At 43.9% G+C, this 144,179-nt stretch overlaps 3 protein-coding genes across 4 annotated transcripts; 1 reads left to right on the forward strand and 2 right to left on the reverse strand.

The window, feature by feature from the left end:
- The first annotated feature begins 12,681 nt into the window (after nucleotides 1–12,681).
- On the forward strand, nucleotides 12,682–18,929 carry EXOSC3 (exosome component 3). Its single transcript, XM_035016281.1, has 4 exons — nucleotides 12,682–13,035; nucleotides 13,774–13,923; nucleotides 16,937–17,088; nucleotides 18,197–18,929. Exons 1-4 carry the CDS (start codon nucleotides 12,712–12,714, stop codon nucleotides 18,396–18,398), a joined length of 828 nt encoding a protein of 275 aa, XP_034872172.1. The 5' UTR covers nucleotides 12,682–12,711; the 3' UTR covers nucleotides 18,399–18,929.
- On the reverse strand, nucleotides 18,835–36,331 carry TRMT10B (tRNA methyltransferase 10B). Of its 2 annotated transcripts, XM_035016283.1 has the most exons (8): nucleotides 29,766–31,015; nucleotides 29,199–29,307; nucleotides 28,467–28,591; nucleotides 26,451–26,603; nucleotides 25,230–25,308; nucleotides 24,522–24,589; nucleotides 21,003–21,126; nucleotides 18,835–20,429 (listed from the first exon to the last, which is right to left on the reverse strand). In XM_035016283.1, the coding sequence occupies exons 1-8, from the start codon at nucleotides 29,949–29,951 to the stop codon at nucleotides 20,275–20,277; spliced, it is 999 nt and encodes a 332-aa protein (XP_034872174.1). In that variant the 5' UTR covers nucleotides 29,952–31,015; the 3' UTR covers nucleotides 18,835–20,274. The 2 variants fall into 2 exon arrangements, with proteins under 2 accessions (XP_034872174.1, XP_034872173.1); XM_035016282.1 differs by lacking the exons at nucleotides 18,835–20,429; nucleotides 21,003–21,126 and adding an exon at nucleotides 36,286–36,331 and having other exon boundaries at nucleotides 23,854–24,589; nucleotides 29,766–29,969.
- A 4,171-nt stretch (nucleotides 36,332–40,502) lies between these two features.
- FRMPD1 (FERM and PDZ domain containing 1) lies at nucleotides 40,503–119,433 on the reverse strand. The gene is given in 17 exon segments (XM_035016284.1): nucleotides 40,503–42,472; nucleotides 42,474–43,009; nucleotides 45,843–46,631; nucleotides 48,675–48,822; nucleotides 49,738–49,920; nucleotides 52,048–52,143; nucleotides 52,291–52,417; nucleotides 53,742–53,878; nucleotides 54,694–54,813; nucleotides 55,692–55,817; nucleotides 61,217–61,312; nucleotides 65,527–65,634; nucleotides 73,377–73,422; nucleotides 76,250–76,352; nucleotides 77,220–77,377; nucleotides 91,346–91,450; nucleotides 118,764–119,433. Coding segments are annotated over 16 exon segments (4,722 nt in total). The 5' UTR covers nucleotides 91,447–91,450; nucleotides 118,764–119,433; the 3' UTR covers nucleotides 40,503–40,624.
- Between the last annotated feature and the right edge of the window lie 24,746 nt (nucleotides 119,434–144,179).

A 144,179-nucleotide genomic window follows, 5' to 3' on the forward strand; every position in this document is an offset into this window, starting at 1 on the left:
AGTATGGATAATAATAGTATCAAATTCAAAGAGCTGTTATGAGGATTTAATGAGTTAATACATATAAAGCTCTTAAAATAGAGCCTTGCTCTTAGTATATACTATATATTAAATGAGATGTTACAAGTTTAAAATAAAGGTGCGATTAAAGTATATTGGGGTACACTTGCAAATCTATCAATTGATATTTGCTTACATATTCAATACTAGACCCACAGAAAAGATTTGGACACCTCCCCTCGCATCCTCTAGGAACCCTGTATGGGCCCTATCTACTGGAGCAGCCCACATGCCTGACCTTCACATCTGACACCTCACCTCAGTACATCCTACTGAAGGGGAAAGTAAAGGCTGTCAAACTTCGTAGCTTTTTAATTTCAGCTTTCCCTACCCACTAACTAGGATTGGGCCACTGATCCATGAGGCTCCCAGGCCAAAAAGCTCTATCCACACAGATTCATACTCTTTGGAAGCTGAACTGAGAAATCAGAAATGAGTTAGCTGGCAATGAGAGTTTGGGCTGAAAAGTATGAAGAAAGGCAAGGCCACTGGAGTCATGATGGTCATAAGCATACCAAAGCAGTGAGAGAGAAATCATGAGTAAGCAGTTATGAGGGAGGGAAAAAATTCAGCGTGGAGGATAAGGAAAAAGTTGGTGGTAGGAAGAGATGCAGATAGACAAAAAGAGAAAGACAAAGAGCAGCTGAGACTTGTTCATGCAGAGTTCTCAGGATCCTGCTGCAGAGGTCCCTTGAAGTACCAGAATTCATTCAGTTTCAGCTTCCATGTGGCATGATTGCTTGGTTTCCCAATACTAGAGACAGAGCATTGACAAGAAGAATCAGAGATAACCACCAAGAAAGTAAATGTGTCATTTCAGTCAGGGAGCCTTCTATAACTCAAAGAAAACAATGTAGTCAGGAGTGAAATGGTCCTACCATATAAACTTAATAAAAAATAAAATAAAAAGCAAACACTCATATAATACTTAGTATACATGCCTAGTATTATTCTGGCTGCATATACAAATGCCCAAAGGTCTTATTTATTTATGTGAGAGAGACAGAGAGAGAGAGAGCATGAGAGCATAACGGGGGACCAGGGCGGGGAGGGAGCTGGAGAAGCAGACTCCCTGCTGAGCAGGGAGCCTGACTCAGGGTTTATATTTTATAATAATGTTTATTATGGATGATTCCAAACACATAAAAGTTGACAGATTCCTATAATGAACTTCCATGTAGCCAGTATACAGCCTCTGTGGCCCCCAGGGCTGCCACATGTACACCCATGGGATATATATATATAAAATATATATTTTATAATATATAATGTGGTGTATCCATACAACAGAATACTATTCAGAAACAAAAAAATTATTTACTAATACATGCTACAAACATAGATGGAACTCAAAAACATCATGTTGAATGAAAGAAGCCAGACACAAAAAAATCTGTATATTGTATGATTCCATGCACACGAAATGTCCAGAAATGGCACAATAGAGAGACAAAGTAGATTAGCCATGGGGCTAGAGTAGGAATGGGGATTGACAACAATTTTTTCTGATTTTTTACAAAACAAAGTTTTAAACTATAGTTCGCCAATAAAAAGAACTGTCATTTATTCACTCACCTAAGAATGCCAAGTACGGTGCCCATGTTCATACTTCAGATGCTGTCATGGTTGGCTTTTTTTTTTTAAGATTTTATTTTATTAGAGAGAGACACAGCGAAAGAGGGAACACAAGCAGGGGGAGTGGGAAAGGGAGAAGTGGCTTCCTGCGGAGCAGGGAGCCCGATGTGGGGCTCGATCCCAGGACCCTGGGATCATGACCGGAGCCGAAGGCAGACCCTTAACGACTGAGCCACCCAGGAGCCCCTCTCATAGTTGGCTTTTTAAGCTAACATTTGTAAGCTGACAGCTTGCAGACTTATGTGTGTATATTTGTTCCACAGGTTTTTAAAAAATAATTTAAGTGTAGCTTTTAATTTTTTATTATGGATGATTCCAAACACATAAAAGTTGACAGATTCCTATAATGAACTTCCATGTAGCCAGTATACAGCCTCTGTGGCCCCCAGGGCTACCACATGTACACCCATGGGAAAAACAATTAACACTCAATAATCAGATTTCACTTGAAAATTTCATTTCTGATGAGTTAATCCAGAACCTCCAGTATGGGTTCAAAGATTGGCAAGAATAATATCACCTTTGGGTTGCTTTTATTTCGGTTTACTATCAAACCAGAAAATAAGCCATGCAGAGTGCCCAGAATCAAGGATACACCTGCCTTTCCACTGTCTCAGAGGTGTCTGAGGTTCAGGGATGAGTGAGAGAGCTTAGTGCCCTATATAACTGTAAGGTGGCAGAGTGGCTGTCTTTTCTCAAAGTCCACCCACAGTCACGCGAAACACCTCCTTTACTGTGCCAGATACATCGTCCTATTTCTTGCTGCTTCATTAGGCTAACAGCAGGCCTCATTTTGAACTTCCACATTCATCTTCTCTTGAAAGAGCAAATGGCATTACTGAGCTGGCTTTCCCTCATGGTAGCTGAACCTGGCTGCCCCAGTGGAGAGAGAAACAGTGGTGCTATTAAGTTAAGGTTCCAAGACAATGCCTACAAAACTCCTACCAGTAAGCTTGGTGTGGTACTTTACTCAAAGGGAAGTTGTTCTTTTTAATAGTATTCTGGTTATTCAAAGGTTCTTCTTTCCCCCTTAACACTTATATTTTCATTGTGAACCTTTGAGTCTGACATGGGACTTGATCTCATGACTCCAAGATCATGACCTGAGCCGAAACCAAGAGTCGGAAGCTTAACGGACTGCGCCACCCAGGTGCCCCTATCTAGAATATATTTAAGAGTATCTTATAACTCAGTAAGACAGGCAACACAATTTAAAAATGGGCAAAAGATCTGAAATAGATATTTCATCAAATAAGATATACAAAGTCCATTAAGCATATGAAAAGATACTCAACATCATTAGTCATTAGGGAAATGCCCAGTAATTCCACTCCTAGGTACCCTATCCAAGAAAAATGAACACATACATCCACAGAAAGACTTGTATGCAAACGTTAACTGCATTTTTTTTTTTTAAGATTTTATTTATTTATTTGACAGAGAGAGGCACAGCGAGCAGGGGGAGTGGGAGAGGGAGAAGCAGGCTTCCCGCCTAGCAGGGAGCCTGATGCAGGGCTCGATCCCAGGACTCTGGTCAGATGCTTAATGATTGAGCCACCCAGGCGCCCCAGTATTATTCATAATAGCTGAAAAGTGAAAACAACCCAAATAGCCATCAACTTGTAAATGGATAAACAAAATGTGGTGTATCCATATACTATTCAGAAACAAAAAAATTATTTACTAATACATGCTACAAACATAGATGGAACTCAAAAACGTCATGTTGAATGAAAGAAGCCAGACACAAAAAAATCTGTATATTGTATGATTCCATGCACATGAAATGTCCAGAAATGGCACAATAGAGAGACAAAGTAGATTAGCCATGGGGCTAGAGTAGGAATGGGAATTGACAACAAACGGGCATGAGTGACCTTTCTAGAGTGACTGAAATGTTGTAAAACTGAATTGTGGTGATAGTTGCACAACTCATAAATCTACTAAAAATCACTGAATTACATTTAAAGTGGGTGAAATTTATAGCATCTAAATGACACCTCATTAAAGCAGTTTTTAAAGTGCTGCATGTAACTGGCAGGGTGGGGAGCTGAAATATCACATTTAGTTTTAGAGAGAGATTTGGGGAAAGTTGCACAAGCATGGAAGAAGAGCTAACCTCTGTGCCTTTCCATAGACGTTCAAAGGCTCTGACAACCAAGGAATGCCTAGAGTCTGACCCAGGTGTACAGGAGATTTTGAGTTTCTCAGCTTGAACAACAAATGCCATGCTAGCAGACTTCTGTTAATAAAAAGACAAATGGCCCATGCAATGGTAAACTGGTCATACACTTGGACAGTAAAGGAGTTTTTTAAAAAGGTACAATAAGAACAGAAGAGCAGACAACAGCAGATGAATGTTTTCAACAAATGTTTGTAAGACAGAAAATGGAAAGAGAAGTGGTATCTAGTAGAGAGGAGATACGTTTCCACCTGAAATACCTTCAGGTGGACTTCTGAAGACAGATGAGCCTGTGTGCTCCACAGACTCCCAGGAAGGCTCAGCTCCTGAAGGTGCAGACACTATCCACGGTAAAAGGCTGATAGCACGTAAACAGCTCAAGTCTGTACACCACTTGGCCCCCTAACCCAATGGCCAGGCTGCTATCCCCACCTCCACCCCCAAAACAATGCCTAGTTATTTTCTGACAAAATGAACTGCAGGTGAGGGTGGTTGCTTCTGGATAGGAACTAGAGGAACTTTTTTCATCTTCCCATCTGAAACTCTGTACCCATTAGGCAGTTACTCCTACTTCCCTCCTCCCCCAGGCCCTGGCAACCACAGCTGTTTTTCAAAAAGCCTTGTAGACTTTTATCTCCACAAGGCTTTTTGAAAAACAGCTATAAGCTTGGGAATCACTGTGTTGTACATCTGAAACCAACATAACATTGTGTGTCCGCTACACTCAAAAAAATTTTTTTAAAAAGGCTTGTAGACTTTTAGAACCATTTGTCTACATTATTTAGATGAAAATTAGAAGTAAATTGTTGGGGGGGGGTTCATATTACTGTTTTTCCTCAAACATACTGTTTTTAGCCTAGAGATAAAAGTATGTTAAGTAATCCCTGAAGTACTGTGACATAAAATACAAAGCTGAAGAAATATTTAGCAGTTTAAGTTAAGAGCTCTTTCTGGTACAGAAACTCCTTCACAGACTTTCATGCAATGCCTTTTGATATACTACATTCTAGGTATGCGTGTGCATGTGTATAAATTTGGTAGTTTCAATCTCTTATTTCCTGCTATGATAGATTATGGAGAGTGAACTATGGAAACACACACAGGGGACAGGTATCTCCAAATCAGGATCAGAAGATATTCCCTGGAGGAGCTAGTGATCCAGCCCAGTTCTGAAGGTAAAGGTAAGAAGGGAGAGGGAGCTTGGTTTGTTAAATTAAGAATTTCAAGCAGAGGGCATACATGGCTTGAAGGATGGCACAGATCAGGGCACATATGTGAGAAATTTATAGGTGACCTGGTGTCACTCAGAAGAAATGAAAGTCAAAGAGAAGCAGGATGAGGGTGGCAGGGTGAGCTGAGGCCAGCTGTCACAGAAAGTCTTGGTTTTTTTCTTGTAGGTGACATGATGCCCCGTGGAGAGTTTAGGCAGGAGAAAGGCAGGTCAAAGCTGTGTTTATTTTTTGTTTCGTAATAACTTTTTTCATTATTTGCTTCACCGTGCTGAACAGTCACCAAGAATGTATCTAATTCGCCTATCTCCACGCTGTTTTTTAATTATGAAAAATATCAAACAAGAGAGAATTAAAAAACCAACCCTATGCCCATCATCCAGATTCAACAATTACTAGATTTTTTGTCACATTTGCTTCATATATCCCTCTACTTTTTCTGTGGAATTATTCCTTTTATTGTGGTAAACACAAAATTTACCATTTTAACCATTTTTAGGTGTACGGTTCAGTGGCATTAAGTACATTGAGATCACTGTGCAACTGCCACCCCCGTCCATCCAGAACACTTATCTTCCCAAACTGAAACTGTACTCATTAGACAATAACTTTCATTCTCCCCTCTCTCAGCCCCTGGTAACTTTGTGTCTCTATAGATTTATCTATTCTGGATATTTCATATAAACTGAATCATACAATATGTGGCCTTTTGTATCTGGTTTCTTTCAGTTAACATCCTGTTTTCTCAACCATGGTGTAGCACTTATCAATACCTTTTGTTCTTTTTTAGGGATTGAATAATATCCCATTATATAGATATGACACATTTTGTTTACCCGTTTATCAGCTGATGGTCATTTACATTGTTTGTGCTTTTTGGCTATTATGAATAATTCTGCTATGAACATTCACGTGCAGTTTTTGTGGAGACACAGGCTTTCAATTCTTTTGGGTACATCCTTAGGAGTGGAATTGTCATGTTATACGGTATCTCTACGTTTAACTTTTTGAGGAACTGTCGAACTTTTCCAAAGTGCCTGCATCATTTTACACTCCCACCAGCAATATATGAGGGTTCTGATTTCTCTACATCACCACCAACACTTGTTACTATCTTTTTGATTATAGCCATCCTAGTGGGGGCAAAATACTGTATCACTGTGGTTTTAGTTTGCATTTCCTGGACTAATAACATTAAGCACCTTTTCATGTGCTTATTTGCCATTCATTTATTTTTTTTTAATTTTTAAAGATTTTATTTATTTATTTGAGAGAGAGAGGATGAGAGACAGAGAGCATGAGAAGGAGGAGGGTCAGAGGGAGAAGCAGACTCCCCGCCAAGCAGGGAGCCCGATGCGGGGCTCGATCCCGGGACTCCAGGATCATGACCCGAGCCGAAGGCAGTCGCTTAGCCAACTGAGCCACCCAGGCGCCCTCTGTTCATTTTTTAAAAAGTATTTATTTATTTTGGTGGGGGAAAGAAACGTGGGTGGGGCAGCGGGAGAGGCAATTACAAGCAGACTTCTCCCTCAGCCCAACGCAGGGCTCTATCCCAGGACCCCAGATGATGACCTGAGCCGAAACCAAGAGTTGGATACTTAACCAACTGCACCACCCAGATGCCCGTGTTCACTTTCTTAATAATGCCTTTGAAGCACAAAAGTTTCTAATTGTGATAAAGTCCAATTTGTTTTTCCTTTGGGTGTTTGTGCTTTTGGTGGTAACAAATCTAAGAAACCACTGCCATATTGAAGGTCACAAAAACTTACGTTTTTTTCTAAGAGTTTACTCATCATTTTGTATGTGGATATCCAGTTGGTCCAACACCACTTGTTGAAGTATTTTTCTTTCCTCACTGAATTGTCTCACCACCCATAACAAAAATCAGTTGCTCACAAATGTGAGGGTTTACTTCTGTGTTCTGAATTTTTTCCTTGATCTAGGTCTATCCTTATGCCAGTACTGTCTTGATTACTGAAAGCCTTGTAGTAGGATTTCAAATCAGAAGTGGAAGTTCTCCAGCTTTGTTCTGATTCTCAAGTTTTTGTCTGTTTCTTTTTGTTATTCTGGATCCCTTGAATTTCCATATTAATTTTAAGATCAGTTTGTTAATTTCTGCAATGAAGATAGTCGGGATTTTGACAGGGATTACTTTGAATCTGTATATTAACTTGGGGAGTACTATCAACAATATTAAATCTTCTGACCCATGAATATGAGGTAACTTCCCAATTATTAAGATACTTAATTTCTTTCAATAATGTTTTGTAATTTCCAGAGTTTTAAGTTTAGTATTTTTGTTAAATTTATTCCCAAATGTTTTATTCTCCTTGATGCTACTGTATATGGAATTGCGGTCTTAATTTCAGTTTTCCAAGTATATAGAAATGCAGTTGATTTTTGTATATTGTTCTTGAATGTAGCCACCTTGATGAACTCATTTGTTAGTTCTAACAGCTTTTTAAAATGGATTCCTTAGAGTTTTCTACATACCAATCATATCACCTGCAAACAGAAAGTTTTACTTCTTCCTTGCCAGTCTGAATACCTTTTTTGTTTTTCTTGCTCAACCGTTTCAGATAGTACCTCTAGTACAATGTTGAATAGAAGTGAAGAGAGCAGATATCCTTGTCTTCTTCCTGATCTTAGGGAGAAAGCTTTCAGTCTTTCACCACTAAGTATGATGTTAGCTGTGGGTTTTTGTAGATGCCCTTCATTAGGTTGAGGTTCCTTTCTAATCCTAGTTTATTGAGTGTTTTCATCATGACAGGGTGTTGAACTTTTTAAAATACTTTTTCTGTATCTATTCAGATGATAATGTGGTTTTCACCTTTGGTGGGGTATGCTAATTGATTTCAAATGTTTACATTCCTAGGATAAATCCCATTTGGTCATGGTGTATAATCCCTTTTATATAATGCTGGATTCAGTTTGCTCCTATTTTGTTGAGGATTTTGTGTCTATGTTCATAAGGGATATTAATCTGTAGTTTCCTTTTCCAGTGGTATCTTTGGTTTTGATATCAGGGTAATCCTGGCCTCATATAGAATGAGTTGGTATGTGTTCCTTCTTCTTCTTTTTTTTTGGGGGGGGGGGAAGGAATTTGTGAAGAATGGGTATTCTTCAAATGTTTGGTAGAATTTGTCAATGAAGCCATCTGGACCTGGGCAGACTCTACCTCTACCTTATTGCTGTTATTGAGAAGTCTGTTGATCTCACAACTTCATGAGACCATGAGCCAGTTATCAGTGTACTGCCATAATGCTCTAAACTCACCCTTACTGCTCTGAGAAAATGAACCTGGGCCTTTAAAAAATGTTTTCTTTGCTATCTAACACAAAGGCTTCTTGAGGGCCTTTGTAGGTATAAGGCCCTCAAGAAGCATTTCAGGAGGAATAGGTTGTGCTTACTGGTTCCAGTGTTCATTCTGGTATACTCCTGCAGCATAGTAGCTTCTCCACCATCTGCTCCGGCTTCTCTTGGTGGCCAGAGGCACCCAGCAGCCAGCAGTTTTCCCTAGCACCCTATCAGGCAGTTTTGTAACAGAGCCTTCCAGGAGACACTCCCCCAGGAATAGCTTTCCCCAGAACCCTAGCATTGCCAGCAAGTTCTGGAGGGTGGATTTCTTTTCAAGATTTATTTATTTTAGAGAGAGAGAGAGAGACAGAGCAAGAGTGCATGCACAGGAGTGGGGGGAGGGGCAGAGGGAGAGAGGGGGAAAAACAGACTCTCTGCTGAGCGCAGAGCCTGACTTGGGGCTGATCCCAGGACCCCAGGATCATGACCTGAGCCGCACGTTTAACCAACTGAGCCACCCAGGCACCCCTGGAGGGTGGATTTCTAAGCAAGTTCCACTGGCACAGAGTCCCAGTGACTTCTTACTATTTAATGAGCCATGACCATGTCCTCTCCAACAAGGTCTCAATCAGTCCTGGACAGCAAGAGCCTTCCTCAGATGTTCTATCTCACTACTAGGCATAATGGCTGTTCCTTACATCTGCTATTCTTATACTCTTTAAAGCTCTCGTTAGTTTTACTTGCCATGATTATGTGTGATTAAAAACATTGGTAGCAAGGAGACTCACTTGTAAGTGATAATTGTAAGCATTTACATTTAAATTCTTTACTTGAATAAAGACACTAACAATACTTACATGGACTCATAATATCTGTATATAAATCAGCATGTAGTTCATTTGTAATTTGAAAAGACTTAAAAAATTTTTTTTTGTTTTTAAAGATTTTCTCTTTATTTCAGAGAGAGAGAGAGCACAAGCAGAGGGAGAAGCAGACTGCTTGCTGAGCAAGGAGTCCAATGTGGGACTTGATCCCAGGACACTGGGATCATGACCTGAGCCGAAGGCGGACACTTAACCGACTGAGCCACCCAGGTGTCCCAAGACTAAAAAAATTTAAAAGGTTCACTCAAGTTATCACATTCTTTGAGACACCTATCCTGGCACCTTCCTCCCCACAGAGTGGTAACCATTTTATCCTCTCTACCCGTGGGACTGACACCCTAATCAGGTTGTTAACAGCCACCCTAACCCTTGATATTTTCATGTGGAGACAGCAAACTCCCCCAGGGCAGGGGCCATGACTCAGCAGACTACTCAGCTCACTTCCTGGCTCAGAGCAAATGCCAAATGCCGACTAGTGTTGTTGATTGAAAGGAAAAAACAACCCCCCCACCCACTCCTGTGCCTGGGTGGCTCAGTGGACTGGGTGTCCAACTTTTTTTTTTTTTTAAGATTTTATTTACTTATTTGAGAAAGAATGAGAGAGACAGAGGGAGAGCATGAGAGGGGGGAGGGTCAGAGGGAGCAGATTTCCGCCGAGCAGGGAGCCCGATGTGGGACTCGATCCCGGGACTCCAGGATCATGACTTGAGCCGAAGGCAGTTGCTTAACCAACTGAGCCACCCAGGCGCCCCTGGGTGTCCAACTCTTAATCTCAGCTCAGATCTTTTTTTTTTTTTAAGATTTTATTTATTTATTTGAGAGAGCGTGCACTAGCGGGAGTGGGGAGAGGCAGAGGGAGAAGCAGACTCCCCGTTGAGCAGGGAGCACTAGGCGGGGTTTGATTCCAGGATCCCGAGTTCACGACCTGAGCCACAACCAAGAGTCCGAGGCTTAACCGACTGAGCCACCCAGGCGCCCTCGGCTCCGGTCTTGATCTCAGGGTCTAGTTCAAGCCAAAGCCCAGTGTAGACCCTACTTAAAAAAAAAAAAAAAAAAACTAAACAAAACGGCCCAATTTCACCAATCAACAAAGAAAAGCAACCATGAAATGCTACTTTTCCAGCTTCTCAAGTCGTAACGATTTCTAAAGAGGAAGTTTTGGGAAATCGTCTGGAAGGCTACGGTCCGGCCCAATCTTTCCGAAGATCAATCTGGTAATTTTGTGGAAGAAAATCCTGAAAGTGGGGAGGTGTACACCACAAGCAGTCGATGGCAGCACCACTCTTACAGCTCCGGCTCCAAGCGGGCCGCCCCCAAACAGGGAATGGGCTTAATCCACCTGGGCCGATCTGCTGGGAAGCCCCGACGCGGGGGTTGACAGCCAAGCTTGCTCTCCACCCGGGAAGGCCTGCATTAACTGCATGGGTCCAGCCTCCTCTGCGTTCCCCAGCCCCACAGCCACTTCTGCATCCAGAAACGGCAGCACGCGCCGTTTGGAAACGCAAACTTCACAACCGGACCCCAAGTATGAACCGCAAGTCGGGGAAGTCCGTAGCCGCAGCAAGGAGCGTTAAGGCCTCCACACACTCGCGGGGAGCCGCGGCTCCCCACTCACCCGCACGCTGGCTGACCTCCGCAATCCCCAGGCCCTGCCCGCCACGCCAGCCCTGGCCGTGCGATTTCACTCACCTGCGGCCGCAGGCCACCAAAGCAGCGAAGCACAGACATGGCAGCACACGCCTCAACACAACAGCGGCCTTCCCGCGCGCCTCGCCGTCTGGGCCCGCCCCTGGAGGCGTGTGGGGAGGGCGCCACCCGCGAGGAGCTGAGGCCCGCCCCTTCCGGCCCCAGCTTCCGGTCTTCAGGCGACTGCCCACCTCTGGGCCTTGGGTTTCTTCTGTTGACTTGGGAATGAGCCAACTGCCGCCTCCAAAAGGTGGTGGGCTTTAAAGGCCTCCTTAGCCAGCTTTGGGCTAACTTTTTTCCAAAGACTTCTCTATCAGCATGGGATGCGCGAGGGACAATCCTGGGATCATTTCCCGACCTCTCTCTCTGCTTGGCCCAGACCAGACGCCATTGACCCGCCTTTGGGCATGGCGCGAGGGACAATCCTGGGATCATTTCCCGACCGCTCTCTCTGCTTGGCCCAGACCAGACGCCATTGACCCGCCTTTGGGCATGGCCTTGGGCCAGCCACGATTCAGACAGTCTTGGTCATCGAATACCTACTGGTTGCAGGTCCTCTAGAGCTGGGTTGGAGTGAGGAGGAGGGGAAAAATATCTGCACCATTCCTCCTGCCAGGGTAACCGATCAAGATATGCTCCTACAACAATCTGACTGCAAAACAACAAAAGCTATATTTCAGTTTTCCTCTTAATACTCTCTTACTCAGTTGGCTCGCCAGCATTTTGCCAAATTTGGAAGGTAAGTTAGAGATGATCTGTCTTAAACATCCCCCAAATCTAAAAATTCATGTTGGAAGCCAATGCCTCAAAGAGATAGGCAAAGCCAAGCCCTCCCAGTCCCCCAAAGCACTCAACCCTGCTGGGGAATCTGACCAAGAGCTAACTGGAGATGCTAGTGTACAGAGGAAACAGTGATTTCAAGTAAGAGCAATCCTGATGTGCTATGGATTTGAAATTCAGCTGCTTCTCACCTGGGCAAATAGTGTGCTTCAGGGAATGTAGCTGCAAGGATTTAGTTGCAGTTACTGATTTCCCCCAGGCCATGTAGGGGTAGCTCAATTATATGGAAATGCTCACGTGTATGTGTATATTTTCAGGGGAAAAGTCTGGGGAGAAATACACACCAAAGTGTTAATATGCACTCATTCATCAGGTACTACCTATTTAGGTCCTAGACCCTGGGTTACAAAGTGAGAACTAGCTCACAGCCTTGCAAGAGACAAATGGGGGGCAAGACTAATACCTTTGGTTTATTTTCTTTGTATTCTTCTCTTTGTTTTCCACAATGTGAATAGATATCTTCTCTAGCAACCACCAAAAAAGGTTTTATTTTGAAAAAGGAAAATACTTTTCCTACTGAGGGCGGAGTCGGAAGGAAAGGATCAATCCCGAAGTCCCTCACTCAGTCCCCAAGGTTCCCACGGAACCATACGTGGGAGCGTCTTAGTATCCTGTGGTGCAACCCGAAACAGCGGAAGTAAGGGATCTGCCATCGATTTAAGCCGTGTTCCTCGTACTGTTCTGCAGAAAGACGGCAGGATGGGTGACGGGCGAGAGTTATAATTACAGCCACCTTGGCAGGACCCCAGCGCACAGCGAACAGGTTTCATAGACATAGACATAGAACAGGTTCATAGACATAGATCGCTACTACCGGAAACGGAAAGCCTTGGGCAGGCTGGCGATTGGACGCGGAGCCGGAAGCGGAAGCTGAAAATTGCGTTTGGTGGCTCCCGATATGGCTGAGGCGGTGGGTGTTGTGGCCGAATCCCTTGCGGGAGACAGGGCACGGGCGGCGCGCACTGTGCTAGATCAGGTGGTGCTCCCGGGTGAGGAACTGCTGCTGCCCGAGCAGGAGGACGCTGAAGGCCCAGGAGGTGCTGGGGAGCGACCGCTGCGCCTGAATGCGGGGACGCGCTCTCGGGGGCGCGTTGTGTGCGGCCCGGGCTTGCGGCGCTATGGCGACCGCCTGCTGGTCACCAAGTGCGGCCGCCTCCGTCACAAGGAGCCCGGCGGCGGCAGCGGCGGTGGCGTGTACTGGGTGGATTCACAGCAAAAACGGGTGAGCTGGGACTCCGGAGAGGTGGTACTTCCTTCGCTCTGGGAAGAAGCAGGGGTGGAGCCCTGGACCTCCTCTCTGTTAACGCTACTCTAGAGCCACCGTAGTCATGTGCCCACCTCTGCATCCCCTTTAGAACATTGTGAACAAATGAAACGTGGCCTAAGAAGGGCGACCAGGAGAGAAAGGTGACTGGAAATCTTGGCGTCTAAGAATTTAAGGATTTTAAGACATGGTCATTCCTTCAAAATCTCAATGGCCAGGGAGCACCAGCCCTGTCTTTTGGAGTCCCAAAGGGCAGAAATCCAGACTCAATGAGTGGATGTTCCAGGGAGTTAAATTTCTCTTAGAATAAGTAAGGACTTTAATATGGGAAAAACTGTCTAACGGTGAAATAGCCTTCCTTGGTTATAGGATCCCCTATACCACTGGACTTAATATGCCAGTAGAAGCTCTAGGGACTTCCTGATAAGGATACAAGACATATGGGATACTGGCTGAAATGAACAGAGTATTAGAAGCTGTAAAGAGAGTTTATGATGTGATTGTTTTTCTTTTACTGAGAGTAACATGATCAATTTGTTGTTGATTTGTATTAATTTGTAAACTTGAATTTCAAAATATTTTCTAAATAACTCTAATGACAGTAAAGTGACCAATAAAGACTTGAAGGTATCTTCCAAGATACCTTGGAAATGATTTTCATTTATGGCTGCTCCTTCATTCTGTTTTCTTTTGTAGTATGTCCCAGTGAAAGGAGACCATGTGATCGGCATAGTGACAGCTAAATCTGGAGATATATTCAAAGTTGATGTTGGAGGGAGTGAGCCAGCATCTTTGTCTTACTTGGCATTTGAAGGTGCGACTAAAAGAAACAGACCAAATGTGCAGGTAATGATGGGAGCCTTTGGTTTCAAAAATAAGAAAAGTATGGGGCACCTGGGTGGTTCAGTCATTAAGCGTCTGCCTTTGGCTCAGGTCATGATCCTGGGGTCCTGGGATCGAGCCCTGCATGGGGCTCCCTGCTCGGCGGGAAGCCTGCTTCTCCCTCTCCCACTGCCCCTGCCTGTGTTCCCTCTCTCTCTGTCAAATAAATAAATAAAATCTTTAAAAAAAAATAAGTATAAAAATATCCAGAAACACTGAAATATCCAGAAGCCTACCTGAATTGTCTCCTAAGCGTGACCTATTTTCCCAGTTCTGCGGGGTGATCTCTGAGCATCTGTGTAATCGCTTCAGGCTCCACGAGTTCCTTCCAGTGTTCCAGCTCTGGGACCAGAGTCAAATACTTTACATTTACCGTATTGGGGTGGTTTCATCTCTACTGAGTTGAAAGGTTATATCTGTTGTTACCTGTTATGTCCATATCCACTGGACAAGGAAGTAAGCCATAGGCTTGGGGAGGTAGGAGGGGTACGTAGTGCAAATTGCCTTATCAGCCAGCCATGCAGCCTGATTGTTAAGTCCTGGGACTGGCATCTCACAACTTCAGTCACGTCACTTTTCCCAACAATCTCTTCTTGGAGCTGACAGAGGAGCATTCTTGTTACCTCAAGTTTTCGATTTGGGCTTTTCAGGTAGCATAGCCACACTTTGTCCACCTAGAAATTTGGTGGTTTCTTTGCCCCTTCTCACTAACATTTCATTTGTGTTTAGTTGCTTAATCTTTACTGATCCTATTTGTTTTTATCTCTGATGTTCTGCTTCTTCATCCATGTATAGCTCCATTTTGCAAGTTCAGACCTTAGCTACTTTTTTTTTTTTTTTAAGATTTTATTTATTTGAGAGAGAGAGAGAGCACGAGCAGGGGGAGCAGCAGAGGGAGAGGGAGAAGCAGACTTCCTGCTGAGCAGGAAGCCCGCTGCAGGGCTCCATCCTAGGACCCTGAAATCATGACCTGAGCCGAAGGCAGCTGCTTAACCGACTGAGCCACCCAGGCACCCCCAGACCTTAGCTACTTTTTGACCAGACCTGATCAGTGACCTCCTCATTAACATCCCTGCCTGTACACTTTTGTTCTTCCATCTGGGCTTTTTGAGAGCTGACAGCCTCACACACTTCCCTTTCTCAAAAAAAACCAAAACAAAACAAAACAGTTTCTTTAAAGCCTACAGATTTCATTGGCATTATCTCCAGAAGTTTTCCCTCATCTATATCTTCTATGTAGCCATGCTTGAACTCCCCTCACCCCGAACTATTTAATAGCACCACTGAATTCATAAGTCCCTGCCCTTGTACCTTTGCTCATGCTGTCCCCTCTAGCTGGATTGCTCTATCTCCTTAGCCTGTGGAACACACGCTTATTTTTTGAGACCGAGGCTAAACACCACCACCTCTGTAAAACCATCCCTTATCTACAGGCACCTTTGTTACAACTTTAGCACCTACAAGGTCTTAAATGAACTTTGTTATTTATATGTACATCCCCACTGCCCTCCAAGACCACATGCTTCTGAAATGTAAAGAAGTCTTTTGTTTCTCTTTAGTTGCTAGTCATGGAGGAATAGCAGATACACAACAGAACAAGTTCTCTCCTCTGTTCCCTTTGTTTCATCATTTTGAAGTTCAACTCTGAGGTTTTTGTTTTTTTTTTTAAAGATTTATTTATTTGAGAGAGAGAGAGTGGGGGGAGAGAAAATCTCAAGCAAACCCCACACTGAGGGCAGAGTCCAATGTGGGGCTTGATCGCACAACCCTGAGATTATAACTTGAACCAAAATCAAGAGTTGGATGTTTAACTGATTGAGCAACTGGCACCCCATATGAGGTTTTTAAGTAAGTCTTGCATGAAGTATCAGTGAATTACCATTGTTCATTTTGCTTTGGATAATTTGCATGCCAAAGGTTTCCAGTCTTCTGTAATTCCCTAGGATGTGCTGTCTACTAAAACTTGCTGTGATGATGCTAGTGTTTTACATCCACACTGACTAGTATGGTAGCCACTAGCCACATGTAGCTGTTGAGCACTTGAAATGTGGCTAATGTAATTGAGGAACTGATTTTTAAATATCTAACTTTAATTAATTTAAATGTAAGTTTAAATAACTACATGTGGGTAGTGGTTACTATATCGGATGGTGTAACCCTAGAGGATGTTGTCTTGAGATAGCTCCCAGTCTGAGGAGGGTACACATCTTAATGTTGCCCCCTCTTTTTTTTTTTTTAAAGATTTTATTTGTCAGAGAGAGAGGGAGCACGAGCAAGCACAAGCAGGAAGAGCGACAGGCAGGGGGAGAAGCAGGCGCCCTGCTGAGCAAGGAGCCCAGTGTGGGACTCAGTCCCAGGACCCTGTGATCATGACCTGAGCCAAAGGCAGATGCTTAACCTACTGAACCACCCAGGCATCCCTTTAACGTTGCCTTTTTAAAGACTCAACTCCAGAGTGACTATGCGTATTCTGGATATTTGGTCCATTAGCCACAGAAGTATAGATGGCTGGCATTGCTGCCTGTGAGGAAGAACCATAGCAGCACCTATAGAATGATTTGCTGGGGGGCACCTGGGTGGCTCAGTCAGTTAAGTGGCTGCCTTCAGCTCAGGTGGGCTCCCTGCTCAGTCGGAAGTCTGCTTCTCCCTCTCCCTCTGCCTCTCCCCTCTGCTCATGCACTCTGTCTCTCTCAAATAAATAAAATCTTTTTTTAATAAAGATTTTATTTATTTATTTGACAGAGACACAGTGAGAGAGGGAACACAAGCAGGGGGAGTGGGAGGAGAAATAGGCTCCCCACCGAGCAGGGAGCCCAATGCGGGGCTCGATCCCAGGACCCTGAGATCAGCGCCTGAGCTGAAGGCAGCCGCTTAACGACTGAGCCACCCAGGCACCCCAAATAAATAAAATCTTAAGAAAAAGGGGGGAGGATGATTTGCTGAGAGGAAATGAACTGTTTTTAAATTATCATTTTAGGTTGGAGATCTCATCTATGGCCAATTTGTGGTTGCTAATAAAGATATGGAACCAGAGATGGTCTGTATTGACAGCTGTGGACGAGCCAGTGGAATGGGTGTGATTGGACAGGATGGTCTTCTTTTTAAAGTGACTTTGGGCTTAATTAGAAAGTAAGTCCTGATGCCTTCTGGCTCGCCTGTCTTCTTTTATAATTATACTTTCTTGGAAAGCTGACTCATCTTTAGGGTTTGGATTCTTTGTAACAATATCTGAATGTCCTCAAAGTTAAAAATCAGTATCCATTTTTAGCACGGTTATAAACTCATGCATTTAGTCCCATTCTCTCTTCACACACACTTCTTCATGTGAATACATTAAATTCATATGTATCTGGTGGTGGAGTTTTGTGTTGGTATGTATGGAGTCTGGGCTTCTCTCCCAGAAAGTCCGCTGTTCCTTACAGCTGATATACTCAATCCAAATATGAAAACTGGCATTTCCTCCTCCTAAGTCATTTGAATACAGATGCAATTTACAATTGTACAAAATGACCAGATTTTTCTAGTAATGGGGGTAAAATGCAAGTAGGCCGGTGTGCTCTAAAAGCTTATGTATACATTCACATAAGGCTCCTGCTATTCTGTCCTGGTAGATTTAATAATTCCCAGAGGTAGGTTCTGTTAGGTGTTTAGACCTTTACCTACCCAAAGCTGTGCCCTATTAGAGAACTTTACTCCTAGAGCCCCAGAGCCTTAGAGCTCAGTGTTGCATGCCTCTCTTTGTTACTTATTCTGCAGATTTGGACAATTCCTTCAAGACAGAGAAGCATGTTATTAACCAAGCAGCACCCTGTGGTTTGAAAGTCAATGCTTCTCTCCAAGTACTGAATTTAATACCAGGGAATAACTTAACAGGAAAATAAGCTTAAACTGTTCTTTTAGCACCGTAGATAATAAAAAAGCTAGGATTCTAAAGCCTAGAAAAAAGGTGCTGACAGTATAGGGGAAGAACTTTATACATTTTTGTAAAGTTGGTGACACAGGGAGTTTGATTTCTTTGTAGAGGATATAACCCGCTGTTGTGACCTGTGGTATACAGCTAACTGTGCTTGGATGAAAGGGGGTAGCAAATGTCATGTGCCTTGTTCTTGGATGATGTTGGTGGGTTTTTGAATAACTGTGGAGAACTGTCCAGAAACTAGGAATCTTCTTTTAAAGGAGAGTCAGGTCACACCCTACCACTTCATTAAATTTAGTTTTCTTTCCATCTCCTCACCAGGCTCCTGGCTCCAGACTGTGAAATCCTACAGGAATTGGGAAAACTCTACCCACTAGAGATAGTATTTGGAATGAATGGAAGAATATGGGTTAAGGCAAAAACCATTCAGCAGACCTTAATTTTAGCAAACATTTTAGAAGCTTGTGAACACATGACAGCAAATCAAAGAAAACAGATCTTCTCCAGATTGGCAGAGAGTTAGATGGAATTTTTTATGGGTCAGTTGACCCAAGAGACCATGGGTTTCCTGGGGAAAAATTTTTCAGGGGAACCTCTCCCCATTAAACATTCAGAAGACAAAATGTGAATATACATATTGTCTTAATTAAAGTCCTAAATAAAATATTTTTATAAAAATGTTACTAGTTGCCACCCATGTTCTTGTGGGTGAGAAAAATCATTATAAAATAATGATGTATTTTTTTCTTTACAATAAAGTTTACTAAAAGTATTATGGTTTATTTGGTGTTAACTCCTTTAGTTTTGCTAAAGTGCAGCTTTTATAATAAACTGGAAGTAAACATTAAAATAATTATTTTCTGTTAATAGTAAAACATGTTCACCAAAGAAAATGTAGAATACATAAAGAAGCAAATACACTATAGACATAGTGTATGTGAGTATTTTTCAAATTGGAATTAGAGGATTCTACTTTATATACTACTTTGTAATGTACTCTGTCCACTTCAAACAACATTTAATATATTTCTTCTATGATTGCTGTTAAAAAATGCAATAGTTGTCTGTCCAGTTTTTTGTTCTATAAATAACACTGATGAAATTCTTGAAGCCAAGTCCAAAACTCATACCTAGGTTTTTGAAAAAATGGTAGAGGTGATAGAGTTGGAGAGGAAATTCTCCCATGCTGTTTGGGGTTTTAAGAAAAGCCTTTAGAAGTGAAAATAAAGCCTGGCAAATGATCCAGGTCAGTGTTCTGGGAGGCAGAGACCTCCCTGGGAGTATGAGTTACCCCTGAAGCCTAGCCATAGGAGATCCCTTCTTGGATGACAGAGATTATAGAACTCATTCAATATGGTGATAAAGACCAAGGAGCAGTATATATTCCTAAAGATATTTCCTGAAGACTGGGCTGTTTTTAATAAAAAGATACTGACATAATTTGTAAGGTGATCATAGCTCCTGAAGGATTAAATTCTGAAGGGGAGGGGACAGAGCAGAGAACATTTTGGTTCTTTTGAGATCTAGAATACATTCTCTGAATTTGCTAACAGCTTAGCTTTCAAGTTTACTAACCCAAACTGGTTAGTTAGTAAACTGAAGTTTTTAGAGTAACTGAAGCGACTGTATGTAACTAAAATATGAGAAAAGGGATCACTCAGATTTGTGTAATGAGAGGTTATCCAACATGCTTGTGTCAGAGGCAATGTATTTTCTGGTTATTTTTAAGTTAGAGTTAATACTGTGTTTTTGCTTTTCAATTTGACCTGTTAGTTACAAATATATATGAAGAATGAGTTTGTACAAGGCTCAGAAGGATACAAAGACACTCCCACAAAGTGTCCTGTTAGGAGGCTACCATAAGGAAGAGAGAAACCCTCCACTCCCATACTCAGAGCAGGAGAGACGGGGTGGGAGCCACAAGTTGGAGCCACAAGTGGGAACAAAGTGCTACGGGGGCTTAAAGTAGGGCTAGGTTAGGACAGGCTGATCCTGCAAAACATGTAAAGTGTATTACTGAGTTGGGGAAAATCAGCACGATCAGAGGAGGCTGGAGAGAGTGCTACAACTTTGTGATGCCAGTTGAGTGAAAATTAAACTCTTGATATAACAATAATTATTTAATCGTTAAGCTATCTCTAAAGAGTAGGTATTTCACAAATAGGTATATAAAAGATGAATGAATACATCCAAAGCCATGTAGCTGAGGGCTAATTCCTTGTTATGTAAACTTTTTAGTCAACATATATCTGGGCTCTTCCTGTGAGCTAGGCACTATGGGAGATAGAAAAGAGCATAACATGTGGTCCCTGTTACTAGTAACTTACATCCTAGTGAAGATCCAAGATGTCAAGTACAGGCAAGTGTGTGCTATCGCCAGCCTCTGTTCTGCTCTGCAGTCAAGACACCTCCAGCAACTTTGCCTTCTGCAGCTCCTTAGGCTGTCCATCATCCACTGAGTTCTGAAGAATGTAGCCTTTTCTGGAAGAAACTCCTTTCTTCAATGCTTCAGGCCAGTTTTGAGTCTCAAAGTATGTGGACAGGATATCAAATACTGTTTGAAGGGTAAAAAAACACAGTGACCACAATGAGGAAAAAGAACTAGTAAAGGACTGATGAGGAAAAGGGTGTTCTGGAATAGTTCATTCAACAAGGCTACTCTGCGCCACACACGGACCCGCTTGCCCACAAGGACCTCAGCCTACACAGAGAGATACAAGCCTGTGAAGGGACAGTGCCACAACACCAAGAGGAAAACAGTACAATGGAGTCACCAAGGAGAGCCCCTAACATGGCTGAGAGGGGGAGGGAGCAGCCGAGATGCCCCCGGACTGAACTGTGAAGGACAGATAGGAATTCACTGTTCAATGATGTGTTGAACACAGGGCATTTTAGGCCAAGGGAAAAATTTCAACGATCTTTAACATAGTTGGGATCTAAGAAGAAAATGAAAAATGCCTCTCAGAGGCCAGAGTACCTGTCACAAAGTGCACGCAATAAAATCTGAGCACATCAGTCTCGGTGGGGGGGTGGGGGGCTGCTTCAAAGGGCCGTTTATACTTAAACACAATGCAAAGAAGTAGCACCAGAACTAACACATGGTAAGTGTGGGCCATGTCAGCAGTACCTTGATTGATGGCCAGTATCTCTGAATGATAGTTCTTCTCATTCTGGCATCTGACCATGTATTCCTGGATTGGCAAGCGGGCTGTGTTGACAGAACGTTCTTGGGCTTTTTGAAATGTCACCTTCTGTGAATCACAGTTAAATATTTTTCTTTTAAAACTGACAAAGATACTCTCATTGTAATATGCATAACAAATTGTGAGAAACCCCATTTACCACCACTCCAATTTCCATCTGTAATTGTAATTAAATGATAAGTGTATTAAAAATCAGTGGCCTACGGTAGAACGGAAGAAACTTCAGATAATGAAGAATACTTGTTCCACGTAAGAAATGGCTTGTGCAGCAAACATCTCACCTGAGAGTCATCTAGCCACTAGTTTCCATTTACAACCACTTACAACCAAGAACGAAGTAAGTCAAGAGATCTGCAGCCACAATCTGCATCCAAAAGTTCAAGCAGTCTAATCAATCAGAGGAGAACACTCCTGACCCTAACTCAGTAAGACACAATTCTGGATATTGGAGTTTTCAGCTTCTAGCCATTCAGCAGCAGCAAATTAGAGATAAGAGAGAGGGGATTCAAGTCAGATACACCACAAGCAACAAGACAACATTAAGGTGTGAGAGCACAGAGCCCAACTAAAAGGAAGGGCTCTGAAGACTGCAGAAAGGAGTCATAAGAACTCAACAAACCCCCAAAATCTGAGGCCATTGAGGATCGGAGTACAGTAACTAATATCCCTTTAAAGATGTCCCTGAGTCATGAACTGAAGGTTAAATTATATTTGCTACCTTGTAAGAAGCTCTGGAAAGATCACCTACCTACTTAGAATTTCAGGATTAAAGAGAAAGGTTTAGATTATTGGGATAATTAACATCCTTGGGTTTGGAAGGGGCCTCAATAGTTAACTATCCCATTCCAAACATCCATCCAATCTTGTCTATCCTCTATGGCCTCCTTCCCAAGTGGGCTCTGTCCTTAAGTGGACAATCCTTGTGACAAGGAGTTCCATGCATCCTGGGGAAACCTATTCCAATGTTGACAGTACAAGTTAAAAGGAAATTCTTGATAGCCAAATTTTCTGTTTTCCCTGAGCATTCCACTCATTTGTCCTAGTTCCATCCCCCCGGGGCCACACCAAGCAAGTAAAATGGCTCTTTCTCAAGAAGGCCGTTCAGGTACTCGACAGCAGTGATCATGCCCCTGTGCACCCTGCCGGTAGTCTCAGTTCTGTCGCCTCTCTCTTGACTACGACTTAGTCTTGAGTCGCTTCGTCATTCAGGCCAAACGTTTCTGAATTTGTTCGAGCTTGCTGATGTCCTTTCCTACAGCGCTATAACTGACTGGCCACCCTGAGTGCGGTGTAACCAACTGGAGCAGCATGAAGCAGGCCTAGCACTTCTGTTCTAATACTGGATTACCTGCTTCTCAGACTCACATGAGACACAATTCCAAGAGAGAACTTCCAAAATGTGTTAAGTGATGCAATTCAGAGAAGATAAAGGTACAGCTGCTCAAAAGACTTCTTTGAAGGATAACACTCCTTTGCATACAAGGTCTATTATTTTTTGGTCTATGGTTTTTTTTTTAAGTCTATTCTTTTACAATCATTTTGACCTGGAGTACAAGAATTCCAAGTTAGCAAGAGACTTGGATGTTGCCCTGGAGGAGCTCACAGTCTAGTTTCTGTTCTCTGAACATTTAAAGATAAAACGATTCCCCTTGAAATGTGCTCAGCATATTTTCTGTGAGGCAGGCAAACTCTCCAGTAACAACCAAAAAGTTCTATACCTCTGGCAAATCATTATGCCAATTATTTTTTCAATTTAAATACTGCTGGAGAGATAAAACAATGTGTTAAAACTGCATATCTGTTGATCATACACTGCTCACTGACCCTTTAGACTTTGCCTCAAAAAAGGGGCTGTCACTCTGCTGTGGGAGACTGCATTTGGCTATTGTTATGTCTTTTTAATGTCTTTTAAACTGTAACAGCCCCCCTAACTATTTCTTTCACTACGCCAGCCTTTTTGCAAGTGTGGTCCAATTGTCTTGCAGAATGTCCCACATTCAGTTTCCTCATGATTAAATGTAGTTTAAACATTTTCCAGTAAGAATACTTCCCAAGTGAGATTCCATCACATTGGGACGCACATAATGTCACTACTGGTGATTCTAAGTTTGAACATTTGGTAAGATGGTGACCTCCAGATCACTTCACCGTAATGGTGTATTTTTGCCTTTGTAATCTGTGGGATGATACTTTGAGACCACGTAAAGAGCCAGTTCCCCCACAACCTTCCGTTCAACCAATTCCCTGAAACCATGATTACCCTGGGAGTGACAAAATAATGATTTTTCAAATTCTATTATGTATTTCTCATTTAATAGCTGGCATTCTTAGAATTACACCTCCACCCCCCACCTATTTTTTAGATTATTACTATTGAGTCATGGAACACTGACCTTTTTAGAATACGTGCAATTCAGTTAAGTATCATCTGTATTAAATATGTGTATATATCTCATACAGATATGAAAAAATATATAAAATACACATACATTATGAAAATATATATACATAATATACCCACAAACAAATACTTGTGTGATCACAGACTATATCAAGAAGGATACACAAGAAAACAGTGGTTGGGGCACTTGGGTGGCTGTCAGTTATTCGGCTCAGGTCATGATCTCAGGGTTCTGGGATTGAGTCCCACATCGGATGCCCTGCTGAGCAGGGAGCCTGCTTCTCACTCTCCCCCACCCCTACTCATGCTCTACCTCTCTCTCTCTCAAATAAATAAGTAAAATCTTAAAATATATATATATTTAAAAAAAATAAAACAGTGGTTGCCTCAGGTGGGGGACACTGCAGGACAAGGATAGGAGGGAGACTAATTCCTCACTGTAGTTCTTTTTATACACTTTAACTATTATATCATTATTTATTGTGTAGGCAATATGTTAATTAGTAATATAAACTAAACAATTATCTCAATAAAGTATATAATAGAAACATATTTCAAAACTCCAATTATTCCAATAAAATTTCAATTCAACACAAGAAATCTGGACAGTCCTATTGACATTGAGATTATGGGATAAGTCTTATGTCAGCAGGAAAGATGGCCTAAGAAGGAGCAAACTCCTCTTCCACAAAGAACAAATAGCTGGTAAGAATTGTGAGTCAATGCTTCGTTGGTTAAGATCAGAGTTACCCTTGCAGAACTGAAGAGAGGAGAAAAGAAAGGCGTTCAACACGGCTGTTTATGTAATTACCAAACATTCCCCATTCCAGAGTCCGATGGGACTGTCAGATCAGGGGATCGCTAATGCTGATGAGGACAGGGAGCTTTACAAGTGGAAGGGCCAACCTAGGCAGGATAGGCTCCTTCTTCCTATTCTCTTGAATTTTTAGGCCTTTTGTGTAAGATTATGATAGGGCAGCTGCCTCTGAAAGTAAGCCCCGCTTTTCAAAATATAGTTGTTAGGTCTAAAATGTACATTTACCTTCTGAATGCTTTCGTCCACAAGTCCACCAAGGATGTAAACTTTGTTTAGATCAATATCTTCAAGAGCTAATGAAAAAATGAAGGCCATTGAGATCAATTCAGCTTTATAATTTCTAAATCCAAAGAAAGTAAAAGGAAAGAATTATTAATGATAAAAGTAGAAATTTAATGAAATAGAAAACCAAAAGGTAACAGATTTGCTCATTCTCTGAAGAGACAAAGCTCTGGCATGTCTAATCAAGAAAAAAAGGGAGTCGATTCAAATCAACATTAGGATTCAGAAAGGAGACAAAATTAAAATAACAGAGGAATGTGAATTAGAAAAGAATACTAAGATCAACTTGATACCAACAAATTTGAAAATTATGTGAAATAATTAATTTTCTGGAAAATATAGCTATCTAACATTGATCCAAGAGGCCAAGGAAGGGAGCTGACTGGGGAAACTGGGGAAGATTGCCAGGTAGCTCACAAGGCCCAGCCGAGGCTGTAGACCCTCTATCTGCACTGCTGTGCACACACAGCAGCACATGTGGAAAGCATAGTGATGTATCCACCCATAAGAGGTGTGCTATTAATGTTCATTCCTTTTTTTTTTTTTTTTTTGATAAACCTTGGGTGGCTTTAACAAGTTCTGACACAGGGAATAGTCAAACACAGGGCTAAGAACAAAGTGCTACATGAATCCATGCAGTAAAATACATACCGTGTTCTGAGTCAGGAGTCAGGTACACAAGGGTTTCCAGAGGAAATAAACTAAAGCAGTCTTCCTCTGTTATGTCTAGCTGAAAAATATAAATAATCCAATGTAGTGTGAACTAGGTTATGACTCAGCCCACACCGCAGCCACTAGTCACCAGGCATCTATTCTCTACTAGGCATGGCCCTATGTGCATCAAGGGGATACATGTCTGACCATCTGTTCTCAGAAAGTGCTCAGCTGGGGAGGGCAAGTAGAAAGGACAGACGTTCAACCCTACAAAATGAGACAGAGAGTAACAAGAGACCCTAACAGATGTACAGGAAGGCTGCCCCAGGACGACAGATGAGGGAGTGACAATACCAGGGACAGCCTTCTACTGAAGGGAATGCTGGAACTCAGTTTCTGAAAAGAGGTGAGATTGACTGACACATACAAAAGGAAGAAGCACTGAAAATGGGGAGAATAACCAAAGAAAGGCACGAAGATAGGAAAGCAAGGGAACTCTAGCCCCAAGAGTGGGTCTGTCGGGCTCACGTACAAGAATCATAAAACACCCACAGAGAAGAAAAGCTGGAAATGGTTGTATTATAGGACAGACTGTTAAGATGGTAACAGCAACCACAACTAATTGTGCAGGACCACACAGGGTACCTCTCATGCTCACTGCCTCTGTGGACCTCCCTAGGAAAGTTCACACCACCCAGGTCCAGCTACATCACACAAACATACAAGACATTCTTAGTGGCACTTTCTAGGAAGTGATCTGGACTGCTGCCTCTATTATAATCACTACATTCATGAGCCCTTAGGGAAAGAGATAAAAAATAACTGAGTATTCCCTAAAACTCATCTTGAATCCACATTACTTCCATAAGGATTTTCTCTTCCCCCACAACTCAGGTTCCCTAATCCTGCACTACTGTGAACACGAAAGGAGTCACGGCATTTCCCCAAACCATTACTGGAGTATACAGTCTAGCATACAATACACAAGGTACAAAATACAGTCCTAGAGACTGGTAATATTAGTTTGCCAATGCGGTAGAAGGATGAAAGTTTAGAAATATAAGAACTGAGAGAGGTTCTAAAGTTTTTTAGATTGCAATAGTGAAAATAATTCACATATTTTTATATCAAAACTATGAAGTAGTTAAAAAAATTTACTATTACCACACAACCTACTTTTCAAAGGACACTTCAAATAATATGCACAATAGGGCTTACCAGGTAACTAGAAAATCCATCATTCATCCTCAAACACTCTTCGTACAGGGGACTGTCTGTTGTGAATCCAGTGAGGTAGATCCAAAATGGCCTGTTGGCTTTTTTATTTGAACCATACAACCTTCGGATCTGTCCAGCCAGTCTACTTAATTCCTTCAAAGAAATGAGGACAGCTTAGATTGGAAACATGCCCACTCTTTCTAAATTCATTATCAACAAACGGTTACTCAGTAAGTTCACTGAATGCTACTCCGGGAAATCTCATGAACTAGAATGGCCCCTTTTATTGCAGGAGCTAGTATGTGTTATGTGTGTACACGTGTGTTACACCCCATGGCACACACCTCATAGATCAAAGTTAAGGTAATGATACTAGCCTGGAAATAGTGAGTTAATGGAAAGACTGAGCACTCTCCCTCCTTCTGGATCTGCTGTTATGTATCTAATAAGGTATATGGAATTGTTCTTTTAGCTCATATCTAAAATCTTACCATATGATATTTACTATTCACTTTTAAAAAGTTAGATTACTATACAGACATTTTTTTTTATACTCATCAAATAAACTTAGCACCTTCTCCCTAACTCTACAGATGGACTAGGGTCAGAAGTTTTAACTTTCCATCCTAATTCAGAGACAAACCCCTAAAGAAAGGTAGTTTCACAATCTGGCCTGATTTGGTTCAGGAGAGAAAAAACACTTTGGGTTTGATTTAATCTGATATCTCAATATAAACAGTAGAAAATTCTTGGTTGACCTTTTCAGAGGGCTATACTTAAGAGGTTCCATGTAAGAACCCCAGATCTTCAGTCCTCCTAATCTCTCTGAAAAACATGCAAACGGCAGCACATATAACAGAGATGTTGGCAAACAGAAAAATCCATTTTGTGGTGTAAGGCCTAAAATGAAGGCCTACTACCGTGTGTTGCCTAGACATCTGGTGAAACCAGGTGGGCCCTGAAAAACCCAAGGGCAAGTTCTCCCAATTCTGCTCCCTTGGGTAAGGTCCCCTAGCTAAACAATTCTTTCTGTCAAAGGAACCAAGCATAGTTCCTGCTTATCCCTGAGTAGTGGGTTTCGATTCCCTGCTAGCCCACAGAGTTATTCCCAGCAAATCAATCACATCTTCCTGCAGGAACCAAGGGGTACTCCACCCTCGTGATACTACAAAGCCTGCCTCCCACAGCCCCTGGTTGTTCATTCTGTTCCCGAGTGTAACCCCATATGGCCCTGCCTAGCATGCAATGTCATCCTCCCCCTGCGCTGAGCACTGGTGACTAATAAACTGCTATCACTCTTATCTGTCCAATGTCAGGTGTGTACTCTTCAGCCATCCCTAGAACCCTAGGGTGGAATCCCTCCTTCACAATAGGGTGAATGGAAAACGATTAAAACACATATGTTGCAGGAAGCCGTCCCACCAGGAACTCTCTCCCAACATGCAACCAGGCAAGTAGTCCTCTTCCTGGTAGAAAGCCAGATTTCATCTCTGGAGAACTGAACATGAAAGGCCCCATCTAGACTGCGGACACCATAAACGCAGAGGCAACGGTGTGGGGCTCAAAACAGAAGATAAGATAAAACTTTGCAAACTAAACCAGAGGATATCTATTCTCTTCCTGATTCTTAACAATAGCCATCTTGGAATTGAGTAGCCACATGTAAAAAAACTAAACTTTTGCTGGTTTACTATGGAATTACAGAGGCTGGAACTGGTCATACTCTTTGTCAAAGCTGCTCCCTTCTGGGGGCGCCTGGGTGGCTCAGTCTTATTAAGCATCTGCCTTCGGCTCAGGTCATGATCCCAGGGTCCTGGGATTGAGCCCCACATCGGGCTCCCTGCTCCGTGGGAAGCCTGCTTCTCCCTCTCCCACTCCCCCTGCTTGTGTTCCCTCTCTCGCTGTGTCTCTGTCAAATAAATAAATAAAATCTTAAAAAAAAAAAAAAAAAAAAAGCTGCTCCCTTCTGGACCTCCCTCATATGAGCAGGAATTCGGAGCTTAATGGATGCCCTACCTTCTTAGACATGTGGTGGGTCATACTCAGATCAATACAGAGTCTTGGTCCTGAGTGTTTGGCTTCCAAAAGTCTCTCCTTGGTTAAGGATCTCAGAAAACGTTTGCTGTGCTGGGGGCAGATGCCTAGAGTAGAAATATCAGAAAGAAATAAAAGTGGGAAAACAGAGGAATACATTCAGTAAGAAACAAATCCCCCCAGCCAAGTGAGTACTTTTTGCATATAAAGAAAAGCTTGAAACTCATACAAGGTATTCATTCATTTGGGGACAGCAGAGTGGTGTGGAGTGTGGGCTCTGGAGCACATTGCTAGGTCTAAATCAAGAGTTCAGCCCATTCATTTATTACTATATGATCTTGGGCATGTTATTCAATTTCTGAGCCTCAGTCTCTTTACTTACAAAATGGGGATAATAAAAGCACCTACCCTTTAGGGTAATGCATGTAAAATTCTTAGCAATGAACCTAGCACATAACACTGAATAAATGTTAGCTGCTAATTTCATCATTCCTTCTACTTCTGAGCTTATAAACACACATGTGCCCTAGATATGTGAAGCCTTAAATTTTGCTTTCACTGATACTTTGATTTCCAACAAAATAGAACAATAGGTTCTACCCCCAAGATGTTTGTTTTTACTTAAAAACAACATTCCTACTCTCCTAGGAACATGCAGATACCAGTCTGCTAAGACATAAATATGATTATGCCAGCAATCTGATGTATTGTTACCTGAATTTTCTACACGATTGGCCTTTCTTCTTTCTTTTTCTTGCTTTCTTTTGCTCTTCTTTGCTGCAACTATCTTTTCCCAGTGTCTCTGTTTTCTTTGGACATTTTTCTTATGTTATCCAGAAAACAAAATTGAGAACTTCATAAGCACCAAAATGGAAAACGAATATTCGAAAGTTACTTATTTTTTTAAATCAAATTTAAAATTAGGAGAGAAAAAGAATATTAGTGTCAAAAAAAAGACTGGATTATGTTCAGAGAAAGCAGAGCCCCAAGAAAGAGATGTGAGGTGCCCAAAATAAATGTATCAGGGACAGGGCCTACAGCAGAGTTTAGATTTCCTGACCCTTCTGAGGTGTATCAAAAATTCCTCTTGAACTTGATTTACTCTTCTTATGACTCAAGTGGAACCGAAACCTGTAACCAGTTAGCAGGAAATTCATCCAATTTTGGAACACACCAAACTCATTCCTAGTCTTTTTGTTACTAGGACCTACCCTTATACAAGGGGTCTCTGGGACAAAGCATCATCCCAGAGCCCACGGCCGGGCAACTCTCTGCACTTACTGAGCACCACATTGCACTCCCTGTGGGCAGCGTCTCTCCCTCCCGATGCTCGCATTCCACATCGATCTGTAGAAGCCGGAAGCTTTCAGAGATGCTATCTTCTCCTGTGTCCTCTAGGATGACCTCTTGCTCCTGTAGCACACGTGAGTCTGTTTTCCGAGCACTCTCTTCCAATTTCCAGTCCATGTGCTTAGTCTTCTGTCCCTTTCATCCAGGTTAGAGAAAGGCACAATGATGTGAGACGTTACATTATTTCCCTTACAGAGCTATTTCCCTATGTGCAAATGTCAAATAGTGTTACTGTGTTGCCGAAGGAGTAAAAGTGTGGAAATATTAACACAGATTTATTGAAAGGAGAAAAGCATCTGTGTCTTCCAGAGAAATGGGTCAGCACAGAAACCTTTCAGTACTAAGGAGGCTAAATCCACTTCTTAGAAGACAAACACAACTCCTGACAACTCCAAGCAATCACGAGTTAGTCACTGCTGCAGTGACCCAAGTAATCAGGTCATTTATTGTGCTCTTCAAAATGCATGCAGTAGTTGAGGGTGGCGCAGAAATGACAAAAGCCACCTCTTCCATTATGTTTCAGTTTATATTCAAAACTAGTCCTCTAGCAAACATTTACTGAGCACCTACTATACGCACAGTCCAATACTAGAAGTATCCTAGGAGAATAAGAGCTAGTCAAAAACTATGGTAAAGAGCTACCCAAAATCAACCAAGAATTCTTTTAGGTTGCTGGAGATTTTTCACAATTTGTTTTTCCAGACTACGTATTCCCTCTCCCAACTCAGTTAAGTCTCACTGCAGCTGAAAGGCACAGTCACCACCGCCGCGACTATTAATGACTATTAATATCCATCAGAAGCGCTGAGGTAGGAAAATGTGGAGAACGACTGCTAAGGCACACTTAACCAATGCCATAGTTTCGAAGTGCTGTTGCAAATCCCTGGGAAGGTTGTGAGTAAAAAATGTTCTAGTCTATAGCTAAGTGTCACAGACACAGAACGATACGTCCACTGCTTCTGGCTGCTCCTCTGAGTCCAGTGAGCTGCCACCGTCTTTGGAGAAGTCTGTCTTTGCAAAAGCAAATCTATGTAATACGATCCATGCAGATGAAAAAAAATAAAGACCTATTTATAATGACAAGTAATGATCCTCACTCCAACCCCTCCCACCTCTAGTGGCAACCTGTTAACCAGGTGTTTTTAGTTCATTTGGTAATTGACTCCTGAACCTGAAATCATATGCTTTCCATTACTTCTTGAATCATCACCTTGGAATTTTATCAACTCCCTATGAAACATTAAAATTCAAATCACCTCTTATTTTTTATTTTTCTGTTAGTTACACTGACCTTTAAAATGTTTTTGAGGTATAATTTACATATAGTAAAATGCAAAGATTTTAAGGGTATAGCTCAGTAATGTGTGTGAAGGTTAAATATACCAGTTCAATGAATTTTTGACAAAAGCACAGGGCCTGTCTTACTCATACCCTCATCAAGATATGGAACATTTCCATCACTCTAGAAAGTTCCTTGCCTTCTGCACTTTCCAAGTCAATCTCCATCCCATTCCCACAACCAGCCAAAAGCAACCGTTGTCTTTTTCTATAACCATAGATTAACTGTGCCTATTATAAAACATCATATATATGGATTCAACCAGTGATGTTGACATTTTCCCCCTCAACATGTTTTGAGATTCATCCATGTTGCTTCATGTATTAGTAAGTTTATTCCTTTTAATTACTGAGAATTCCATTGTTTGACTGTATCACAATTTGTTTATTCTCCTGTTGATGGACATTGGAGATTTTTTCCAGTCTGGGACTATTATGAATAAAGCTGCTATGAACATTCTCTTACAAGTGTTTTTGTGGATGTATATTCTCATATCTGTTGGCTAAGTACCTAACAGTAAAGTTGATGGGGCATAGGATAGTTGCCTATTTAACTCATAAAAGACTGTCTTCAGTTTCCCAAGGTAACTGCACCATTTCACAGTGCTGTCAGCAATGAAGGAGACTTCAGATGCTCTGCATCATCACCAACATTTGCTGTTGTTAGAGTTCTTAATCTAAGCCATTCTTGTGCAGTGGAACCTAGTTGTGTTTTAATTTGCATTTTTTTTAAGGTTTTATTTATTTATCTGAGAGAGAGAATGGGAGACAGAGAGCATGAGAGGGGGAGGGTCAGAGGGAGAAGCAGACTCCCTGCCGAGCAAGGAGCCCGATGCGGGACTCGATCCAGGGACTCCAGGATCATGACCTGAGCCGAAGGCAGTTGCTTAACCGACTGAGCCACCCAGGCGCCCCTGCATTTTTTTATTGTTAGTGATATTGAGCACTTTTTCCGGCAATTTATTGGTCATTCATAATATATCTTTGTAAGATTTCTGACCAAGTCTTTTGCTCATTTTTAAATTATCTTTTTATTAATGAGCTGTGGAAGTTTAACATATTTCTAGATACAAGTCCTTTTTCAGACATGTGTATTGAGAATATTTTCTCCCAGTCTGTGGCCTGCCTATTCATTTTCTTAACATTGCTTTTTTGTTGAGCAGAAATTTTAAATTTTAATCGTCTAACTTATCATTCTTTTCTTTATAGTTAATGCTTTCTGTGACCTCTAAGAAATCTTTGCCTACCCTAAAAGCACAGATATTCTATGTTCCTTTCTAGAAGCTTTATAATTTTGGCTTTTACCTTTAGGCCTATAATCCACCTTAAATTCATTTCTCTCAAGGATAACAGTCTTGTCCTGCCTATTGTCCAATGCCTGAAAACAGTTTCTTCATATAATCTGTCTAATTTTACAGCTTTTTTTTATCGTAGGAAGGTAAGTCCAATACCCATACCTCTGTCCTGACAATTATCAGAAGATATCTTTACTATGTTTAAGAATATCTTTAAACTTCTACTTCTTGTTCAACAATTTCAGGGTTAGGCTCCGAACATAAAACACCCTTATCTTTCCCTCTATCTCTCTTCTTCCTTCAGTGTTCCAATTTTGGTAAGCTGAAGCTTTAATTTCAATGTTCAAGACAGATTCTACGTTGTGTCATCAAAATTAATCCTTTTGGGCTTTGTCTATCCCCTTGGTTGTTTCTAAAATTTGTAAATCAATAAACGGCATTTATATTAACTATAAATATTACCCACTACAGAGCTGAGTAGTGTCCGAAGATTATATTTTGTTCTCTAATGTGGTTTTTTGGTTTTTATTTGAGAGAGAGAGAGAGACAGTGCATGTGCACACACATGTGTGCAGGGGGAGGGCAGAGGGAGAGGGAGAGATTCTCCACTGAGCAAGGAACTCGACCTCAGGACCCTGAGATCATGACCTGAGCTGAAACCAAGGGTCGGATGCTAAACCAACAGCCACCCAGGCCCCCCTGTTCTCTAATGTTTTGACCGATGTTCATAGCAAACATTTTTAGTGTTGAGCTCATACTGTTTTCTTGTACTCCATCAAATGCTCAAAATCAGGCCAAATTTTAGTTTTGTTTTTCATTTAGACATAATAGGCTGTTGTAGTGGAAACAGCAGTCTTAGGATTTAGCCATGCTTCTCAGCTTCCTACCTGTGAGTAGTGGGGATAATAGCCTAAACTGTTAACTCTTTGTCACAGATTCTATGAGATGGGATAATACTACATCCCAGGACTGTTGCAAGAACGAGACATATGTCATTTACCTGACATGGAACAACCACTCATGAAATACAGGTTCTTCAAACCCCTCCAGTGTTGTTTTTTTAGTTTTTCTAAAAAGGTAAGCTTCTGAGCAGTTTTGGATATTTATCACATATCATGTGAACAACATATGACCACTAGATATATTCCTGAAGATGGCCAAGTAAATTACATTCTAGATTTTCAAAGTTATAGATTAGAAATTTGTGTTCAACAACAACAACAAAAAAAGAAATTTGTGTTCATTTTCTTACATAAGCTAAAGCTTACTTTTGCTCAATAATCCCTTAATACTCAGTACAAATTTTAATATATTTATACCATTGACTATGTCCTTATGAATTTATGGCATACACAAAATTTAGTAGTGTATATTATTTCTAGAGAAATGAGGAAAATACCAAGTTATTCTTAGATGTTTCAGAAGTGCTGCACTGTTCACATATGAAAAGCGATGTTGATTATAAATACCTTTTTTAAGACAGCCAGACCTGTTATGACCATTCCTTTAGATGACTGAACAAATCTTACTGTGCCTTTTTTCTACATTTTTCTACATTTAGGCATTCAAAAAAAGAACAAATGAAAACTTTACGATAAACTGGCCCAATACCTAACAACCTCATTTTATTAGGGTAAGAAAACAGATCAATTTGTTAAATGGATGCCAGTTTGTTAACAGCCATGTGCTTTCCCTTCTCTCTACTCCACAGCATTTTGTATTCTGTTTGTCCATTCATTCAGTCAATAAATATTCATTGAGCTCCTCCTCTCTGTCAGACCCTTTTGGGGAATGACTGGGAGGCAATGAATGTAGATGTCCCATTGGAGAAGTCTGGCTGGGAAGGAGAAAAGAGAGCTAGGGTTGGAGTAGCTGGAGGGGCTGCAGAGTTTTCCACTATTGTTTAGAAAACTGGAAGGTCTATGTTCGTGTTTTCTCTCCTACCAAACTGAATTCCTTTGCGGGAGGGACTGTGTACTTACATTTGCATAAATACTGTAACAGCTCACGATATAGGACCTTGCAAACAGCAGTGTTTGAATAAATGTTTGTTGAACTAAACTGAATTTTACCACTAGCGCCCCCATTCCCTTCTTCCTACTCCCCTCTTTGTATCTCACATCTCTCCAAGTTCCTATAGTCCCTGAGGATGTTTTTCAGGAACCCGGGATACAGCAATATTGAAAATCATATGAAGGCAATTCCAACCACTACCAAAAGTCTGAGATATAGCAGACTGGGCAGGGACCACATCTTTTTCATCTTTGTATCTTTAGTGGCCAGCACAAGGGTTGGCACAAAATGGAAGCTCAGTAAATACTGAATAGAAGCTTGCCACCTATTGATCCTCAGAAAGCTACCGTGAAATTAGGCATCACAGAAGAACAAATCTTTTTAATCTGTGTGAGACGTTATCTATGCCCAGATTTAGCATTTCATTTCTTCATTAAAAAGTGTTTTCTGGGGGCATCTGGATGGCTGTCAGTTGAGCGCCCAAGTCTTGATTTCAGCTCGGGTCATAATCATAGGGTCCTGGGATTGAGCCCTGTTGTCAGGCTCAGCACGGAGTCTGCTTGGGATTCGCTCCCTCTGCCCCTCCCCTCTGTTTGTGTGTGTGTACTCTCGCTCAGAAACATAAATAAATCTTAAACAAAGAAAAAAAAAATGTGTTTCTGAACCTCTGTTACAGGCCCAGTACTGAGTGCTGGGTTATTCAATTAATTACTAATCATATAACAAACAGTTACTAAGCACCCAATATAATAGTACATGCTGAGGATTTGAGACTGATGTCCATTCTGCCGTTACAGGGGTCCAATTATCTGACTCAGCCTTGCATGATAGCTGGTCTGCCTGTTTCCCCACTACATTATAAGCCCTTCCAGGGAAAAGAGGATAAAGAATTCAGGTGCACACCCCCAGTACCCAGTACTGAGCCTTGCAGAATAAAAGCATCTTAAATGTTTGATAATTATGTTACCCTTCTGCTCAGAACTATGCAGTATTCTCCATTTCACTTATAGCACATAACTGAAATCCTTACAATGGCCTATACTGATCATTAAGGTCTACCTCCCCCACCAAGTGTCCTCTGCACTTTCTGGTCTACTTGCTGCTCCTAACATACCAAGGATATTCCCACCTCGGGGCCTTTGCCCTTGCTGTCATTTCTACCTCCAGTGCTCTTCCCCTAGATAATTATATGACTACCTGTCTCATTCTATTCTGATTTTCACTATCCAACATGGCACATGTTTTACTTACTTTTTATCTGAACTTCCCCATTCCTATATTCCACCTGCTTAAATGCAGGTGTTCTGTCTGCTTTGTCCACTACCCTATATGCCTAGAAAAGGGCTTGGTACACAACAGACACTCAATAAATACTTGCTGACTTAATAAATTCTCCACTCCCCCACCGCCCACCTCTGAGTTGACAAAGGCCTCCGATGTTTTCTAACCTAAGTCCCACCTGATGAGCATATCCCGGGGCGCTAAGTGATGGGCCAGTCTGTTTGCACTCTTCTCTCATTTTCTAAAATTTAGTCCACCGAAGCTGGCTCCAGTCCTCTGGCACCTTCAGCACTAGAACACGCAGACCCCAAGCCTGAGAGTACCCCGCCCGTGGGCCACGCCTGGCCCACCGGCTGCTAGTGTGAGGGGAGGCAGCGAGGGAAAGCACAAGAAGGTGGAGGACACGAGGCCACACGACGGTTGAGGGCCGCTTCCCGGCGTCTGCCCAGCCCACGAACGAGGCGGCAGTCCCAAGCCAGACCCCTCCAGCTCTAGGCCGGCCCCACAACGAGCCCCGGGCGTACCTGAACCCCTCCACTCAAACAGCCTCGGCGGCGCACACCAGGCCCCGCCTCCGGAACAACTTCCGGTTCCTCCCCCCCCTCCGAATGGCATTCTGGGAGTCGTAGTTCTCAGCCTGGCATCTCGGCGAGCAGGGGCCAGTGGGAGGCTTTGCCTTCCACCCACGCTGGCACCACGGAGGTGCGTACCGCCCAGGTATTGCCTCGCCTGTCTGAGCCTGTTTCTATGCCCAGATTTAGCATTTCATTTCTTCATTAAAAAGTGTTTTCTGGGGGCATCTGGATGGCTGTCAGTTGAGCGCCCAAGTCTTGATTTCAGCTCGAGCAGGGGCCAGTGGGAGGCTTGAAATGGAGATTACAATCCCAGCCGCTTGCCGACCTCACAAGGCTGTGGCAGGCAACGGGGGGGCTTGATGGCTGTCAAGGGCTGGTCATTGTGAAACTGGGCTGAAACCCGTCTTGAACCACCCCTCATCTCACAGCCTGGGGGCCTCCCCTACAAGCAGCAGAGCCCAGGAGCCGACATAGCCTTCCCTGAGCACGCAGCTGCCCTCACCACCACCTGGCTCTCCAGGCAGACAACAGGGATATCCGGGCTTGGACCCTTAACGAATGAGTCTAGCCTCTGACCATTCTCCTTTATCCAACTCACCTTACAGATCCACGGAAAAAGCGAGGCTCAGAGACCTGAAGAGACTGTTCCAAGCTTCGGCCTGATAAAAACTATCAGCCACTCTTCACTCTTCCCTTTATTCCTGCAATCGCAGGGGTCTCACCCTTTCAGAGAGAGCCTAGCATGAATGAGCCGGAAATATCTCCCGCCCAAGAAACCACAGCCCTGTTGGATCCCTCCCTGACCCCACACTTTTTCCCTCTCTGGACTCTTCTTTCGACAGCTCCTGCAGCACCTCCACCCTGCCCCTAGTCCTTCAGTCCCATCCTTTATCTGCTACTGGAGCAATTTTTAAATGCTAAGAGTAAACATTCTTTATCTCCCAGAAGGCTTTTCCTAAAACCCAGCACTAACCTCTCTTCTCAGCTCAGAAGCTGGTCCTGGCTTCCCACTCAGCTGGGCTTGCAAAGTGGGTGAAACGGTCTTCAGTGGCTCCCACCACACCTACCAGTCCCTGCACTTTGCACTCAGCCAAACTGGATACCTTTCCTCTCTCCCAGCCACTGCTCTAGTGTCTCTTCACCTTTGAATGAGCTCATGGCCATCCCCACAGAAAAGTCCTCAGAACTGCTCCTCCCACCCCTCCTACCCTGCACCCCCACCCCCCCAACTCCCACCACGCAGCGGACCTCCGTTTGCCAGATGATTATGTCTCCTCTATTTCAAACCCTAGTGGTTTCCCATTGTACTTGGATATACCTTCCCAAGGCCTTCCTGGCCTGGTTCCTGGCTGCCCCACCAACCTCACCTATCATTCTTCCTCTGGATTGCTGTGTTCCAGTCACACCTGTCTTCTTGAAATGCTTCAAATATACCAAAGACCTTTGCAGATACTCTTCCCATTCCTCTCACTTTTTCCATGGCTGGCTCCTTCTTATCCTTTAGGCTTCAGCTTAAACCTTCCCTCTTCAGAGAGGCCTTTACTGATCACCCAGGTAAGATAAGTTCATCCCATCCCCATCTTGGCACTCTTCATTTCTTTCTAACAGTAATCTTTTTTCTGTGTCTTTCCTACTAATTTTAAGTTCCTGAGGGAGCATCTATCATGTTGATGGTTTGATTCCCAGTGCCACTGCACAGGAAAGATTTGTTGACAGAACCACCAAATGAGTGATCTTTCTCCTTTCTTAACACATCCAAAACTTACCTTCCTATCTACCAAATCCAGGACAGGATGCTCAGTAGCTACTCAATAAATACTTCTTGACATAGTTCTAATTAATGCTGCCTCCTACAGGAAGCCTTCCATGATCACTACTCTGTGCCCAACTCCAAAATGACTTCTCTCCTTTGAGCTCTCATTGCACCTTATCTGTCCTCTTTGGTCACCCTGAGCAGACAATGCCTTATATTATAGGTCTCTATCTCTACATGTCATCTTATCTCTTAGACCAGGAGCTCTTGAAGACAGGATTCTTATATCCATAATCCTGCATCAGGCATCACTTGGGATGGGTGTAACAAATGTTTGTATAAAGAAATGAATCAGCCAATGTGATGGTGAGTGGAAAAAGGATGGAAAAGTGCAAATGTCTGCGAGTTTCTTAGTCATTAAACAACTGACTCTTGCATTGCATCCCATTCTGCCTATTTCATGTAGGGGGCTGTGTATCTCAAAGAAAGTGCTAAACAGGACCCCATCCCTCATTGTAGCTTCTCAACAATGAGGGATTTCCTGGAACTTCTGGAACTTCGTACTCCTCATGGGAACTGCAGAGCAACCTACTAACTCCATGCAGTAGCAATCCAAGAGAGTTAATGGATTTGAGGTGGGGGAGGAAGCAAAGAAAGACAGAAGTAAACATCTGAGTGACTGTGCCAGAGGCTTCACAGTCTTCTTCCTGCCTTCATGATTATTTCTCACAATAATGCTGAATGTGTATTACATAACAATCTCTAGTTTAGGGTGTTGTCCCATTGATAAGAAAATATATTCAAGGTATCTAAGGCATCTGGCACACTGTAGGTCCTCACTAAATGAGACTAGTAATAATTCCTTTTGTCAGTTGGGGAAACTGAGGCCCAGAGAAGTGCCTATAAGAACACTGCCAGGATTCAAGCCCTGGTTGAGTTGAAGTCCTGAGCTCCTTCCTTCAACTTTCGAACATATAGATTATGCAGCTCTTCACAGAGCTTTCTGCTGGTAAAAGTGTTCATGTACTGTTTAACATCATATAATTTTTATTTCAGTGTCCTATTGTTCCTACTTTTCATGGCCACAAAAGCACTTCAAATCTATGTTCAAGAGCCTTATTTAAATTTTATTCAAACTATTGTGTGGAAAGAAACAAGCCTCTAAGAAAATAAATCTTTTCCTGGCACAAGGACTGGTTAAAAGGTTAGTTAACAAGTAACTGGTAACAAGGGGTTTTAGAAGGGGTCTTTTCCCAAAATATGGCTTTCCTCCGATTGCCAAGACCTTAGGTACATAACACTCTCATTCTGCCCCCTGCTTTTTCTGGGTGAAGGAGAGGAATTAAGGGGCCAGTGCAGACCCACAACTGATCAGGAGTACCAGAGGGACAAAAGGACCCTTTGAATGAGCTCTAGTAGCCCCAGGTGAGCGTCTAAGCCAGCTTTGGCCTGGACAGAGAAGCCAGGGGAAAAAGACATCCCAAGGGTATCTTGAAACCAGTTTTCCTGGAGTCTGAAAACAAAATGTAGGAAATGGTTTCACACTAGGAGAGGTACCCATAAAGTCCAAGGGTTATTCCTGACTTTTACTGAGTATTTACTAAATTATTTACTATATTTCTACACTGCAAAGCAGGAACTCTTAATATTTAGAGAGAAAACCAAAGCACGGAGGGGTTAAGTAGCTTGTCCGGTGTCCCACTAAGATTAACAGGGATTAACTGGCTCAACTGGGATTAGTGAGAAAGGTACTAAATATATTTCTTTTGCTCTAATATTACTCTTAAAAAGGCAAATCTAATTCAGGGCTTTAATGTTTGCAGTTTTAGACATGTACAACAGAAAAAGGGTACAATATTCTGGTGTGGAGTCAATTTCCGAGGAAGCCCAGGGCATACACTCCTGGATGTGGGTCACCGTGCGACTAAGGACTTACTGCCACCTAGTGGCAACCTATGCTTGTCATAGCGAGGGGGCCAAGAATTACCAGGCCTGTGCCGCAAACCAAAACTTATGAAGGTAGAATCTATCAAATCTGACATGTATTCACTCCTATTTGTGAAGGTTATTGCCAAATCAGTGTGATATTAGCAGTCAAGACCATTTTTCAGTGACCCCCCACCTTCCTCCCTCATCCTTGTCATCTTGGGACAGTTTGTGAGTTCCTCTTGCTTCCACAACCCCAGGGTGAATTCCTAGTCCATACGGTTTACTGAAGGCAATCTACTTATCTGTATCCCCCCTGAGGGTCTGTGAGCACCCTGACCAGGGGCAGGGACTTGTCTTATTCATCTTTATATCCTAAGTGCCTACACACGGCCTGACCCAGAGGAGGTCCCTAGTGAATGTTTGTTGAATGAATACAAGTAAGTGCTTTTGACCCAAACTTATCACCACTCTGTATGATTCAGGCCAGGATGAAGCAGCAGTTTATTTGAATACTCTAGTAAACATTTTGGAGGGGTGGGCGGAGGAATGGAGGGGCTTCTCAGGACAGTGTCCAGGGCAGGGCAGGAGCCTGGGCCAGCAGCCCGTTCACAGGGCAGCAGATGCCCGGAACTTCTGGGTCAAACAGAACACGGCAGCTGTGAGGGCCGTGCACTGACGGGCCAAGAGTTTCACACTCAGGTTGTGGTAGCCTCTCTCACAGGCCAGCCTAGCAGCCTCCACGAACTGGTGGTAGGTGTACACCACATCTCTCAGGTTCCCAGCCGCCTCCCTGTGCCGGCCCGAGCAGCGGCCGCAGTCTGTGAACTGGAAGCACAGGCCGGCCAGCTGGACCAGGTGCTGGAAGGTGTCCCGCACGGCGCCCTGCATCTCTTCAGGGGACTGGTCCATTCTGATCACATGTTGACAGCTTGACAGGAGCTTCTGGGAACCCATGCAGAGGCGGCTCCGGCTTTCTGAAAAGTGCCAGGTGCACTTCTCCGGGGGGTGTCTCTTCCCATCCCCCCAGGAAGCCTCTAGAATATCTTGTAATTCCAGTAAGCTCTCTGTGAGTTGGACGAAGCCCTCTGGGCTGCTGGCTGGGGCAGCTTTCAGCTGTCTCAGAGCCCTGGAGCAGTACTCTGGCCAGATGTGGCTACTCCTCGACAGGGGCTCGGCGCTGCAGCTGTGGGCCCGGGCAGGCCTCCAGGGCAGGGCCAGCTGGCTGCCTGCAGAGGGCGGTGAGGTGAGTGGGGCCGTGGGGCGTGCCTCCAAGTTCCTGTCTTCTTCCTCTGCGTCTGGCTGCAGGCCCCGGAAGCACGTGGCGTAGGAGAACTGGCAGCTGCACGGCTCCATCCCAATCCTAGGGGCCACCGTCTCATTTGTACCCATGAACCCCAAAGACGTGGCCATCCTGAGGCTGGCAGAAACTTTAGGATGACTTTCTGGGGCAAAGCACAGGAAAGACTTCTCAGCAGCAAGGCAGATGCTAGGGCTTTTGCCTTTGTTTTCTGACAGTGAGCAATGGTTTGAACCTTCTAAGTGGGGCTCCTTTTGGGGACATGCTAGTGGCTTTGGCAAAGAAGGACCTGGATTAAAAGAGATCTGCTGTGGAGGGTCCCTAGAGGCTGTATCTTCCCCCATCACATGGTTGAGTGGCTCAGCCTTGACCCCCTCCAGAGGGAAGACTGATGGAATGGTCTGGTCCCCAAGCAAGAAATCAGGGTCTGAATCCAGCTCTTCCAATAGTTTTTGCTCTGGGGCCAGGCCGGCTTGGCTTGGGGTTTCTCTGCTTTGTCCTTTGGGGCCCGTGGGGGAATGTGGCAGGATCTGCTCAGTTCCTGTTATAGGAGACTTCAAGGAGAGCGAGGCTATTATTCCACCAGCTGGGGCACTGATACCTGTAGTCTGTGGCACAGCATTCCACAGGCCACTCCTGGAGTCACCTGAATCTTGCCCAGATTCATCACGAAATAAACTGGTGCCATTTTTGTTTGCAACTTCTCCGTCATGTCCCAGAGAGAGCTGTCCTTGTTGCTCCTCCTCTGTAGGAAAGGCAGCCATCTTCTTTGCTGAATTTATTCCACATTCACCACTTCTAGGCCTGATTGGAAGAGACAACGGAGGCTGTGTGCGCTTGGGGGCAGTTTCTTGCAGAGGATTTGTAGACAAAGATCCCAGCCCTGTTTCCAACTGGACTCCTCCCAGCTCTACAGTGGCTGCTTGAGAGGCATTATGCGGCCCTGGGCTGAGGGGCAGGCAGCCTCTATCTGGGTTTGGGTCAGTACTGGGGAGGGAGGAGGTGCTGTCCCCAAGCTCGAGGGTGAGTTCTTTGGGGGCACTGCCAACCGAGTGTTGAAATGGAGACAAGGTTTGGGAAGGCTCTGCCTGAGCATTATCTGGACCAGGTGAGCCTGGACTGGAACGGTGAGGGGTACTTGCCGGGGAACTGGCAACAGTGGCAGTCGGGGGGGGCATCCCCAGAACTCTCTTTATGGTTGAGGTCAATCCGGAGGCGAATAGCAGAAATAGAAGACACTCGAGAGTCGATGACTGACTTGGTTTCCATGGTCTCGGGCTCCATCTCCATGACCCGGGAGGCTGGGGTTTTGCTCTTGGTCTTCCTCAAGGGACCCAGCAGCCCCAGGGCCTTGGTCTCTAGGAGGCCAGGCTCACCCTGCATGTCCTGCAGAGAGGACACAGTTGGGGAGGATGCACCGAGGGCCAGATAGGGCTCCCTGTTGTAGTAGCACACATCGTCCACACTCTCCAGGGAGGCTGAGGGCACCAGGGGAAATGAGACTTGACAGGTGTAGTCAGTCCGTAGGAAAGACCTTCTTTTCCTCAGGGTCTTGGCATACTTCTTCACCCCTCCCCTTCTGCTTGGTTCCCTTCCATCTGGCCCAGGATTCAGGCTATCCTCAGGGGTGCAAGTGCTAAACTTATTCTTCAAGCTTGTGGCACTGAGCTCTGCAGCAGGAACAGCTCTGGGCCCTGAGAATCAACAAAGGAAAGAGTACACGAAATGAAGAAAAACAAAGAGACTAAGAGAACTTGGGCTCAGGACTCAGGGTTGCCTGGGTTCAAATCCTGACTGAGCCGGGTCACCTTGGGCATGCTAATTCTTGACCTCCTCAATTTGCTCATCTAATAAATGGGAATAATAGTTTTTGATTCTTGGTTGCCCACAACCCATTTTATTGTCTTTTGGTCACAGTACCAAATGAAATGAAAATCAGTACCAAAATGAAAATGAGACGAATGAAATCTCCCCCAATGGTTACAGTCTGTTGGAACTCTTCATGATTGTGCCCTATCCACAATCAGTCAAGTAGCCAGATTTATGCCCTAGAAAGTCAGCCACAAATTTCCTAGATTGTCACACTTGAACACATAGCTTTAAAATAATAATAATAAGGGGCGCCTGGGAGCGCGGTCGGTTAAGTGTCTGACTTTTGGTTTTGGTTCAGGTCATGATCTCAGGATCATGAGCTTGAGCCCCACATCGGGCGCTCTCTCTGTAGAATAAATAAATCTTTAAAAAATAATAATAATAATAAGCAGCAGAGCCCATCCTTTGCAGCCACAGTCTCCTGATAATACGATGAGGAATCCTGTCACACAGTCTCTGGGCCTGGTTTAAACCAGCTCTTCACATTTGCTAGCAATTCTATAACTATCTGACATCTTTCCAACACTCTTTCTTTGGGCTTATGTCGACCCAAGTCAGTCATACCTGTGGTAGTGGGCAGCCCTGCACTCCCGCGCAGGTTCAGTGAACTGGTGCATATCAAGCTCCCAGAACAAGGTCTGTGTCTACCAGGAGGTCACTGACAGGAGCTGCTACCACCCCTGTTCTTATTGCCACCATAGGCATGAGGATGGAGGGAGCTTTCTCTTGACAAAAAGTGTCACGACTCCAGGCACCTGGATGGTTCAGTTGGTTAGACGTCTGACTCTTGGTTTCGGCTTGGGTCGTGGTCTCGGGGTCATGGGATCGAGCCCCATGCCGGGCTCTGCACTCAGCACAGAGTCAGCTTGTCCCTCTCCCTCTGTTCCTCCCCCTGCATACATGCTCTCCCTCTCAAATAAATAAAATCTTAAAAAAAAAAAAAAAGTGTCACGACTCAGTCGCAGGTATGAGGGGTTTTGTGCATGCCAGGATGGACCTTTCTGAGTGGAGAGGCACTTTGTGAAGAAGTCCAGGGAATCAGGCAGAAGGAATCAGGATCATAACCCAGCACTTGAGAATCTGAGGGACTCAGACCCGTTGTTTCCAATTTGGCTATACCTCATTAAAAACCTTATCATCTCCTAGGCTGCTCCTCAGGCCTCCTCAATCAGAACCTTGGAGGCCACCACCTAAGAAGCTGTCGTATTTAAACCTGGTCCCTTGGGTGATTCTGATGCCCACCCATGTTTCAGTCTCTGTTGCGCCCCCATCTTGACCCCTGCACAATGGCCGGACCAGCAAGGCAAAGCTGAGGGCATGGATGGCAGTTGGCTGGATTCTTTGGAGAACAGTGCAAACTTGCTCTAAGTTTCTCCTTCTCTAGGGGTATGGTCCATTAATGAACTCAGGGTAGATGGTGGAGAGTTCATTCATTCATTTAGCAAAATTGCCAGGCACTATGTGCTGGGCACATAGGGCTGAGTGTGAAATACACAGCTCCTACACTCTAAGGAATTCTTGGGTTTTTAGTGAGGAAGAGAAACATCAACACAAAAATCACACAAATAGACAATTATAGGCAATGCTAAGGACTAGGCAGGAAGCCCCCAGGAGGCTATGAAAACATAGCCCTAGTCTTGGCAGTCTGGGTCCATGTTTCGGGGGAAGTGAATTTCCAGGTGGGACCTGATAGGTGGGTGGGCATTAACAGCCAAAGATCAGGGTGAGGCGTGTTTCAGGCGGAAAGAGCAGCACAACAAAGGCCAGAGGTAGGAAAGAGCATGGCACTCTTCAAGAACAGCAAGGAGGTCTCTGTGGTAGGTATGCAGAGAGAGGGCTCAGGAGGACGGAGAGAGAGGGAAAGATGCCATGTCACAGAGGACCTTGAGGTGCCTCATGGGGGCTGCTCAGGAGCTGGCCTCTCTCCCACCAACAACAGGAAACCACCGGAGGGCAGGGAACAGGGAAGGGTTGAAAAAAAAAATAAAAGGGCTGCAGCTTCCCCAGCTTCTGCTGGGTCACCATCGATGTCTGTGTGCTATTTTCCAATTTTTTTTTTCCTTCAGCATATTGTGTGTGTGTGTGTGTGTGTGTAAGTGCCCTGCAAGGATCTTAAGTCAACTCAGGAAGTCACTCTATGTGGAAAGACACCCCACACTCTTTGTGGAGGAAAGGATAAGGAACCAGAAAGAAACAGGACCAACAGATCCCCTGCCTTTTCTTATGTGTAAGTCTCTTAAGGGGCCACCAATGGCCTATCAGGTTCTTCTTGCTTCAAAGCCTCACTTAATGTAGCGTCAGGGTCAGTAATGACACAGCCACTTTCCTCTGCTGAGCACTCCTGTCAAACCCTTCTCTGTGTAAATTCTGTCCACCACACAAGGCCCAGTCCATCTGCCACCTCTTCTGGGAAGCCTTTCCTGTTGAATTAGCGCCTCCCATCTTTGCTCGCCTACAGTTCTCTGAACCTCCCTTGTAGCATTGACTTGAAGTTATGACACTTATAACTTGGTCCACTGAGCCCCGCTGGGCCTTCTCAAACAAGGACAAGGACCCTGCTTTACTCATGTGTTTTCCCTTCCAGCTTGGTCCTTGCCCCTGCTGGGTGTTCAGGAGCTGCCTGCCGAGTCTGCAGACCTGCTGGGGAGGGCTCACCTGAGAGGGCATCTGGGGGTGTGAGCTTGTCAGCAGCATCATAGTATTCCTCATCCGAGCTACCATCCTCCAAGGCAGGAGGCAAGTGCGGGGCCAGGGCTTCCAGAGTGGAGCTGGGCTGCTGACTGCAGGCCGGCAGGTCCCCGCCCTGCCGGGAGGCTGTGCTCTCTGAGCTGTCGCTCAGGTGCCTGGCCAGGGAGACACCGGAGCACAGACTATAGTAGCCGGTCTGGCTGCCCTCATACAGCCTGGGGTCCAGCCTGACTGCACTCAGTTCTGGTCCCCAGCTGAAAGTCTCAGGAGCGGGACTCTCAGAAAACTCTGTCTTCTGGCATGGAGGACTGGCTCTCTGGGCCAGGTCCAGGAGACAGAGGAAGCCACTGGTTTCAATCCTGCTTCTCTCCTCTTGGCTGTTGGAACCGAGAGTCTCTGGGAAGCCCGGTGAGCTGGAGTGGAAGAAGCCAGACCTGCTGGAAGAGCAAGTGTCCAAATCATCCTCTTCCAGGGCGTCCATGGACTCACTGGAGCCACTGGTCCTGCAGCCTCGGCTCTCAGTGTTGGCCGAGTCAGATGCCTCGGACTCAGCACTGTCTGTCATGCTGCTGGCCCCGGCGATGCTCGGGCCCCTCCTGGCCGCCTCAGGCGTGGGGCTGTCCCCAGGAGGCAGCTCCTCTTTGACGAGCGGTCTGCAGGGACCCAGCTTCAGCAGTTGTCTGTCAGAGAGAGGCTCCAGCACACAGTCCAGTTCAGAGGACTCCTCTGAGTCGCTGCACGCCCTGGATTCGTAGCCTGTAATGCAAGGGACCCCGGGGGTTAGGGGACAGCATTCAGGGACTGGCAGAGGTGTATGTCCTCCCATCCCTCATTCTGCCTGCCCTCCCATTCTCCAGGGTGGCCAGCCAAGATCACGCTGCATTGGCTGACACAGGACGCATGGGATCCCAGAGTCCATGTTCTCCCCACACATCAGGCTACTTTCCTACATCTACCTGAAGGGCGTAATGGAGACAGGACTACTTCCGAGGAGAGCTATGTGTTCGTGGAAACATGGAGGTTATGTGGCTGGATTTCACTCTGCTCTGGGCAGCATCACGCAGGTTTGCTAGGCCCTCCTCAAATCCCAGCTCTGTCCTGTCCCCAAATGGGGAATCATATTTAAAAAATCAAACAGATCCTCAGCCCTAACCCTGATGTACTAAGTCAAATATCTAGGGAATGGGGCTGAAAATCTGTATTCTTGGCAACTTATGTGGGATTCTGAGGCTAGTAGGCTGGCACCATTTTGAAGCCTGGCCTTGGGGACCCACTGGTGCTACCGGGCTTTTAGGACAATCAAAACTCATCTAGCTGCTGGTACTCAGGGAGAATTCATGGCAGGAAGGTTGAGGGCATTGACCCAGGTCTCTAATTTCTCTTCTACCATAGCCTCCAGTGTGATAATTCTAAAAACTTCTCTCTGATCACATTATACTCTACTTAAATCCCCTGATGGCTTCCTCTGCCTACAGGGAGGAGCCTAAGCTCTCCCACAGGAGTTAAGGCCCCTCACAGTGTGGCCCCAATCCCTCCTCAGCAGCTTGGTCACCCCTCACAGTGTGGCCCCGCCCTCTTCAGCAGCCTGGTCACCCCCTCACAGTGTGGCCCTACCCCTCCTCAGCAGCCTGGTCACCCCCTCACAGTGTGGCCCTGACCCCTTCATAGCAGCCAGGTCATCCCCTCACAGTGTGGCCCTGACCCCTTCTCAACAGCCTGGTCATCCCTTGCAGGCTTCACATGCTCCAGCCACCACAGAGAGCTTCCCACAGATCATGACCTTGCCCTTTGTGTCATGCCTCCATGTTGTCCCCTCTGCTTCAAATGATCTCTCCTCTCTTCTTTGCCTGGTTAATTCCACCAGTCTTTCAAGATCTACTTCAAACATCCCCCCTCTAGAGTGCCTTCCCTCCCACTGCCCCCTGCCCCAGCAGAAGCATTCCCTCCCACCACCAGACCTTCACAACTGCTCCCACTCTGCATTGTCTGGTAAGATTCTAAGATATCATCCCTTGTTCATAAACCATGTTAAAACCAAAACAACAAGTCCCCCAAACTCATCTCTTCCTAATTATTTTACTTTATCTTACTATTATTTAATCCCTTGAGATTATTTATGCCCATTTGATCCAAATGGAGGAAAGGTTACATAATGTGCTACTGAGCATCTCTTCCCACCTCCACGTTCAGTGACATCACGTTGGTAGCCTGAAATTAGCTGTAGTGGGAGTGTTTCAACGTATATCAGCAAACCAGTGGGAAAATGCTGCATCGACAGGGCTGAAGCAAAAGCCTGAGAGAAACTGGGAGCTGGCCTGGGGAACTGTTCATCTCATCTGGCCTTCACTACTTCATTCCTTATATATGATTTTGATTTCCTTTTATCTCCAGTATCCCCTTCTTCTAAACACGTAAGGTTGAGAATTTCTATTATAATTCAAGAAAATGCAACAGAGCACCTAGATGTAGAATAAAAACCTAGGTCATCTGTACTTTCTGAATAAATGAATAACATCTTTTTTTGCTAAAATAAAGACAAAATACAGTGGATCTTAGAGATGATTTTAGGAAATACCACAGGGAATCAGAGACATTCAACAGCATTTCGTGTCTTTAGGGGACTCTCAGCTACAAAGAAAGCCTATTTAGGATTTTAGAAAGATCAACTGTTTACCAGGAAATAAATGGGAAAATAGCTCCCATCCACTTAGGTGGAAGTCTCAGCTCAACTCAATTCACTCCCTTCCTTTAGGCTGTGGAAAGGGCCGGTCCTTATAGGAGCAAGCCTCAGCACCTCACCTTCTTCAGCAGATACCCGGTGCACCTGCTGTTTGTTTCCCGGCCAGAGGAAAATGGAGGTATCTGGGTCCACAAACAGCCTGTAGTACCCAGCAACCAGGCAGGCCAGGTCTTTTGCACTGTTAGATTCCAGTAGCAACGTCAGAACCTTTGAAGATAAAGAGAGCTCTTACATAAAGGGCTCAGAGACAGTCCGAAGACTGACAACAAGGCCACGTGGGGTCAATGAGAGATTCCAAGTAAGTCCAGCCATGGCCCACAGGCAGGCCGCCTCGTGTCTCCTATTCTCACCTGCAAGACTCGAAATAAGCATACATGTACGCATACACACAACCACACATGCACATATTCACACACTCACAGACACACAGTGAGTTCTTCCCCTTGAATCTCTACCATGTCTCCTGCTTCTTCACCCCCAGTCCAGCCTCCCCATCCCCACCACCCCCCCCCAACCCCCCCCCCCCCCCCCTGTTCATTCATGCAGTGGGGCCCCTTTGAGACCTGATCTGGAAAAAGAAAAGGAAAGTAAATGGAGAAGGAAGAAGAAGGTGATAAAAAAAAATAATGCAATAACAAATAATGCACCCTTGAGCACGTCAGAATTAAAGCAAAGGAAGGGCAATGTAGGACCTGGCAGAGAGGCTAGGGAAGTACTTTGCATCATTTGCCCATTTTTACTGCTGCCACTCGAAACTCTTGAGCAGCCATTCTGGTCCCATACATGTGATAAAATCATCTGGTGTGCCCTCTTAGTTTCTAAACCCATCAGAAAAGTATATATTCCAAGCTCAGTTTACACCAAACCAAACCAAACCAAACACACACACACACACACACACACACACAAAGAAACAAAAAACCCAAACCCTTTTAGGACCTTCCCAAGAAAATGCACCCTGTTCATTATTCTCCTTTTGATGATACAGGATGGATGATTCATCCTCTTCAGCAAATGCTGGATATTAGATTTTGTTAATATCCATATTTGCATAAACTACCCTAGGATAATTGAGCCCCAAATTCCAGAAGTTGGATTCAAAATCTCTTCCCCATGCATTACCTTGACATCCTGAAGATACACTTTGACCATGCTCACTTTCTCGGACTCTTCTGTCAGCTCTACACGGCTGATGTTTGCAAACTCTGCCAACGTGGACATGATGTTGAGTTTGCTACTGATAATTTGGCTAATCCCATATTTGGCTCCAACTAGAAGGGCAATATACGACTCTCTATCCTGTAACTGCATCCAGTGGAAGAGGAATTAGTTTTCATTCACAAGTGAGTGAAAATACATTGCACATGCAAGACATGATACCTCTCTGCAAAACTCCATGATTTTTATGTCAGATCCTCCCTCACCAACTCTTCCCTAGACTGCCAAACTAGGCAATGGCCCAACCAGGGCCCCATCTACAGCTAAATTAAGTATAAGTGTATCTCTTACAAGACGCTTCACAAGAGAGAGCCAAACCATGGGACTGTTACCTGTTTCGTAAACATAACCTGTGCTTTCCCACCTATGTGCCCATATTCATGCTGCGCCCTATTGAAATCCTGACCCCTCTTTACAAGCTTCTGTCAAGGGTGCCTGGGTGGCTCAGTTGGTTAAGCCTCTGCCTTAGGCTCAGGTTATGATCCCGGGGTCCCTGGATCAAGTCCCAAATTGGGCTCCCTGCTTGGTGGGGAGTCTGCTTCTCCCTCTCCCCAGCTCCTGCTCTCTCTCTCTCAATTAAATAAATAAGAAATCCTGGGGTGCTTGGGTGGCTCAGTCGTTAAGCGTCTGCCTTCGGCTCAGGTCATGATCCCAAGGTCCTGGGATCGAGCCCCGCATCGGGCTCCCTGATCGGCGGGAAGCCTGCTTCTCCCTCTCCCACTGCCCCCTGCTTGTGTTCCCTCTCTCACTGTCTCTCTCTCTGTCAAATAAATAAATGAGATCTTAAAAATAAATAAATAAATAAATAAGAAATCTTTAAAAAAAAGCTTCCATCAAAATCTACTACCTATGGAAAACATCTGCTCCATCTGTCTCCTCAAGCCAGAGTAGCCCCTTTCCTCTGCGTTGTTCCCACACCACAGCCTCTGTCCTGCTCTGGTAGCACTGAGCTGCCACTTCTCACTGTAATTATTCGTATCTGAGTGTCATGTTCACGTTAAGGTCCCTGACAACAGAGTCGGTATTTATCTATGTTGGTAGCCCCTCGTGCCTAGCAAGCACCCTGAGCCAGTTCAATGTGGCTGGCATCTCCCGTTACCAGTTGTCACCTTACACAGGAAAAGTCAAGGGGGGCTGGGGACAGGAACTTGACGGCTGGGAGAGGACAGGAGTAGCCCCTGGTAAAAGTGCAAGTTTTTCTTGTACCTTCAAGCCTTCCTTTCTGTGATCTAGTCTCTTTTCCACCTTTACGTCACCTACTTGTACAAAGACTCAACTGTTTTTCCCTTCCCCTGACTATCTGATGCTCTTCCTTTCTCTCCAAACATTGATTCTCTTTGTCCATCTACAGTGGTAGGTCAGCAATCTGATTAAACTGACCCATCACTGTAAACGACTCAGAAGCACACCAAATATACACTGAGAGGAGCTTTGTTGAAATATTTAAAAGCCCTCTAATGGGCAGATTGTCTGGTTTTGTGCTGGAGGGTTCTGGGGCTGTCTGAACAGTGCCGTGGGGGAGAGTCCCTGTAAGCCACAGCCCGCCTGCTGAAAAGCACAGAGCTCGAGGCCTAGACTCCAGAAAGCAAGCTGGGGGAGGAAGGAGTACCAGAGCAGACAGCTCTTTGGCTTCTCTTTTCCCTTTTTCAGATCCACCCTCAATTCTTTCCTTCTGAACAGTCAGGACCCCAGCCTGGCAGTCAATCTAACATCCTCATCTTTCTTTCACAATTTCCCATTCTTCCTCTTCACCTTCATATCCCCAAAGCACCAGCGTAAACTGCCTACATTTCCCTTCCCTCAGAATGCCTTTCCTCCAGACTGAAATCTGGCCAAATCCAACCTTCCTGCTTTTCCCTAATCCCTTCTCCCCGCCATACTCAACCTGAAGCCGGCAAGGCTGCCCTCTGTCTTCAAACTCCACAGCAAGAGTCCAGTGCCTTTCCCATGGCCTCACTTGGTCTGTTGGGTACTTTGTTTCATTTTTTGAGGGTAGAAATCATGTCTTACTGAGTTCTGTCTCTACCCAGCATCTGTCACAGGGCTGGCACCAAGTATGATAAACACTCCCTGATGGTGTAATATTTCACATCCCAGACAAATTCTGGTACATGACAGGGTGCTCATGAATTTTAGGCTAAAAGATACACCATTCTTCAGAGGATCTCTACAGTCTCTCATAAGAGTAGGGGTCCACATTTCTAGAATACATACCATTAGAGTAGCATTAAAGATTCTTCCACCATATGTCTTGAGTTCCCCAAGGATCTGTAGATAATTTAAACGTAGCTGGGCAGCAGAAATAAGTTGCTTAAATAGGGGGAAGAAAAAGACTTAAGTTAGAGTTATTTGCTTGCCTAAAATCTACGCAATACTGAAAATGCTTTCTCTGAGGTTTCACAACAGACAGCTGGGGGTAGGGGGTAGGGTTGGTGTCGGCAGAGGCCACAACATTACCTTTTGTCGGGGTTCCAGCAAATTCTGGTTCCTCTTCATGTGGAAGCTAATGGCTTTCTTGATGTCTTTGCCTTTCATGTTTCGGAGTAAAGTTGGAGATATAAAGTTCTCTATTCCCCAGTCCTTCCTGCCATGAGATATTGGAGATACCATTTTTACAGTATACTTGGCTCTAATTAAGAGCATAATTACTTTTGATTCAGGAACCGATGTTCCCAGAATACTGCAATCATGAGCTTCTTTCTCAACAGAAGATATATACATAGATATATATACATGTGTGTGTAAATATACATAAAATTTATAAATGTCATATATTTATATTTATATATATTTAATACACATACACTCTCTCCATAAAAACCACAGCCATTCAGGAATTAAACCCCACCTGTCTTTATGGGAGCTGATTACTTTTGGTGTGGTATGATATTCTTTTTTTTTTTTTTAAGATTTTATTTATTTATTTGAGAGAGAGCGCGCGTGCAAATGAGTGAGCACAATGGGGGGAGGGTCAGAGGAGAAGGGAGAAGCAGACTCCTTGCTGAGCAGGGAGCCCGACTCGGGGCTCGATCCCAGGACCCTGAGATCATGACCTGAGCCGAAGGCAGATGCTTAACTGACTGAGCCGCCCAGGTGCCCCAGTGTGGTGTGATATTCTATTAATCAGAACAGATCTCAATCTTTTTTTCCTACAACGTGTGTGAGAAATAATGATCACATATGTATAACATACTTTCGAGGGGCAACACAGAGCACCCGTGAACCCCTGAGGTCATGTTTCAGAATGGTACCAGCCTAACAGCCTCAAAATTCCCCAAAAAACCGGTTAAAAATGTAGATTCTCAGGTCCCACTCCCTAGAGATTTGATCCAGTATTTCAGGAACAGGGCCAAGGATCTGTTTTATTTTTTAAATATGAGTCTCCGACTGATTTTGGTGTCCAGACAGGACAGGGTTGAAATTTGGTGAGTGGGTTAACAAACCTGGTTGATGCTGCCCAGAGCAAAGTGAAAATTTAGGCTAAGAATCAGGCGGTGTTGGAATCCCAGGACCTGAAACTGTCCTAATGAGGAATACAATGCAACACAAGTGTCTCACACAAAATTAATTTCCAAGGCATGTCTGCCCTCAGAAGAGCTTTACACTGACATTGTCAACTGATTTCCCAAGACATTCTCTCAGGAACTGGGAATTTACAAAGGGATCCTGTGTCATTCCATCTGCCATTGGCTTCGGCCCCAGAGGGAGCAGCCCAATTCTGACAACTGGGGGAGCTGGGTTGGGTCAGAGACAGTGGAGAGGGAGATGCATGGAAAGGCAACAGACAGACGGGTAGGTAGGTGAGTATCAGCTTTCTGTGGAATCTGGCCATCCTGGCCAGGGGCCAGCCAAGTTATAAATGCAACACAGCTGCTGTTGACGGGACCTAGAAGTCCCCTGCCACTCACTCTATGTACTTCAAAGAGATCTTCTGTGGCTGAGCGCATGCGTAGATCCGCTCCTGGATGTGCAGGGCTGCGAGTCGGAGCGCAGAGCTACATTTCATTTCTACAGCAAAGCGCTCCTGGAGCACATCGCTGCAGCTCTAGAAGAGATTACATCATAGGAATTGGGAGACAAGAAGAGATGGATTGTGTTCCTAGTTCTTTCCAGCAAAAGGCTTTGAGACCTGGCTGTGTGACCTTGGTTAACTTACTAAGACTCAGAACATTGATGTCTTCCCATTGCTAAAGGAGGATAGCCAAGTCTACCTTCCACAGTCTCTGTGAGGTTTAAATTAGGTAACACATGAAAGCGGGTACCAGGACACAGCATTATACAACGATAAAGTAACGTTGTTATTTGCTGCCGCCATATCTGTAAGATTTGGGCAAGTTAATCCACCTAGTGTGAGTTACCTCATCTGTAAAATGGTCACACCTCCCAAATGATTCTTTTTCATCAGTGTAAAAACGACATGATAAATCTCACCCGAGCAGGCAAAGTAGGGGGAACACCAGGCTCGGGGTCAAGGAACCAATTCTTGGCTCCGCTACCAAATGCATGACCCAGGCAGATCATGTGACCTTCCCAAGACTCAGTTTCATCATTTCTAAAACAAGGCTTTGAAACACCAACACCCCTTGTAGCCATAAAAACCATAACTTAAATACTAGTAAAAAATGTATCATCCGCAATGAGGACTAAGCCTAAATTTCATTAATACATAGCAAAACTCCTAACAGAGCAACTCGGTGACAGAAAGGGAAATTGTGAGGGATGATCAGGCCTCTTCTCCTTCAGATAAAGATAATCCCTACCAGGGAGTTGCTTAATTGCCTCAAGCTCGTATTCAAAATAACCCAATGTGCCATCTTTGAGAACAACCACAGTTATTTTAGGAAGGGCAGGTCCAGTCACCTGCAGATAGAGGTATTCAAAGGCCACAGGGTCTTCTTTCAAGAGGTCCAGGGGGTCCTTGGGAACAAAACACACCCTGAAGAGGCAGCGGTAGTCCTGTGACTCCTCTCTTTCTACCACCTGCAATGGGAAAGGGAGACACGGTTAATCTGCTAACCACCTTTGTTCTCACAGCTATTCCACAAAGCAACTTAAAAAATAATAATAATAATGAAAGTCCCCAGAGATTTCAATTTTAATGCTTCCCAAGACAGCTGCAGACCTTTGCTTTGCAGATGACTTTCCCATGGGTATAAAATGTAAAAGGCTCAAAAGAGTCAAGTTTCCCACTGACTCCATCAAACTGCTCCCATCTCCAAAAAAAAATCTGCTTACAGTTTCTTAGCTGTCTTTTCAGAGACAGTCTATGTATATATATGCTTCTACCTATGTGTATCATTTTCTTTTCCACAAATAATAGTCTAGTATACATTGTTATTACATTAGGCACCTCACTTTTTTTTTTTCCTACTTCAACTATCTTGGGGATTTCATTTGATTTTCTTTTTTAATGCTAATGGAATGGAAGTGTTAAAAAGCTGGTACAACAAATCACCGAATGGCTGAAAGACTGAGTGCTACAGAGAGACTGTGCTCTGTCCATCCAGCAGGGTCCAGCTCAGGGGGTAAGTCTCATAAAAAGAGCTTAGACCTAGCAACAAATTCTTCCCTGACTTCTCAAAGATCATCAGAGATGGAAGCAAAAGATGGGGCTCTATTGGTTTCGTTACCTTCAGTAAGTCACCTCCTCCTTCTAAGTCACTGTCTCCACATCTGCAAAATGGGACCCCACATACCTATATGAAAATCAGTCCTGATTCTCGCCCTGTCCTCTCCAGGCTGAGTGAGGGCACGAGAAAATGCGTCAACACTGCAGATGTGCTGAGCCCTATCCCCAAATGTTCTGGCTGAGGTGCGAGGCTTGCCCAGCCCGATCTCCTCACGAGGAACAGGCGTACCTGCTGGATGAGCTCCTCCTCGTGCAGCAGGTGCAGCCGGGAGATGTTGTACTGCTCCTCCAGGGCCAATGCAAAGTACTCCATGCTGCGGATGGACAGCTTCTCCTTCACAGTGAGGATGATGTCCTGCCAGGCACAGAGAGGCATAAGGGTCACCCGAGGGGCAGGCTGACCCTCAAGCTCAGGCACAGAGCCGGGAGGACCTCCTTGGCCTCCTCTCTGCTCCTCAGTGCCACTGGGGAGAAAAAAAGCCTGTGCGGACAGGTTCACTGCCAACTTAGGCAGCCAAACCTTCACAGGTTGCATGTGGACTTCTCATCGCCCCTCGTGGCCCTCCACCCACTGCTCCCCTCTCCTCGGGGCTCCAGCACCAACCGTACAGCCATCCTGTCTTGCATTGTTGGAAGGCTGAAGCCATGCGCTGGAGGCTTATGCCTCTCTTCAGGGTCTCTGGATTCATCCTCTTGCTGGGGGGTCTGCATCTTCAACTGCTAACCAGACAGAATCCCACCACCTACCCACTCTGCAACTGGGAAATCAATCTAACATTCCTCAACCTCAGTTTCTTCCTGCAAAATGGAGGATAACAATGCCTATGTCTCAGGGTGGCTGATAGCGTGGAATGAACATTACTGCTGTGTATTAGAGTTGCCGTGCCACATTCCCCTCCACTATAGCAGCCTTTTGTCATCACAAGGCCTTCGCTGCCACAGGGCATTCGCACATACTGTTCTCCCTGCCTGGCACACTTTTCCAATTACTCTTCACAAGGCTGTTTCCCTCTCTTTGGTGAGGCCTTCTCTGGTCACTCTATCTAAATGTGATTGCCCCCACCATTCTGTGTCTCCGAGTCCCGTTCGTTTCCCTCATCGATATTTAATACTATATGCTTCAGTAACAGCTATATTCTTTAGTAAGAGACAGTACAGTCAAGTTAAGTGAATGGGTTCTAGACCCAGACCACCTCCACTAGCTGTGTGTCCCTGGTTAAATTCCTCACTCTCTCAATGCCTCAGTGTTCCCATTTGTAAAATGGTCATAATAACACTTATCTCATGGGGCTGTTTTGTGTGTGAACTTCCCCAGTTAAGGCACTTAGAACAGTACCTAGCAGATGGCAAGTGTTCAATACATGCTAGCTGCTAATAGTTGTTTTCTTGCTTACTGTCTTTCTTTTTTATTTTTTTTAAAGATTTTATTTATTTGTTTGAGCGAGAGAGAGCACAGTGGGGGTGGGGGCAGAGGCAGAGGGAGAAGCAGACTCCCTGCTGGATAGGAAGCCCAAAGCAGGGCTCAAGCCCAGGACCCTAGGATCATGACCTGAGCTGAAGGCAGATACTTAACCGACTGAGCCACCCAGGTGCACTTGCTTACTGTCTCTCACCCACTAGACAGTAAACTCCTGAGAATATGAACCTTGGGGCGCCTGGGTGGCTCAGTCGTTGAGCGTCTGCCTTCGGTTCAGGTCATGATCCCAGGGTCCTGGGATCGAGCCCCGCATCAGGCTCCCTGCTCAGTAGGGAACCTGCTTCTCCCTCTCCCACTCCCCCTGCTTGTGTTCCTTCTTTTGCTGTGTCTCTCTGTCAAATAAATAAATAAAATCTTAAAAAAAAAAAAAATATGAACCTTGCCTGTCTTGTGTGCCATTAGATCTCCAGAACCTGGCATTCAATGGCGTTCAGTAAACTTTCACTCAATGAATAAATAATCATCACAGACTCATCAGAGTTATCCTGCCAAAAGCTCAGGTTTAGTAAATGCCAAACTTTCAGGTGCTACCTGTTCCTCATGATCCTCAGTCTGAATCCTCTTTCCACTTGCTCTATTATGCTCCATAACTCACCAGTAACTATGTCCTGAAGAATCTATCTGCTTCCGTAACTCAACATTATCTCATGCCTGCTTTGCACGGCCTTGATGGAGAGCCCATCTCCTGACTCTGTCCCCCTCTCCATCCTCCCATGTCTACCACAGTTTGAGCTCACCCATTTCTCCACTTTGTAGGGTGGTATACTAATGACCACCCTACTACCCATCTGACCTCCACCTTTCATCTAAAGCAGGGGTTGGAACACCCATAGGTCAGATCCAGCTCACTGCTTGCTTCTGTAATTAAAGTCATATGGGAACACAGCCATGTCCATTTGCTATAATGGCAGAGTTGAGTAACTGTGACAGAGACCCCACGGCCTGGAAACCTGAAATATTTACTATCTGCCCTTTACAGAAAAAGTGTGCTGACCCCTTTCTACAGAAAGTTGCTAGGCCAAGACTGACTGTGTACTGATTGTGTTCCCTTGCTCAAGAATAGGGGACCCCCATGGCCTGCTAGCCCAAATACAAACTCCTCAGCTTAATACTCAAAGCTCTCCAGTATCAGGTGCCAATCCACTTCTCCCACTTGATCAGCTTACATCACCCAGTTACCAACAGAGTACCCAACACCCAGTTACCCCATCCCCCCACCCCCTGCCCTCCTTAATGTCCATTACCCAGTTACCCCATCCCCCCACCTCCTCCTCTCCAGCAACCCTCAGTCTGTCTCCTATGATTAAGAGTCTCTTATGGTTTGTCTCCCTCTCTGATTTTTTTTTTTAAGATTTTATTTATTTATTTGAGAGAGAGAGAATGAGAGAGAGCACATGAGAGGGGGGAGGGTCAGAGGGAGAAGCAGACTCCCCGCCGAACAGGGAGCCCGATGCGGGACTCGATCCCGGGACTCCAGAATCACGACCTGAGCCGAAGGCAGTCGCTTAACCAACTGAGCCACCCAGGCGCCCCTCCCTCTCTGATTTTGTCTTTTTATTTTTTCCTCTCTTCCCCTATGATCCTGTTTTATTTCTTAAATTCCATATTATCATTGAGATCATATGATAATGGTCTTTTGCTGATTGACTTATTTCACTTAACATCAGTTCCATCCACATTGATGTAAATGGTAAGTATTCATCCTTTCTGATGGCTAATATTCCAGTGTGTGTGTGTGTGTGTGTGTGTGTGTGTATACCACATCTTCTTTATCCATTCATCTGTCGAGGGACATCTGGGCTCTTTTCATAGTCTGGCTATTGTGGACATTGCTTCCAGGTGCCCCTTCGGATCACTACATTTGTATCTTTGGGGTAAATCCCTAGTAGTGCAATTGGTGGGTTGTAGGGTAGCTCTATTTTCAACTTTTTGAGGAGCCTCCATCCTGTTTTCCAGAGTGGACAAGCCCTCTACTCCTGTCAAACGTTCCGATCTTTGGATCTCTGTTGGTGCCATTCCCCATGCCCCAGGTGCTGTCTTCACATCCCACGCAGGGACCTATTCCTGTCAACAGTCTGTCCATCTTTCCAAGTCAGCCTCCCTGGGGGCTTTTCCTTTTTCTCTCTCTGGCAGGTCTCTGTACCCTGAGGCCTCAGCACACCATTTTCATATCCCATGTTCATGATCCTGAGCATGCTGCACCTTTCTCAGCACACAGTGGGTTATCCCCAGGTCCCCCGCCTCCTCCCAGCCCCAGCCCGAGTCTGGGCTCCCTTTGGGTGTGACCCTGGGTAATTTATTGCTGTGTCCCTGACAACTTTGTGGGCACACAATTGTTCACTGGGTCGAATGACATATTTTTCTTGACTTAGAGAAAGGGGGTTTTCTACTGCAAGAACTTCGCTTCCCTTGGTAAGGGAGGCAGGGAAGAGAAGTCAATCTGAATGGACAGGGATTTTTCCTTTTTTGACTGACGGGATTTGTTTCTATCCTCCTCCACCCCTCTCTGTCATAAAGAACTAAAAGATTTACTTTTTAAAAATTTGGTTACTACAGATAAGTAAAATTAACCAGTTATACCAGCTAAAACCTTGCTCATTTCCCCAACTCTGTCTATCATCTGGGGTCTAATTTCCCTGCGGTGTGTGCTTTTACTGTAAATCCTCTCAGTCTTCTCGGCCACCAAAGTGGGACTTGCTTTAAATAAATCATGCCTTCCATTCCAATGCACTTGGATCAAAGATGGCAGAGGTAGAAACCTTGTCTAATTCATCTGCAAAACTTTTGGTGCATAATGGTAGTGTGGCAAGCTCCAGGGCAGTGTTCAGAAACAGGCCAAGTTGGAAGCCAGTTACCAGCTAGCTGACCTTGGCAATTTGGAGGTCTCTTGGGCCTGGATTCTCATCTACAAAATGGGGATAACACTCGTCACTTCACAAGGTTACCGGGGGCATTAGATGAGATAGTACACAAGGAAGTGCCCAGGAGAGCAGGCCTGCAGTAAACACTTAACAAATCCATTCCTCCCTCCTCTTCCTTCTCTGAGCAGGGCTTCCCGGGCTCAGAGAGGCTTTCTCCAGCTTCTCCTAAGTCATGCTGAGGCAAGAATGGGATAGGGCACTTGGAGCAGCTCAGGAGTCGCCAAAAGAAAGCGACAAAGAGGAACACTGGCTGTGTGCCTGTATGTGTGCATGCGGGGTACGTGTGTGGGAGTGTGAGCGAGAGTGCATGTCTGTGTGGGTCTCGCTACTGTCCATCACCTACAGCTGCATTGGCCCCTCTGAACCCCCTTTATTTGCTTCTTCACCGGAGCCTCGCTCTAACACCATCTACTTCTGGTCAGAAGCTGTCGTGCCACTCCCCAGTCCCTGTGAATAAAACCCAAACTCTGTGTCCCGTCTTCAGTGCCCCCCGCAGCCAGCCAGTGCCATGTCCTCTCCTCCCACCAGCAAATGGCCTGTGCGCTCATCCCGCTGCACGGACCACTACTTCCTGGCTCTCTGCATTAGTCCACGTGACTTCCTCAGACTGCTGTGCACCCTCCAACCCCCGCCAACAGCCCTGCCCCCCCTTCCCTTGTGGAATTCTTGGTTGCCCTTCAAAGCTCAGCTCAGGTCCAGCTTTTTTTGCAGAGCCTCCTCTGACGTACTGCCAGGAAGGAGCAGATGGTGCTCTTTCCCCTGCATGCAGAGCGCTTCCTTGTCCCTCTCTTTGCAGCTCTTATTTCATCCTGCCCTGGACTCTCAGGAGCTCCTCGAATGTCCAACCTCCTTCAACTAGACTGCAAGCTTCTGGAAGACAAAACCACTCTTTACCTAGTCTGTACCCCTACCCCTAGAGCATCTCCCTCAAATGGAGGAACCTGTTCGATATAAGTTGAACTGTCTTCAACCCAGAACAGAATATGCAGATGCTTGGGCCCGCTCTGACATGTTGCTTGAGTTTTTAGCTGCACTAGTCATTTGGGTAGCCAGTGGAGTCCCATACAAGAGGCAGGGAGCCCAGTGGTTAAGGGTGAATGGAGGCTTACAAGCTGTCACAGGCCTTGGGTACTTCATCCCTCTGAGCCCTGATTTCCTCCCCTGGAAGATGGTGATAAAAACACATCTTGCTGGGTGGTTATACAGCTAATGAGATAACACAGTGCTTGGCTTATTGCAGGTACCCAGACCATCACGGTTGTAGGAGCACCAAGGCAGCTGCAGGGCAAGATGCCTGGGGGTCCTGGGAGCTGGCAAATTCTCACTGGGAAAGAGACTCAAGTTTACTCTTAATACCTTCACAGTTGTGTTTGCCTCAAACTTGAAAGCTTTGGTCTGTCCATTCTCCAAGTATAGCTTGAGCACGTTGGGCATGCAGAGCAGAGAATTACCCTGGAAAACACAAGAGTAGAGTTGGAACTGGCCTTTCCTTTCCCTGGGTGTGACAAGTCCTCAGCTCCCCTGGCCCCATCCAGTGTGGAGAACAGGATCCTCCCTAACCTCCACACCATGTCGTGGGCTGATTCTTGGCATCGGGAGATTTCTCCAATGGACCGGGTCGATGCCACACAGAGATAGGCATGCTATGTTCCAGAATATCCACTACAGGTGTCAGACCTCAGATGGTGGAGAAGAGTGAGCCCTTCACAAGCATCCCAATGGCACTGCATGAGCCCGTATGAGGTCTCACAACCATCAGCTGCCACTTCAATACATTTGATTGTTACCCTCATGGGATACAATGTAATAAATCAGATGACAAGCATGCACACTCACCCCAGAGGGCCTTTCCTGGTGGGGCTGGGGGATGCTGATTGGGGTGGGAAGCTCCCTCAAAGCCCGCCCCCCCCCATTTTCCTGCTGCATTCCTTGTATTGAAGCATCACCAAAGGGCAGAGGGTTACTCCCACCTTCACGCATCCCAATCATCGCAGTAGGCTTGTGGAATCACCTAAGGGGTTCTGCCACTCTTGGAGGGTTTTTTGGGAAGCAGGCACAGGACTGATCTGTGTTTTGTAACCCCTGCCAGCCAGAATTCCTGGGATGGGGCAAGAGAATGCTTCCCTTTGGGATTAGAGAATCCCCCAGGGCTGGCTCTCATAAAAGTGACCTCTGAGTGCTTAGCTGCAAATCAAGAAAGCCCTGGGGGTTGGGGTCTTCCAGAATCCGTGAGCAAGCAGTTCTAGAGTCCCCAAGATTTGAGCTAAAACTGCCCCCAGTTTTAATCTTTGCAAAGAGTTTGGATATAAAGCCCACCTGGGTAGAGAAGCCTATCATCTTTTTGCAAAAAAACAGACAGTCCACCTCAGATGAGAATTTGCGTCTTCTAACTATAAGGGCACTCATATCTTTTCAGTAAGACTCACACTCATCATTCTCTATAACTGAAAAAAACCACAGTTTTATGGAGGAAAGAGGGGTATGTTCGGATCGCAGTGTCACTTCACAATCAGGGATGAGGGACTGCAAACTGCTTGCTCTGTTCTCGTCTCACTTCTCCGGTTTCGGGTGTTTAGAATGACCTTCATCTTTGGATTTCCCAAGGGCAAAATTTCTTCCTTGGGACTTTATTATTTGGGACTTCCAAAAAATACATCCACAACAGCATCACATAACTATCACCATTTACTTCTCTCTAAGGCTTCTTCCAATTATCTGTACCTGTAAATCGCTTTTAGAGAGTGGCAACAGAGCATGCATGATTTCTATCTTCATTTTTTACTCAACACGTATTTCATACACTTTTTCCTGGGGGTTTAATGTTTGTAATTTTATTTTTTTTTTAATATTTTATTTATTTATTTGAGAGAGAATGAAAGTGAGCGAGATCACAGAGGGAGAGGGAGAAACAGACTCACCACTGAGTGGAGAGCCCAATGCGGGGCTCAATCCCAGGACCCTGGGATCATGACCTGAGCTGAAGGCTTAACCAACTGAGTCACCCAGGTGCCCCAATGTTTGTAATTTTAATGGACTTAAAATCTTCTACTGGTTTGAAATATCAGAATGGATTTAACCATTCTTGGCCCTACACATTTAGCATTCTTTTCATTTTTTTTTTCTAATTTAAAGATCTGTACCATAGATATCTTTGAACACATGGATTTTTGCGTTTAAATTATTTTATAGACTAAATTAATAGGAATGTGATCTTTTTTTTTTTTAAGATTTTATTTATTTATTTGCTAGAGAGAGAGAGCATAGGTGAGAGAGAGTGAGCGAGAGTACAAGCAGGGGGAGCTGCAGGCAGAGGGAGAAGCAGGCTCCCTGCCGAGCAAGGGGCCCGATGCGAGACTCAATCCCAGGACCCTGGGATCATGACCTGAGCTGAAGGCAGCCACTTAACCTACTGAGCCACCCAGGCGTCCCAGGAATGTGATCCTTGGGTCACTTTTTTATGGCATTCATTATGTTTTGTCTTCCCCACCCCCACCCCCCCACATAAAAACAGATGAAACCAATTTACAAAGCCACCGGTTAGAGCATGACTGTGGCTACTTGGTCAGCAACATGCCTTACATTTTTTTCTTTATTTGTGCTCATTTACTCAGTGTAAAGTGGCACTTCTTCATAGTTCCCTTTACATTTCTTTAACTGTTAGCAAAGTTAAGCATTTTGCAAATGTTAGCTTACTATTTTACTTTTTATTTTTATTTTTATTTTTTTTAACGATTTTATTTATTTGACAGAGAGAGACACAGCGAGAGAGGGAACACAAGCAGGGGGAGTGGGAGAGGGAGAAGCAGGCTTCCCGCTGAGCAGGGAGCCCGATGCGGGGCTCGATCCCAGGACCCTGGGATCATGACCTGAGCCAAAGGCAGACGCTTAACCGACTGAGCCACCCAGGCGCCCCTAGCTTACTATTTTAAATTCTTCTGGGGCCTTATCGTGCTTTCAGGGGAAAGGTTAACAACCAATTTCATCATCTTTTACTTACTTTTTAAAAAGATTTATTTATTTATTTGAGAGAGAGAGAGGGAGTACGTGTGGGCAGGGGGCAGAGGGAGAGAGAGAATCTCCAGCAGACTCCCTGCTGAGCGTGGACAAAACCTAAGCAGGGCCGATCCCACAACCCTGAGATCATGACCTGAGCTGAGCCCAAGAGTTGGACGCTTAACCGACTGAGCCACCCGGGTGCCCCAATTTTACCATTTTTTAAACATTTGAAAGGATGAATAGGTAGGTCACAGTGATGAACTCTCACTGGTTTTGCTGTCTCTGCCTTATGTGGTTGATACAGAGACTTGGTGCTCTGATCTACAAGTCTCCCCAGAAATACCTTTTTAGAACCCTCTTTCTCTAACCTCCCACCCCCTGCCAAAACTCTGAAGCATTTTTTGTAGCCAGTTCAGGTCAAAACCTGTCCTCACCTGGTCTTCTCACAATATCAGTGAGTGGGGATGGTAGCCATTTTAACACAGGATCCAAGTGATCGGGTTCACATCTGTAGAACTCTTATTCTCTATCTGTCCTGTGAGCTGGTTCTAGCCTCTACCTCTCATCCCTGTGTATTACTCTTAGAAACGACACTGAATCTAAATTTAATTTGCTAAAGAGGTTCAATCCATTTCCACAAACATGGACAGACAGAGACACAAACATGGCCGGGTGACAGGGTCTCAAACATTAGGCCTCCCACTGGTCCCTGCATGAACAAATCCACCTTCCACTCTCAGTTCTAATGAAGGTGTGGTCTGTTAAGTAGCAGGCAAGGTAGAAAATAAGGACTCTGCAGATGTGAACAAGATCGCCTGAACCCTTTGTTAACATGGCCACGACGCCCCATCTGCTGGTATCTACACAGACAAGGACAAGCTCTGACTTGAACGTTTCAAAGTCTAATATTGATTGAGGAGTTCAGAATGGCAATAGTTTCAGACCATTGGGAAGAAAATGTGTAAACTATGAGTAAATGAGTCTTTAATCCAACAGTCCACATTAAAAACACCAAACTCCAGCCAATACTTTCCCTTTACAAATTTGTCCTCTGAGCTCCCAATCCTGGACACCTCCATATCAAAAAGAACTAGACAGGATGTTACAGTGGAAAACAAAAGAACTGAAGTCACACAGACCTGGGCTTGTATATTTTCTTACTATATGATCTCAGAGGTTAATTCTCTTAAACTCTCTAAACCTCTGCTTCCTCATGTGTTAAAATATCTCCCTTGCAGTGTATCATTATGACTAAGGATTACGTACCCAAAAAGTTTAGGTTCACATAATAGAAGTTCAACACATAATGGGTTCTTGGGGGGAAAAGGCCAATCTCCACCACTATCATCACTATTATCGATGCAGAGGGAACACTAGGTTCAAAGGTTCAAAATGAGAAATTAGTATTTAGAACCTGTTGACATTTCATGGGCAAGAGAATGGAGTCATGGGATAACAGCCAGCCACACCCCGTGCTTCTCTCCCTGGCTCTCCCTGTCCACAGTCAACCAGCACTTCACCGAGGGTGCTCGGACCCTCTAACAAACCTACTGCCCTCCCTCGGCATCCTCTCCATGCTGCAAGAATCCAGAGTCTCAAAGAGGTAAGTGCCAGGAGGCGGCTCGCCGGCTTCATGGAGAGTGATTTCAAGCCCCTGACTAGTGACGCACCTGGCTATGTCCACTGACAAGCACTTCCTCAGCGAAGTGCACCTTCACGGGGTTGGTCTTTAGCCTGGCTCTCTTCTCCTCAGTCAGGAAGGATGACTTGGGAACTCCCTGCAAAACAGTAACATGACACATTTTAGAACTGGACTTTTGTAAAAGCCATTACACATCTTCTCATCTCTTAAAAACAAAAGCGCAAACCCTGACAGCTGTTGAGACCTCAGTTAAAACCAACAGAGAAGGACAGCATCCCACTAAAGATCTCTTTTCATAATATCTAGGGATCCCAACCCAGACAATGTTCTTATGTGTCTGAGAACAAAGATTCAATATGATAGCAAAATGGTTGTGTATAACAAAGACAAGAACTGGCTTATGAACAAGAAGACCAAAGTTCTGCTACTCAACAGTTATGAGAACTACCTCAAACACAAATTCTTATGGAAGAAAACCAGTTTTGTGTGTGTGTATGTATGTATGTAATACAAAACAAAATAATTGTGTGTGACTTTGGCCAAGTTATCACTCCTCTTTGGCCTTTAGTTTTCCTATGTACCATGTGAGAGTTGGATCCGAATAACTCCAGGGCTCCCTGAAGCTCTGACCCCTTTGATTTATCCTTGGCCCCTTTTTGCTCTTCTCATCTTTTGGGTCGTACCCTCTTTCCTCAGAGTTTGTAGAAAGAGTCATCACAGGTTGGCATGAGTATGTGATGAAGCCCCTTGCCTAGACCCTAGGAGGTTAAATTGTGACACAATGAACAGCAACTTGCATGATCTAGACCAACAGATATGATCTTCCTGGATGGAATCCTGATATGTTATTCTCAGCCTGGCATGCTACATTTCTTGGTCTGGATAGTCCTTTAGGCCAGGCTCTAGAAAGGTACATGTGTTAAGAGTCTCGAGATGGAGCTCTGGACCACATTTTATGTAGCTGACGGAAGACAGATATAACAACAATCAGAGAAGCTACAGGAAAGAATGCTCATAGCCTCACATACCAACAGACCAATGCCATTAAGCACCTGAAGTGAAGAAGTGACCCTGAAATTTTAACGCAAGATAAATTTGATCTTACAGGTAACTAGAGCCTTGGTGTAACAAGGTTCATTACTATGGTTCAGTATCTCAAATACCTAGTTTGCCTCTTAAAAATTTAGTAAAAGGAGAAGGGGAAATAACAATGTTCCCAGGGAAGAGGTATACCTGTGTGGTAATCTCTCAACTCCAGCAATTACTTAACCTCAATTTGCTTTCTTCTTCAAGCAGAATGATTTTTCAGTCAGAAGAAATAGAGTAAGGGGGAAAAGAAAGTTACAACCCAAAACTGATGATAAAACTATCAGCCTGCTCTGAATGAGTTCAAGACACCTATACCAGTAAATCTAGGGGCTGGTGGACGATCATACGTAACAGTTGGCATCATCCACAGAAGAGAAAATGGAAGACATATTAGGAGACTAAAGATGGTTAAGTGTCAAGTTTCCCAGAAAATGAACATGGAAGATTAAGGAAAACACATATGGGTAAGCTTGTCATTATTTCTTGGCAAAATTCAAGATAAGAGGTGGTCAGAGAGCTTTTAGTCATTGATCACTAATAACCAATATGGAGTTACCAAGAACAAGTCAGAGCCAACCAAGTTCATTTTTCTTTTGAAGATGGGATTCCAGATTGGTAAGGCAGGGTCCTGTGGATATAGTAGTATTCCTTCATTCTTGTAAAGTGTTTGATAAGGTCTCCTATAATCCCCCTGTGGAGAAGGCCAGATGCAGAGCCATTAGGAGGATTCAAAACTAGTTGACCTATGCTCACAATTGTCCTGATTTCTAACTAAGCAACTCAGGCTCCCTTTGGCTCAGTCTCCAACAATGACGGTTAGCAATGCCTTGGATGAAGTCAGAGAAAGTGTATTTACCAAACCTGTGAATGACACAGAGCTACAAGGTATCATCAGATCTCAGGCAGCAGAAATTTGGGAGGGAAGGTAAAGGAACTGGATATATAAAAGAGGTGTGTGGAAAACTTCAGGGGCGGGGGCAGCTATGGGCCAGAGGCCAAAAAATCACTAACAACAAGCATAAGAGGGTATAAGAGAGCAGGGCTGTCAAGAGCTGAAGGGAACAGAGTAAAGCGAGGGGTCTAAGGGACAGGTACAACCGTCACTACCCTAAAGACTCAAAGGAATGAGAAACCAGGGGCAGAACAGGGAGAGATGCAGAAAGAAAAAGAATCTGTGGTGGGGGGTAGGGGGGGGACAACCGCTATTCTCCCTCGCTTTGGGGACAGCAATCTTGCCAGAGTGAGGCCCAGAGCTGGATCAGACTAAAGAAAAGCCACTGGCCGGGTAATGGAGGAAGTGGGGGAGGCGTGGGAAGAGGTAGATCCCTGACAGGAAGGGAGAATGAGTACAGCCGATGACTATACAAATATGCCCTTCAGTTCTGTACTTCCCTGACTGTCGGATCTCAGCATGCCAGAACACTGGGCCAAAGCAACATGATTTGACAGGGATTACTGTGAAGTGTGGCACTGAGGATCAAAAAAAAATCAGTTGCACAGCATGGGATGGGGTCTTGGAAGCGATTCATTTGGAACCCAGCCTCGGTTTTTGGTCAACCACAAATTTCACCCAAGCCAACAGCGTGACCAGGCCTCCTAAAATCTTAACCCTCATCTTGGGCTTCACTAGCATTTTCAGTGCACATCAGAAGGGCGCTCTCTGTGCCCTGGGCACTCTCACCAGTGGACCCCAGGTGGAACTGTATTCCTTTCTGGGTGCCACCATTTGGGAAGGTCACCGTGAAACAGTCCAGAGAGCTATCAGAGAAGTGAAGACTCAGAGAAGCATCTTACGATGAAGAGTTGATGGAACAGCAGTGAGCCTGGAGAAGAGAAGGCCACAGCTCCAAACCTTTGCCAATCTATTTCATACAAGGTAGACTTGCCCTGACAAGCACTAGTTGGTGGGAATCACAGGGAAGGAGGGCCTCTCTCATATTTGGAAACACCCAACCATGAAACCAGCTGCTCTGAGAAAGAATACACACTCTGCCATAGAAATGCCCAATCCACAGGCCCCACCATGGGTCCTACACTTTTATAGCCGAATAGCAGCTCTGCTGTCTGTATACCTTGGCATCTAAAGCATGTTGCAAACCACCCACTTGAGCCATCTAACATTAAAAAGAGATAATTTAGGGCGCCTGGGTGGCTCAGTTGGTTAGGCGACTGCCTTCGGCTCAGGTCATGATCCTGGAGTCCCAGGATCGAGTCCCGCATCGGGCTCCCTGCTCGGCGGGGAGTCTACTTCTCCCGCTGACCCTCCCCCCTCTCATGCTCTCTCTATCTCATTCTCTCTCTCAAATAAATAAACAAAATCTTAAAAAAAAAAAAAAAAGAGATACTTTAGAGAAGATGAGCTTCTTATTATTCTAGGATATTTAGATTCTCCCCGGGTTCTAAATTAATCCATCAGAGAGTAGACCTGAGCTGATAAAAACTTTCTCTGTGCATGTTTTAGCTGAACTAAGAGTTAATGCTTAAAAGGGCATCGAAAGGGACAAGTGGAAAAGTTCTATATCTTTTTCACTACTCTCCGCCCTAGATTGGCCAATGTCATTTCATAAAGACAGCAGGGTTGGGGTGCCTGGGTGGCTCAGTTGGCTAAGCATCAGACTCTTGATTTCGGCTCAAGTCGTGATCTCAGGGTCGTGAGACTGAGCCCCATGTCAGGCTCCGCACTGGGCAAGGAGTCTGCTCAAGATTCTCTCTCTCTCTCTCCCCCTCTGCCCCCGCCTTAAAAAACAATAAAAAAAATAAAGACAGCAGGGTTTAAGGAGGTAGACTAGCATAACGCTATTGACTGTGGGTTCTGAACTCTGACTACCTGGAAAATAACCCAGCTCCACTGATTTCTGCATGTGAGACCATGGGCACGTGAGGCCACAGTGTCCTTAACTGTAAAAGGGGGATAACAAATATATCTATCTTGTAGGATTTTCTTTTGGTGAAGATTTAATAAGACATTAAATACTGGTATTAATATAACAATATACAATAAGCCATGAATATAAATACAGCTCTCTACAATTAAATATATATAACATATATATATTTATATATATATGTTATATATATATAAATACATATATGTTATATATATAATGTATATATATACATATTTTTTTCCCCATAAAATTCTACGTCCTACAGAAGCAGTAATTACTATTTCAACTTTGGATTTTACTTTTTTTTTTTTTTTAAAGATTTATTTATTTGACAGAGAGAGACAAAGCGAGAGAAGGAACACAAGCAAGGGGAGTGGGAGAGGGAGAAGCAGACTTCCCGCGGAGCAGGGAGCCCGATGCGGGGCTCGATCCCAGGACCCTGGGACCATGACCTGAGCCGAAGGCAGACGCTTAACGACTGAGCTACCCAGGTGCCCCTTTATTTTACTTTTTAAAGATTTTTTATTTTTAAGTAATCTCTATACCCAACATGGGGCTCAAACTCACAACCCTGAGATTAAGAGTCTCATGCCCCACCAAGTGAGCCAGCCAAGCCCCCAACCCCCGCCCCCCCAATTTTGGATTTTATAATTCTTCCTCAATTTCAAGCCATTTGAGAACTCGAAGAAACTGCTATGGCAAAGATGAGCATCCTTGCTGAAGAAAGACACATTCGATCATTTGTCTTATGATCATGTAACTGCTGATGAGAGGCCTGAGTGGGCTGGACAACATTCAGGGCATTTCTCAGGACATGGGTCAATATCAGCTTTCCCTGCAGGAACCCCAGAGCACAACATTTGCATCCTCCTCTGCTCAGTAACCTCAGAGGAATCTCAGGAGTCATACTGGAACATGTTAATTTTCCTCTCTCTACACTTTTCATTTTTAAAAGGATGCAACCATAAGCTGTTTCCCTCTTATTTACTTAACAAGTGTTTTGCTTTCATTTCTTGAAAACAGCAGGGGAAAAAAACCCCACCCAATTAAGATTAAGATGTTCTCCACTGAGATGCTAATCAGCTAAATAAAAAGAATCTCTTACCACCTGCACAACCATTTATACTGATTAGCTTCCAGTATACTTTTTTTATACATTGGTTTCACATTATTTCATAGACAAATTCTGTTTAGAAGAATCTCCGTTTATTTGTCCATAAAACATTTGGTCTGTCATATTTATGGCAAACATTTTAATCCTATTTAGGTGGTTTTTTTCCCTATTCTATTTCCCAGAAATAAAAACAAAAAACAGTACTTGTCAAAATTGAGAAGAGACCATAATTTCTTTGCTTTTTAATGTTCTGAAGTTTTTGGATCAGAGAAATTAAATTTTTTCACATAATCAAATAGCTGTTTGTTCATTGTGCTTCCTCCCACTCTCTATATAGTTAGGAATTCTTTCTATAACCTATGACTGAGAGACACTCATCCATATTACCTACATTTTAATATTTTTATATTTAATTATTATTACATCAAATGGTGTGACGAGACTTCTTTTTCAAATACTTAAAGAAATGTCCTAGTATGATTTTGTGAATGATCATCTTTTCTTCTAGTGGGATGCCATATTTTTCACATACTAAATTCTCATTTCAGTACCTATTCTAGGACTTTCTATTTGATTACACTGACATGTCCAACCATTTCATCAATATCATGCTGTTTTAATTATTTTAGCTTTATTAGTTTTAAACTCTGTTACATCAAGGCCATCCTCATTACTCTTTCTTAAAATTTTTAAATTTAAATTTTTTTTATTTTTTAAAGATTTATTTATTTATTTGAGAGAGAGAAACGAGCAGAGGGTAGGGGGAGAGGGAAAGAGAATCCTCAAGCAGACTCCCACTGAGCACAGAGCCCAGCAAAGGGCTGATTCCACCACCCTGAGATCATGATCTGAGCTGAAATCAAGAGTCGGCCACTGAACTGACTGAGCTACCCAGGCGCTCCATTACTTTTTTTTTTTTTTTTTTTTTAAGATTTTCTTGGTAAGGGATACCTGGGTGGCTCAGTCAGTTAAGGGTCTGCCTTTGACTCAGGTCATGATCCCAGGGTCCCAGGTGGAGCCCTGCACTGAGCTCCTTGCTCAGCTGGGGGGTGGAGGGAGCTGCTTCTCCCTCTGCCTGTCACTCCCCCTGCTTGTGCTCTCTTGCTCTTTCTCTGACAAATAAATAAATAAAATCTTAAAAAAAAAAGATTTTCTTGATGTGTCACTTCAATAAACTTTGCCAAAATTCAAATATAAGTCCCAACGGGAGTTTGAATTTGGAGTAAGAATATATATTAATATGAGAATAACCAATGTATTTATAACAGTCTTCCCATTAAAGAACATGGTCTGTATCTCTTTTTATATTAAAAAAGTATTTACATCCTTCATAATATTCTACTTTCCTTCACATAGGGTCCACCTATTTCTTTTCCTTGAAGATTTCCTTTTTTCTTATTTTTTCCCTTAAAGAACTGACTCTGGGATTTATTTATTAACTTTACAATTTTTGTTTTCCAAAGCATCATTTAGATTTTAATTTTTATCATTTTCTTTATTCTGCTTTATGTTTTTTTTATAGTCTTTTCTTCCAACTTCTTGCACTGAATATTCACTTGACCTATTTCCTTATTCAATAATGAAATCACCTAAGACTATACATTTTACTGAGTATAGCTTTGCACATAAATTTTAAAAAGCACACTTCTAATTTTATTTTCTTTAAAGATTTTATTTTTTTAAGAGAGAGAGAGAGAGCAAGAGCACAAGCAGGAGGAGCAGCAGAGGGAGAGGGAGAAACAGGCTTCCTGCTGTCCAGGGAGCCCAATGTGAGACTAGATCCCAGGACCCTGGGATTGTGACCCGAGCCAAAGGCAGCTGCTCAACTGACTGAGCCACCCAGGCGCCCCATCACTTCTAATTTTAAATTTTCTTCTAACTAGTCTATAATGGCAGTTTTGCTTTTCTATCTGACCCCATCTTTACTTGGGAGATTGCATTTTTATTTCCAAATGGCTGGACAGTTTTAATTAAGTTTTTGGTAGTTATTAATTTCTATTTCATTATATTCTGGAAAAGAGACTTATATAGTTTCTTATTTGGGGAATTTATTGAGTTTTTTTGATAGAGTGGTATGTGGTCAATTAGATTATTAAATGCATTAATGAAATTCTCCGTGCCCCTATTTATTTTTTTATCTTTATGTGGCCAAGGCTAAGAGGTACACATTAAAGTCTCTCAGAAGGAGAATTTTCTGTCAACTCTTCCTCCTTGGTAGTTCTTTCTCTTAGGACTTGATTATATACTTCTCCCTAGATCACAGAGAAAGGGCTCCTTGGCCTGTGGTGTTTGGGATTGCTATTTCCTCCCAGCGCATCATCTACCCCACGCCCTTGCCTTGTGATGAACCTCAGGGCTGACAAGACACTTTCCCATCCAACACCTCATAATGACCCATTAGAGAGACAAGACAATTATTGTCATCATCACTGTTTTACAAAAATGAAAACTGAAATTAATGACTTGCCCAAAGTCATAACACACAAACTTATCTTAAAACTTGTAGTTTGGTGCCCCTGTCATCGTCCCACTCTGCATAATCCTAGATCTGTCTCCTTAGCCGGACCACAAGTTCTGGAACCCTGGACTGATCCATACCTGTCTCCTCCACAGCACTGACTCATCAGCTGTCTTCAGGCAACGTTGACTGTCTGCCCACCCACTGCCTGGCTGCTGTCCCCTCTGCCATTTGCCTTCCCTGTTTATTCTCTGCGGGATATCCCACTGGGGACTTGGGGTCTCGAGGCCGAGAAAGGTAAAACTAACAGGACATAGAAAGAGATTTACCGACGTGCAGCGAACAACTGTGATTGAAAGAGAGTCTTCAGCTTCCCTGAAAAAAAAAAAAGAATAAAAGAATAAAAATAAAACCATTTCATCACTTTGGATGATATGTGTGTGTGTGTGTGTGTGTGTGCGTGCTTGTGTGTGTGTGTCAGGGTCAAAAAGACTGGCAGGATTACAAAGCAGCCTCTTTTGCTTCAGCTTTTTTGGTCCCTCAACATCGAGAAAGACATTGAGGGAAGCAGGGGTCTGCAGAGGAGCTGAATCTGTCCCAGAGTGCCCCCCCCCCCCCACGGAGGGAATCTTTATTGGACACCTGTCTCTACCATCTAGTCTATACCTACAGCCACTTAGTTAAGTCACTTAGATTTAATTTAGTCTTTATGATGGAGAACTCATGCAGTTTGTATGACCACTAGCTAGGCTTATGTCCAAAAAAATTTTTAAGAGAAAACATAGCAATAAGATAGATAACTTAGTTTGCTATTTCAGACAACTTAGGCTAAACATTTCACTAGATTGAATGAATGAATGTGGATTGCATTTATCAGATAAAAGCCAACCAGCTTGTGGTGTTTGGGCACACAAAATCAGTGTAATGAGCCGAATCATATATCAAGATACTAGACATTTCTGTCTTGTTATTATCTCTTAGATTCCAAAAGTGACAAAAGTCAACCAGATGCTGGCCAAACTTCCATTTTGTACTAGAGAACAAAACTGAAAAAAAAAAACCAATCCATATTTCCTTTTCCTTTGCTATCGCTACATAGAGAAGCTGTTTGCAAATAATTTCCTTGGACTTCCTGCAATATGAACATTTAGGCCAATTGCTGCTGGTATGTTGCTTCCTCAAATGGGTAAAATCAACTTGTGGTTTCTAAGTGTCTAGGGATTGCCTCTTTTCCATTTTATAGAAGAACAGGCCTTTCCCAAGATAATTTACAACAAACCAAGGTCCAATTGCTCTTAAAAGGACATTTAGGTCTCACAGTTATCTGGAGGGATTAGAGAGGTTTCATTGTGCCATGTTTTGCTTGGATTTTTCCCTTTATAAGTGGCAATGGCAGTGGGAACTAAGCTAAAGAAAAAAAAGTGGTCCTGGGATTCCCACATGCAGTGTATGACAGAGAGCGCAAATGCACAGCACAATTCAAGTCACATCCCTGCTGAGAAGTCCTCAATGGCTCACCATTCCACACGGAGACTAACACCTGAACTTGCTGTGTCAGCATTGGAGACCCTTCACCATGTGGGCCTCACTTCCCAGAATTTTCCTCTAGGCCTCTGGTGCCTCAGGAAAACTGATCCACTCAGCATCATCCCCCCTCCCCACCCAGGAGTTCCTGCTTATCACTTCTTTGCCTGGTTCATCCTTCACCTCCACCTTTGTGGGCCAAATTCTACCCAGCATTAAAGGTACACCTGCAATCCTTCTGGACTCCTCTGTTTTGTCAAACCCAACTTCCCCACAAGCTGGAGGAATCTGTAGCATTTACAGCCCCTTTCCTCTGGCTTCCTGATGGAATGTCTTCCCTCAACTTCACAGGGTGCATGTGAGTCACTCCTGCACTTCCAGCCTGCAGCGTGTGGGGAGTGCAGTCCCTTTGCCCCACAGGGCTCCTTGCCCACACAAGGTGCTCAGTAAACAGGCTGGGTTCAATGTTACCCACACACCCACATTCCGACCTACTGCTTTAAACTGAGAATAATTTTGCTTGTTAGTCAGAGTTTGATCTAGCCTGGCAGATATATTAGTATCACTGAAAATCTAAACTTAATTTGTGGGCATTGATCATCTTTGAGAAAATCACCCCAGTAACTGGGAAAGCAAACTTCATGATTGGCATCACCATGCTTCATTGTGTAGAAATGAAATCATCAGATCTGATCCAGGCTGTCCCACCCACTCAACTTATTCTCTGGCAATCCAGAAGCAATATTGAGCTTGGCTGAAAGGGTTCTATTTTCTACACTTTGATGGTTTCTCTGTAAATCGTAACCTACGTATGTGTGTCTCTCCGCAGCGAGACTGTGTGCCTCGTGAAGGTGAAGACTGCATCTTGCATTTCATCTCATTCTGACTTTGTCACTGTTCCTCATCATTCAGTGTGTGCTGTCCATGATAGGCCCTCAGAAATGAAAGCCACCCAACACCACTCACAAGAAAGACATAATAAGTATCTGCAAGTTGGCTTTCATGTAACTCTATTTCTCGTGTCTCTTTATTTAAAGTCACCAAAACAGTGCTGAGTGACAAACTGGAAAGACGAAGCCCATAGGTGCCGACGTGATGTCTGTCAGCCCTCTTCACTCCTATTGCTGACCTTTTTCTGTCTTAAAACCAGGGTCAGCAATTGTTGGCTCATTCAGCTGAGCGCTCACTGTGGGCCGGCTCAGAGGGAGATCCCGGTCTATACAGAAAGTGAGGCGTTGACCCAAGTCACAAAGCCAATGGGCAGAAGCTGTGAAACTACATACATACCAACCAGGCATTTAAGGAGAGCTCTCAGAAGGGTTAAAGAAGACCTAACAGATCTAGCATCAGTTTAGTCCAGTCTTTGGCATATGCTACAACAACCCTAGAAATCCTTACCGTGTATTACTCCTAACCACACTGCCTGCTGTGCCCAGCACGGGGTCTAGCATAGCAGGGGGTTGTAGATCCAGCACCCTGTCCTTGCCCCCCATCGCTTCTCTAGGCAGATGAAGCACACGGTGACCGAGATGGAATTCTCAAACAAGGCAGCTGCTGCCACCTTAAGGAGATGGGACCCTACTAAAACCATGGGGAGATCAATTATGTCATTCCTGTCACCCATCTTTGCCCTGTGATCATCTGTGTGACTCTGCGGATGATGGAGGCAATTTAGTACCTCAGTATATGGACTGCTCGTTCACAGGAAAGGCTTTCGGCAGGCTCGTTGTTCATTTGGAGGATCTGATCACCAGGGAAAAGCTTGCCGTGAGCAGAGCCTCCTGTTGGACAGAGAAGAAGTAATTGGTGTTCACGCCCGGAGGGCCCAGACCCCGTGTGTCATAGCCACACAACTGAATGGCAGGTTGATCCAGTCCCCTGGGCACCAGGTCACTCCCCTCCCCACCCCCAGCCAGCTTTGGGTTCACATGGATCTATTTTCCTGTTTACAAAATGTGGATAATGTACCTACCATCCCATCACCTTCAAGGGATATTAGGAGACTGTCCTGGGAAAGAAAACTAGCAGAAACCCCCCAGAATCAACAGAGTTGGCCAGTGAATCTACTACATTCATCTCTAAAGAACTCTGGGGGTGGTGTGTGTGTGTGTGTGTGTGTGTGTGTGTTCCAGTAGATTTTAACTAGTTCCAGATCTAACATCAATACATAGCTGATGTATGAAAACAAACACTAGACATTTCCAGCATGCTCTTCTTCACCCTGATAGAGTCTATATTTTACAAAGACTCAAGTGAAAACAAATCAATAATTTCTATTACTCTCTGGCCAGCAACTCTCCCCAGCTCGGAGCACGCAGGGTTTCAGAGAGGAGGGCCAGCTGATCCAAATACTGTCACTGCCCTGAGACTGGCCAGGGAGCCACGGGTGGGCAAAGCCCTGGTCCAGGCCAGCAGGAGCCTGGGGTTCCAACCAGCAGGTGCACTTGGGGCTTCCTCCCTCTCCGCACCAAAGGAAGGTACAAAGCTGTAGACAGAATTAGGTCAGAATTAGATGTGCCCTTTCTAACTTCCTAGGGTGGCATTTTTTGAAATTATGTTCTAGGACAGAGAGATGAGAAGAGATCCAGGGCTATTTCTCCCCCTCCTGAAAAGCCAAACTCCTTTCTTGTTTCCCAGTCAGCTCCTACCTGCTGTGACGGCCACGACTGTGAGGGGAAGGCTCTCAGAAATGTGAAATCCGTAGTCCTGGAGGAGGGCATCTTTGTCTATTTTTACTGTGTGTTTCACAGGGGTGAGGGCCTGGATTGGGATCCCAGGGGACCCATCAGCTGTAGCAACTTTAGCCCTGGAAGAGAAGGAGTATTATAAAAAAGAGACAGAGGGGGATTGTAGGTAGTGGTCACAAACCGGGACAGCCCTAGGCATCCTGGAGGAGGAAGATGCAGTGCGGAGCACACCCCAACTCTCCTCTTGACAGAGCTAAGGCACAGACACCGGTAGAACACAGCACCAGGCTCTACAACAGAAGTCATGAAGTGCTCTGGGCACTCAGAGAAAGGGGAGAGCAGTTCTAACTTTGTCGGGGAGGGGATAAGGAATCAGGAAAGCATTTGCTGCCTGGAAGAGGGGACATTTGAGCTGCACCTTGAGAGATGTCGAGGCTCTATCTACACATCCCAGATCCCGGCACACAGACGGCATTCAGTAGCTGCTGCTGAGTGGATGGATGCGGGGATGCGGGGGAGATGCAGGGATGCAGGGATGGGGTGGATGCGGGGATGGGGGAATGCGGGGATGGGGGGATGTCGGGCCAGGCATCAGGCAGGAGGCAGTGATTCAGCAGAGGTACAGAAGAGGAAAAACAGGGACTGTGAATAGGAACAAGGTATTATTCAGTTTGGACGTCTGAGGCTGACTAATTCCATAGATGGATTGTTTCTTTGGAGATTTTTTTTTTCTTTTGGGCTTGAGAGGAATTACACAGTTACCTTTCAACTTGGTAACTGTGAGTATTCCAATAGGAAATCCCGGAGAGTGAAGATTCCCCCTAGAGTAATCTTTAAAAACATATATTTTCCCTGTAAATCTAAAAGCAGGTAAGTTAAAAGTTTGTATTTTCTTTCTCTCAAAACCCCAAGGCAAGTCATGAGCTATTTCTCATTTGTCTGTGGCAAATGACTTTTCCCTGCTGCGAGACAGCGGTTCTTTCTGAGAAAGGTCAAATGGGGATGGGATGAGGTGTTTACTGTCATAATAATGATATATTATATATATAATAATAATAAATGACAGCATGTAGAGGAGTAACAGCTCCCCTGGGGCTCTGCAGTTAGGCCCTATCATTTATTCTCATCCATTTACCAAATACTGTCCGGAACTCTGCTTAATACAACAGGACCTCACTTATCTGAAAATCACCTGTCATTGATAATGATTTCAAATTTCAACAAGGATTGGGAAACCTAAAAACTGCTTCACAGAGCCAAAATGCGTGTGACAAGCCCAAGTACAAGATCTCATGCACGTTATCGAACAAGGAGCTCCTCACACCCCAGCTTAGAGCTGATTTAGGCTGTCTGACCAGATGGTGACCTGACCCCACCAGCTTAGAAGCAAAGAGAGGATTTCTTCTACGCAAGCACAGGGTCATACTGAGAAGCGTCAGCAGACGGAGCTAATGAGAGGGAAGAAACAGAAAACTGAAAATGTAGAGTGAATAAAGCCCTTAGCCATTCCTGATTAAAAAACAACACAAAACAAAACCTTAAAGCTGTGAAAGAGCCTTCCCAAATAATAATATAGTATACTGAGTGCCAAAAATCACATTTACGTTCTTTTAAAAAAGAGCAACAGGAAGGATACTCTAGACATTTCTCCTATTTAATATAGCAGGAAAAATGCATGTAATAGTTATCAGAGAAGGAAAAACAGTAAGAGGCATAATAAACACAGGAAATGGAAAATCCCACTTGTTTTTAAACAGATGATGATGGTACAACTAGAAAATGATCAACAAAGAGGATTGCTGGTGCTAAAAAAGTAAGGTTAGTGGAGCTGCAGGATAAACACATAAAACACAGCCTCAAAAAGCATTCACTAACTCATTGAAACAGATTAGTTGAATGTGTATGAGGTGCCAGGCTGATATGATACCAAAAGCACAAGCCACAGTGAAAACACAGATAAACTGAACTTCATCAAAATTAAAAACTTTTGTGCTTCAAAGGGCACAGTTAAGGGGCCCCTGGGTGGCTCAGTCAGCTGAGCATACAACTCTTTATTTCGGCTCAGGTCATGATATCAGGGTCATGAGATCAAGTCCCGCATCTGGCTCTGCGCTCAGCACGGGATCTGCTTGGGATTCTCTCTCTCCCTTTCCCTCTGCCCCTCCCCTGGCTTGTGCTCTCAAAGAAATAAATCTTAAAAAAATAAAGGACACAATAACGTGAAAAAACCCACAGAATGGGAGAAAACATTTGCAAATCATATATCTGATAAGGACCTTGCAGCTAAAATATGTAAAGAATTCTTATAACACAAAAGAAAAATAACTCAATTAAAAAGTGGGCAAATGATTTATGTGGACATCTCTTCAAAGAAGATATACCAACAACCAGTAAGTACATGAGAAGATGCACAACATTATTAGCCATTTTGGAAATGCAAATCAAAACCGCAATGAGATACCACTTAATATCCACTAGGATGGCCCATAATCAGAAAGACAGGTCAAGTGTTGACAAAGATGTAGAGAAAATGGAACCCTGATATCATCTGGCAGTTCCTCAAAAGACTAAACGTTGAGCACCATATGACCCAGCAGTGCCATGCTTACATATATCCCTAAGAGAAATGAAAACATATATCCACACAAACTCGCACACAAATGGTCATAGCAACAATATTCATAATAGCCCCAAAGCGAAAACCACTCAAATGTACATCAACTAATGAAATGACAAAGAAAATATTCCACTGCAGAATATTATTTGGCAACAAAAAGGAATGAAATACGAATACATGACTATAACATGGATGCACCTGGGACACATTCTACTAAGTGAAAGAGGACAGCCACGAAAAAACACATACTATGTGACGTCACTTATGGGATATGTTCAGAATAGGCAAATCTACAGACAAGTAGTGGTTGCCTAGGGCTGAAAGCAGGAGAATTCTGGAAGGAAATGGGGAGCGATTGCCAATATATATGGAGTTTCTTTTTAGGGTGAAAAAAATCTTCCAAAATAGATTGTGGTAATGGTTGTACATCTCTGTGAGTGCACTAAAAACCATTGAATTGTATGCTTTAAGTGGGTGAATTGTGTACGGTAAGTAAATTGTATCTCAATAAAGCTGTTGAAAATAAGGTAAATCAGTTTATTTTTTAAAAGATATTTTATTTATTTATTTGAGAGAGAGAGGAAGAAAAAGAGAGCAGGAGTGGGGGGAGGGGCAGAGGGAAAGAGAGAGAGACCAGTAGACTCCCTCCTTAGTGCGGAGCCAGACACTGAGCTCAATCCCAGGACCCCGAGATCATGACCTGAGCAGAAGTCCAAAGCTTAACCAACTGAGACACCCAAGTGCCCCAAGGTAAATTAGTTTAAAAAAATAAAATTCTGGGAGGAAACTGGTTACAATACAAATATATGAAGAATGGACATAAATACATGCAGTAAAATATCTAGATTTCACATGCTCAAAGCAAGTGAACTGACAACTTGCACATGAAGAAATAAAGTTGATAAATAACACGGAAAATATACAACCTTATTAATTAAAGAAGCACGACTGAAAGGGCTTACAGAGTACTATACATGTCAAGTAAAGCACCAAATATAAATAAAAATAATAAAGCCCAACATGTGTGGGCCTTGGGATTTAAGTCTGACCATATAAATTGGCTATTCAACCTCTCTAGAAAATAATTAGGGAAATTGTAACATGAATTTAAAATTTGATCATTTTCTTTGACCTTCTGTTACCATTCTGACTGCCATTCCTTAAAGTAATAACTTCAAATAAAAAAATAAATTATTATTTATATTAGACCATGAGTTCCTAAAAGACAAGGGTCATATCTATTTATTCTGTGTTCCCAGGCCTAGTAAAGTCCCAGAGTATGAACTCAAAACACCCTACCTCTTAAATATTCAAAAATATTTATCACAGCTTCATTTAGAATACTGGAAAAACTCAGAATAACTCAACAGAGGATAAACCAAGCATAGTAAAGAATTACTCCAAGACTCTTCATCAATGAAGTATCACAAGCCTCAGAACTTTAGACATACATGGAAACACAGCTTAGAACATACCCTTTCAGGGCTTCCTCTAAACTATAGTTCAGATCCCCTTCCTAAGGGAGAGCTTGGATTATTCTAGACCTAAATACTCTGAGTGCTGAGTGAAGATCTTTTGCCCAGAGGAAGCATTTATGCTTATTAGATGAATACATGAGCAAAATACTGTATACAGAAAGCATGATATGAAACAGTACTTCAAATGATTGGCAAAGATGAAAATGTATACATAACCATTAATAAATAGCAGACAACTTGAATGTAAGTAAGAGTTCAATATTTGTCATTTTCCTTTGTTTGCTAAATTGGCAATACAGCTCAGCCCTATGACTAAATAGGACTCATCTTCTCCATGTTCCAGAGCTCAGTAAATGGTATCACGAGGACTCTTGGGAGTCATTCTTGACTTTATCCTGCTCTCATCCCTACTATCTGATCAGTCACAACACCAAAAGATCTCTAAAGATGTCCATCTCTGGGGGCGCCTGGATGGCTCAGTTGTTAAGCGTCTGCCTTCTGCTCAGGTCATGATCCCAAGGTCCTGGGATCGAGCCCCGCATCGGGCTCCCTGCTCATTGGGAAGCCTGCTTCTCTCTCTCCCACTCCCCCTGCTTGTGTTCCTGCTCTGGCTATCTTTCTGTCAAATAAATAAATAAAATCTTTTTTCAAAAATGTCCATTTCTGTCTCCTCAGCCACCATTCCATTTCAGGCTGCCATTACCTGTCCTGCAGACAGATTTCTCCAATAGTCTCCAAACTGGCCTCTTTACTTTTCACATTTGTCTCTCCTGAATGCTTCTCTATCCAGTACCCAGACTGATTTTATAAATGCAACCCTGCTCGGATGTCTCCCTTGACTGAATGGCCTCATTCAAAATCCTTGATACGACTTAACACAGCTCTTGCCCACCACTCTAGCCTCGACAACCAAGCCATTCATTCTCCTGATATTCTTGTTCCAGCCAAGGTAGTCTCCTTTGAGTTCCTCAAATACACTGGTCTTTGCACAAGCTCTTCCCTTTACCTAGACTCCTCCCTCAGCCCCCATAACCCCGGATAGCACACACTCTCCAGAAATTTACCCAACAGGCTCAACCCCTACTTTAGTCTCCTTCTGTTGAACACACCTACAGAACATGCATACCTTTTTCAGAAATATACATAATATTTGCAATGACCAACGTGAAGTCTCTTGTCCTCTCCAGACTATAATTTGTGAGGCAAAAACCATGTCTTTTTTGTCCCATGTGCTAAACTCAATGCTAGGCATAGAGTAAGGCTTATTAACATATGGAGAATTAAAACAACAACAACAACAACAACAACAAAAACCCAGACCACAGGGTTAAAATAGAATCCATCTGGATGCTTTTCAAATGGGTAGTCCTTATTTATCTGACTTTTCCCTTTGGAAGGTTGCACTCCTCAACAATGGTAGACAAAAAAGGCCCCACTGTGTTGCCTTCTCCCTGCACAGTGCAAGTGGCTTTGGCCCGAAGTCTGCATTTGACATTTTTCCCAAAGGCCACGTTTCAGCTTTTGTCTGGAAAGGGATTGCTTGAGAACATGGCCAAACCATGGCCTCTCCTCACAAAGAATGTTTCATATTGGATGGGGAGCTGAAGGAAATGCTCTCTGAAGCAAAACTTCCTCCTCTGAAGCATCTTTTTTTTTTTTTTTTTTAAGATTTTATTTATTTATTTGAGAGAGAGAGAGAGCATGAGAGGAGGAGGGTCAGAGGGAGAAGCAGACCCCCCGCCGAGCAGGGAGCCCGATGCGGGACTCGATCCCGGGACTCCAGGATCATGACCCGAGCCGAAGGCAGTCGCTTAACCAACTGAGCCACCCAGGCGCCCTCCTCCTCTGAAGCATCTTACAAATATCAGACCGAGCACTGAGAATCCAAAAACCTATGTCTGGTTCATTTTGTAATGGCTTCAAACCACAAATCTGAGATCACGCCTGGGATTTTACATTGGAACAGCATAAGACCTGTGGCTGCACTAGTGGAATCTGTCAGATAACTGGATCTAGCCTACAGTAGGACTAGAAAACACAAACACATTACATTTATCATAAAAATAGTCTCACGCAGGGGCGCCTGGGTGGCTCAGTTGGTTAAGTATCTGCCTTCGGCTCGGGTTGTGATCCCAGGGTCCCGAGCCTGCCTCTCCCTCTCCTCCCCTCTCTTGCTATCTGTCTCGCTCTCAAATAAATAAAAATCTTTTTTTTTTTTTTTTAAGAAAGTAGTCTCATATAGGGGCACCTGGGTGGCTCAGTTGGTTGAGCAACTGCCTTCGGCTCAGGTCATGATCCTGGAGTCCCTGGATCGAGTCCCGCATCGGGCTCCCTGCTCGGCAGGGAGTCTGCTTCTCCCTCCGACCTTCCTCCCTCTCACACTCTCTGGCTCTCATTCTCTCTCTCGCAAATAAACAAAATCTTAAAAAAAAAAAAAGTAGTCTCATATAGACAAATTCTATATTTTATGGGTCATTCGTTCACACCAAATTGATCAACACTGAAAAAGAAAAAATACCACACGGGAATAGATTATGCTTCCAATATTCTCTGGCTTTTTATCTGTTCTCTGATAGGTCAGAAAATATATTTTACTTCTATCTTGTAACAAAGAATTCACCTCTGAGTTCCAGCAGGATGTGGAGAAACTATTTTCAATCTATGTTTAAACAGTGTATTAGACTTTCAGCTTGAATGATTTTAAAAGCTAAAGTCTGGTATAAACTGGATTTTTAATCAAAGGTTTATTCAAAGAAAGCAGAAATAGAGGGAGCAGTCCCTACCGGAAAGAAAAGTAGCATGTGGTCATAATCATAGGACTATGCTTATGACAGTTTCTAGGGACCGTGCAACAAAGAGACTGGGAGTACAGTGCTATAGGGACCAAGGCCTACAGTTGAGAGAAGTAATTATTCTATTATTACTTTAAAAAGAAGATTCAGAAGATGAGGGCAACTCTGAAAGGGCAGAGCTGTTCTCAGATCTTCCCACTTCTGCCCATAGGTCAAGAAGCAAAAGTTGATAGCTGAAGTGGTCTTTCTTTTTCTTTTCTTTTTTTTTAAGATTTTATTTATTCAATTGCCAGAGAGAGAGAGAGAGCGCGCACAAGCAGGGGGAGCAGCAGAGGGAGAATCAGACTCCCTGCTGAGCCAGGAGCCCAGTGCAGGACTCGATCCCAGGACTCTGGGATCATGACCTGAGCCAAAGGCAGGCCCTCAACTGACTGAGCCACCCAGGTGCCCCTGAAGTGGTCTTTCTACATCATTAGGAATATTAGAAAAGCCAAAGAAGGCCATGCCTATAATTAGTAAATAGTCTTTTTATGGTTGCAATGAACAAGTACATTTGGAAAACATGTAAAAGCAACAGGGAGGGCTCCTGACACGAGGATGCCAGGATACCACTGCACATGCACACAGGCAGGAGTATACACGTGTGCCTGTGGGGATGTGTGTGGGTGCGTGCACGTGTCTACAACACATGCATGGGTGTTCATGAGTATTAAGATTCAAGGTAAGTTGGGGCGCCTGGGTGGCTCAGTTGGTTAAGCGACTGCCTTCGGCTCAGGTCATGATCCTGGAGTCCCGGGATCGAGTCCCGCATCGGGCTCCCTGCTCAGCGGGGAGTCTGCTTCTCCCTCTGACCCTCCCCCCTCTCATGCTCTCTCTATCTCATTCTCTCTCAAATAAATGAATAAAATCTTTAAAAAAAAAAAAAAGATTCAAGGTAAGTTGAAAGAAATCTTTTTAAGCCCTGAGGATAAAACCAAGCACCAAGCACCAAGCTGCATTAAGCTCCTCATGTTTTTTTAAAACTGGTTCTATAAAATGAATACTTCTAGATTGAGCATAAGAGAATTCAGTAAGTCTTATGCTGGGTTGTTTTAATAATACAGTAACATTATGCTAAAGTTCATATGCAGGAATTGCAGGCAAGGGTAAAAAAAAATTTGAAAATTTAACACAAGGGTGTGAAAATAAGCAGATCAATGCTACAGAATAGTTAGCCTCGAAAGAGATCCAATTTCCAACTCACAGAAAGAGGAATTTCATAGATGGTAAAAGAGGGGTCATAAATCATCGAAGAAAAGAAAGATCACTCACAGTCAATGGTGATGCAAGTAACTACTTACTGTTTTGGGAAAAATCAAGTTAGATCTTTATCTCATAGCCTAAAATAAACTCCAAATTAAAGAACTAAACATAAGATATTTTTAAGCTATTAAATTAAATAGGAAATTTAACTATGGGATAAGGATTTTCTAAGCTTAGAAGCAATCAAATAAATCATCAAGAGAATACCATTTAACTACACAAAAACCAAAACTTTGGTAGGAGGAAAAAATGGTATAATTAAGTGGAAAATTATACTATTCTTTTGGATATAAGATGATTTTTTTTTGAAGATTTTATTTATTTATTTGACAGAGAGAGACACAGTGAGAGAGGGAACACAAGCAGGGGGAGTGGGAGAGGGAGAAGCAGGCTTCCTGCCGAGCAGGGAACACGATGCGGGGCTCGATCCCAGGACCCTGGGATCATGACCTGAGCAGAAGGCAGACGCTTAAAAACTGAGCCACCCAGGTGCCCCCAAGATGATTTTTATTGTGACAAATATTATACCATATATATGTGCACATGTGTATATGTCAAGAAATAGAACATTACAGCCTCCTAGGTACTTTCTGTGTTCCTTTCCCACTCACTAAGTCTGTCTTCATTTCTAATTTAAGGATAATATTAAATATGTATCAGTAAATTTCAATATATGATATAAAACATATGTGTGCACTTAAAATAGTAATTATAAAACATACACTTGTGTAAACACGACCTAACTTAAAGAATAGAACACTTCATGTAATTTATAAATCTTTAAGATGTCCCTTCTCAAATATATCCCCCACTCTATCAAACCTAAGTCTTTCTCATGTCATCATTTCTATAGTTATACAAAGCTAGTAAAAAGATGACAATTTAGTTCAAAGTAAAATGGTTAAAAATTAGGTTACGGTATAATGTCACTATGTTTCAGCTCTTATTAAGTAGATTTTATTGCATTATTTATACAGAAATTCAAAACATGTCACAGTGACCATTTGTGGGGTTAGCTATTTCTTTCTCTTTTTTTAAAGATTTTATTTATTTATTTGACAGAGAGAGATAGTGAGAAAGAGAGAACAAGCAGGGGGAGCGGCAGGCAAAGAGAGAAGGAGAAACAGGCTCCCCGCTGAGCAAGGAGCCTGATGCGGGGCTCCATACGGGGCTCAATTGGGGACTTGATCCCAGGACTCTGGGATCATGACCTGAGCAGAAGACAGACGCTTAACTGACTAAGCTGCCCAGGCACCTCTTTGGGGTTAACTATTTCTAAAAGAGCACTGACACTATACATGTTATTTTTACGTTAGAATATGAACATAGGTAGCAGGAGAATAGTCATCTTCAAACATCTGAATAATTTTCCACACCTACAATTATAGGTTTCACTAGGCTTGCACCTACCCCACACGCACACTCATTCTAACTGAGCACCACTGTCTGAATTTGACTGATTGTAATAATAACCACCCACTGAAACTTAACTGAAAATTTTAGAATTCAAAGCAATTTTGAAAGCTGACACTCCTCCAGAGAAAATCACCTGTTTTAAGATGCATTATAGAGCTCTAACTTAACCTCAGGTCCATAAAGGTTATCAATTTGTTTAGCAATGTTTGGAAATGGAAATAGCTATTTTGACTAATTTGCTCCTAGACAATTCAATTGGGTCAGAAATAAAGTTTAAATTTTATGGAAAAAATGGCAATCACAAGTAAAGTAAGTACAACTAGGCTGAAATGATTGGATGATAAAAGAGGGGTCTTTTTCCAGACTTTTATAAGTCTGGAAAAAATAACAGGATTGTAATAAGGTGCATGTAAAATATATGACTGCAGATGAACTTCTAGGTTTCCTTTTTCTGGACTAGAGAAAACATGTTAATGTACTTCCTTCATTTCTTGCCCTGGCTGTCAAAAAACTCAGATCCAATGTTAGTACTCAAATGTTAAATCCCACATCTAACTGGTTTACAATGTATAGCATTTCCATCTTTACTTAAAAATTTCTACATGTTTTAAAACTGTTAGTCATCAAAAATTTTCCTTGGAAGAAGGAAGAATGTAAAATTTAAATACAGTTTTTTAAAGATTTTTTTTTTTAATTTGAGAGAGAGAGAAAGCGCGTGAGAGAGAGCATGAGTGAGGGGAAAAGGACAGACGGAGAGGGAGAAGCAGGCTCCCTGCTGAGCAGAGAGCCTGACCCCAGGACCCTGGGATCATGACGTGAGCTGAAGGCAGACGCTTAAGTGACTGAGCTACCCAGGTACTCCTAAATATATTTTAATAAATAATTTAATTCCTCATTATGAAAACCCTTAATCAATAAAAATCTATTGAACATCTATTACATACTATGCAGTCTTCCAGGGCTGAAGATACTTTGTAAAACAAGACAGTCATGGTCCTTGGTCTCACATGTGGCAGGTAAGTTGAGAGGAGAAAGTGGTATAATAACTGTGGGGCAAGGGGAGGTAGACAATGGATAAGAAATCAATGGATGTATTATTATAAGTGTTATGAGGGCTAATTACTCTGAAAGGAAAAAAGAGGGGGACCGGCTCTGCCAAGGAAGCAGGAGGAACAAGATGAGGTTGGAGAGTTAGGCTGGGGCCAGATCGTAAAGGGGCTTGCAGGCCATGGCACAATGACAGGTAAGCCCCTGACCAGTCTGGGGTGTGGAGGGGTGAGTATGTGGGACAGGAGTGGTGTGTATTTTGAAAAGTCCACTATGGCTTCAGGGTGAGAATAGGCTGGATCACAGAAAGAGTTAAGTGACCATGGCAGTGCCGCCAGGGACAGAGAGGGGGACAGATCTGAGATAACATCTGAAGGTGAATGGATAGGAGCTGCTGATGGGGTCGGTGCAGATTGTGAGTAAAAGAGTCAGGATGACTCCCAGGTTTCTTAAGCAGCTGGTCGTCGGTGGTATCATTTACTCCACTCTGGGGAAATTGCCATTATTTCCCCCAAACTTAGCTTTTCGGTTCTTGATCATTTTCAAGTAATCTGAGGACCCCAAGAACCCAGCCTGTATCAAGGTTGTGAGATGAGAGAGGAGAAGCAATTTAAGCAAGGCCAAATGTATCCTAGAAACACAGGAATGATGTCTTCCATGCATATTGCCAGGAAACTTTCCCTCTTTTGCTTCTCTTTCTCAAGCACTTGGAAAACAAGACTGTCGAGACACATGGAAAGATGCTCAACATCATTAGCCATCAGGAAAATGCAAATCAAAACCACAGTGAGATTCCACCTCACCTGCACTAGGAGGTCCACAACAGAAAAGAGAGATAATAACAAGAATGGGCAAGGACGTGGAGACATGGCACCCTCGCGCACTGATGGTGCAAATGTAAAATGGTACAGTCACTTTGGAAAACAGTCTGGCAGCTCCTCGAGAGGTTAAATACCAAGTTACCATGTGACCCATCTCTACCACTCCCAAGTATAAACCCAAGAGAAATGAGAACATATGTTCAAACAAAAACTTATACACACATGTTCATAGCAGCATTATTCATAGTAGCCCCAAAGTGGAAACAACCCAAGTATACATTAACTGATGAAAGGACAAAGAAAATATTCCATAATGAATATTATTTGGTAATAAAAATGAAACACCGATACATGCTATAACATGGATGAACCTTGTTCACATAAGGCTAAGTGAAAGAAGCCAGGCACAAAAGACCATGTATTATAGAATACTGTTTATGTGAAATATCCAGAATAGGCAAATCTAAGGGGACAGAAAGTACATGAGTGGTTGTCTGAGGCTGGGGGAGGGGCAAATGGGGAGTGACTGCTAACCGGCATGAGGTTTCTTTTTATGGTATTGAAAATGTTCTAAAATTGGATTGTGGTGATTTTTGCACAATCTTGTACATATACTAAATATACACTAAAAATCACTGAACCATATACTTTTAGTGGGTAAATGTCATGATATGTAAAATATATCTCAAAAAAGATGTTGGATAAAATAACATTCCTGGGGTACCTGGGTGGATCAGTCAGTTAAGCATTTGCCTTTGGCTCAGGTCATACATGATCCCAGAGTCCTGGGATCTGACCCCACATCCGGGCTCCCTGCTCAGCAGGGAGCCCGCTTCTCCCTCTGCCCCTCCCCACCTCTCCCTCCCTCTGCTCATACTCTCTCTCAAATAATTAAAACCTTAAAAAAAAAAAAAAAGAAAACTTCCTATAGGTCAATGTCACCTTTTACTTACATTATGAGAAAAGCAGGATATTAGAAAGTACCAACAGCAAATATTTAGGCACCATCAAGTTAAAGTTACTCAGGTCTCTTTTCTGCAGGTATTCACGGAGCCTTTATTGGGCTAAAACGCACTGTGTGCAAAATGCAAGCAGAGGTGGGTGGGAGTGCGGTATGGGCTGCGTCACTTCCAAACCTTTGGTGGAGCAGCATTACCCAGGACTAGGTTTTGCAGAACCCACTTTAGGACACAGTGTACCTAGCAGTTTCCCCACTCACCATCAAGTACTACTTGACCACTTGCAATCAATCTCCCGGGACTCAATCACCTCTGGTTATAGAGATGAGAGGCCAATACTTTCCCTGCGTTCAGAGCTTACTGTCCAGAAGGAAAAAACGGAGATGTGCTCAAATACACTGAACACACCAAGAGCAGTGTTCTGCCGATGCCGATCAAATGCTGTGGGGTCCCACGGGAGTGGTTAGGTCTAACTATGGGCTGGGCCACACTTCCTGGAAGACTGAACATTTCAGCCAGACCTTGAGCTGTGGGTGGGTTCTGTATGCATGAAGTTGGGAGGAAGGGATCTGGCACAGGAGCCCTTGTCTGAGGGGTGAAAGGAGAAAAGAGTGTGCCTGGAGCAGGGGAACAATGAATAGTTCCTTTAGCTAGGGTATGATGTGAAGGAAGCAGACCAGTAAGACGAACAGCTGTAAAGGACTGTAGGTCAATCATGGAGAGACTTGAATGCTGAGCCAAAAATGCTGATCCTCTAAGAACTAGGGACCCATCAACGATTTCTGAACGCGGGGTGGGGATGATCTCTAACAAGTCATTCTGTGAGCCTCAGATGGTTCAACTGTAGCACAGGGCTAACTCTTCCAACCTTACCTCAACGCAGTGTGTGAGGATCCCAGCCCTTGGCTACAGGGCAGCCTGGTCCTAAGCAAGGTTTATATGCTCAGCAGCCCAACAGCTGTTTCCAGTTCCTTTGGAAGAATGTGTGTCTCAGAAACACCTGACACATGATATTTCATCTCTGTGGCAGGGCCAGATGGGAAATCTGAGATGGAAAATGAACGCTTCGAACAGAATGTATTTTAAGTTCTCCTGTAGCAGTCAAATCAGATCTGTATTTGATTTCATTTTATTTTGTTTAGAATGAAATAGGGACTGCAAGGAAGGAACAGCTGCTGGAAACAAAGACGGGGGAAAGAGTATAAACAGCAGATTGCCTGACCCTCACATCAAATACTAAGACAAGAGATATGTGTGAGACAGAGAGAGAGAGACTGAGAGCACGTGTGAGTGTGTTCACAAGTGTAGGAGAGTATATTCCAGAGAGTAGGTGCACATGTGAGTATGGATGAGTGTCCCTGTGTGTATAAGTCCTTTTGTGTGCGGGTGTTTGTAAATGTGTGTATGAGTTTGGTGTGAGCTGACGTTGTGGGTGTCTGTGGAGAGACACAGAGGGAAGAGAGTTGGAAGGGGGACAGACAGCAAGGCACTCCAGCAAAATCGCTGATCTGTTGATGCGTCCCCCACTGTATGGTGTAAGAACAAAGCACACTGGAGACAGCGATCCCCGGGTGCTGCCAAGACTGGCAAGACCTCCTCCCACAGGGACACCAAATCTTGACGGGCAGAAATCTCTGCTAGCCCAGGAGCCTTACCGGGCCGAGCTGTCCCGCGAACGCCGTAGCCATCTTGCCACCATTTGTTCTATTCTGTGTGCTTTCCGTGTCTGGAATAAACTGCTCTCCACCTCTTCCATTTACCTAAAAGAAAGGAGAGTTTTCTTAAGAAGCTAACCAAAATATTTGGAAGAGGATCCTGACAAATCACGGTGATGTTTCCTGTATTTGCCCATTTAATGACATGCTGATCAAATAACTAGGGCTCTCTTTCTTTGAAATTAACATAAACAGGTTCTCAGTGTTCCTGGAGCGAACAACTTTATAGCAGCCCACTGCCTAAGGAGTCCACGGTCTTGTGGGAAAGAGATCAGCCATCTTAAAGAGTTAAACATAAGGATTAGGGAAGAAAATAGAGAAGGTTTCTCAAACTGTGACTGTGACCCATCATAAGAGACACCCCTTCCCCTAGGACACTGCCTGCTGCCCCCAACCATGCATGGGTCCCTGGACAGCACAGCTCAGTTCTGCCTGCACTGGGAGCTGCATGGACATGGAAGCATTCTAATCACACTGTGCCTATTCTTCTGATTGCTGCTTCTTTTGCTCAATATTTTGAAGTTTTGAATAGGTAATTCATTTGTATAATTCAAACCCTAGACTGTACAAAAAAGATATATATTACTGTATTTGCACTTAAAAATTTATTAAGAGGACAGATCTCATGTTAAGTGTGCTCTTGCCAAAATAATTTTAAAAAGATAGTCAAAAGTCTCCCTTCTATGCTGCCCTCATCCAGCCAGTTCCCACACTCATTCATAATCACTGCTCTCCTTTTCTTTCCAGAGTTTATGTCTATATAAGCAAATATAAGTAAAGATTTTATATGTCCTCCTCTTAACACAAATGATAGTACATCATACACCTTGTTCTGTACTGTGCTTTCTTCTCCTTAAAATATATATCCTTGGTATCTTTCCATATCAATACATAGAATACTTCTTCATTCTTTTTGACAACCCTTGAGTATTATACCGTATGAATGTACTATAATTCAAAAAGTAGTCCTCTCTTGATAGACATTTGGATTACTGCCAATCTTTTGTTATTATAAATAATGCTGCAATGAATTATGTTGCACATATATCATTTCTGCATGTATGCAATTACATATCTGGATAAGTTCCCAAATTGAATTGCTAGGTCAAAGTTATATGCATTTGTGCTTTGATAGATATTGTCAGGTTACCAAGAAAACAATACATGTGCTTGAGATTAAAGTTTCATAAAACAGTATATATTTATATTTCTCTGTTCTAGTTCATTTCACTTTTTAAAATACTGGTCTCAATTTACCAAATTAATTTCACAACCCAAGAAATAACCACATAACATATGACATTGGGAAATAACTATGGATACAGAGAAAATAAAAATGAATTATAAGAGATTATGTTCCTTAACACTACACAAATACATTTTAAAACCTTGATGACACAAATGGTTTTCAAGGAAAATATAAATAAAATGACCCTGTAAGACACAGAAAATCTAAAAAGACAATTACCATAGAAGAGGAAGTTGATAAACAAAAAAGTTCCAGGCATGGACAGATTCAAAGGTGAATTCTTACAAATCTATAAGATGAACCTCACTCTGATCATTTTTTTAGTTTAAATATAAACGTTTTATTTTGGAATAATTTTAGATGTATAAAGCAGTTGCAGAGATAATACAGGGAGTTCCCGTATATCCTTCATTCAGCTTTCCCTAATGTTAACATCTTACCTAGTCATTGTATCTTTATCAAAATTAACACTGGTCCAATAATATTAACTAAACTCTAAACTGTATTCAGATTTCACCAGTTTTTCCACTAATGTTCCTTTTCTGTTCCAGGATCCAATCCTGGATACCATGTTACTTTTAACCAGCTTAGCTTATTTTTCCCCAGATTTCCCCCAAATGCTGTTTTAGCTGTTCTAGAGTATAAAGAAGGAAAGCTCCCAAAATGTTTTTGAGAAGCCAGTATAACATTGATACCAATTCTGATAAATTGTGCAATAAAGTAAAAATACAATCTCTCTTGTGAATATCAAAGTAAATAAATAAAATGTTAGCAAATAGAATCTATCAACAATCAACAGAGTAATAGTGGGATCTATCCAGGAGTGCACTAGCCAGGACATAAAAAAATGAAAGCAGGACACCCAACCTGACCACTTTGAAATTGGGAGATTTACACTTCTCAGTTAAATGGCAGCCAAATACAAATTCATGGACAAAAAACAGGCTGCAACCAAAAATAAATTCCATTTAGATCAAGGGATGTGTCAATCTAGCTTTCTTCTACAGTAGGGACATCAGACCTGAATGCTGTCTTCAGTTCTAGGTAGCTCGCTTTTTTTAAATTATAAAAGAGACAGTAGATTTCTGATTAAACATGGTGAATTCAAACTATGTCTTAATCTCTTCTCTTTCCCAAGCCTTATAAATTACATAAAAGCACTATAAAGGGGATTAAACCCATAGAATATAAGAAGAGAGAAGACAATAGATAAGAGAGGTAGAAAATGTTGGGAAGATAGAAACTGTGTGGAGGAGAGGTAACTGAGCAAAGCAAAGGAAACAGAAACCTATGTGCTTTCAGAGAGGGATTCTAATGAAAAAGGAGTTGATTTTCACCAAGATGGCTCAAGAATTAGAGGCAACAGGTATGGGAGAAAGCACGGATGAAACATATGGCTGGAAATATGGAAATGGATTTCTATAAGCAGCAATTTTATTCACAGGCCCCAGCCCACACCACTTACCCACCTAGACAACCACCCCTTCTCTACCCTACTAGAGACAAGAGACTTATTCTCTGGAGAAATCAAACCAGAGAGGCTCGAGACTTAGGAAGACCAGGCACAATAGAGACTACAGGATTGAAAATAGGATTAAGTAAAACTCTTCTTACTGAATGACAAGATCTTCAGTCTCTTCCTTTGCTCAGTTCCCAAAATACTGGCAGCTAGGACTCTTTATCCCAAGCAAAAGACTAGAGAATCCTTTTCTGGAGAACTGAAAAAACCACAGAAAAGATCTTCAGGTATTGATACTTCTGGCAACTTGCTGCCTGATCATCATGCTTTGAAATCTGTTATTCATCATACTTTGAAATCTAAGCCCACACATCTTACAAAGTTTCATTTCACTTTTTAAAATACTGGTCTCAATTTACCAATTTGAGAAAGCCAACATTATGATATTTGATATTTGAGAAAAGCCAACATTATGAAAAACATATCAAACAGAAGAACTCAAAAGAAACAGAGACAATGCAGGAAACAGAAGAAAAATTACAGATCCTTAAAAAGATATTACATCCATGAAACAAGAAGAGGATTTTCTTTAAAAAAGAGAGCAGAGAATGAAAACACTTGAACATTAAAAATAAAATAGCTAGAATTTAAATGTTCAATGAAAAAGTTGAGAATGAGGAACCAAAAGCCAAAGACGGGGAAAACAGAGAAGCTTAGAAATGTGTAGTATCAATCCAGGAAGTCCAATAGTCATCTAATAGAAATCCCAGATGGAGAGAACAAAGGAAATGGAGGTAAGGAAATTATAAAGTAATTCAATAAAATTTCCCTGAAAAACCTAAGTTTCCAGATTAAGAACATCTACTAACTGCCCAGCATAATAAGTAAAAAAAGACCCACATCAAGAAATAACACTGTAAAATTTCAGAAACTAAAAGAGAATATCTTCAAAACTTCCAGAGGAAAAAATAGATTGCATACAAACAGTTGAGAATAAAAATGGCATTAGACTTCTCGGTAACAATGGAAGCTTGAAGACATTGAAGCCATGCCTTCAAAAATTACTTCAATTTAGGGGCGCCTGGGTGGCTCAGTCAGTTAAGCATCTGCCTTCAGCTCAGGTCATGACCCCAGGGTCCTGGGATCAAGCCCCACATGGGGCTCTCTGCTCGGCAGGGAGCCTGCTTCTCCCTCTCCTTCTGCCTGCCACTCCCCCTGTTTGTGCACTTTCTCTCTCTTTCTCTGTCAAAGAAATAAATAAAATCTTTTAAAAATAAAAAAATTACTTCAATTTAGAATTCTATACCCAACCAAACTACCAATCAAATAGTAGAGATGTTTTCAGATGTCCACATCTCAAAAAATTTACCTTTCATATACTCTTTCTCAGGACGCTCATAGAGGACATGCTCCAGCAAAACAAGGAAGTAAATAAAGAGAGAAGAAATGAGATACAGGAAATTGGGGATGAAATACAGACAAGAGATAAAGGGAACATCCAGGATGACTATGAAGGGATGTACTATGGTAACACCTGTACATGAGACCTAGAGAGCAACTTTATAGACTGGTGCATGAAGACTGAGGTCTTAGGGGGAAAAAATATTCGAGCTGTATCCTCTGATGCTAGAAGAGCTGAAAGAGGTTGCCTTTAAGAAAAGAAATGAGATGCTAAGGGGGAGTGGGGCAGGGACTGCTGATTTCTTTCTTTCTTTCTTTTTTATGTTTGTCACCATACATCATTAGTTTTTGATGTAGTGTTCCATGATTCATTGTTTGCATATAACACCCAGTGCTCCATTCAATACGTGCCCTCTTTAATACCCATTACCAGGCTAACCCATCCCCCCACCCCCTCCACTCTAGAACCCTCAGCATGTTTCTCAGAGTCCATAGTCTCTCATGGTTTGTCTCCTCCAGGGACTGTTGATATCTATTAGAAGCCCTTAGTACTATTTTTTTTTTTAACTATTTAGCTATAATTAATTATTTTAGCTATATTTTAAAAATTGAACATTTTTAGTAAAACATTTATAGTAAAACACACAGAAAAAATAAAATGAAAATAAAATCACCTATAATCATACCTCCCAGAGTTATCAACTGTTAATTTTTCATTTTTCTGTGCTTATAGATGCTACACATTTTTATTCAAATGAGATATAATTTTCCCACTTAATAGTTCATGAATATCATTCCATATTAATATTTAAGCATTTACATCATCATTTGAAATTGCTATACAGTGTTATTTTCTTTGGCCATATCATAATTTATTCAGTAAATCTATCCTTGGACATTTGTGCTGTTTTCAATTTTTCAGTATTATAAAAGCTTTACAGTGAACATGCTTATTCATGGTAAATGGCTACTTCCCAGATATTTTCTTGGGAAAATTCCTCAAAGTGAAATTAATGAATTTAAGCATGTGTCATTTTTAAGAATTTGGATGAGTATTGTCAAATTGCTTCCAAGAAGGTAGCAGTTTTCACTCCCCAACAGACTTTGTGAACACCGAATATTATCATTTAAAAAAATATTTGCTAATAGGATAGGAAGTAGCACCCAATTATTGGTTGTAATATGTATTTCTTGAAAAATACAGAAAAAAGTAAATGTACACATAATTCCATCAACATTAAAAATTATATAAAGTATTTGGTGAGTATTCACACCAACTTTGCCCTAAATTTATACCCATCTGTATTACATATATTAAAATATACAGGCCACAAAAATAGAATCATTTTATACTCAGTAGTTCCCATTTTTTAACTTGTGAATATATCATGGACATCTTTCCATATCAGAACTCATTATAGTTTTTATTTGAAGTTATTTGATTACTAAGTACATTTGAACATTTTCATGAGTTGTGGTCACTTATATTTCTTTTTTTTGTTACTTCCCTGTTTCTATTTTTTCCTTTTTTTCTACTGGAATGTTTGCCTTCTTGTTATTGTAATAGCTTTTACAATAAGGATTATTTAATGTCCCTTTGCCAAGGACACAAAATTACATTATATTTCTGTGAGACTTATCATGGAGGGTCAAGAAGGCAGGTTCTAGCGTTCTGACAACACAGAGAGACTAATCATGAAGGATAGAAGGATAAACATCCAGCAAGGCCCACAGGATATTGTTTTCAAATATTAATTCTTCAGTCAGGCCCTTAACAGGAGTGAGTCAGATGACAATTTTAGGGTATGGATGGATATTAACTTTGTTTGTCTTATTTCTGAGCATCCCACTTTCAGCACCTTCCTATATAGGTCTAGGATGGTAAGAAGACTTAAAACCAAGTCGTATAAAGACTCATTGAAAAAAAAAAATCAGAGAATATTTATTTGACAAGGATTTGGAGAAGGCCTATATAATCCTGGTTCACAAACTACCAAAAGGTCACCATGTGGAAGAGACATATCCCACATGATTCTGAGTGCAGAGCCAGGATTAATGGGGGAATGCCACAGAGCAGGAGACCCTAGCTCAGGCTAAGGCTAGACCTTTCTAATGTTCCTAGTGATCCTAGGATGGAATGAGTTTGCTCCAGAGTTAGCAAGATCCTGGTCAGTGAAAGTAGTTGAGTAGAGACTAAATAACTGCCCGGATGTAGGAGGGACACTGCAATGGAATATAGGGACTAGCTGACTTCTGTGGCTCCTTCCATCCACACAACCTGACGTCTCTAACTAGATCTAGAAACCAGGCAAGATGATATTTGTTGTGCTCGCTCTTGAAATTCAAAGACCCACATCGTGTGGACAACTGGAAATCCTGAAGTGGCAGCAGCACCAGAAGATACAAAATCTCTGACCTCTCTGTTGTTTTAGTCTCCAAATGACTAGCGGAGAGGTCAGGCATCTCACACATATCCAAAAGGACATATCCAAAAAGCTTTTCCATTTCTTTCTTTTTTTTTTTTTTAAGATTTTATTTTTGAGAGAGAGAGAGAAGAGAAAACATTAGCAGGGGGAGGGGCAGAGGGAGAAGCAGACCCCCTGATGATCAAGGAGCCTGATGTGGAACTTGATCCCAGGACCCTGGGATCATGACCTGAGCTGAAGGCAAACGCTTAATCTACTGAGCCACCCAGGCACCTGAAGGTCATCAAATTGCAATTACGCACAAGGAATTGTTACAAAACTGCTGCCAAACACAATTTAGCTAATTGATTCATATAAACATATACAGCTTTAATGATAAGAATTAATTTGCATTATATATCTGGACTATGGGTAAGGCACATGCCTTCATCCAGGGATCCCTGAAGACCAAACAAATGACTACATCAACCAAGCCATTACAAGTGCTCCCTGATTCAGCAAGGTCTGAACAGGGGAGTTTAAAGTCAAGAAAATGACCTGCTAATGGTTTTAATATTAGCCTCTGGATTGCTGGGCTAATGGAAGAAAATAAGAGCCCAGATAATCTCCAAACATTTGAATCTTTTCTGCAATCCCACTGCCAAGAAGTCATCAGGCCTCTAAATGTTCTGTCATTCACCATTGAACCCATCTGACTGCTAGAAAGTTTCTTTACATAAAGCTAAATTCTACCTCTGCAGCTTCAGTCCTCAGCAGTAAAGCTGCCCTCCGACCACTTCCACCACCCCTCACCACCGTCTAGAAGAAATCAGCTTCTTATTCTATACATCAGCCTTTCTGGATTTGAACATAGCAATCTTGTTGTCTTTAAGTCTCCTCTGCCCCAGTTCTTCATATGACAAGATCACTGTAGATCACCCTCCTCTGGGCACACACCAATTTGGCAAAGTCCTATAAGGGGCATGAATCCCCAAACTGAACACACTTCTGGCAGTCTGGAACAAAGTAATATGAAAAGGTAAACTCTCTTAAAATATTTTGCAAATGGAGAAAAGACACCAGGGAGACAACTATCTTAAAAGCATATTTACAGTTAAGGATATAAATCCTTCAAAAAGGATATAAGAGGTTATAGTAAAGGACTTCAAGCAAGTAGTACCCATTATTGAGAAATGAAAATAACAAAGGCAGTGAAGGATAGAAGAGAAACTGAAGAGCCAAAAACCACTTACACTAAATTGAAATTTAAAAATAAAACTTGCAATTCAAGTGAAGCTATCAGACATAGAATCAGACTGAGGATATTCAACTTACAAATAATAGAGGCTAAAGCCATCAGAGACTATGGACTCTGAGAAACAAACTGAGGGTTCTAGAGGGGAGGGGGGCGGGGGCATGGGTTAGCTGGTGATGGGTATTAAAGAGGGCATGTATTGAATGGAGCACTGGGTGTTATACGCAAACAATGAATCATGGAACACTGCATCAAAAACTAATGATGTAATGTATGGTGATTAACATAACATAATAAAAAAAATAGAGGCTAGCAGAGAAAAGATAAAAGCAATGCATGAAATTGAAATCAAAGAGTCAAAAGTAAATTTCTTGAGCTGAAAAATATGTTTCAAATATAAAGAACACGAAAAGCAACTCTCCAATATATGCCTTGAGGAAGGCTCCTTACACAGCAACTAAAGTTCTTAAACTTCAAAGATTGAAGAATCATCCTTCAAACCCGTTTTAAAAGAGGAAAAGAATATGATCACTTGGAAAAGAAAAGATTAGGCTCATAGGTTTTGCAGCATATTATTTAGGTATAGACCCAAGTTTGCTCTTTTTCTCACCGAGGAATATAAAAGCTTTACAAGTGATATTTGAAATTCTGTTCTTGAAAGACATCCCAAGGAGTCCTTCTGTGATTCTTCTAACCTACTAATGAAGGTCTTTTGTCAGCTTAGTGTTTTCTTTTTTCTTTCACTATTTCTTCTCTCCTTTTATTACACTGTCAGCAACTCAAACATAGAGACCATGTCTTATGCTATTTCTCCCAGATCTGTCACCTAGGCTCAACTTGTGCTTGTTGAATGAGTGAATGAACAAAATTAAAGCAAAAGGAGAAATAAACTGGAAAATTAGTATAAAGTTTCACTTAATAGAGACAAAGTTAATGTGGGTTAAAAACTACAAAGACTGACAAAGCCAATAAACCATAGGTACAGATTATTATTGACAAAATAAGAAATGATCAAAGACAAACATTAGAGAAAAAATTATTAGAGAGTGCTATACATGTTATGCACAAGGAATTTAGATAAGCCAAGTAAATATGGGCGGCTTTGGAAGATATATTAGGAATGTATCTTTCTACAGTCTTCCTGGTAAGCCCTTCAATTTTCCTGAGGGGCAGACTCCTGGGTAACAAGGTCAGCCTCACAGAATGGTGTCTTCCAAGATTTCCACATCAACCTTTTAGTATGTAAGTGTATTCTTACCTGCCAAGGGATTTTTCCTAGACCTGTTCCTTGGGCATAGTGGAAGATGTATACTTTCCATGTAGGGTCTTGACAGGAGAAGACTCTAAAACCCACACAGGAATATAAAAATAGGAAGCTCAGCAGTGAAATCCTCTTGTAGCCTCTGGGAACCCAAGAGACTAAGGGGTTGATGTTGATTTTTCCTGGATGTGCTGAAGATACTATTTGTTTTTTGGGTTTTTTTTAATCCAATTCAGGAAACACTCATTTACTGAAAAAAACACTCAGTGCAGATGACCAAGAATGAGAAATGAGTGAAATGCAGCCCCGCCTTCATGGGTCAGCTCCTTTCTTTTCTCTGACTGGTGGTGGGAGCTGCCTGGCACTGAGAGGTACCTGGCAAAGCGGTCAACATTTATCCTGTGGTTTCCACAAGGCTGATCAACTCCAGGAAACTGAGGCAGTTCACCACCTTCACCTCCAAAAGCAAAGAACCAGGACTAAAAATGTGAAATAAAAATTCCGAGTAAATCTATAGCTGCAGAAGAAATTTAGAAAGTGAATTTAAAAAAGAAATGTCTGTGGAAAAAAAGTGCCCTACATAGAATTTGATGTTGTTACTGCGTTTATAAAGAATTATTTCAAACTCTCCTCAAAATTAATAGATAATATTCTTCAAGAGAGAAAATGAGCGCATGCTACCAAGTTTTCTAATAATGCAAAGATAACCCTGCGTTTATTTTTTTATATTTTTTAAAGATTTATTTATTTGAGTGAGTGAGAGAGCACGTGCACAAGTAGGGGGGTGCGGGGAGAGGCAGAGGGACAAGCAGACTCCCCACTGAGCAGGGAGCCTGACACAGGCTCAATCCCAGGACCCTGAGATCATGACCTGAGCAGAAGACAGACGCTTAACCCACTGACCCACCCAGGTGCCCCTATAGCCCTGCATTTAAAATCTGACAAAGCTTCACTAAAAAGGGACATAGGTCAATCTCACTCAGAAATACTCAAAAAATTCCTAAATAAGATCATAGCCAGAAAATGTTAATAATTCTTGAAGCTGGGGCGCCTGGGTGGCTCAGTCATTAAGCGTCTGCCTTCGGCCCAGGTCATGATCCCAGGGTCCTGGGATCGAGCCCCACATCGGGCTCCCTGCTCCGCGGGAAGCCTGCTTCTCCCTCTCCCATTCCCCCTGCTTGTGTTCCCTCTCTCGCTGTGTCTCTCTCTGTCAAATAAATAAATAAAATCTTTAAAAAAAAAAAATTCTTGAAGCTGGGAGATGGGTATGTAAAAGTTCATTTTATTGTTCTATTTCTGCATGGAAAATTCTTAATATGCTTGTTTTCCTAATTTTAAGAAATTACCCTCAATAAAATCCACATTATAAGGATAACATACCATAGTGAAGCTGGTTATCCTAAGAAAGAAAATCTCAATTTAAGGAAAACTATTAATATATTTTATCTCATAAAAAATAATAAAGTAAAATGATCACAAGATACTGGAAGTTAATCTTGTTTCATTAAAAAAATAGGCAATTCAATATTATTTTAGAAAGAAAAATAGTGGGGCGCCTGGGTGGCTCAGTTGTTAAGCATCTGCCTTTGGCTCAGGTCGTGATCCCTGGGTCCTGGGATCGAGCCCCGCATTGCACTCCCTGCTCAGGGGGAAGCCTGCTTCTCCCATTCTAACTCCCCCTGCTTGTATTCCTTCTCTCGCTGTGTCTCTCTCTGTCAAATAAACAAATAAAATCTTAAAAAAAAAAAAAAAAGAAAGAAAGAAAAATAGAAGTATTCCACTTAAAAGAGAAAATAAAATTACAATGTTCACTACAATATTGGAGTTGCCAGCCAGTGCAACATGAAAGAGAAATGAGAGGTAAGTACAACAAAGGCACTTAAACTATCAGTGCCAACAGATGGCATAATTGCATATGGGACTCAATTTCAAAATATTGGAGAAAAATAAACTAGGTACAATTGTTCAGTTGTGAAGACTTACAAGAATTTATGAACAATCACAAATACTGGAATGGACTATACGTGTAAAAGGAATCTGGACTTGTTCTGAATGGCCCTAAAGTGACAATGCATCAAAGTTGAAGAAGACAAATTTCAACTCAACGTAAAGAACTTTTCTATTTTTTAAGGAAATTTATTTATTTATTTATTTATTTTTTAAAGATTTTATTTATTTATTTGACAGAGAGAGAGATAGCGAGAGCAGTAACACAAGCAGGGGGAATGGGAGAGGGAGAAGCAGGCTTCTTGCCGAGCAGGGAGCCCGATGTGGGACTCGATCCCAGGACCCTGGGATCATGACCTGAGCCGAAGGCAGACGCTTAACGACTGAGCCACCCAGGCACCTAGGAAATTTAAAAACATACACAAAAGTAGACAGAATAGTGTCATGAATCTCCACGAAACTGTGGAATCAGCTTTAACTTCTATCTATGTTGCCCATCTTGTAAAAAATTTTCATAATCAGAGCTATCAAAAGGGCACCATGCTGCCTTGAAGGAGAAAGAGCTTTTTATAACCAAGGTGTATAAGAACTACAAAAGATTTTAGCAGGTCAGGGATCCTACAGAGGACACTCAAAATTGGTTGGGGACTAAATCCTTATGTGCCTTCTAGGAGTCTATGATTTAGGAGGTGAGATAATCCAGATTGTAAATTGGTCTTGGGCAGATTATAAATAATTTAACTCCTGAAACCAATATTACACTATATGTTAACTAACTAGAATTTAAATAAAAACTTGAAACATAAAAAAGATAATTATATACCCCCTAAATTTTTTTTTAAATTTTATTTATTAATTTGTCAGAGAGAGAGAGAGAGAGCACAAGCAGGGGGAATGGCAGGCAGAGGAAGAAGTAGGCTCCCCGATGAGCAAGGAGCCTGATATGGGACTTGATCCCAGGACCCTGGGATCATGACCTGAGCTGAAGGCAGATGCTTAACCGACTGAGCCACCCAGGTGCCCCTAACCCCCCAAATTTTAAAAGAGTTTTTTCTTTTAGCCATCTTAGTATCTCCAGCTCCCACATAAATAGATACTCAATAAATTCAATAAGTGTTTGTTAAATACGGGGTGCCTGGGTGGCTCAGTCGTTAAGCGTCTGCCTTCGGCTCAGGTCGTGATCTCAGGGTCCTGGGATCGAGCCCCGCATTGGGCTCCCTGCTCGGCAGGAGGCCTGCTTCTCCCTCTCCACTCCCCCTGCTTGTGTTCCCTCTCTCGCTGTATCTCTCTCTGTCAAATAAATAAAAATCTTAAAAAAAAAAAAATAAGTGTTTGTTAAATAAATGACAAATGGATGAATGGAACACTAAATGGGATGGTGGAACTTCTACACACCAGTAATAAACAGAAAAAAATAATATAAACCTTCTTACAACACCTAATATCCAATATACACAAGGTCCAAGGATATAAACCAACTGTTGATGCAAGAAAAAAAAAAACCACACACAAGAATCCAAAATGCCTGGCAAATAACCAGTCTTTTGAATAAGGAGAGAAACAAATGACCAAACTAGTATTTTCTCTTAAACTAATAAACAAAGTGTTAAAACTTCTTGATCTTCCCCCCTTAGCCCCTGTGACATCGGTCTTCTTTTCCTTCAGCATCTCACACTACGTACATCTACTCATCCTGCTCTGCGAACTCCTCTTCCCCCATCATCGAATTCTTGGTTTTGGTTTTCAGCTCTGATGTCATCTAAATAAATGGTACCTACTATTTCTCAGCCAGTGGTTCCCAAACTTCACCACATATTAAAATCATCTAGGGAGCTGTTAACAATCCCAGATCATACCCTAGACCAATTAAATCAAAATGTTTGAGGGTGTGAGCCAGACCCTGGTTGTTTTAAAGACAATCCCCCCTCCCCAGTGATTCCAGTGTACAGCAAAATTTGAGACTCATTGCTCCAAACACTCTCCATAAGCAAAGTCATTTACTCCCACAGTCTCAGTTGCTTTGAGAACCAACTGCCTCTCTAGGATCTCTACCAAGATGTCCCACAAGCATTTGAGCCAGGTATATCTAAAACAGAATCCATCATCTTTCTTTGCTCCATCCCTCAAATCCCCTCCTCCAAATGGAACATCTTGTTGAGGAGACTACCACTGAATTTTCTAACTGCCCGAGCCAAAAATGTGGGAATCATTCTTGACTCACCCCATTTCATGCCCCACATTGATCCAGTCCCTAAATTCTATGGACTTTGCCTCCAGTTATCTTAATCTCTCACTTCCTTCCCTTTCTTAGTGTTACAGCCATACTCAGACTTTCATTGTGACTTCTTATAACACTTCCTACCCAGTCCCTGCTTCTAGTTTTACCTCCATCAATCTGCCCTCCATATGGCTACCAAAGTGATATAACATGTCATTCTAATCATATGACTCATTTTCCCTCTTCATCTTTAGGATAAAGTCTGACCTCAGTAATTACAATGATCTTAACAACACAACCATATTAAAATACTAACGTTTGCTATGAACCAGGCACTGGGCTAAGCAATTTATATGCCTTATCTTATCTAATGCTTATGACAACCTTCATTACAAAAAGAAAACTGAGGCATGAAGAAGTTAATTTGGCTAAGAGCACATGGTAAGGAAGTAGCAAGAACCGGAATTCCACATCAGATTCTCTTGCTTGTTTCTGGAACTGGACTCAACCGTTCCAGCCCCCTGCCTTCCTCCTGGTCTCAGGATGCAGATAAGCCTTCTGTGATCTGGCCCCTGCCCACCTGTCTGGCTCATCTCCCTCACACTGGACCCTCCAGCAGAAGTGAATTACTCCTTGTTCTCCAAATAGGTCCTGATTTCTCACATCCTCATGCCCCTGCAGATGCTGTTTCTTCTGCGTTGTCCACATGCCCTGCCTGTCACCCACCAAATTCCTACTCACCCATTAATGAATGACAGTATACTGGACCAGCACAGAATTTCCCTCTCAGTTTATTTTCTCATCTGTAAAACCAATTACAATGATCCCTGCTGAGCTATGTTCCAGAGTTGGTTTAAGGTTTATATTACTTGTGACAATTCTTTGAGAACTATAAAGTTATACACAAATATTACCAAAAGAAACCTCCTTTTCTGAGGTAGTGTGAGCTCAGTGGTATCACCAAATTTGCCTGAGGCAAAAGTTGGAAGTATAAGAAGTTTACCTCAGCCATAAAAAGGAGTAAAGTGCTCACACACGCTATATAACATGGATGAACCCTGAAAACATGCTAAGTGAAAGCAGCCAGACACAAAAGACCACATATTATATGATTTCATTTATATGAAATTTCCGGAATAGGCAAATCCATATGTAGAAAACTGATTAGTGGTTGCCAGGAGCTGTGGGGAGGGGGAAAGAAGAACGGACTAATAATGGATAAGGGGTATCTTTGGGGGATGTCTATATCTATATTTAGATATACCTGGCTCAAATGCTTGTGGGACAAAATGTTCTAGAATTAGACCGTGGTCATTGTACAACCTTGTGAAATACTAAAAACCACTGAGTTCTACACTTTAAAAGAGTGAATTTTATGGTATGTGAAACTTTTTCTCAGTTTTTAAAAAAGAAGTTTACCTCTGGCACTGAGCTTCACCCTTTCCTGTGGTGCTAATACCCTAACTCTGATAAGGAACCTGTTTTTCTCATATCCTACCCCCGCCCCATTCCTTCTTAGGAAAACCAAGAACACTGGTTCCCTAAAACCATTACAGCACATGGAGGGCTGGATAAAACACAAATCGCAGGGCGCCTGGGTGGCTCAGTCAGTTGGGTGTCTGACTCTTGATTTCAGCTCAGGTCATGATCTCAGGGTCATGGGATGGAGCTCTGCATCAGGCTACATGCTTAGCGGGGAGTCTGCTTGAGATCCTCTCTCTCCCTCTTCCCCTTGCCCAGCTCACGCGGACTCTCTCTCTAAAATAATAAAAATTTTTAAAGATTTTATTTTTATTTATTTGAGAGAGAGAGTAAGCAAGAGAGAGAGAGAGCATGAGCAGGGGAAGGAGGAGAGGGAGAAGCAGACTCCCCCTGAGCTGGGAGCCCAATGTGGGGCTCCATTCCAGGACCTGGAGATCATGACCTGAGCCGAAGGCAGATGCTTAACTGACTGAGCCACCCAGGTGCCCCTAAAATAAATAAAGTTTAAAAAAATGTTAAGACATAAATTGCTGGGGCCCAGAGTTTCTGATTCAGTAGGTCTGGAGTTGAGCCCAGGAATTTGCTTTTCTAACATCTCTCTAGGTCAAACCTAGGGAATGCTGAGAAGTACATTGAACTAAAAGTCAGGAGACCTACCTTCTCTTCCTGGCTTTGTCTCTATTAAGCCTGGAATTATATAAGTCACCAAACCTCTGGCTATCTCTTTTATCTTAGCAGTGAATTTCTCTAAGTATCTGCCAATTCTAAAACTGTATTATCTCCTCACTTCCTTCCTTAGGTACTCCAAGGCTCCCCATACCCAAAATCAAACTGCTTCCCAAATGTTCTACTCAATCTCCCACTACTACTCTCCTGATCAGTTTGGAAAAGGAAGGAAACTATCATGTTTTTAACCTATAGCATGTCATTTGCTAGTCATGACAACCCCACATGGTTGGAATCCGTAACTATTCCATTTTGAGGACAAGGAAGTTGGGCTTGTCCAGGTTAAAGAACTTCAAAGTGGACAAGGGGATCCAAGGCCCCACCCTCCTCTTCTATGTAATTCTCCATTCCGATGCCTCTCCGTCCCTTAAAAGAGCCCTAGACGGCCCCTCCTTGTGCCTTTCTTCATGATCTCCCCACTCTCTGAGACTTATTCAAATCCTATCTAACCTCCAAAACCCAGTTCAAGCTCCACCACGTCCAGGATGGATTTCTGCCTACTGGTCTACCATGTCCTTCCTAGTTCCCCAATCACAGAGCTGCTGTGTTACGTCTTGTGACCTACTCATCTATGCTCTTGTCTTGTGTTTCCTCATTTCCTATGGATTCAGGTCTTGTTTTTTGCCGCCTAGATTGTAAGCTCCTTGACAGTAGGATCAGAGTGATTGTCGCTGAGAATCAAAGCCCCAAGGACTGAACACAGGCCCCCAGGGGAAGGGCCCCGGGGGAGCCCGCGCCCACCAGCAGCCCTGCCCCTTCCCCCTCCACTCTCGCCTGCAGACCTGGAAGGGGTGGAAGGTCTGCACCGGACTCCACGCTCCCTCTGGCAGAGAGCTCAGAGGTCTGGCCAGTTCTCCTGGGACAGCCACGAACCAGCCCACGTCGGGGCGCACCTGCCACATCGACATCAGGAGCACCATGAACACCCCACTCCCCGGGCCCGGAACTGGGGCGTTGTTGGTCTGAGAGCCTGTGTACCCGCCTCGGAACCCAACCACTCTCCAGCCCCTGCTGCTGGGACCCCCACACATCTCCCGCGTTTCCACCTCTTCCGCCTCCGCTGCCATCACACACGTCCAGGCTCTTAAGTGGGTCACGCAGCACCCGCCCTCCCTGCTTCAGTCTTTGTCTCCTGCCAAGCCATCTCCACACCACAATCTCTTTCTTTTTTGTAAGATTTCTTTATTTGAGAGAGAGAGAAAGAGCACATGAACGGGGGGAGGGGCGGTGGGGGGAGAGAGAGAGAGAGAGAATCCTCAGGCAGACTCCTCACTGAGCGGGGAGCCAGATACGGGGCTCGATCCCAGGACCCTCAGCTCCCGACCTGAGCCGAAACCAAGAGCCGGCTGCTTAACCAACTGAGCCACCCAGGTGCCCCACAGCAGTTTTTCTAGGCTGCAAATCTGACCCTGCATCAAACCCTATGATGTCACCCCATAACTTTTAGGAGAATTGATTAGGGTCCGCAGTGCAAACTCTGGAGCCAGTCCTCCTGGGTTCATATCACCACTCTGTCACTTACTAGATCTAGGACTATCAGGTTCCTTAACCCCTTGCTGCCTCAGTTTCCCCAGTGGAAAAATGTGGACAACAACAGTACCTGCCTCACAAGCTTGTTGTGAGGACTGCGTTAACGCATGGAAACTACTTAGAACAGTGCTTGTTGAGAAGGATTCTGTAAATGGTAACTATTATTTTCTTTTTTCTTTTAATGATTTTTTTTTTTAAGATTTGACTTATTTATTTGACAGAGAGACACAGCGAGAGAGGGAACACAAGCCGGGAGAGTGGGAGAGGAAGAGGCAGGCTTCCCGCTGAGCAGGGAGCCCGATGCAGGGCTCGATCCCAGGACCCTGGGATCATGACCTGAGCCGAAGGCAGACGCCTAACAACTGAGACACCCAGGCGCCCAGGTAGCTGCTATTTTCACAGATGTGTGCTTCTTATTGACCTTCAAGGCCCCCCCCCCACCCCCCCGTTCAAGCCCCACTCAGCTCTCCAGCCTCTTTGCTGTCCTCCATCCACCTGCGCTCCACCTCCCAGGGAGTTCCAGCCCCACGGACTCTCTTCCCTTTTGCTCATGCCACTGTCATTGCCAGTACGCTCTTCCCTCTGTGGCTTGGCCACTTGTCCATCGTTTCCCTCTCTCAAAACTATATTCGACTATTTGTGTATATCCCCTGCTGGAGCAGAAGATTCTTGCGAGCAGGGCCTCGGGGGTCTGAGTCACCATGATTCTTCAGTATTTAATAAATACTGGCGGGATGACTGAAACGAATGGTGCTAGCCAGCCAAAGCCCAGGCCCCAGAAATACAGCCCTTCTGAAAATAATCAACAGCAACAGAGTCTTCTCTATATGACAAATACTAGAAGTCCCGGCACATCTGTAACTTCAGGACATCCCAGTTTGCTACAACTGTTCCCAGGGGAGCCACCACTGCAAGAAGGCAGATCCTTGTGAAATGAGCGAGGTTCAGGTGCCTTAACAAAGTCAGTCCAGTGAGAGGGAGAATGGCTTTGGAGGCAGAGGAGGAAGAAGCAAGAAGGAGCTACATTTCAGGTGCTTGCTGTTCAGATTTTATGTGAGCTGACATTACCAGGTCATTACTGGGTAAAATGAATACACATTCCTTTTGTTTAAAAGAAAATGTTAGAAAAGAAACATAAAGAAGGAAGGGGGAAGTTCTGGAAGTTTCCTATGAAGCCCTTCTGTTAAGCAATTTCTATTTTCTTGCAGTTTCCTCATTACGAAATTAGAACTGTGTTTCCCTGGAAAAGCTTATTTCAAAATCCAATGACCACCGTAAGAAAAGCAATTACCTCCTAATTAAACATTAAGATGATGGTTCAATGTATCAACATACTGCTGCAAAACAGTTACAAAATAAAAACAAATCCTCCCCACTTCTCCTTCACCCACTTCAGTCTACCTCATACTCTGATGGCAGATTAGTTTTACTAAAAGCACAGCTCTGCTCATGCCTTGCCCTCATTCAAAACCCTTCCAATGGCTCCCCATTGCCTTCAGGATAAAGAACAAACCCCTAAGTGGGTGTTTGAAGATCCTTCTCCTTTCGACACTGGCCTACTTGAATAGCCTCATTTCCTTCTAATCACCTTCAAATAACCCCTGGTCCCAACAAAAGGCACTGAGAGCCCCTGCCATGCCTTTATCTTCTTCCCACCACTGCCCAGAGTGTTCTTTACCCACCCCCAAACTCCCCATGTCAAACCTCTGCCTCCTTGTGAGACTCACTCCAACGTTACCTCCTCCATGAAATCTTCCATGATGCCCTTCTCCACAACACCCTAGGCTTCCACAACCTTTTACTAGAGATGATTCTCATGTATTTATTCCCAGCTGGCTTGCCTTACAGTTATTTCTTTTTTTTTTTTTATTTTTTATTTTTATTTTTTTTTTTTATTTGAGACAGAGAGAATGAGAGAGAGAGCACATGAGAGGGGGGAGGGTCAGAGGCAGAAGCAGGCTCCCTGCCGAGCAGGGAGCCCGATGCGGGCCTCGATCCCGGGACTCCAGGATCATGACCTGAGCCGAAGGCAGTCGCTTAACCAACTGAGCCACCCAGGCGCCCGCCTTACAGTTATTTCTGAACATATTCTCTACCTCCTGATAAACTATAAACCCAAATACATTTTCCCCTCACACTGAACACGTCCTGCAAACACAAGGTACTAAAAATTCTGAATGACTAAAGCAACAAATGGCAGAAACAGCACAATATGGTCAGCAGCAGCCGAATTTATCACGGCGCTTAGAGAGGGAGCAAGTCTGGAAACGTACGAACTCTAGCCAGAGGCTGGGACATTTGGTCTACAAACCCGTTTCTCCTGAAATCCCCTATTTGCTATCATTATCTACCCATACCTTCCACTCCTGCGGGATGTGTGTGTGTGTGTGTGTGCACATGGGTTGTGCAGAAGGAAGGAAGCAGAGTGAAGGAGGGGGATGATCACCAAAAACTGGCGTCGGCGGCAACAGAGAAGCTCCTTCAGTGAAGACAGCTCAAAATCCACAAGAGCCAAGCAGGTCATTGCACTAACATCAAACACAGGGAGGCTGTGATTGAAGTCCTGCCAGGCGGTGGTTCTGACTTTACCGAGGAGCTGCGGAGCTTGGTACAACACAGGGGGGCCCTGTGCCCAGAGTTCGTGTGTCTGTAGGTTGGGGTGGGGCTCAGATTTTGCATTTCTTTTTTTTTTTTTTTAAGATTTTATTTATTTATTTGACAAAGAGAGAGACTGAGAGAGGGAACACAAGCAAGGGGAGTGTGAGAGGGAGAAGCAGGCTTTCCGCTGAGCAGGGAGCCCGATGCGGGACTCGATCCCAGGACCCTGGGATCATGACCTGAGCCGAAGGCAGACGCTTAATGACTGAGCCACCCAGGCACCCCAGATTTTGCATTTCTAACAAGTTCCAGGTAACGCTGATAGGGACCACACTTTAAGGATCCTCCTTGTAGACAGGCAAATGAATCAAGGGGTTCAAGGTAGGAGGATCAGCTGTGGTCTACAACGCAGGCATTCCTTTTTTTTTTTTTTAAGATTTTATTTATTTGAGAGAGAACGCATGACCAGGGGCGGGGCTGGATCCTAGGACCCTGAGGTCATGACCTGAACCAAAGGCAGATGCTTAACCAACTGAGCCACCCAGGTGCCCCTCGACACAGGCATTTCTAAAGCTAGAAAATTCATTCTTAATCAGATTAAAGCACATGGAAAAACAAAATCATACCGCGACTTTTCCTTCTCCCTTGTAATTCAGACACTAAATCCTATAGGGTAGACTGGAGAGTTACTGACAAAGGAGTCAGGAGACCTGGGTTCGAGTCCTGATTCTGTCACTGGTTTGCTGGGTAACCAAAGAGCCCTCGCTGCCCTCTAAGGACATCACTGCCCCATCAGAGCCACAGAGATGCTCAGCCTGAACAATCTCCAGGGTCAGGTTTTACATCCTATGATCTCACAAATTTGAAAGCCTGTTGGCAATTTAGTTCCAAAACTAAGTATTATCCCACCTCTGTAGAAAATGCTTAAAGATACTGCAGTTGGGAAACTGAAAACATGAGAAAAAATTAAGTTAAATTGGGGAAGAACCCATAATAAATAATTGCAATTATGAAGACTGAAAGAGCCTTCACTTAAAGAGGTTTCACAAGAATAAGTGCTTGAGAATATTCCATGGAAATAGATTTTTAAATATACAGGAAAATACAATTAGGAATATTACTTGGCCAGAAAAAAAAAAAATGAAATCTTGTCACTTGCAATGATGTGGATGGAGCTACAGAGTATAATGCTAAGTGAAATAAATCAGTCAGAGAAAGACAAATACCATATAATTCTACTCACATTTAAGAATTTAAGAAATTAAGTTAAGAAACAAAACAAATGAGCAAAGGAAAAAAGAAACCAAGAAACACTCTTAATTAGACAACAAAACGATGGTTACCAGAGGGTGGGGGATGGGGGAACAGGTGACGGGGATTAAGGAGAGCACTTCTCGTGATGAGCACAGGGCGCTGCAGAGAAGTGCTGAATCACTATATTGTACCCCTGAAACTAGTACAACACTGTACGCTAACTAACTGGAATCGCAAACTTCATTTAAAAAATGCTGCAATTTTAAAAACCCAGCTCCCTTTCTGCGAACCATCTAGAGAAAGCAGGACATGTCCCAGAATGAGAACACAACTCACCAGTGGCGCCGAGCTGAGGGGAGTCGTCCAAGGAGAGCAATCGGCCCCTCTTCCCCACACGGGCACCTCCCCTCCTCCCCACAGTGCTCCTGGGCCTCCCAGCTCCCAGCTCTTTTTAAAGGGAAAAGGCCACCTTCCCAAGACGGTGGCCACAAGAAGGGGAGTATCAAATGACCTTCCCATAGCTCATCCATGAGCCCAAGTAAAGCGCATCGCGGGACCATGAGGGCCAAGCGGGACGGTCCCCCAGGGGCCCGGCGCCCGCTCTCGGGCGGATCCTGGGCAGCCTCAGCCATGCCCCCGACCCAGGGGTCCGGCCTCTCCCCCTTCGGCAGCACAGGCCCAGAAGCCCTCCAGATGCCACTGTCCTCGCCCCACCTCAGCCCCCGGAACCAGCCCAGGGAGGAGACCCTGACTGCAGCCCGGCTACTGCCGGGCCGCGGGCAACAGAGAACGTGCCGGCTGGCCTGCTGGGGGTGCCCAGCTGCCTCGGGTTAAAGCGAGCGGCTCGGCATTAAGTGGATAAGCCTCCCGGCCTCCTGGGGAGGTAGGTCACCCTCAAACACATTATCCCCCCTCAACAGATGGGGGGACGATGCCACAGGAAGATTAAATGACCTGCCCGGCCTCACACAACCTGCCGTAGGTGGGGCATACGGCGGTCCCAGTCCTCGAGCTGGCTCAGGAAGAAAGGCTCTGGATAGAGCCCTCCCGGCAGGAAGAGGCCTTGCACAACAGAGGTCCACAAAGACAGAAGCAGAGAGGTCACCTGCTCAAGACCACTTCACGTCCCTCTTTTCCCCCGTCTCTCCAGAACGCTGTGAGAGAATGACTTTCAACCACAAGGATGGGATGGAACAGGGTGTGGGGGCTGAGAGGACAGAACAGGTCTATCAGCAGCCAGGGCCCTCAGTGATCGGCACCAGAGGAGAGGCAGGCCCAGTGGGGTTCTATTGGTGCCCCTGGTCCTCTGCACGCCCCCAGGGCTCAGAACAAACTGGTGAACGCTGGCCTGGAATGATGCTAGTTTCACTCCTTTATCCGATGAATACTTGCATATCTAACAGGGGCAAGTCACTGAGAGACACACATAGATGAACCAGACCATCCCTGCGGTCACGAAATGTCAGTGAGCAGTGCACATAAATCACTAAAACACCAAGTAGAGATGAGTAAGGGCCCCAGCAGAGGGGCTGGTAATGTTTGGTAATGGGAGCTCACGTCCAGCTGTGGCTACAGTAGGGGAGTATCAGGGCAGGCTTTGTGGGGCAGGGGACCAGGCCATGAAGGATAGGAGAGTGACACCTGCAGGGCTGGGGGGGGAGGACACAGAAAGGGCACAGAAGGGGAGGTGGCACGAGGCTACCCTGAAGACCACAAGGACGGATGCAGGAGACCAAGAGTTGAGGGATTTAGGGTGGGACCGGCAAGTAGAAGCCCCATCACCAAAGGCCTAAAGCATAGGACTAAGGAGATAAACTTCGCCTCTAGCCACAGTGCTCAGCACGGCACCTTGCTCACAGAGACCCTCATTAATGCCTCGGAGCAAAATGCAGGAAGGCAAGTTCATGTGTGTGAAATGTACGACAATCGTAGAAGAATATGCCACAAAAAAGGCCTCGACTCTTTTTATCATTGGTATCTGGTCAGAACCACTCCTGAGTTTAGCTCCACTATCTGAAGCATTTGCTACCTTCTGCCCCAAGTGGAGACCATAATACTTGCCATCGCTTCTCACCCAAGAACACTGTGAAAATTAGTGATGAGGTAATGTCTGAAATGCTCCGAGCTCTTTGGAGATGTGTGGCAAAAGGCATCACTATTATTAATATTTAAAGAGAGTCTACCCAGCTCTGATCTCTTTTTCTGCAGACTAATGTTACGTCCACAGGATAAGGTGATGCCAGATCGGCCTCTACATAAACCTTTCCGACAGACAGCGCCCAGTGCCGGGGCCTCACCCTGAGCCCCTTACCTGGGGCTGATGGAGCCTCAATCCCAACGATGCCGGGCTGGTTTCTGACTGGTTCTTCGGGGTTGTCAGAGCACAGGGGTGAAGTGAACCAGGCAGAAGAGCAAGATAGATTTCAGAAGGTGGTCTTCCTTGGGGCCCCATTTTTTAAGCACTTAAGACAGTCCAGTGGAGACTTCAAGGGGAGTCATTTTAGCAAAACCCACATCGTATGCCAGTTAACAGTTTTAGGTCTAATGCAGTGCCCAAGAAAGGAAGAAATAAGAATACCTCCATGGGCTCAATTACAAATGGAGTGGAAAGAATAATTTCAAAAGTTCAAGGGGAAAAAAAATCAATCTATTTCCTTCCCCCAAAGCTTTTACGTCTATAAATACACTCACACAAATGGACCCAAGACCACTCTTCCTTATGAAAACACTGCCTGTCTGGCATTTGCAAGATAAACGATGTGCCCATCTTGCTTTCAAAGCACTGAAGCTCAAACAATGCTCTCCAGTAGCTTCTCTCTTCTTAAATAACACTCATCCCCCCACCATGATAAAAGTAATACATGTGCCTGGTAGAAAATTTTGAAATTATTCTTCTTTGGAAAGAAGAAAATAAAAACTATCTGCTACAACCTACAAGTTGCTAATTACCCTTCCAGCCTCTTTGTGTGAAAATATACATTTTCAACACAATTGGGAACTTTCTGTATATGCCGGTTTATAGCCTGATTTTTTTTTCCTAGAACAATACCCCTTAAACATTTACCTATGTCTTTATGATTGTACATTAGTTTGTGTATCCTATTCATAGGAGTGCCATATTTAAAGCTAACCCCCTATTGCTGGACACTTGGTCTGTTTCAGTGATGTCTGCATTACAATGTTGAGATACATCTTTGCATAATACACGGCTAATTACTCCCTTAGGATAAATTCCTAAGTGTCACTGCTGTGTGAAAAACTGCACAAGTTTTTACAGCTTTAGATCTAGCCAAATTGCCCTTCAGAAGGGCTATTGCAGACTCACACCCTCAGTCAGTGGAAAAGCTACCTCCCCTAATTCCTCACTGACCCCTACCTTGGTAAGTTTATAAGGGAGGTGTTGCCCTTATTTGAATGTTGTCCTCTTTGATTACTCCAGAGGCAGATTTTTCCCCAAATGCTGTGTCTACAGTGTTTTTTTTTCCCCAGAGTTTTGTGGGGTTTTTTTTTTTACTGTATGCATTCTACTCATTAGAAAGCCAATATACTATTCCTTCTCCAAAGGGTGTTTCCCCCACCCCACCTTGGTGTCTTTCTCCGACTGACCTATTTTGCTTAGCATTATACTCTCTGGCTCTAACCATGTCATTGCAAATGGCAAGATTTCATTCTTTTTATGGCTGAATAATATTCCCTTGTGTATATACACCACATCTTTTATCCATTCATCTACAGATGGACATTTGGGCTGCTTCTGTATCTTGGTTATTGTAAATAATGCTACTATAAACATAGGGGTGCATGTGTCCCTTTGAATTAGTGTTTTTGCATTTTGGGGGTAAATAATTGCTGGATCACAGGATAGTTCTATTTTTAACTTTCTGAGGGACCTCCATACTGTTTTCTTTTCCTTTTTATTTTCTTTTTAGATTTTTTTTATTTATTTGAGAGAGACAGAGATAGTGAGAGAGAGCAAAGTGGAGAGGAGAGGGAGAAGCAGGCTCCCCGCAGAGCAAGGAGCCTGATGCGGGACTCAACCCCAGGACCCCGGGATCATGACCTGAGCCGAAGGCAGACGTTTAACCCACTGAGCCACCCAGGCGCCCTCTACACTGTTTTCAACAGTGGCTGCACCAGTCTGCATTCCCACCAACAGTGCAAGAGTATTCCTCTTTCTCCACATCCTCATCAACATTTGTTGTTTCTTGTGTTTTTTATTTTAACCATGCTGACTGGTGTGAGGTGATATCTCATTGTAGTTTTGATTTGCATTTCCTTGATGATGAGTAATGTTCACATCTTTTCATGTGTCTGTTGGCCATCTGGATGTTATTTCCATTCTTAAGACATGAGAATGAGGTTGAGAATGAAAAGTTCACTCTTGCTGAATTCACCTGCTAACCTGTTCTTTTCTCTGCACCTTGACTCAGCTTGCAATCCCTGGCCCATCTCCAATGCAGACTCCTCCAAAAACCTTCTTGAGAACCATCCTCACCATCCTTCTTTCCAGACCTCTTTGCCTGGAGCTGAAATCCTGGCACTCACACCAATGCACTCAGCAATCCCCAATGAATAGATGGCTCTGTTTGCTGATTCCTGGGCATAAGTCCTATCAGTCCAGCTAAGAAAGAAACTTCTGGATAGTGATATATCTGTCATACCCATAGCCTTTCAACACTGGGCTTAACTTATAATACGCAATCAATAAAAGCTTATAGAATCTAACCAAATTAAATGGGGCAGAATAAATACAAGAGAAGGGATGGGAGTGCACAGGTTGTATGCTTCTAACTATCATCCAGACAGCTGGGAAAATTGAAACTGTCTTTGAAAATCAGCTCCTGAACACAATCATGACAAAAAATAGATTAATTCTCTTTAGGCATGTAATTCTGCGTCTGCTTAGACATTTCTCAGTTAGGCACACAAACAGTACTTGTTAAATGACGCTGCGTATCCCAAGAGCTTCTGTGCATAAAGGTCAATATATTCCGGAGATTTGGATTTCTTTTTCTTTGCAGGAAAGCAAGAAGAAGAGAGGAAATAAGGCCCCTAATCCATGCCATCTCTACTGGGATTTTCCATCTGATAATTCCAATTCAAAGCGAAAATCCTAATGCCACCGGGGAGGAACCGGTCTCCATCATTAGTGCTTTCAGGCCAGCAGCAAACATTTCTAGATAATTCTTCCCTGAGGGCAAATGGTCCATACATTCCTCAAGTGACTAGTCTCTCCCTGTTCTGGTTCGGAATCCCCCAGCTCTAGATTCATCCCCCAGCAGAGCTTTTATCACACAGCTTTGCGTGTTTGTCCCCACACGGGGCTATGATGTCTACAAGACTCATGACTTTCTCCATCCCTATGTGCCCTGGCGCCTAGAACATTCACCCTTCACATAGTGGATGCTCAACCTGTGTTGTGGAATTAAATGCAGTGCTGGGGCTAGCAAGGACCTTAGAAATAACCCCATCCACAGATAAAAAAAACTGAGGCCCAGACACGGGAAGCAACCTCTTCAAATATACACAGAGAGTTGATAATAATTAGTAGGTGGCAGCGAGGAAGAAATTACAAATGTTAGCAATGCTTGAGGAATTAGGAGGCTGAAGGGCTTGATGGAATTTGGAAAGGATGGGGGGAAATGAAATTCAGCTTTAGACAGCCTCTAACCCCCAGAAGTTGTCTCTCTTCTCCTTGATAGCCCGTCAGATAACATAAAAAGGAAATTAACCTTTATCGAATACTTACCATGGATAGGTAGAAGACAGTGGTTGTGTCTTCCTCGTGTCTTCTGTAAGTGTAACCCACTCACAGATAATCAACGAAGTAAGCAAGTAAATAATGTGCCTCCGGTCATGCAGCTAGCAAGCCCAGCACTGACTGAGTCAAAAGCCCCGGCCCTTTGCCTCTGCCCCACAGCGTCTCCGACCCTAGTCCTGGGGCTACAGGGTACCAAGGAGGAGCTAGGTAGACTGAGTGACCAAGTTTACAGGTGGCCTTGGCCATGTCCCAGGACCACAAGACAGCACCTCCGGAGCCGGAATGTTAGGTCTGCAGCCTCCCTGCCCCCTGAAAGTGCAGAGAACAGGCAGCACCCCTCGCTAGCACCTGGCTGACAGGGCAGACCCACTGCAGAAGCAGGTATGAGACAGAGAACCCCAGAGGCCTTGCCATAGCCGGGGTGCCACGGTGACTGGAAAGAGCACCGAGGGCAGCTAGAGCCAGTTGCAAGGCAGGCAGTCATCCTAACCTCGTCCCTCATTTCATCAGTCGGCACCATATACCAAGCCTGTGCCCGGGACCAGGCCCTCTTCAGGTCTCTGGATTGAACCAGGCTCAACCCCTACCTGGTAGAGGCTACGGTCAAGTGGGGCAGGTTACAGGGAACCACCCCTCAGCACCTCAGGTGAGGTGCTCCTCCAGTCTGGAAAAGACTTCCTAGACAAAGCAGGGCATTCTGATGTGGCGATATTTCTAAGCGGCTACCCCAAGCCTTGTCAAAATGGGACATCACTGTTCTTTACACCCAGCAAGCAAAATAAGAAGCCAAGAGCTCTGAACTGTTCCCCTACCCCTGTCCTGAGGACTCCAGGCAGTGAAGTTGGAATAGCTGCCTTCCTAGCTGATCCTGAAGATCCTTTTCAAACTTGAAATTCTTCCAGGTCAGATCTGGTTGGACGACCCAGGAGGGGGCAATCTGGAGTCCTAGGCGGGGAAACATAATTGAGGGTACTTTCAGTATCCTGCTCTATGCCAGTCCCTTCCTGGAAGCCTTCCTGGATCTCACCCAAGGCATGGCCAGCCCTCGGCAGGGCTCCCATGGGTCCTGTAACACGCAGCACCCTCCACTGACTCGATGCCCCCTGCAGGTGGGGTAGGGCTGTCTGGGTCATCTGTCTCCTCCCTCCTCCCCAACCCCTCCGGCCCCCATCCCTGCACAGACCTTCCAAAGCATACCGAACTGAGGGGAGCAGCAGTGAAGGAGGGGGCCCTGGGCAGGTGTGAGTCCGTAATCCCAGGGCAGCACTGAGGGCCACGAGCAGAGCCTGGAGCTGCTCGGGGCTAGGCCCACTCACCGCTGTCCTCTGGCTGCTTCTCCTCAGCTCCATCACCAGCTTCTCCAGACCCAACACTCCCGCTCACCCAAGGCCTTTTTGGCACTCTGGCAGGTTGACTGCAAAGTGATGCTCTTTGGAGAAAAGCCTCTTTTACTGGCATTGCATTTGGAGAGCCCATCAGCCCGCAGTGACTGAAGACTCCAGATAAAGGGCCGTGAACTTCTAAAACAGGCTACCTAAAGGGCAAGAAGATCACGCTCCGACACACTCCGAAAAGCTGTGAAGCATTTCCTGGTTTTTCACAGAAAGAGAGATGTACTTGGGCACTGAGAATGTAAATAATTTGCCTCAAGTTCAATGAGCCAATCTCGGACTGAGTTAGAGGAAAACTGTAAGGACATTAGCTCTTCCTCTCTGTGTCCCTTCTCTATCCAGAGCACGTTCACTACGGGATCTCCCCTAAGTCTACGGCTGGTCATGAATATTTTAATAGCCACAGCTTCTCCTTCCCATTGATAAAAACACCACTGGCCAGCCAGGGCATGCCGGTGAGGACTAAAGGACCACAAAGACCTGCCACGTCTGCAGGACAGGGCCCCTCGGAGCAGTGGCCGCCATGCTAAAGAAAGGAAGACCCGTGAAACCTGCAGAATGAAGACCTGAGGGGACCCTGGGCAGCTGGGTTCAAATACAGGCCAGAGAAGACAGTCACATAAGTAGAGACAGTAGAAAGCCAAAGGCCGAATGGTGGCCCCCTAAGAACTATATCCACACCCCAATCCCAGAATCCATAAACGTTACCTTAATTGGCAAAAGGATCTTTGCAGATGTAATTAAGTGAAGGGTCTTTAGGTGAGGAGCTTAGCCTGGTTTATCCAGGTGGGCCCTAAATGCAATGACAAGCGTCCTTGTAAGAGTGAGGCAGAGGGAGATTTAACAGACAGAAGGAGGCCATGTGACCAGGGAGGCAGAGGTGGCCGCGACTGGCCCCAAGTCAAGGAAGGCCAGTGGCCACCAGAAGCTGGAAGAGGCAAAGGAAAAATTCTTCCTTAGAGCCTCCAGAGGGGGTGCAGCCCAGCTGACACCTTGATTGCAGACTTCGGGGCTCCAGGACTATGAGAGAATACACGTCTCTTGTTTTCAGCCAAGGCTGCCGTGATTTGTGCCTGCAGCCACAGGAGACTAATACAGCGCCTGAGAAGTTATCAGACTGATGAAGGACCTGGGTCCCAGAGAGGGGGCTGCCCCACCCAGAGCCACTCCACATCAGCCCCTGATCCCGGACACTCTCCTCTACAGCCCACCAGCGTGCATGCGGTTCCCCAGCAAACTCTAGGGGGCCCACGGGGAACCTAACCAGGTCTCAGGTTGTGCTCATTGCAAAAAACAGACTCTGAGGTGTCATGGTCTTGCTCCCCCCCCTCCACGCTGGTCAGACCTCACCTGCATGGCCATTGTGTCCAGTTCTTAGCTCTGTCTTTTTCAGGGGACTGGATAAACGGGGGCATTCTAACTTCTAACTAATTCTAACTAACTAAATCCCTGTCTTTGATTGTCCAAATGGCTTAAATGGCCATCATGGGGAAGAGAAAAATGGATTTTTGTGTAGGGATTCAAAGGGCAGAATCGAGGCCAATGGAGCAGCCACAGCCTGGAGGGAGAGACTAGTTCAGCATAATGAAGAACTTTCTAATAATCAGAGCCAACTGACAATAGAATAGAAATGCCCCGGGGATTGGCAGGTCCAAGCAGAAAGAGGCTGGGTGCGCTAGGGGAATTCCTGCACCAGAAAAGGCTATAGTTGATCATTTCCGGAGTTGGCAACCCTGTTTGGAGGTCTATGACTGTCAGTTAAAATATCCTATAAAATATTTTTCATGAGTCTGGGCTTTTGGCATATAGACAGGGAGTGCTCTAACTAAGGAACTTATTACACAGCCTTTGTAGAAACAAAAAACAAAAAACTAAGTACTGCAACTATCCAGAAATGAGCTCAGAAAAAAAAAAAAAAAAATTCTTCCTGCTCCTGTATACAAATGTCTCTGACACCCAGGAAAGAAGAAAGAGGGAGAGCATATATGTCCATATGGACATCACCCTTTAACCTGACCAGGAGCCAAAAGCTTATGGTACCAAGGGAGCTTTGGGCTTGATGTCCTTCTCCAGGGAAAACTAGAGAGAACAGAAACTCCATGTTTATTTTAATAACTGCTTTTCCTTTTGCATTCTTCTGAATTCTACATTTGGAACAAAGAAAACAACAAAGCAGTAACTCAGAAGCTTACCTATGTTGACGCTCAAAACTTAGTTTTGGAGAGGGTTTTTTGGTGGGGGAGGAGTATTGTTATCGCTGGTTGTAGCAAGTGCTAGCCTACACCCGGCATTCTGGATACTCAGAGAACAGGAAGCACAGTGTTTCTCATCTGCCTGCACATCTGTCTTCTCTTAAGTCAAAATCTCAAAGAACTGAGCACTGTTGCATCCGGGTAAATTCCTCTGAAGCTCTTTCTGTTCAGGATTTTGAAAATTTGCCATGTTACCCTTTTGCCAAAATGGCTGAGCTTCTCAGATCACTCCTCAAGAGAGGTCAAAGGAGTAGACTTTCATATTTTTAGATTTTCTTTCTAGCTTGTAATTAGTGTCTTCCCCACCCCCCACTTTTTCTAAAAGAACACTGTTAAGCACACACATCATTTATCAGCCAGCTTGTGAAATGACTGGAAGCCCAAACCATTTTAACCACTGGCAAAAAGGTCTCCAAAAATCAGGTGGGTCCCTGAAAATACTGTGTCACTTCAGTGAAATTAATGGTTACTGCCCTCACATCAGTTGGCCAAGCACCAAATAGGGCTTTCCATTGTCCTTCAGGCAGATAGTTCATTATTTTTAAAACCCTCATATTTGCAGAGCTGCATAATGTAATCTGTAGTAACCCAAATAAATTTAAGAGAGCATTATTCTTCTATGAACGCGTACTAAGTTTGGCACATATCTTAGACTATAGTAGAAGTATGGCTACAACGGCTGCGCATAAATTAAAACTTTGTATACGGAATGGTGTTAAGTTCACAGGCATGTTTGGTATTTGAAAGCTTTCCATACCAGATCTTTTGGTATGGTGAAAAATCCTTTTATAGTGTAAATAATTATTGATAAGTTTACCTAGCTTGGAGGTTCATTTTTTACATAGTATATCTCAAAAATAGGCCATATTGGAAAGCTAAATTCAAAATTCAGACTCCTGTTTGAGGCGACATCAACTCTTCATCAAATGAAAGACCTACATGTCAAGGCATCAGAGTGCCTCAAGCGAGTTCAGCTGGGGACCACAAGCCCTGGAGCACCAGCATTGTGTTTCTGGCATGACTCAAACCATTTCAGATCTCAGGAAAAACACAGGCTTTTGTCAATCCATTACAGCAAACGCATATCAAACCCGCACTAGGGCTAGGCTCTGTGAGAAGGGCTGTGGGGCAGACATCAGAGGGACACTGTGTCTGGCCTCCCAGGGACTTCTCAAGGCCATGGCCGCATGCACAAGTGACCGCACACAACATCCTCCACGGTCGATGTTGGCGGCCTCCCTAATGAGCGGTACTAAATGCAGCGGGAGATCAGGGCAAGATGAGAACCCTGGGATGCGGGGTCCGGAAGACAGCTGCTAGGGCAAATAGGCTCTGAGCTGGGCCCTCAGGCCTGGGCATGACCACCAGGGCTGAGGTACATGCAGGCAGAGGGGCCAGATGGAGAGGCAAAGGATGGAGGGATTAAGTGTGGAGGACACGGTGAGGGAAGACGGGGACGGGGAGAATTGATGGAGACAGCCCATCATGTCCGCCGGCCTGAGGACTCTGGACTTCATTATCCATACACAAGGGACCCACTGCAGGTCTCTGGGCCACACATTAGACAAAACAGAAGGCTGATGTTCAGAGAGAGAATGGAAATGTGGGGACATGTTTGAGAGAGATTTTGCAAGTGAAAATGACAGGACTTGGTGAGTGAATGGATTTCAGTAAAGAGGGATCAAGGGAGAGAGTAAGGTCGTAGGTGACTATGTGGTGCCCCGCCCCCCCCCACAGTGCCATGGAATTTCCAGCGTGGGAGTGGGAGGATGCTGGCTAGGGGAGGTATCGCAGAGGGAGTGGGCAAGGCTGGCTTTGGTGACACTAAGCATGCTTCCCCTTTGCACATCAGTGAGCACTCCAGGGCACTACTCTTCAGGGCTTGCAGGGATGGGGGGAAGGGAGAAGAGGCAGGGAGGGAGGGACAGGGAGGAAAGGAGGAAGGGGCAGGAGAGGGAGGGTAAGAAAAGGAGAGATGAAGGGAGAGAGGGAAAGAGATCCTAAAGAAGTGGGTCTACAGTGGGATGTTCCCAAAGTGGGTGGCAGCTCACCACACCACCCTGGGCCTGACCTGGCAGGGAAGAGTGTTGTGGCTGGGTGTTGCTCTTGTCAGGACTCCTAAAACAGAGTTTTGTATCGAAGGAGCAGAGAACCTGCTCTGGAGTCTCCCGATAACTATGGGGGTAATATCCATGCACACAGACTGTCTGGTCCTAGAACACACAAAGCCTTTCAGGCCTCTGGGCCTTTGCATTTGCCCTTCCCCTCTCCACCGCCACCCCACTCTCTTAATTTAACTTTCCTTTGGAACTTGCTACATACCTGGCACTATTTCAAGTACATTACATATATCAATTCATTTAACTCCCAAACAACTCTATCAAGTAGGGTTATTATGCCCAGTTTACAGAGGAAGAAACCGAAGCCCAGGAGATTAAATAACCTGACAATGGAATATACTTAGTTGTCAGTGGGACCGGTATTCAAATCCAGATGCTGTGGCCCGGAGTCTGCGTTCTCACACCAAAGCCCCACAGCCTCTTACTGAGCTGGACTGCACCCTGCCCCCACCCCCACCCCCAGCTCTCGTCCCAACTGGCTTCTTTTTTTTTTTTTTAAAGATTTTATTTATTTGACAGAGAGAGACACAGCGAGAGAGGGAACACAAGCAGGGGGAGTGGGAGAAGGAGAAGCAGGCTTCCCGCGGAGCAGGGAGCCCGATGCGGGGCTCGATCCCAGGACCCTGGGATCACGACCTGAGCCGAAGGCAGACGCTTAATGACTGAGCCACCCAGGTGCCCCCCGACTGGCTCCTTCTCTCCTTTAGCTCCCACTGACTCAGGCAGGCCTTCCCCGACCACCCCCATTACTTTCTCTCACTTTACCCTGCTCATTTCCTTCTCAGCTCTTAGCCAGCCTGTAATTATTTTTTTTTAAGATTTTATTTATTTATTTGAGAGAGAATGAGAGAGAGCACATGAGAGGGGAGAGGGTCAGAGGGAGAAGCAGACTCCCTGCCGAGCAGGGAGCCCGATGCGGGACTCGATCCCGGGACTCCAGGATCATGACCTGAGCCCAAGGCAGTCACTTAACCAACTGAGCCACCCAGGTGCCCTAGCCTGTAATTATTTATGGGTTTACTTGTTTATGATGTTTCTCCAATTAGAATATAAACTCCAGGAAGGCAGGGATCTTCTCTTTGGTTCCAGTGTATTCCTGCGGCACCTAGAATCATTCCCTGGCACAGAGGAGGTGTTTTATGAATCAGTGTTGCCTGAACAAAATGAAGGACAGTATTACAGCCGCCACATGGTGTACGTAGGTTCATAAAGTATTGCAATGTCCTTCTTCACCCTCCTGTCCTATTTCCCTCCTTGGCTACTACAAATCTCCAGCAGCCCACACTAAGGCAGATGGTTCCCAGCATATATGGACAATGATGATGTATTTCTAACTGTGTCTGACTGTCAAATACCCCCACCTGGGTCCTTGAGCACATAGTGATAAGCTTGTGGGAGGCAGGGATTGCGTGTTCTGATTAACCTCCCTGTGGCTTCCCACCACCTAACAGTATTTACAGGGCATTGTCTGCTGTTGATGTCAGTATCTGATCTGAGCACCCCCAAAGAACAAAAGGCCCCTGCCCTTGAATCAGGAGGTACCTCGAAGGCAAATTACCTTGGCACAGGACCTCCAGTCTGATGGTGAGGTTCCAAGTCAATACCTATGCTAAAAGAAAAGGCACTATTCATATACTTCAGTGGTGTCTAGCAACACTTATGGGGCTTGCCCATGAACACTCCAATAAAAGAAATTATTATCAAATATCTATCATTATGCAAACACTCTGTTACGCACTTTATATATGATCTCATTTAACCTTGTGCATTTGGAATTATTATTCCCCTTTTACAAATGCAAAAAGTGAGGTTCAGAGGCCCAGTATCCCCAAGCCAGTGTGGATTCAAGCCCAGGTTGGGAGCCTCCTGAGCCTCTCCTCACTGTCCTCTACTCTGAAGTGTTCTGCCTTCTCCTCACTCCCACCTGACCCACTGTTCTCCTTCTGGGCCCTGAGCTTTCCTGACCCTGTACCTTCGCTCACACCAGTTCCTTGACCTAAAATGGCCTTTCCACTTTCTACCACCTGTTGAAATCCTCTTCTTCCTTCCACCTTCCATTGTGCAGTCTTCCCCATTACCCCTAGTTAGAATTCACCCTCCCCAGTGTCCCCAGGGGTCCCCAGTAATAACTCCCAGAATGGCCTGCAGTATGTTCCTTTTTCTTCCTCACTAGACCCTGAGCTCCTTGAGGGGAGGGCCTACTGGTATTTTTCCTATTTGTTTCTTCCTGAATGAGTGGTGACAAAGTGCTGGTTGAATCACTGAAGAAAGAAGAGGGAAAAGACTGGTGGCATTCTAATGCATCTGAACCATCAAAGGCTCGGGACAAATTAGCTTCAACTACAGAGTATGGCTGGGGAAAGGCAAACGGATGTACCACAACTCTGCCGTGTTCCTGCCCCAGTCACAAAGTACACTCTTACTAGTTCTGTGATTTCATAAAGCTTGAAACTTAAAACCAGGAAGTCGAGGAAGGAAATAAAATAATAAAATCACTTTCATAAGAACGCTTTAATAGTAATGGATTTCACCCACACACTGGGGAGATGCTAATTGCAGTCCAACGGGCACAGGAGATTGGGCAAAAGAACAAAGCCCACCTTCTAGGACATCAGTTAACTACCTTGTGCTTGTTCTGATGTGGCTGCACCGGAATGCACCTGTCCTGGAAGATATGGACTTGCCAAAGTGTAGGCCTCTCCAACTATGCCCATGTTGAACACCCACCAAAGAATGCCTGATTTGGAGTGATTTTCTATATCATCTTGATTGGAAAGCATCACTTTAGACTAGAAACAAGTAGATGTTGGCCTCCATGTCAGGACCCCTACAACAGTGCCTTATTTTTTTCCCCAAACAACTATTTTGAGGTTTTAACAAAAATAACCGACTCACAAACAGAAACACTTCCTGATCTATAAGCCACTCTGAAAACAAATCATTATGCTGTTGAATATTTTATGATGGCCAAGGCACTGAAGGAGGGAAGGCCAGCATTCACCAATCCTTGCCATGTCTATTTCGGGACTCCCAAAGCACACTGCAAATGCCTCCTTTATTTTCTAAACTCCCATCTGCAAGTGCTGGGTGGATGTTTAGTGAAAGAGTTCCTCTACCCAAACTAACCCTAAATAGAGGGACCTGGAAGATTCTACTTCTTCAGACTTTACATCGGAAGGACCGCAACCATCATTTGGTGCACATTCCGCCCTCCCCACTTCGTGGGCGGCAAAACCAGTGCGGGGTGGGGGGGAGGGACTTGCCCAAGGTCACACAGTCAGTGGATGGCAGAGGGGTCACCAGAAGCCAAGGCCCGATGCCTAGCTCTGGGAGCATCCTTTATTTCCAGAGACTGGCTCAACAACCCTCCTACAGCTCAGCCAAAACTGCTGCTGGTTAGCGACGTGACCCCCTCCCTGGCCCCCGCCCCAGATTGACTTCTGTGGGTTCCGCCCCCCAAGGGGCCCCAGATTGACTTCTGTGGGTTCCGCCCCCCAAGGAGCTGACACACTCAGGGGTGCCCCTGACTCACAAAATGGCAACACAGGCATGCACTTCAGATGACCATCCTCGGCGAACCCCTCCTGGTCCAAGTGTGGCCGTCGAGACGCGGCTGGGCTGGCTGGTCCGAGATCACTCAGAAAGTTGGCGCTGGCCGTGACCGCACCTGAACCCAGGTCTCCCGCCTCCCGGTTTGCCGCTCTTTGCACTCCACTATGCAGATTTCAAAAACTTAAGCAACACATTGATACTGTGGGAGATTTAACTGTTGCAGGCCCTGAGCGAGCCCGCGGGCGCCTCCCACAGCGATGGGGACACGAGGACTGGAGGCGGGCACGGGTCACCCGGGGCCGCTGGTGCAAACGGAGCGCACGGCGGAGGGCGGCGCGGAGGAAGCCGAGGGACAGGCAGCCTGCAGCTCCCGGAGGCGCAGGCCCAGGGCGTAGGGGCCGTCAGTCCCCCCAAAACTTTGCGGCGCCGGGACCTCGCCCTTACCTGCAGAGGAGGCGCCGCCCGCTCGGACGCGGACCGGAGAGCTGACGCTTTCGGCAAGGGGCGGCCCCGCCCGGCGGCGGGCACGGACGCGGGCAAGGCTCGGGCAGCGGTTCGGCGTGGGCTCGGCTCGGGCTCCGCCTCCCGCGCCGCGGCTGCAGCCGGAGGGGGAGGGGGGGCGCAGGGCCCGGCCGCGCCCGCGCCGTCTGGCCGCGGCAGGTGCTGAGGCTGCAGCTGCGGGGCCGCCAGCTGCCGGCGCCGCGACCCTCGGCCCGGGGGAGGAGCCCGGCGCGCCGCCTCCGCGGGCCGCGGAGGTCCCGGCCCGCCGCAGTGGGCGGTCCCGCTCCCACCCGGGCCCTGCCTCCGCCGGCCTTCGCGGCTTCCCACCTGGGCACGCAGTGTCCGCCGAGTACCCACGGGGGAGACTGAGGCCGGGAGAGGAAAGGGGCTCCCCAAGGTCACCCAGCCCGGCCGCAGTGGGGCCAGAGCTAGAACCCAGAGTAGTCCCAAGGAAAGACCTCCTTCTCACCCCACCCTTCCCCTGGCTGTCATACTCCAAGGCCTCTCGAAGAACTCCAGCTGTGTGGGACTCCGGTCCTACCACCTCTCTATCCATCGGACCGAAAAGCATGCCTGTCTGAAAACTCTTTCCCTTGCTGAAGAATCTTCTCCACACCTACTAGATCCCTACCCCGCGTCAGACACCGGAGATACAGCTTCCAATAAAGCGCTATCACTGCCCTCTCGAATGTACTGTCTAATGGGCTGTTAATACAGCGCACTTCTTCTAACAATAGTGTGATCCCAGGGTGCCAGCGGGGGGCACCTGCATTGGCTGAGCGAGGGAAGAAGGCCTCCTGGAGAGCATGCCTTTTATAGGGAAACCGGGAAAGGCCAAGGAGGTTAGCCAGTGAAAGGTGGAGTGTGGAGAGAGCTTTCTAGGCAGAGGCCACAGGAACAAAGACCCAAAGATGAGAGGGATCCCAGTGAGGGAAGGATGGGAGCTGAGAGCTGAAGCAGGAGAGGTAGGAGTTTTGAGTAGGGAAGGGCACCATCAGGTTGGTATGTTAGGTCGTTCTGGTGACAGAATGGAGCACAAGTATTTATTTATAAGGGTGTCCTTCATCAAAAAACAGAACAAAAACAAAAACAGCCTTGCAGCAGTTGGAGCCTACCTGGCCCAGGTGAAGAAAGGCACTCAGCCCCTACCTCCCTCTATCTTTTACTTCCAAATCCAGGCTTCTGTTCAAAACCTCTCTCTTCAGAAGCTCTCTTTGAAAGGCCTCCTACCTACCTGCAAGATCTCTTTTCTCTCCGTGCCCCAAAGATCTCCTCTCAATGCCCCAGCCCCTCTGCCACCCAGCTCCATGGGCTGAGTTAGCCCTTCACTCCTTGGGGTCTGCTTCCTGTCTCCTGCTTCCTGTCTCCACTCCAGATACAGTGTCCCAAACTCTGCCTCAGGATCAGCACCATTCAGGGAAGTGGACAAAAAATGGAAAATTCTGAAGCCATGGTAGAAATTAAGTAAGCTTCTAAAAAATTAAGTGTTGTACCTGTCCACATTATTTCTTACAACTCCATGCAAATCTACAATTATCTTTAAATAGAGTTTTTAATTTTTAAAATTATGTGTTGTAGATAAAGATTAATAACCAAATTACTCTCCTTAATGCAGATTATTAAAGACTGAAGAGGGCACTTGTCAGAAAGGAAAACAAAAACTCACCCTTCTTGGCCAGTGAGTACAAATTTCTTACACAGAATTTTGTCCTGTCCCTCTCAATTTCCTAGCTGCCCCTGCCACAACTATCTGCCTCTTCAGGAGCCTTAATGTGTAAGCAGTTTCACCTTTGGGCTCCTGCCACTCTCTGCCCAGGTTCCCATTCTGATTATTCTTCTCCCTCAGCCTTCCTTGTCTGCCGGCTGGTTAAATGCCAGTGTTGCTCATGTCCCCTCTTGGTCTCTTTTGTCTCTCCTCTCTCTCACTGAGCAGTTCTATCAGATGCATGGCTTCAGCCTAGACCTTCTATGCTCCAAACCCAAAGACCTAACTGCCAGCTGGACGTCTCCTGAATCCTCTTCAGTTGCCCCAGTCTCGAAAGAGGCAAAACCAAACTCACAACTTTCCCCTAAATTACCCCTTCTGCATTGCTTCCATAGCTCAAATGGTAGTAGCACTGAAACCAAAACCAAGGGGGATATTCTAGACTCTTCCCTCTTCCAGGCCCTCATACCCTACTGGTCACTGAGTCCAGTCAACTCTCCATAACACCTCTTATCCATGTCTTCTCCTCTTCATCTTGCTTGCTGCCTGGGCCTTACTTAGTTGGAGCCTCGCCATTTCTTGGTGAAGCCGTAGTAAATGCCTCTAGTCTAGCCTATTTGCAATTCATCTTTCTTCATGCTGCCAGGGATCTTTTCAAACCATGAATCTGACAAGTCACTGTTCAAGATACTTCCATTGTTTCTTCTCGACCCTGTGATAAAATCCTAAGTGCTTAGCATGGCATGAAGCCCTCAGTAATCTGACCTGTTACGGCAACAGCCCCAACTAGACATCACCCTATTACCTCGTGCCAAATACCTCATGTTCCGAGGGCACATATTTCACAATAGTAAAAATAGCTACAATTTATTAACTTAGTACTATGTGTCAGGCCAAACAGCCCTTCCTCAAATCCCAACACAGCCACTTGTTAACCTGTGTTGGCTTGAGCAAGTTCCACACCCCCTCAGTTCTCCGTTTCTTCCTCTGCAAAGGGAGCACAGTAAAAATACCTGAAACCTACGGATCTTCTGAAAAGAGGGACTAGAGATAAAACAGTGGTCCTTCCCTGCTAGCCAGCACTTAGCCATACCTATACTCAGTGTACGCAGTGAGGACTCCCAGGCTCCTTTTTCACAGAGGGAAACCGAGGCTCCCACCTGTGAAGCCATTCAGCTAAGACTCCACAGCCCTGCAGTAGCTGAGCGGGGCCTCACCCGGGATTCTAAATCCCCCCCAGCTAAGAGCTTTGCAGAAGCTAACGCCGCACCCTGGGAGGCTTCCTCCTTTCCTGCTTTTCCTACAACTTGCCAGACAAGTTCTTCCTCCTTTAAATCCTGCTCAAAAAATGAGGTCTTCCCTAGCCCCTCCTTTGTGGCTGTGCTGTGCTTGGGCTATTCTTCAAATAAAGCACCAAGCATACCGCAATACAATGATTTATTTGCATGTCTGTCTTCTTGAAACCTCCTTGAGAGAGACAGTTTATTTATTTTTTGTGTTCCTAGGACTCTATAGATATTTGTTGAATGAATAAATAAATCGGTGAATAAAATATACAGAAGATTCTCAAAACAACTTTACCCTAACAGCTGTCATTTCTTTTTTTTTTTTAAAGATTTTATTTATTTGAGTTAGAGAGAATGAGATAGAGAGAGCATGAGAGGGGGGAGGGTCAGAGGGAGAAGCAGACTCCCCGCCGAGCAGGGAGCCTGATGCGGGACTCGATCCCGGGACTCCAGGATCATGACCTGAGCCGAAGGCAGTCGCTTAACCAACTGAGCCACCCAGGCGCCCTAACAGCTGTCATTTCAATCTAGATCACTTTTAATCTGTTTTTGTCACTCTGAAGTCATTTTGGGTGAGACAATACCATCAAATGATCCAATATTAACACGGAGCAAGATACAGCAAGACTGCAATTTCTCATATGGCTATTTGATCACGCCTTGTCCCTCTCAGATGTCGCTCCTTTTTTTAGTGACACTGTAATAACCCATAATGAGAAGCTGTGTTGCATCCTAATGAGACTTCCTGACTAAAACATCTGAGGTTTGGATTTATTTCCCATAAGTACCATTTCAGCTAGAAGTTTTGCTTTCTCTGCGGCATGAGTGTGCCATTTGTTATCTGCTAAGTGCCCATACCTTCTCCTTATCTGAATTAATCTCCTTTGCATTCAAATACTTTTGAGAGCTAACTTAATAGTTAGCTTTTCTATACAATTTCCTTCTTGGAATGCCTAACTCTTCCTGACTTTGTATCTATTGTTCCCAAAATAGAATCATTTACTGCTTCAAGTTTCAGCTTTACTGTCTGTAGTGATTTAGGACAAGTTTCTGCTCTTCCTCAGAATGATCAAATTCCATATGGCTAAAAAAAAGAATTGTTTTATACATGTCCCTGTCATTTTGTATGGAGTAGCGTTTTTTTGTTGTTGTTGTTGTTTTTAAAGATTTTATTTATTTATTTGAGAGAGAGAGAGCATGAGACGGGGGAGGGTCAGAGGGAGAAGCAGACTCCCTGCCAAGCAGGGAGCCCGATGCGGGACTCGATCCAGGGACTCGATCCAGGGACTCCAGGATCATGACCTGAGCCGAAGGCAGTCGCTTAACCAACTGAGCCACCCAGGTGCCCTGGAGTAGCGTTTTTAAAGTAGATGTTAGAAACTTTTATTTTGTATACCAGAACACAAGTACATTGTCCATTTTAATGCCTTCATATCAAATTAATAAGAAGCAGTGCAGGTGAAAAAATGAACAGTGGTCTGGGAAACAGGAAAAAAAAAAAAAAGAAAAGGATTCTAGTACCATTTTGTTACTTGCCCAAGTCCCCTCACTCTTCAGGCTACAGAAGAGAGAAGTGAGACCAAATGACCTTCGAGGTTTTTTCCAGATCTCAAATGACACGATTCCTTAATGGGCCTCCAATAAGTCATTCATCCAACATTGTTGACTGCCTACTATGGACTCGTGTCTTTTGACATGTAGCGGTATAAGACAAATCCAGACTGGATAGGGAATGGAATGGTTTGGTTATGAGAGTGTTATTATACCACAAAAACTAAGTACATATCTATAATATTCAAGACCTACTGAATCCTGAAATATAACAAAGACAGTTTCTTTGAGAGTAGGGTGACCCAAGACTCATGGTCTGTTGGGGTACTGTAGGTAGACCATTAGGAATAGCCCTCTATGAGATCCAAGGCTGCACCTACTGTGAGCTGCTTGTAGAAAAGCAGTGCTCTCTAGTTGTAGAACCCAGTTCTGTCCCTACACTGCTGTGTGGATAGGGGTAAGTCACATTACCTCTCGGAGCTACCGTCTCCTTTGCTGGAAAAGGAGAGAATGATACCTTATAGACCGAGGTCTCCTGAGCTCCAAACCAAATGATTCTTTGAGATTAAGGAAGCTAAAGTGTGACCTAGTCAGAAAGAGCGGTTCAGCTGTTCTCTGCAAAAGAAACTGGGTGCTTATCATGAGGATTATATTACTTCTTAAGGACAAGTAAATTGTTGCTCTCCAGAGAGAAACGATGACATAAAAACAACATGTTCTTAATCCCAAGATTCTAGGACACAGAAGCGGACATTCACTGCTCACTTTTTTTTTTTTTTTTAAGATTTTATTTATTTATTTGACACAGAGAGAGATAGCGAGAGCAGGAACACAAGCAGGGGGAGTGGGAGAGCGAGAAGCAGGCTTCCTGCCGAGCAGGGATCCCGATATGGGACTCGATCCCAGGACCCTGAGATCATGACCTGAGCCGAAGGCAGACGCTTAACGACTGAGCCACCCAGGCGCCCCTCACTGCTCACTTCTTAAAAATGAACTGTCCAGCTCACTTAAAATACAACAAACAGGGAGTTAGGGGAGAGAGTCCATTTTCTGTGTATTAGCGAAGAGAGCCCCGTCTCCCAGTACTCTCCAAACTGTGTCTGATCACTTACCACAGTCATGCTCCTGAAGACAACCCATTTTTACTTTTTTTGCGGGGGGGGGGGATGGAGATGTGGCAAGCACATCTCCTTTCTGGACTGCTTCCTCAACTCTCCCAATCAGCTTTGTCTGCTTACATTTCTTTCCCTCTGCCTAATCACATTCTCTGCTTCTTGATAAAGTTGCTATTCTAATCTATTGCTCATGGCAATGGACTTCATGACAGGGTTGGAAACAGAGGGAAAGGATGGGATAGAGCTGGGAATGATTGCCACAATTTTTTGAAAATATTTGAGTTCTTTATGTCTCTGCAAGACAAGCTTTTAATCTCATTCCTCAGATGATAAATCTTTCAGTGTTCTGAGGGACAGCTTTGAAAATAAAGGAGTGGCTTTGGCAGCTTTTTCCTTTTTAATTCTTTTTAAAATTCTCTATTTCTCTGTTGGTTCAGCTTTTGGGAGATCAGTTCTGATGGCGTGCCCTTGAGGTTGCAGCCAGGGTCTAGCATGCCCTACTCTCGTCTTGCCACTACATCTGCTCCGATTACCAAGGGCTCTATTCTGCTCTGAATCTGCCATTCTGCTCCCCACAGCCCAAGGGGCAGATGCCACCATCCCTCCATCATCACTTTCTTCAGTTCCTTTACTTTTCATAGCATTTTACCGTTGATAAAACACCAGACAAAGCAATCATCTGATTGTATTCTCTCAATAGCTCCTTGATTTAGGCAACACAAACATTATTATCCCTATTTTACAGAAGAAGAAACTGAGACAAGCTCAGAGAAGTCAAATGATTTGTATGAGGTCACAGCTGGCAAAGGGGATTCAAATTCCAGTTTATCTGGGTAACAGAGCTCTACCCTTGTGGGGAGGAAGATGACTGCAACAGAATCATAATATGGAGAAGTATCGTAAATCATTTTAGGATGACTATCCCGGAGGAATCCTCTAAAGATGGGGGCCTGCCTCTCATAACCGAGTCCCCCTCCCAGCCAGCTCCCTACAGAGGTAAGTCATGCCGTGAGATGTGTAGGGACTGGAGGGGGTAGGATGTGAGGGCCTAGAACTGGAACATAAAGGAGATGTCACACATACCCAGGGAGACTGAACCAGTGCAGGGCTGGTGAAGGATGCCGTCTCTGTCACACTGTTTAAAACTGTGGGGAGGACCAATTCCCAGGAGCCTGGGAAGTGCCTGCCTTGCTAGTGAGGTGACAGTGAAGCCTCTGGATTCTGGAGCCACTTGAGAGGCCCAGCTGGCCCCAAAGGAGTGGGAGGGACACTTTCACAGGTGAGTAGAAACTGCCCCTGCCCACTTCCTGCACATAGCCCTGGGGGAAGACCCCTGATTCTGCTGAGGTCGGTCTCCCTAGAGGGGAATGTCACAGTTGGGCCAAACTATCCCTCCCAGGGCCATTACTAGCCCATACAGTGGATTAGAAAAAAAGCATCCCCTCCTCAGATGCCTTTGTGAAAACAAGAAAATAATGTTCCCTTCCTTCAGGCAGATGTAGCTCCACACCATGGTACACAACTCGGCAAGTAGATTTGAGCTCCTGCTGATCCTCTCAACCAGGTACCCTGATATAGTAGACAACCTACACAATGGCACACAGCAGCCCAACCCTTCCCTATTCATACGGTGTCTGAAGATCCTAGCAGCCTCTGCCACCTCACCTCAGCATGGTGGGCCCAGCCGACCAGGCTTGTTCACCACTAGGCTGCTGGAGAAGCATCAGCTTCCTTTGCTTTCATGAGTGCTGCACTGTTGCTACCCAAGAGGCCACAGGAGCCTGACTTGCCCAGCTGCCAACATGAGCGGCCAAAGCAGATCAGAGGTCATTTAAGGAGACTCCATAGCTTGAAGGAAGAAGACCAAGCTAAAGAGCTAGAAGAGAGGACTCATACTGAGATAGATTTAAAAGAAGAAAGAGTAAGTTTTTAAAATAAGAATCTTAAGGAGATTCAAGTAGAGATTGGAAAGACAGAATCAGAATGAAGACACATGGTCTTGGGAAGTTAAAAAGACAATTTCTAAATGTAAACATTTTAACTGTGAAAGTGAAAAATAGAATGAACACCACTGAAAATTGATTTAATGACCTGGAAGATGACAAAGGAGAACAATCCCACAGTACCAAACCAAAAATACAAAGAAATGGAAATTATCAGTGAAAAGGTTAGAAATGTGGATGAAATGTACATATAATGTACATTACTATTATGCATAATTACACAGATATACACATAATAGAGTAGCAAATGGAGCAAAAGTAAAAGGGGGTGAAGCAATCACCAAAGAAGTAATGGGAGAAAATTTTAGGGACTTTAAGAAACTTGAAACTTTGGGGCGCCTGGGTGGCTCAGTCAGTTAAACGGCTGCCTTCGGCTCGGGTCATGGTCCCAGGGTCCTGGGATCGGGCCCCGCATCAGGCTCCTTGCTCAGCTCCGGAGAGCCTGCTTCTCCCTCTCTCTCTGCCTGCCTCTCTGCCTACTTGTGCTCTCTATCTCTCTGTCAAATAAATAAATAAATAAATAAATAAATAAATAAATAAATAAATCTTTAAAAAAAAAGAAACTTGAATCTTCAAATAGAAAAGACTCATTGAAATGCTCCCCAGCAGTAATTTAAAAACACATACCATGGGGGTGGCGCCTGGCTGGTTCAGTCAATGGAGCATGCAACTCTTGATCTCGGGGTCGTGAGTTCAAGCCCCACGTTGGGTGTGGAGATTACTTAAAAAAATAATATAATATAATATAAAATAAAACAAAATAAAATAAAATCACATACCTAGGACTTCCAGTTCTGGACAAGATGGAGGAACACATTTCTCCCTATTTTTCCTGGTAAATACAGCTAAAACCTCTAGACATAATGTGTAAAACAAACATAAGAAAATTCTGAATGATGGAGAGAGAAGGCTAGGCACCTCGGGACTCAAAAAATGGCGTGGCAACAAATTCCCTAGGTTTTCTTTTTGCATCCTATATATCCCAGACCAGGCACTAGAGAAGCCCATGACTAGGAGATGCCAACAGGCACAGATTAAAAAAAAAAAAAAAAGGCCTCAAGAAAAGTCTGATTTCCATAGCCAAAGGAATGGGAAAGGGCAGCCTAATAAGACAGGAGCCTTTGTGACAACAGGTACCCCATTCCAGCCAAACACCAGAGTAAAAAATTACACACAACACTCCTACTCCCACTCTCCCACTCCTGGTCAGTGGAGGCTAAGTAGAGAACTTGGATGTCCACCCCTGCCCTGAGGCCACAAGACACATCTCCCACTCTGCACCGGGTGGTGTCAGTAGAGGCTGAGCGGGGACTTGGACTTCCATCCCCACCCAGAGGTCACAAGGCAGGGTTCTCTTTCCCTACTAGTACAGTGTCAGCTGAGGCCTAAACAGAATTCAAATAAGATCCAGAATCTCATAACATCATACCCAAAATGTCCAGGATACAATTTGAAAAAATCACTTATCATACCCAAGAACCAGAAAAATCTCACCTTGAATGAGAGAAAGAAAAATCTCACCTTGAATGAAAGACAATCAACAGACACCAAAATGAAGAAGCTGCAGATGTTGGAATTATCTGACAAGGTTTTTAAAGTAGCCATCCTAAAAATGCTTCAACAAACAATCATGAATTCTCAGATGAAAACATAGGAAATATTGGCAAAGAAATAGATGTTATAAAAAATAACCGCATGGCTATTACATAATTGGAAAATACAACAAAAGAAGTTTAAAACTCGCCGGATAAACTCAATAGTAGAGTGGCGGTAACAAAGGATAAAATCAGCAAATTTAAGGGCAGATTAATGAGAGAAAATAGATTGGGGTAAAAAAGAGAACAAAGTTCAGCTAACACTCATATTATCAGAGTCCCAGAAGGACAGGGGAGAGAAAGTGGGACTGAAAAATCAGTTGAAGAAATAATTGCTGAAAATGCCCCAAATTTGGCAAAAGATAAAAGTCTAGATCAAAGAAGTTGTGCAAATTCCAGAAGGGAGAAACTCAAAGAAACAAAGAAATTCACATCAAGGCATCATAATTATACTCCTGAAAACTAATGACAAAAAATAAAAAATCTTGATAGCAGAGAGAAATGACAAGTGACTTACAGAGGAACATCAATTCCGATGACAGCCAAATTCTCATTTGAAATGGGGGTCAGGGGAAATGGTGCAACATTTTTCAAGTGTGGAAAGAAAATCACCATCAACTTAGAATTCTATATCCATTAAAAATATCCTTCAGAAATGAAAGCAAAAAACTAAGATGAAGAAAGACTAAGGGAAATTGTGACCAATGAACCTCCCCTGAAAGGATGACTAGAGGGAATTCTTCAAACACAAAAGAAATGATAAAAGAAGGAAACTTGGAATATCAGCAATAAAGGAAGAATAACAGAAAGGGTAAAAATATTGGTTAATACAGTAAAATGTCATTTTCCTTTTGAGTTTCCTAATTTATGTTTGGTATTGGAAACAAAAATTATATTATTGGATGTTCTCAGCATATATAATATTTAAGACAATTATATTAAAAAGGAGAGAGGGTAAAGGGACCTAAATGTGCATTTCACTTGAAGTGGTAAAATGTCAGCATCAGTAAACTGTGATAAGTTATGTATGCATAACTTTATCTTTGACCAAAGAAAACTATAGAGATACACTCAAAAACATTATAGACAATTCAAATTGGAATTCTAAAAAATTGCTCAGTAATCCACAGGGAAGCGAGTAAGACAGGAATGGAAAAAGGGGGGGACAAAATAAATAACAAAATGTCAGACTTAACTCCTCATATTCCAATAATTATAGTAGATGTAAGAAGTCTAAATATATCAATTAAAAGACAGAGATTGGGGGGCACCTGGGTGGCTCAGGCAGTTAAGTGTCTACCTTCGGCTCAAGTCATGATCTCAGGGTCTTGGAATTGAGCTCCACGTAGGGCTCCCTGCTGAGCAGGGAGCCTGCTTCTCCTACTCCCTCTGCCACCTCCCACCCCCGCCATGTGCTCTGTCTCGCTCACTCTCTCTCAAATAAATAAATAAAATCTTTTTTAAAAGAGAAAGAGAGATAGGGGCACCTGGGTGGCTCAGTTGGTTAAGCGACTGCCTTCGGCTCAGGTCATGATCCTGGAGTCCTGGGATCGAGTCCCGCATCGGGCTCCCTGCTCGGCGGGAGTCTGCTTCTCCCTCTGACCCTCCCCCTCTCATGCTCTCTGTCTCCCATTCTCTCTCTCATATAAATAAATAAAACCTTAAAAAAAAAAAAAAAAGAGAGAAAGAGAGAGATTGGCAGAACAGACTTTTAAAAATATGCCCTGGTGAAATTCCTGAACTCCAAGAATAAAGCATAAAGATCCTAAGCTTCCAGGCAATGTGAATAGCTTACTTATGAAGGAAAGAGAGTCTTCCAGAATTATTTTGTGGACCCCACAAACTGTCCTTGTTAAAATTTATTGAGACCTGATATTTATTAGTCACTGTTCTAAGCAGTTCATGTCATCTTATTTTTATAATTCTATGGGGTGTATGTTATTAGGACCCCCATTTTATAGATGAGGAGACTTTCCCAAGTTCACTTCATTAGGAAGAATCTAAGACCTTAGATTCAAACCCAGGGAAAGAAATGAAGGAAAGTAGAGTAAGTACAAGTTAGCTCCATGAATAGGAGAGTGAGAAGAGAGCTCCCAGACAGAGAATGACATGCTGGAAGGTTCTGAGGATGGAAAGGAAACCTATTACATGCTGGGTGTTTTAAATACACTATTAATTATCACAAAAGCCCAACAAGCAGGCATTAGGGTGTCCCTTTTTGCAGATGAAGAGACTCAGCAAAGTTAAGTAACTCGCTCAAAATAATCCAGTAGTAGGTGATACAGCCAGAATTTAAATCTGGGTCAGCCACCATCCACTCTTGGGCCAACAAGCCAGAAAGGCTCTTGGAACATATTTCCCATGGTGGTTGTCTTTGTCATTCCATAGTTTCCCTGTAGTATCCCAGCCTTTAAAACCATAAAGAGAAAAGGATCTGTCCTACCTTTCTTGGTGATTTTACTGAAGCCCACTGGGTCTGAGTATCATCTATAAAAGAAAGAGTTGAGCTACTTCAATGTTTTTCTTTTTTTTTTTTTTAATTTAATTTATTTTTAAGTAAACTCTACGCTCAACGTGAGGCTTGAACTCACAACCCTGAGATCAAGAGTCTCGTGCCCGCATGGCACCTTGACTATATCTGAAGCTGAACGAATTTTTTTAAAGATTTTATTTTTAAGTAATCTCTACACCCAACATGGGGCTCAAACCTACACCTCCAAGATCAAGAGTTGCACAATCTACCAGCTGAGCCAGCCAGGTGCCCTAGTGTTTTTCTAACTTTGGTGAAGGGCAGACCAGTGGAATCCTTTACTCAATTCAGATCCTATTAAATAGAAGCCCAGTGTAAAAGACAGGGATAAGCAGAGCAAGCCTGATTGAAGGGAGATCTGGGGGTGGTGCTAGCCTAGACCCTCTTCAGTTAAAACACTCTTTTACAACCCTGAATTTTGGAAATAGTACCGGGAGAGGCTCTGGGCACAGGGGAGCATGTTGGAGGCATGCTCTCCCATCTAGGATAGGGAAAGAGATGGATGACCTAGATTTTGTTAAAAACAAGGCTTTATTCGTGTTTTGTTATGGTGGGCTACGTATGGAGACATTGTGTTGTAGTCTTTTCTTTGAATCAGGGATGTTCTGGGAGGGATCAGGGCGGTAGTCAGATGTGGCTTGAATACCAGCTCTTGCCCTGGTTAGCTTTGCGACCTTGGACAACTAATGTAACCTTTCAGTTTTCTCACCGTAATAAACAGATAATACTGACCTTGGGGAGTGTTGTGAGGATTAAATTAAATAAGGATAAAGCACCTAGCAGAGAATCAGGGTATTGTAGACATTTGATAAAAAGCAGCTATTATTACACACTTTGAAACTCCCAGATCTTGGGGCACCTGGGTGGCTCTGTCAACAAAGCTTCTGACTCTTGATGTCGGCTCAGGTCATGATCTCAAGCCCCACGCGGGCCCAGCACTGGGTGTGGAGCCCGCTTGGGATTCTCTCTCTCCCTCTGACCCTCCCCCAATCCCACTCTCTCTCTCTGAAAAAAAAAAAAAAAGGAAAGAAAAAATAAACTTTCAGGTCTTAACACTTTAAATCTGCCTTTTCGTTCAGAATTTGTGGAACTTGCGTCTTTCTTCTCTTTTTTTTCTTTTTTTAAAATGTAGATTGATTAATATAAAAAGAGATGATACTTTTTGTGAAGGAATGCTGAAAGTACCATAAATTTAAGGTGTGGCTTATGAAAAACCACAATGACACTGAAGAAATGATACATTCTTAAAATCTAGACCCTAATTAATGACTGTTACACATGCTGATTGGCTTGAAGCCAAACAGCAAGTGTTCACAAAATAATCCATTACTGAAACACACTTTTTTTTCAAAAATAAAAGATGCTTTTCTGATTCTAGTATTGGCAAGACAAGGATAACCTGATTTTACAGAACTTCTGTCTTAAAATAAGTGATATTTTGGGCCAGGGTCCTGGGATCGAGCCCTGCATCAGGCTCACTGCTCAGCCGGAAGCCTGCTTCTCCTTCTCTACTCCCCCTGCTTGTGTTCCCTCCCTCACTGTGTCTCTCTCTGTCAAATAAACAAATAAAACTTAAAAAAAAAAAAAAGCGATATTTTGTGCATCATCATATAGTTAGGGGCACAGCCTGACCTTCCAGAGCTTATGGTTTACTAGAGGCTAAAGTCATGGAAGATTTCCTATAATGGTCCATGAACTCCTGCCACTTTCCATGAAGCTTAGTGGGAGAACATTTTAGAGCATACGGTACTTTGTCAACTGATACTAATGTGTCCATTAGTGTGACTCCAGAGGGAATTTCAGTCCATGCCTAGAGAATGGTTACTTGGGGAACAGAAATAGCTTACAGCCCCCACCTCCCAACAACTCTGTCCTCTGTCCAGCCTCCTCTTCTTTCAGTCCTACCAGGAAGAGACGTATAACTAGGCATGTAGGGTATCTGCATTATCCACACTTGAGCCCTAATCCCTTAAGGCACAGCACCTTGATGTCCTTCAAGACCTTATGCAGACAATATCTCATTTGACCTTCACAATACTCCTCTGAGCTAGGTTTGTTATCCCATTTCACAGATGAGGAAAACAGAGTGCACAACACTTAAACTATTGCTTCGAGGTCAGAGGTTAAGTGGCAGAGCTATGCTTAGTCCAAAGCAATGGCCCAACACCATGCTGGATGTGTAGAGGCATCTACTTGGACTGACGGGGTTCTATGAATTGCCATGCTTTGCTAGTCTGATGTGGCCCAAATTAAATACATCCACATTTATTCATTCATTAAAATGACATTGCCTGGGAAAGTATGGGTAAGACACTGTGCTATAATGGGAGTAGGGCCCTAGAAAGTTCAAGAGCTTTGGAGTCACTCAGCACACAGATATATGGACATCCTAGTCCTAATAAGTTCTCACCAAGTGCTAGTTATTATTAGTAAGAGATGCTATGACGAGCCCAGGTGAGTCACACATAGTCCTGACCCTCAAATGCTCTCAAGTTTTTGTTTTTAAGATTTTATTTATTTATTTGAGAGGAAGCAAGAGAGATCACAGAGGGAGAGGGAGAGGGAGAAGCAGACTCCCTGCCGAGCGCGGAGCCTGACGCAGGGCTCGATCCCAGGACCCTGAGACCACTACCTGAGTCACAAGCAGATGACCAACTGACTGAGTCCCGCCCAGGCACCCCTGAAGTTTAAATAAATTATATGATGATCTGAAAAAATAAAACAGTTGAATCCCTATCTTACTTCTTATATCTTACTCTTCATTTTAAAATAAAATCCAAATGAATCAAATATTTTCATGGTGAAACCATAAAAGTACTAGAAGGAAATACAGGCTAATTTAATCTTGGAGCAAAGAAGGTCAAAAACATTAAACAGAAGATGAATAGACATTATTACATAAAAATCAAAAATCCTGCATGGAGGAAACCCATATAAACATAGTCAAAAGATAAATGAAAAAGTAGGAAAAATATTTATGATACAGATGATGAATAAGGGATAATATCATTGTGTATATATATATAAAATATATATATTTATATTTATTTTATATATATATAAAGTTTTTTTTAAGATTTTTTATTTATTTATTTGACAGAGAGAGAGACAGCGAGAGAGGGAACACAAGCAGGGGGAGTTGGTAGAGGGAGAAGCAGACTCCCCACGGAGCAGGGAGCCCCACATGGGGCTCGATCCCAGGACCCTGGGATCATGACCTGAGCCGAAGGCAAACGCCCAATGACTGAGCCACCCAGGCGCCCCTATATATAAAGTTTCTAAAAACCAATAATTAACAGACCAACAACCCAGTAGTAAAATGGGCAAAAGATAGGAATAGCTAATTTATGGTAAAGCAATTATAAATGGTTCAGCTACAGAAGTGCTCAACCCCACTCATAAGAGATACGGAAATAAAGGCAACACTGAGATATCATGTGTTACCTATCATAATGGAAAGATCAGAAGTTTCATAATACATGTGTTGTTAAAGATGTTGGAAAACAAACTCATGTTTTGTTGACGGGAGTGTAAATTGGTACATTTTCTGCAAAGGGCAATTTGGCAATATCTATGAAAAACTTTTAAATGTGTACCAATAGCAAAACACTTTAAACAACTAAAATACCCATCATAATTATGGCACATGCATTTAATGAAATGCCATATAACTATAAAAAAAAAAGAAAAAGAAAGCTTTTTGACTACTACCCATTAAGAACCATTTTCATGTTATGTTGTTAGATTTTTCAAAGCAAGGCACAAAATTATGAATACTATGTGCTACCATTTGTACTTTTAAAAAGGGAAGGAAATCGTTATTCAAGAATATACATGAAACTCATAACACTGGTTGACTAGGGGGAAAAGAACTAGAAGGCTGAAGGACAGGAATGAAAGTAAGCCTTTCACATATACCCTTTGTATCTTCCGAATTTTGAACTGCATAATGGTTTTAAATGTTTTTAAATTTTAATATCAAAAAGATCTCTTAACCCAGCAATTTCAATTCTAGGAATTAATTCTACAAATGTATTTGCACATGTGTTCCATACATACAAAGATACTGCAGTGTTTTCTATAATGGCTAGTGACTGGAAGCATCCTAAATGCTCACTAAGAGGAGAGCTTAATAAATTATAATTTAGTCACACAAAGAGTTGCATACATTCATTAAAAAGAAGAAGTTGATAGTACTCTATGGAGTAATAGAGAATAATCTTAAACAGTTTGTTTGTTTTTTTAAAGATTTTATTTATTTATTTGACAGAGAGAGTGAGAGAGCACAAGCAGGGGGAACAGTAGAGGGAGAGAGAGAAGCAGGCTTCCCGCCAAGCAGGGAGCCCGATGCGGGGCTCGATCCTGGGACCCCGGAATCAGGACCTGAGCCAAAGGCAGACGCTTAACCATCTGAGCCATCCAGGTGCCCCAACAGTTTTGAATTAAAAAAAGATATATATAGAATAGTCTGCATTGTGTGCTTATAGTATGCTTGTATATAGGCCACATAAGACCATAGACTATTTCTGGAAGAATATACAAGAAACTGCCAGTATTGTTGCCCTGTGGTGGGGAGGGTGAGTAGTTTGGGGGTGTTGGGACTGACATGTGGCTGAGGAACAGACAT

Source organism: Mirounga leonina, unplaced genomic scaffold (assembly GCF_011800145.1).
Source record: "Mirounga leonina isolate KUSES-001 unplaced genomic scaffold, KU_Mleo_1.0 Mir_170, whole genome shotgun sequence".
Taxonomy (NCBI): domain Eukaryota; kingdom Metazoa; phylum Chordata; class Mammalia; order Carnivora; family Phocidae; genus Mirounga; species Mirounga leonina.

What these genes read in the sequence shown, in the direction of transcription:
- TRMT10B (XM_035016283.1), bottom strand. Translation starts at nt 29,951, where the DNA reads ATGGACTGGAAATTGGAAGAGAGTGCTCGGAAAACAGACTCACGTGTG. An exon ending in ATGGATTTTCTAGTTACCTG is followed by an intron (nt 25,309 to 26,450) that starts GTAAGCCCTATT and finishes TATATTTTTCAG; the next exon opens with CTAGACATAACAGAGGAAGA. An exon ending in GACTCCTGACTCAGAACACG is followed by an intron (nt 24,590 to 25,229) that starts GTATGTATTTTA and finishes TTTTTTCATTAG; the next exon opens with CTCTTGAAGATATTGATCTA.
- EXOSC3 (XM_035016281.1), top strand. Translation starts at nt 12,712, where the DNA reads ATGGCTGAGGCGGTGGGTGTTGTGGCCGAATCCCTTGCGGGAGACAGG. An exon ending in TGGATTCACAGCAAAAACGG is followed by an intron (nt 13,036 to 13,773) that starts GTGAGCTGGGAC and finishes TTTCTTTTGTAG; the next exon opens with TATGTCCCAGTGAAAGGAGA. An exon ending in ACTTTGGGCTTAATTAGAAA is followed by an intron (nt 17,089 to 18,196) that starts GTAAGTCCTGAT and finishes TCTCCTCACCAG; the next exon opens with GCTCCTGGCTCCAGACTGTG.